Source organism: Canis lupus, chromosome 17 (genome assembly GCF_011100685.1).
Source record: "Canis lupus familiaris isolate Mischka breed German Shepherd chromosome 17, alternate assembly UU_Cfam_GSD_1.0, whole genome shotgun sequence".
Taxonomy (NCBI): Eukaryota; Metazoa; Chordata; class Mammalia; order Carnivora; family Canidae; genus Canis; species Canis lupus.
The window spans coordinates 42,747,043-42,891,221 of NC_049238.1; the positions used below are offsets into that span (position 1 = coordinate 42,747,043).

A 144,179-nucleotide genomic window follows, 5' to 3' on the forward strand; every position below is an offset into this window, starting at 1 on the left:
TAAGTACCTCATTTAAGTGGAATCATATTGTATCTATCTTTTTGTGATTGGCTTATTTCACTTATTCTAATATACTTAAGGTTTATCTATGTTGTAGCATATGTCAAAATTTCCTTCCTTTCAAAGGCTGAATAATAATCTACAGTATATATATATACACCACATTTTACCTAATCATCCATAAATGGACACTTGGGGTGTTACCATTTTTTCTTTTTTTTAAGATGTATTTATTTATTTGAGAGAGAAAGAAAGTAAATGAGAGCAGAGAGAGAGGCAGAGGGAGAGGGAGAGAATCTCAAGCAGACTCCCCGCTGAGCATGGAGCACCATATGGGGCTCAATTTTAAGACCCTGAGATCATGACCTGAACCAAAACTCGCTCACCCAGGCACCCAAGATTGTTTCTATGTTTTAGTTATTATGATGAATGCTGTTATGAACATGGTTGTACAAATACCTTCAGTTTTTTCTGGATTATAACTCCTGGATCATATGGTAATTTTATTTTTAGTTTTTTTTCAGGAACTGCTATACTGTTTTTCACAGTGGCTATACCAATTTACATTCCCACCAAGAGTTCACAAATGGTCCATATCCTTAACAATATTCGTGAAATAACCTGTTTCTTCAACTTGTGTTTTTTTCCCCCCTGCTCTGAGCTTTCTGTTGACCTCTGTTTAGTTCTACTATATTTGAAGTGCTTGCTACTGGTTTCTTGATATCATATATCCTCAGCCCTATTATTGATGTTATTCATATTTGCCTCTATTGTCCCTGATCTCTAAATGTCAATATCCTTCAAGTGCCTAGCTTCAATTATATTAAATTATTTTTTTCTTGGGGTGCCTGAGTGGCTCAATTGGTTAAGGATCCAACTCTTGGTTTGGCTCAGCTCATGACCTCAAGGGTCATAGAACAAGCCGTGCACTGGGCTCTGTGGTTAGTGGAGGGTCTGCTTAAAGATTCTCTCCCTCTGATCCTTCCTCCTACTTCTGCATGCTCCCTCTCTCTTAAATAAATAAATCTTTAAAAAAATATTTTTTTTCTTAATTTACCTTGTGGTATAATTGAACCAAATGCTATGTCTTTAAATTTAATCATTACTATTAGCTCCTACATATTTGTACAGATCCCTCTATGTGATATATCACCTTGAATTTTATAGAATATCTTTGAAATAACATACACTATTAAATTCAAGAATATCATATAAGTACTCATGCTAGAGTTCCATCTTGAATTTACCGTCATTCAACTCCATGCAAAAGTACAGTGAATTAACTGATTTTAGAGAAGCAATCACTACGGGATATTGCTAGTATTCCATTTACAGATGTGTTTACACTTTATAATCATGCAAGTAGTTTACACAATACAGAATCTGGATAACTACAGCAGAGCTTTCATTCCAAAGTGATTTTAATTAATTTAATGTAAGCTCTAGAGTATCAAGAGCAATTCTATATATAATACAGATATCCTGTAAATAAGTAAAGTAATGTCAACTAATGGTACTAAACCCTGTAAAACAAAAATCAGGATTCTAGAAAGAATCTGGACTTCCATTACCTCTGGATTACAGCCAGTAATGGATCCAAACAGGTTATAAAGTACAGAGCCAATACTGAAGCCCAAATAAATAGACTTACCTGAGAAAGAGAGAATGAACACCTGAACTCTCTATATAGATCCTATGAATGGTTTTATTGAGGGAATACTAAATCATTTCTGCTCTAAGAGAAAGTCAGATACATAATTATGTCATGGGGAATTTATCCTTTTGAGTCCAAACAGGAGAAGGAAACCACAGAATAATTTGAATAAAAGGAATTTAATATAAAGAAGCTTTAACTACAACGAGATGTTAGAATAATAAAGGAATGGCTAGCAAAAAGTAAAGGGAACTTTAAAAAATACAAGAATATCAGATATAAGGTTCAACTACTACCCTTAGGGCTGGCATACAGATCTTGTTGGAGAAAGCCTATACATAGCCTACAAAATGGCAGAGAAGTCTCTGAATGCTACACCAGTGAAACTTGCTAGAAATCCTCTCCTTAGGATGTTGAGAAAGTTCAATAGGTAAAGCCTAACTAAAAGTGTTATACTACAAGTGTGCCCACTTTTGGCAGAAGCCACTGGCCACTGGGTACTGCTGACTATCCATGCATAGCCGAAGTTGGGTGCTGACGAAGCTGTGAGCAGTTCAGGGACTTGGTGAGGGAACAACAAAACAAGGAAATGAGACCTTTTCCTCCTGTAATGTCAACCCATCTACATCTACTAACAAAGCTTAGTATCATGCCATCTGGCAAAGGATAAATATTTAAAATTATCCATTTTTCTACAGCAAAAAAAAAAAAAAAAAAAAAAAAGATGTATGATTTAGGAGCACAGAGACAAAAAAGTAGAAGACTGATATATAATTTGTGTTAATAAACTTACTGTTCACCACTGAAATAACATGATTTCTTGTTACATTTATTAGGTTTTTCTTAACTGCAATAAATTTGCCTAAAACTTAAGATTTTTTATATTTGCTTACATTTATTTATATATTTATATTAAGTATCTCTGTCTTAATTAAACCACTAAAATATGAAAGAATATCTGTGTTACCTTACTCCATAGTTAACAAAGTGTTTCATTGAACTTCATGCTTATTTCAGTTCTTAATGAATTTTTCTAATGAAATTAAAAATTTGTTAGCAAGTACTTTGGACAAAAGAGAGAAATATTCACAAAGACATATAAAATGATCATAGATGTATATAGGAAAACGAAAATGGAAAAACTGAGAAATGAAGATTTTCTATTTATGAATGCATCCATCAATTTTTCCAGTCTCTTATCTCTCCCAAACAAACCTAAACTGTAAAAGAAACAAAACAAAACAAAACAAATTGTAAATGCCTCTTATGATTAGAAAGTAGTAATTTTTGGATACATTTATAATCCACTAAAATGAACCTCAGGAATATGACTGCTAAAGCTTTAAATTTTCTCTCCATTGAAGTTGGATTTAAACATTGTACTTCAGTTGGACAAGGGCAATTGGTTCGCTTGTGTGTCTAAGGGTATTTGTACAATATTATATCATAGTTCTTTTCTCCCTAGAATTAGCAAGAATACACATAATATAAGGAAGAGCTCCAGTCAAGGAAAAGGCTAATAGCAATGCCTAATGGTCCAACCAGTAAGACAAATGAGAGACTGCTAACTTTAGCAGTCTTAAAGTAGATTATAAACAAGGCACAGAGAATAGTAGAAAATAATGTAGGAATGGGTTTTATAGTGAAGATGACTTCCCAATGTCTACTTGAAATGAAAGCTATGTTTCTGTTTTGTTTACATCACTTCCACACCCATTTTTCTCCTTTATTTGGCATGTGTCTTCTTTTCCTAACCATATACTTGCAGGAAGATAACTGCTATAGATGAGCCTGTTTCTTTGAGGTTACTCTCACCTTCCCTGTCTTGATGTTTCCGTCTTCTGCATTTGTACTCATTGTGTTATGACTAATGCTCCACCACTTCCTTAGAATTTCTCATTCCAAGGCCACACTTTGTGCCTCTTCAATTTTCCTTGATTTCTTATCAAAATACTCAAATCAATTTGATATGCTCTCTTCCCATGGATTTATAACACTATAACAAGCTACTATAGTAGCTTGTTTTTTCTACTTTTCTAGGTCCATTATGAGCTAATAAAAACCTCCAAATACCTTGAAGGTAAATATTCCCTATTCAGAGTTCTATCCTTAATCCTCTAGTTTTGCTCTATATTCTGCAATTCTGGGGGACTTTATCTACTCCTGGTTATATCATGTTTTTTGGGCTGGTGACTCTCACATTAATATATTCAATGCAGATCTCTTCCCTAACCTCTGGACAGATACATCCATTTGATTGCTCATGCATTCCTCCTGGGGGGCATTATTGCATAATAGAGAAAGGGAGACAAAATAGATAAGATTTCTAGTAAGATTAGCTAAGTATGTCATTTTGTCCCATGCTACAGGAAATTCTTAAACAGGAAAGTTGCATAAGTCTTAACAAGGGGCTGAACAGAAAATGAAAAATCTGAATAATATCACCATTCTGTGGGATGCAATAATATTTGAATCAGATCTTAAAACAAGAGATCACCGGGTCAAATACACAGTTCCCTATAGGCTTTAGTAGAAACTAAATTCCATAAGGAAACCTGAGCCTCAGGATTACTTTTTCACTGTAGCTGGTTTCCCGAGTTTATATCACATTTCATTATTCCCCACTGGTCTAACATGTCATATGTGCCCCCAAAAGTATTTTTCTTACCCTCAGGCTTCTGTAGATAGAGATATTAAGCTAATTAATTAATCAATTAATTATTATACAATTTTATTACTTTACAACTTAAAGGAAATATAATGACTAAATATATCTTTACAACCATTAGTAAATTTCTCAATCAACTAGCAATTATAGGTATTATTTATTAACCAGTATTTGAGGCCTCATTTCCTCATACCCATTCTAGTAAGCAGGGTAACTAACTACTATTATAATGACAACAATCAATGTAGTTTGCAGATTTGCAAAAAGCCTTCTTAACCTATTAGTGCCTGCATATAATTTCGAAAGTAGTAGTCAATGTAAATTCAAATCTTAGTAAAAATACTGCATGTTTTTCAAAGATTTGCATAGGTTATATTCCTAGAAAAGAGACATAAACACAAATACAAAACAAATCAACCTCATATCACTATTGTTTTATTCATCCTATTTCTTTACAGTGCTTTGCTTAAGCTTCTATTTTTTTCACTAGTTTGTAAACTTTCTAAAGTCAATTTTTTGCCTTATTCATATCTTTATTTTCAAAGATTACATGATTCTTGCCATAAATTAATTAATCAATGCACAGAATAATCAAGCATTGAATGAATATGAAAAATGCACATAAAGTATTCTGAAAGATCAGTAAAAGAGAGAAGATTTTTAGAAAGGGGTCAAGGAAGGTATTAGAAAGGAGGTTGCTAATTCTTAACATGGGTTTTGAAGGAGAGATGGGATTTAAAAAGAAAATTTAAGTAGAGGTATTTCAGAGAGAACTTCTTGCATAATAAATGAGCTGAGAAATGGAAAAGCATTGTACACATGAAATACAAATTATGAACAAGGAGACACTCTGAGATGCTAGGATTTTTATGTATTGTCTGTGGGAAGAAAGTATGGCTAAAATCTTTCTTTTCGTGGAAGAGGTACTTCTGAATTTTAGAATATTAATTTTTTAAATCATAAATTCATTAGAAGAGGTAACATTACTTATAGTAAACTCTTTTGTAAAATGAATAATGTTATTAGTAGAATTCAACAAGATTATTGAGCAACTAGATACTGAAGCTGGGGATATAAAGATGAAAAAGTTGACATACTCAAAAATCATAGAACAAGAACCATAAAAATGTTGCCATCCTTTACAACCATAAAACAACCATAATAAAGTAGCAATAAGTATATATTCAATAATTACTTTGAATGTAAATGGACTTAATACTACTTCAAAAGATGGTGGGTGATGGCATGGATAAAAAAAGCAAGATTCATTTATAGACTGCCGACAAGAGACTCAATTTAGATCTACAGACACATGCAGATTGAAAATGAAAGCACAGAAAAGAATTTATTAAGCAAATAGAAGTGAAGAGAAACATAGCAGCAATATTAATATTGGACAAAGCAGATTTCAAAACAAAGACTGTAATAGGAAACAAAGAAGAACATTAAAGGAACAATCCAACAAATATTTAACAATTGTAAAAAATTATGCACTCAACATGGGAGCACCTAAATACATAAAGCACCTAATAATAAACATGAAGGAAGTGATCAATAGAAATACAATGACAAAAAAAAAAAAAGAAATACAGTAACAGTAGGGGACTTTGACACCCCATTTATATCAATGGATGAACCATCCAAAAGAAAATCAACAAGGAAACAGTGGCTCTGAATGACACAATGAGCCAGGTAGATCTAAAAAGTATATTCAGAACATTTCAAACTTGAAGTAGCAGAATACACACTCTTACAAGTGCAGATGGAACATTCTCCAGAATAGATCCCTTATTAGGCCACAAAAAATGTTTCAACAAATTCAAAAAGATTAAGTCCTATCGTGCATCTTTTCTGACCACAACTTTATGAAACTGAAATCAACCACCAGAAAAAATCTGTAAAAAACATAACGACATGGGTTAAATAACATGCCACTAAACAAGGAATAGGTCAATCAAGATCAAAGAAGGAATCAATTACATGGAGACAAGTGAAAATGAAAACATTACACTCCAGAAATGTTGGGATGAATTAAAACCCAGTCTAAGAACGAAGTTTCTAGTAATACAGACCTACCTAACCTTACACCTAAAGAAAGTAGGGGGAAAAAAAAAAAGAACAAAACCCCAAACCAGTAAAAGGAAGGAAATAAGAAAGATTAAAGCAGAAATAAAATAGAAACCAAAAACAAGCAAACAAAAACCCGATATACTAAATTCTGATGTTGGAGTTAGAATTTTTATGATTTAGAATATAGAATATATATGTAAATATAACATATATATATGTATATATGTGTGTGTGTGTGTGTGTATATATATATGTATATATATATTCTTCAGTATTCCTCAGTGTTCTATGTTTCTAGTCCCATATTACTGAAAAGATATAAGGGCCACTAATAAGTTCATCAGCTCTATTATTAATCAAACTCAGTATATCCATCTTTAAGTGCATTCTATCTGGAGATATGTGATTTTTTTCTGATATAGTATATTCATAATGTGTGATGACAAAATCAAGCATATCCAAGACCAATGGAAAATCAAAGAACTTTGATATGACCCAAATTATTATGACACTAGCATTCCAGATAGGGGAAATAAAAAGCATGGAGGTCTTTTGTTTTTTGTTTGTTTGTTCATTTCTATGACAACCACATATAGAAATTTCCCATTTCTAAACAGAAGAAAAAGGGAACATGGATTTCATAAAATGAAGTTCAGCACTATTTAATTATAGTTAAGTTTACTTTCAAAAATATTCATTGCCTAAAGCTGTAAATATTTATATTTGTTTTTACCTGATTACATGAGAAACAAATCATCCTAGATGCCTTCCAATTCTTACAGAAATTCTAAGAGCAACTCTAATTTTATTTATTTTACCTCCTCTGATGATAGGCCATTGTACATCCCAGTAAGATGTCAAAAACTTCAGTGCAGAACAGCCTCAATCAATTATGCTCATAAAAGTTCCAGGAGCTTGTGGGTTGGTAGCAATCAGATACATCCTGAACACAATGCATTGATTTATATTCTAATGCTCTAGGTATATATAAGTGTATGTGAGAGATGGAATAAATTTCTAATCAAAACCTTCTCTGCTTCTTATTATGAATCTATGCTTTCCATTCCCACCAATACTTTCTTCCCATACCTGTCATGATGATTTTTTTTCAGTCATGCAGTGACAATTTCAGTAATGCTATAACAAGTCTTGCTTATCATACTGTGTAGTACACCAATTTCCTACTGTAGGAATATCTCTAGAGCATTTGGCAGCTGTCAAGATTTTTGGTTCATTTGTTTGCTTAATTAGGCTCCAAAATTCTTTTGTGTTCATTTGTATTAGATGGGCCAGTGCAAACTTGGTTTGGCTAAGGACATATTATATAAGTACATATTACAGGTAGACACCCAAAGATCTGTCTAGCAACACACATGGATACACAAGTGTGGTCTGATATATTATTCTTGGGTTTCACTTTAAAAGCTCAGCACATATTACTGTGATGCTTCACTAAAGTCCCCTTTCTATGCTCATCCTATGCTCCAGAGCTTTTGTCGCCCCTATCTTTTTCACAAACTATCCCTTCCTTCTCTTCCTCCTATAGAACAATCTCTCTTCAGATTTCTCATGGTGAGTAGAATACAATCCTGATTTCACCTTTGTGAAATCTGTGTGGCTCTGCTCTCACCCCCAGGTGAATCAGACTCAATTCACAGCTGTAAATATCTATTTCAAAATCTCATTTTTAAAATGCTCCAGTGAAAATAGCCTGGACTTTTGTAAGTGAGGTTTAGTGACTACGCCTTTATAGTTGAAAGGCTTTTTTTATTTCACAAATGCCTAGCTCTGTACTAAGGTCTTTACTCTGTAGGGGAAACTGTGGAATAACATTTTAACTCACACTTCAGTTTTGGCCTCCAGAAGGAGGTTTCCATGTGCCTTGTTATTTAAGTTGGTAGCAGCTATCCTGTCTTCCACTCAAGACAATTTTAGAAAGAGAAGTGTCAGACCATATCATAGTTCAAGTCTTAGACTAGCATTGATAATGTCCTGTTCTAGGATATCCCCAATAAGCTTTGTATGAAAACTATCAAGAGACTGATGTTTTCCAAAAGATTTCTTAGACCTATTCTAGATAGCAGTTTATAATCTGATTATCTCCTGAAAATCTCTGATCTTTATTCCATATCATGTTTAAGTTGCCAACACTGATTACATCCACTAAAAATTTTCAAATTCATAGCTATTCCTAAACCTAGGATGCCAGGAAATCTATGTTACTTAAACAAAAAGGAAACTTCATATGCAAAAACTGTGTGCCTCATTTAATTTGATGCCCGAAGTCAAGTGCCTTCACAATGCATATTGCACCTTGCAGAGCCAATGACCAAGGCATTTTACCATAATATAGATTCTGAGGTAGGTTGTTTTGATCAATGGGACATTAGTAAGTGCGATGAAAGCTGTAACTTAAAAAGAGCCTTTGTATTTAAGGCTTGCCCTCTTTTTCTGTACTTAGAAATGTGAAACCAAATACAAATGAGCCTGAGATACTACTTTGAGTAGAACTGAAACTCCCCAGTCAACAGCCTGCAAACTGCCAGACATATGAATGAGGCCATCTGTTTTGGTCAGTTCATGCTGCATTGAAAAACACCTCAAATCCAAATGACTTAAAACAACATATATTTTTCTCCAAAATATAGTATTTGGGTATGGCTTAGCAAAAATAGCTCAACTCTGTTTCACTTGTCAGCTGGAGCAGTTCAAAGCATGCAGGCTAAAATCACCTGAAGACTTATACTTTATAGGGATTGATGCTGACTGTAGATTGGGTGTGTCAGTTCCTTTCCATGGGAGATTTTTGGTGTAGTTTCTCTGTATGGGCCATTTTGGACATCCTTTCAGCACATTTGGTTGGTTAAGAACAGATATATCTAGAAACAAAGCTGTGATAAAAACTGTAAAGACTCAAAACATAGCCTCAGAAATCACGCACCTGGGATAGGACCACTCAGATTCAAGGGGATGAAATATGGACACCAGATTTCAATAAAATATCAATATCACATGATAAAAATAGCATAACAGATGGGCTATATGTTAGTGTGGCTGTTTTTGGAAAATACAATCTGCCAGATTATCCTACACTATCTAAACTCTGCTGACCTGCTAGCAAACTTTGACCTCATGAATAAGCCCTGGTGAGATCTATGTAAGAATCACTCAAGTTCCATCCCAAAATATTAAGAGATAGTAAATGAGGGGTGTTTTAAACCTCTATGTCTTGGGATGGTTTGCAATGTACCAAATAATGGTATAGTTTTGATATGCAAGGACAATTGCTCTATAACAACATAGGTGATACTGGTTTGGCACCAATCACGGGCAAAGATGGGAAAACAAAACAAAACAAAACAAAACAAAACAAAAACAACGGACAGAGATAACTAGAAAAGCAGCAAAGAAACTTAATATGGCTGGAAAACTGATGAGCAAACCTAAGAGAGACTGGAAAAGAGGAAGTTTCATTCAGGCCCTCCATAGAAACAATAACAGCTATCATCTTAATATATTGCTACGATTAGCATTGCTTTCATAACTTTAGCAACTCAAATATTACTTTTACTCTGACCTCAGGAACTATCTTTATGGAGCATATCTTCTAGGGATTTGAAGTTTCTATTTCCCAAAAGATAACCTTTAAGTTTTAGCTACTTTTGTATGGAAACACTACAATGCTCTCTCACCTCTGCAGCAGTGCATCTGTTTTGTAACATACTTCTATGGACTAACACTGCACTAGTTTCAAATCTAGGAAGCCATGGGTTAACTATTGTGCCCAAATCTCCAGAATTATCTCATGTAATGTATCCATTTGTATTCTAAAATCCACATAGTATTTTACCTTATCTAGGGTGCTCAGGAGATGAAAAATGAAGATTATTGGGTGAGGTTCCTCATAATTCCTTAAAATATGCAGCACTTATTAGAATTTGCTTGTATACATTTAGGTACATGGAACAAAAGTGCATTCAGAAGTAGTCTACAGGGGTACCTGGGTGCCTCATGTGGTTAAGCATCTGCCTTCAGCTCATGTTATGATCCTAGTGTCTTGGGATTGAGTCCTGTATTGGGCTCCCTGCTCAGAGGGAAGTCTGCTTCTCCCTCTCTCTCTCTCTCTCTGCTGCTCCCCCCTACCCTGCTTGTGCTCACTTGTTGTCAAATAAAAAAAATAAATAAATAAAATCTTTAAAAACAAAGTAGTCTAGAGAATGGCACAAAGGTCTGGTTCCCTCTGTGGATTAAATGATTTTGTTCCTCTATTTTAGCTCTAATTCTTTTTGTGCAGTGGTATCAAATTTCTTTTATGGATACCTATTCCTTCTTTTTTTTTTTTTTTAATTTTTATTTATTTATGATAGTCACAGAGAGAGAGAGAGAAAAAGGCAGAGACACAGGCAGAGGGAGAAGCAGGCTCCATGCACCGGGAGCCTGACGTGGGATTCGATCCCGGGTCTCCAGGATCGCGCCCTGGGCCAAAGGCAGGCGCTAAACCACTGTGCCACCCAGGGATCCCTATGGATACCTATTCCTTCTTAGTTTAATATGCTTCTTGCATATTAACACCAGAAAAAAATGGGGGCCATCTTCCCTGCTAGTGTTAACAGAAAATGTAGAGGTATGAGATTCTGCTTGGATCTGTCTGAATCACATACCCATACTTATACCAACCACTATAGCCAAGAGAGTTAAATGCTTAGAAGGTATCATTGGTCACTTTCTATTTATGCCTGTAATAAGGACGGATTGGACTATCAGAACATTCAAACCTATGAATAAGGGAGATTTGGTCCCTCAAAGAAATACTGGACATATATGATCCAATGTCTACCATAGCTTCAAAATTTTTCTCCTCTTTGACATCCTAATTTGGTCTGTTAGCTAGGTTTGCCTTCCCTTTTCACTATTCTTGGACTGAAAATTCAATTAAGGCACTTCATGTTCCTGAGATATTGCAGCTTATATTGGCCTTCAGTGCCCCAAACACAGCTTAATAGGCTTTAAAGATGGTGTATCTTGATCTGGCCTTCATCTGTCTCTTTCTATAGAAGAGTTTGGGAAACTATGGTTCTACAATCCCAGAAGTAAGGGAAACAAAGAAGAGGCTGGTGAGATGGCTATGTTTAAGTAAACAGAAAATATGTTTATTGAGTTTCAATAGTTCAAATTCTTTTTAATAGTTCAAATTCTAATCTCTCTCACAAACTTCACTTTGAATATGCGTTTGAATTTTTGCACAAAATTGCCTTCATTACTCAGAATATATCCCCCTCTGTTGGTACGCAAATTCTGCTTCCTAAGTTAACCCACACGAGTCTTAGTTACATACATGTTTGGGGAAAGACTGACAGGCTGAAACTTCCATTAAATAGATAACAAAAACTATGACAAAAAGTCTGTTGTCTTTTGAAGTGATTATTCATAATTTCAGAGTTTTAGACCAGGTGTAGCTGAATAGGCTTAAAAAATATTTTCATAGGCTTTCCTTCTCAAGCAAAAATATTATTCTGAATCTCTGAAAACTAACTAGGACTTGGGAAGGACAAAGTTAGAAGAGGTAGTATGTGTCTGTTAAGGGAGAGTGATAATACTAGAGAAAGGGAGAGAAAATTTTAATTTATTTTATAAACCTCATATATGAAAGCAATTTCTTTAAGTGGACAAGATAAAGTTGGATGAAGAAAAATATTATATTGTTCAAACATATTAGCCAATTAATGTGCACTATTATTGATTATTCAGACACTAAAAGGGTCAGAGTAAGCCAGCTTCAAATATTAACATGGCTTAATTAAAATTGATCATTAATTCTTAAAGAAATATCAAGAAAGATGAGATGTACAAAGAGACTCCTTTTATGTGCTTTCCACTAAAACTTAAGAAAAAGAGATTCAAGGAGCAAAAAGTAGTTAAAAGGATAATATCTGCTTTGCTCATCCTTTATGCTTGATTTCTTCCAGACACGATTTGGATTTTATCAGGCCTTTTCTTTAAATCCCTCCATCAAAGTACCAACACTTTTTGATGAATACACCCTTGATTTTTCATTTGTATCACTGTTCCTGATAACACTAATAGACAATAATTGCTACATATCCCAAACACAAGTATAATATAAAATTCCCTCTTTTCCTTATGGCAAATTCTATTACTTGGAGAAAGCAGTATATATATATATATAAAGACAACACTAAAGCTTTGGAATCCATTGACTTCCATAGTGCTTTCAAAATAAAACCCAATCTCCCTACAGATATAAACTCATGGACTGTTTCAGGTACCTCTCCCATCCATCTCCAAGCCCTATATACTATGAGTTTCTGAAAACTAGAAAAGGAATATTCCAAACTGTTGTATTGAAAGAGCAAACATTTTGGAGGTATAAGTTGCCCAATATATTTTTGTAGGCTAACAAAAGGTTTGCTGATGAAAAACCAGATGTTTGTCCATCCATGCCCACCACTAGATAATGAAGATAAGGTGCTAAAAATAAAGTGTTTTTCTATCTAGTTAAGTTGTATTTAGTATAACTGTATGCCAAAGTACTTCCTTTCTACTACTATTTTCAAGTAAATAAAAACAGGCCTTCAGAAAAATTTTAAATCCAGGAAAGCTAGTGTGCACTGCCTCTAGTCTTCTCATTCACTGTCTTTTAGTAGACCAAATGCTTCTCTTTTTCTTTCTCATTAAGAATCCTATGGCTAACATAAGTTCATGCCTGCCCAATTTTATCCGTCAAAACTTATTTATTCAAATAAACACATACAGAATATCTTATGTTCCAAAGACAATTACTAGGCATAGTAATGGGATAAAGATCTGACCTAATAAAATCTACCACCTACTAGTAAAAATATACCATTATTAAGGTACAATATTGATTGGTTAAATTGGTTTCTGTTTTACATCCCATATTTTATTTGTGTGCATTCAAAAACAAATTATTTCCATCCCTATGATTGCTACTTTGTTTTTGCAGAAACAGATGGACTCAGATAGGGTTCTTAAAATACTTTTTTCTCTAAGAAAACACCAGATAAAATAAGTTTGAGAGGTCCTACTTAGGGGAAGCTCTGAAAAAAATTTTAAAGGCATACATCATTTTTATACTCCTTGCTTAATCTCACAAACTCTCATGTGGTATGGAATAAATACCAAGAAGACATTCTACAGAAGAATTTCTCAGCCTGGAGTGTCTTGAATATGTTTCTATTTACTTTTTTTTCTTTAGGACTCTAATACTGTTACAAATTCCACAAGATATACTTAAATGAACAACTTTGTAAGGAGTTAATATTAGTGTCTACAATCAATTCATCAGTCAGTGGACAAAAATAATTAAAATAAGACATTTTCTTGTTTAAAATATTTTTTTGCCAGGAAGTTCCTGAGTATATACATATGAATTTTAAGCTTGTATTACTTTTTTCCCCTCACTGTTATGTGAGAAGTGATTTATTTGAACTAAAGACAGAAGCGTAGGAGAGTATTTGAGATTGGAATTAAAATTAGTTCCAATTTACAGTATACTATGTCATTTGGATTAAAATAAAACAAAACTCTAATGCTTCACTTGAAATTTAGTGATTCTGATCAGTGTAGATAGACAATTCAAGTAATTTAGGAAGACCTGTGATGTTTGTTTATAAATTGAATTATTTTGCCTAAATTATCTGGCAAATTGGTTTTAACTTCATTATTTCAAAATGTGACCCATTTAAAATTTTCCCACTGATACTTAAGAAGAAGCCCACTTACTCTGTAATTGCAAGGTTTTCCAAAGTGAATGTAACACAAAATCACAGGTCAACATTTATGAGCCCTATACAGATGATTCTCAGCATATATATGTATATTATTTTACTTTCTTATGTATTTATTTACTTATTTATTTAGCCCCCCCATTGAGTGTGGGGCCCAATGTGGAGCTTGAATTTATGGCCCTAAGATCAAGACCTGCCTGACCTGAGATCAGGAGTCAACCAGTATTTTGTGAATATTTATTTGGTAAGGGAACTCAAGAGCAGGGGTTGTGAATGATATGTTCACAGGGTTCCACTCAGAGAAAATTCTCAATTAATTATCCACACCCGATTACCCCTCAAGAATAGGAAAAATAATGCTATATAAGTCATTACTCTTTTGCAGAGAATTCCCAGTTCTAAGAGTCATTTCTTTACTGCAACCTCTGTCTTTTAGGTTCAAGAATATAGAACTGTTGGAGTACTCAGAGTAGAAGTTGAATAAACATACAAGCCTTCTCTGAGTCCTAGATCCCTGAAAAGGGATTCATCAATCCATTTTTTTTTCTTTCCTTCCACCTCTCTCTCACTCTTTCCCCTTTCTCTTTCTTTTGCTTCTTTCATAAAAGATCATGATTATTTACTCATAGCAAGCAATGTTCTAGACATTGGGTATACGGCAGTGAACAAAGCTTTGAGTCTTACATGGAGGAGAAACAAAAATATATATTAAAAATAATATGCATATAGAAGTGTCTGGGTGGTTCAGTCAATTGAGTGTCCAACTCTTGATCTCAACTCAGGTCTTGATCTCAGGGTAGTGAGTTCAAGTCCTGCACTGGGCTCCACACTGGAAGCCTACTTAAAAAAATAAATAAATAAAAATAAAAAATAAAAATAAACTGTGTCAATGACTTCTATTACATGTTTCCCACTTGATACTAGTTGAGGCAATCTGTTCTATTTTGGAGAAAAAAATCATTGACAATATCTTTCTTTTAATGGGAAACAAGGAAAAAAGTTATCCTCATAACTTCTCTTGAGTTGGCTTACTAGAACAATACTACAAAAATAGCACCTATAACTAATCCTGGCTTTGCTATTTGCAGTTTTCTACCTGATACTGATGATGTGGCAAATTGTAAGAAGTCATTAAAACTGCTTTTTGTTATAAAAAATATATATATAAGAAAATAAGTTGCCTCAATCAGTAAGGCAATCAAAATAAAGAAGTGAAGAGATCCAAAGAAGGTTTTTGTTGTTGTTGTTGTTGTTGTTGTTTGTCTTTTTATGGTACAAAAAGGTGTTTTTAAAAAAATATTTTTTTACTCATGAGAGACACAGAGAGAGACAGAGACATAGGCAGAGGGAGAAGCAGGCTCCCTGCAGGGAGCCTGATGCAGGACTCAATCCCAGGACCCCGGGATCATGACCTGAGCCAAAGGCAGATGCTCAATCACTGAGCCACCCAGATGCCCCTCCAGTTCATCTTTACTTGACTTTGTTTCTCATGGTTCTCCTCACTTCCAATTTCCCAGTGATTATAAACACTTGACTGGCTAGAAAGTGCTGCACTGTGATATATTTTTAAGTTGGGGGAGTGGATGTTAGAGATAACAGAGGTCTCTAAAAGGGGTTCTGTATATTAAGGAAGATTTACATGATCCTGGAGGTCTGGCTATTGTCAAGATAAGGCTGCTTTTAGTCTCTAGCAAAGCATTAACATAAAGGCAGCTGTGAGTTCCTTAAGGAAGGTCACACTCCGCATGTCTCAGATATTTATCAGCAGGCTACAAGTTGTGAAGAAATTTAATTTTATCTACATTTCACTTGCTTTTCTTCTCCTCATCATTTCTCCCCTGAACAATTTTAACTCTTAAATCTTAAGGCTGCTGAGGATGGAAGGGCTTATCTTCTGTAAATTCTTCCTGCTGAATATGGGCATAGAGATGTCAACATTGGTCAAATGTTGGGAAATTTGTATATAGGAGTTACAAAAGGCAGAGGCAGCAAAATCCAAGGTAGATAAGCTATATGAATCTCCTTGAATAGAAAGAATCATCTGTTGGCTCAAGTTATGGCAGCAAAGGAGTCTATTAGGCACCAGATGAAGATGCCAGAAAAGACAAGGAAATAAGGTAATATTGTCATAAGAAAAAGAAGCCCAATAAAAAAATTCTAATAGTTGTTCAAAATCCTCCTCCAGTCCAGGAATTTAACCAATCACTAAAAGAGAGAGAAAAATTGTTTAAAGCACCAATTTGAGTATTCATATCTTTCAGTAATCCTATTTACATCTTTGAGATAATCTTAAATATATAAACAACATTCTGTTTTATTTTTTATTTTTATTTATTTATTTATTTATTTTTTCATTCTGTTTTAATAATGACATATATACCACCTTGTATAGCTGTTAAAACATCTAAGGCCACTTGATTTTATAGAATTATTTTACATATTTGAGTTATTTCGGTTTTTTTTTTTTTAGATTTTTTATTATTTATTCATAATAGTCATAGAGAGAGGAGAGAGAGGCAGAGACACAGGCAGAGGGAGAAGCGGGCTCCATGCCGGGAGCCCGACGTGGGACTCGATTCTGGGACTCCGAGATCGCGCCCTGGGCCAAAAGCAGGCGCTAAACCACTGAGCCACACAGGGATCCCCGAGTTATTTTAGTTTTTAATAATGTAATGCTATTTTGAGAGTCATGTAAGGCTTTAATAATGTAGCAGATGATGTTAGCCATCATATAGACATTGTTTTGTTTAGCAAGCAAGCAGGTAATTGGTAAGAGGTAACTTTATGGAAATGAGAGAAAACTATAATATTTGGAACAAATTACAAACCAAGTATCTGAGTCACTAGTGCTGCCATGAGAATATTTTTAGATGTCAGGCCCGAAGCATCCTCAGATGGAGTGGGAACAGGCTGCCAGAATCAGATGGTCTACTTTGGTTTGTAATTCAAATGTCTCTGGTGATTCTTTTGAATGGCCCATAAAACAACAACACAAAGATTGTCTATGCATGAGTTTTGTGGCAATTTCTCTGAAGTTGACCTCAGGTTCTAGAGCATCAGTTTTCAGGGCTTTAGGAAACAGAGTAGTCTTAGTTTTTAATGTTTTTAAGGTAAGAGAATGGAAGAATACTGGAAACTTTAGTTTGGAGAGCCATAGCCAGATATTTGAGGAAACCAGGAGAATTCAGGAGATAGTCTAGTTTATAATAAATAGTATTAAATTCTAATATCTACAAAGTATGTTAAACAAATCTCTCTATAATTACCCTTATTTTTATCAAAGATATCCAAATCAAAACTGATTTGCTTCTGGAGCACCTGGGTAGCTCAGTCAGCTAAGCAACCAACACTTGATTTTGGCTTAAGTCATGATCTCAGGGTCCTGAGATCAAGCTCTGTGTCAGGCTTTGCTCTCAGTGTGGAATCTGTTTGAGATTCTCTCCCTCTCCCTTCCACTCTGCCATTCCTCCCTCAAAGAAAGAAAGAAAGAAAGAAAGTTTTTTAAAAGACTGATTTGGGTCAATCCCAGTGGCTCAGCAGTTTAGCGCCACCTTCAGCCCAGGGCCTGATCCTGGAGACTCGGGATTGAGTCCCATGTCAGACTCCCTGCAAGGAGCTTTCTTCTCTCTCTGCCTGTGTCTCTCATGAATAATTAAAAAAAAAAAAAAAAAAGACTGATTTGCTTATAAAACAAGGTGAGTTACAACAAACTTAGCTTAATTATTTACATAAACTCATCAAGAATAGTGACTGGCCAGATGGATCTTTTAAGATCTGCTTTGCTAGAACATTTTACAAGGAATCTCTAGATTGAAGTAGTCTTTTGAGCCCAGAAGCCAGGCCAAATACTTGTCATTAGACATGTCTGCAACAGCTGTATATTTGGACAAATGCCTCTTCTTGAGGCCCCCAAAATATCATGAGGTTCCTGCACCTGCCAGGAAGTGACATTCTTTATTCATTTGGTAAAGCTTTGGGAAAGTCTTTAAGCAAGGTATTGGTTAACCTTGCTTATCATTGCATAACATTTGCATAACATTTCTAAGAGGTTTTATTGGCTTCATAAAGTCAACCTTAGTTCCTTAAAGCTGTCTGGTCATATCTGAATGGATGGGTGCATGACTCTCAAATACGACATTCCAGTCAAAGCCTTGGTAAAATAACTATTGTTTCCAGGGGAGTCCTATTAGAATGAGAATAGATTCTTACTGAACTTATGTGAATAACTCTAATTGCCATGAAATAAAGAATATTCACCGAGAGTTTCTGAATTCTGGAGGTTCTAGTAGAGAGAAAAGTTAAATGCTTCACTCTGTTCACAAAGGAATATTGTATCATATTTCTGTATATCATGGATATCTTAAGAGAGTTTCCTTAATCTGGGAGAGTAAATATTAGAGAACAATGTTTTAAACAAGAGACACAAAAGCTGTAATCATCTTCCTCAATTCATTTAGTCCCATGTTACTAACTTTTGTTTAGTGTGAATGCAGTTTTTTTCCATTAGTTCTGAAAATTCTTATCCATTTTAGTTTCATGATTTAAAGATATCAAAAACCTGTATTTGTCAAAAATCCCTTTCATGAATCTTCCTTGAAGATGAAACATGTCTTGCAAGAGAGTAAGAACAATAACTCTAAATGACAAAAGACTCAAAAATGGACATGGTTAAGAATCTAATATGAGAGTTCATTATAATATAGCTGACAAGGAAATACGGTTATTTCTGTTATGCATAACACTTTAATAGTTAGAATGTCAAGTGATTACCTTATACCAGAACATATTAAAAGGTTAGGAATTCAGATAATTTCTAAATCAGTCACAGTATTTATCCAAATAATGTAATCTAAGGCTTATCAATATGTGTTTGATAGAGCTTCCCAAGTAACTTAACATACCAAATAAACAAGCCCAATTAGTCAAAAAGACTTCATTTACAATTCAAATCTCAGGGGAGTTTGTTAAAACCCTAAGAAAGTTTTAAAGCTCATGCCTACATAGGATTGCAGACCATTAAAAAATTAGTATTTACATTTAACCAAGGTGGCAATAAGGGATTCTTCAGGAAGTTACTTGTTAGTAAAATTTAGCTCCTTTGGGGATCCCTGTGTAGCTCAACAGTTTGGTGCCTGCCTTCGAACCAGGGCGTGATCCTGGGGTCCTGGGATCAAGTCCCACATCAGGCTCCCTGCATGGAACCTGCTCTTCCTCTGCCTGTGTCTCTGCCTCTCTTTCTGTGTATGTCTCTCATAAATAAATAAAATCTTAAAAAAAGAAAATTAGCTCCTTTAATATTGACAAGTTTGAACTTTCTTAAGTAATCAAAGACCTGACAAAGAGAAAATATAAAAGTTTTCTTTGATTAAAAAACAAACAAAAACAAACAACAAAAAACTGGTTTTCAGAGCAAAGAAAGTAAAAAGTAAGAACATCAAAAACTTTGTTTATATTTTCTTATCAAGAGCAGACCGACAATCCAAGAAAACTTTGTCTTTTTAACAGGAAAGCAGAATTTCAATCTTACACCAGCATACTTCTAAAATCATACCTTTTATTTATTCAAACTACTTAATTTTTAACAATTATCCAGGCAAACTTTGAGACAGATAAAATTAGCTATCATTTTAAGTTATCTTTTTGCTGACAAATTACAATAAAGTTAACATGAGCTTATTTAACCTTCAGTAAACCTTGGTAGAATAGAAGTTTTATATTTAATAGTGGTAATTCTAAGGACATATTTATCTTAATTAAATTAACAGACCTAAATTAGTTTAAATACCAAAGATGTTGCACCTGAGTCTACTTAAAAGTGAATCAATTTGTTCCCCACTGTCAATTTTTTACCTGGGGCACCTGTGGGGAAATCTGAAGTGGGTGGTTTAAGTCTAGGGAGGAGTGACCTGTTCCTTGATAAGAAAGGTAGGAAGAGCAGGAGCCAATGGCACTGCAGGCACAGGGGAGATATAAGGGCCATAATGTAAGCTGTGTCCAAGGCAGTGCAGAAACAGGAGGAGGAGGAGGCAGAGGCAGAAGAGATGAGGTGCTGGCAGCAAGGCTAGAAGCAGATAAAAGCCCAGAGGGCAGAGAAAGAAGACTCCTGGTATAAATCTAGTCAGCTCAGAAAGATGAGCAGATGTTTTTTGTTGTTGTTGTTGTTGTTATTCCACCAATAAAACATGAAAATAGGCAGTCCATGTAGGGCTGGAAAACTGGGAACTTCCCCAAAACAAAGGGAGGTAGACTAACCAGACAGTTGGCTCCAATTATCATAGCCATTAACCCAGAAATGAATGAGGGAGAAAAACTCCCCATACAACAAGAGCCAGGCCACATTCATCTAGTCTGCTAAAGACATATTTCAGATCTTTAGAAGAAGCAAACAAAGAAGAGATAAGTAACTCAGGAAAAAGAAGGAGGCATGTACAAGATCTTGGCAGAAGTAGTATTGAAGTTTAAGGACCGATTAATGGGCCATTTTTCCTTGTCTCCTAAGGAGTACTGAAGCCATGTGTTATTGCAGAAGAAGATGTTTTTTTTCTTCTTTATATCTTGCAATCCAAATTGGCTCTCATGGGTTAAGAGATACCCCCAAGAGGAAGTCCTTGGGAACTGAAGAAGAAAGTCCATTACCATAATTCCCCAGACTTCTCAGTGACATCCCACTCAGGATATGTCAAAAGTTCCTAGCATTCAAAGCAACCAGGGACAACTATGTCCCTTAAAAAGTCATTATGAACACCAACTTGTCCTATTAAAGGGATGCTGACATCCTTTTGCTTCTTTATTGTTTTTCCCCTGGATATAAGGGTGACAGTAGATGGACCAAAGAAGCCTGCCATATTACCCTTGGAGATGCTAAGAATTTTTTGGCTTTTTAAAAATTTAAATCCAATTAATTAACATATAAGGTATTATTAATTTCAGAAGGAGAGGCCAGTGATTCATCAGTCTTATATAATACTCAGTGCTCATGACATCATGTGCCCTCTTTACTGTCCATCATCTGGTTCCCCTATCCTCTAACCCCTACCCATCAACAATCCTGTTTGTTTCCTATGATTAAGAGTCTCTTATGGTTTGTCTCCCTCTCTGATTTCATCTTATTTTATTTTTTCCTCTTTTCCCCTATAATCCTGTGTTTTATTTCTTAAATTCCACATATGAGTGAGATCATATGATAGTTGTCTTTTTCTGATTGATTTATTTCACTTAACATAATACCCCCTACTTCCAACCACATTGTTGCAAATGGCAAGAATTCATTTTTTTTTGATGGTTGAGTAGTAGTCCATTGTATGTATATGTGCATATATACCAAAAGGAGATGCCCCAAAAAACACCTAATTCTTTTTTTTTAAGTTTTATTTATTTGAGAGAGAGAGAGAGAGAGAGAGAGAGAGAGAATGAGTGGGGGGAGGGGAAGAGAGAGAAAATCTCAAGTAGACTCTCCACTTAGTGTGGGCCCTGACATGGGGCTAGATCTCATGAGCCATGAGTTCATGAACTGAGCCGAAACCAAGAGTCAGACACTTAACCAACTGAGCCACCTGAGTGACCCCCAAACAACTAGTTTTGAAAGTCAACAGGGTTTGCATCCAAGAGAGCCACAAAACTACATCAAAGAAGCAGTTCTTAAAGCACTTGCAAATGAAACTAAGCCCTATTTTTTTAAAAAAAGGATAAACAAAATAGATAAACTCTGATCTAGACTTAACCATGGAAAATGAGAGAGAACACAAATAAAATTGTAGATGAAATATCAAACATTATAACTGATAACACAAAGACACAAAGAATCATAAGGACTACTATGAACACTTATAGGTCAACAGAATGGACAATCTAGAAGAAATAAATTCCTAAAAATATACAACGCACCAAACCTCAAATGTGATGAAACAGAAAATATGAACAGGACAATTATTAGTAAGGAGATTAAATCATTAATCATAAACCTCACAACAAAGAAAAGTCCGGGACCAGATAGCTACAATGATGAATTTTACCAAACATTTAAAGAACCAACACTAATCCTTCTCAAACTCTTCAAAAATACATACATACATATATACATAGAAGGGAATATTTCCAAAATCATTTTATGATGTCAGCATTACTATGATACCAACTCCAGACAAGGACTCTATAAGAAAATTATAGACCAATATCCCTGATAAACACAGATGTAATATCTTCAACAAAATATTAGCAAATCAAAATAAATGACTGCATTAAAAGGATTATCCCATGATTAAGTGGGATTTATTCTAGGGATTCAAGGATGGTTCAACATCCAGAAATCAATCTAATATACCTCATTAAGAAATGAAGGGAAAAAATCATATGATTGTGTCAGTAAATGCAGAAGTATTTGAAAAAGTCAACATCTATTCATAATAAAAACTCTCAACAAAGTGAGTATAAGGAAATATATCTCAATTTAATAAAGAGTCTATATGAAGGACCCACAACTAACATCGTACTCTGAAATGAAAAGCTGATTTTTCCTCCAAGATCAGGAATTAGACCAAGATGCCCACTCTAGCTATTTTATTCACCTTTTATTCCTCATAGTAATGGTAGAGCTAGCCAGAGCAATTAGGAAGAAAAATAAATAAAATTTATCTAAATCAGAAAGGAAGAAACAAAATTGTCTCTATTTGCAAATGACAAGGTATTATATATAGAAAATCCTAGACTTCACCAAAAAAAAAAAAAAACCTGTCAGAATTTATAACAATTCCAGTAAAGTTGCAGAATACAAAATCAAAATTCAAAAATCAGTTGTATTTCTATATACCAACAATTTAGAAACAATCCCATTTATAATAGCATCAAAAAGAATACATTTCAATAATACATTTAACCAAAAAGGTGAAAGATCTGTGCAATGAAAACTTAAACCACTGATGAAAGAAATTGAAGAGGACACAAATAAATGGAAAGATACTCTATGTTATAGATTGGAAAAAATTAATATTGTTATAATGTTCATATTACCCAAAGTAATCTATATATTTAATGAAATTCCCATCAAAATTCTTAAGGAAATTTTCAGAGAAATAAACAAAACAACCCTAAAATTTTCATGGAACCACAAAAGGCCCTAAAGAGACAAAGTAATCATAAGAAAAAAAGAGCAAATCTAAAAGCAGACACATGCAGAAATAGAACAGAATTTGCAATCTGGAAATCAAGCCATGATTACTTGTCAATTACTTGTCACTCTTAGGTAAAAACTCTATCCCACTGAAGTTGATGTAGTCAATAAAGACTACTATCTCTTCGTAAACTCTGTGCTATCAGTCTCTCATTTAGTCAAGAGCCAGCATTCCTCGAATAATTTTGCACCTGGATAAATCCTTCCTTCTACCTCACATTTTGCCATTATCCTATGTGATCACCTATATGATTTCACCAGTTCTATAGATTACATATCTAGATCCATGGACTCTAAATGCACTTATAATACATTTAATTTGTCCACTAATAATTGTAGTCACACCTTAGATCTTGGTGTGCAAAATGTTTTACTGCTGAAATTCTAAATTTACGTGTCTAATTCTAACATCCTAAATTTCTATCCTGATTTCTTAATCTGGTGTTTCTACTACAAGTGGTAATGCTATCCTCAAGACTTGTAGTTCTCTGACTTTTCCATTTTCATTCTTTCATTCATTCATTCATTCATTCACTATTCATTCATCCAGTCATCCATCCATCTTCTATCAATCTATCCATCCTCTAAATATCCATCATCTATCCATTCATGCATCTAGATACTTTCTGTCTAGACTTCCTTTCTTCCATATCTAGCTAGAGGATGTAAACATATCTGTTGTTTACAAGTTACCTAGTCTTTGGTATTTTGTTATGGCAGTCCAGACTGATTAAGACAATTATTAGGGCAGCCTGGTTGGCTCAGTGGTTTAGTGCTTGCCTTCAGCCTGGGGCATGATCCTGGAAACCTGGGATTGAGTCCCACATCAGGCTCCCTGCATGGAGCCTGCTTCTCCCTCTGCCTGTGTCTCTGCCTCTCTCTCGCTCTCTGTGTCTCTCATGAATAAATATATAAAATCTTTTTTTTTTAAAGACAGAAAAAATAAATAAAAAAGACAGTTATTAAACTTCTTTCGCTGATAATCTGGCAAAAAAGATGATGAAAGAGGGATCCCTGGGTGGTGCAGCGGTTTGGCGCCTGCCTTTGGCCCAGGGCGCGATCCTGGAGACCCCGAATCGAATCCCACGTCGGGCTCCCAGTGCATGGAGCCTGCTTCTCCCTCTGCCTGTGTCTCTGCCTCTCTCTCTCTCTCTCTCTGTGACTATCATAAATAAATAAAATAAAAATTAAAAAAAAGATGATGAAAGAAAAACCTTGAAAATAAGGCAGAAAGAGCATGTAAGCAAAGTTAACATTAAATTATTAAAAGGCAGAAATTTTGTACTAAAGCAGTAATATTAGTTCTTACAATTTTTACTGAAAAGCAATGTGGATAGGATTAAACAGGTAGGATTTTGATTTTAATTGTTGAAGCTTATAATTTATTTCTTCAAAATTAATCCCATTCTTGTGGAGAGTCATTTTCCAATTGGATTATTAATTGGAATATATACTATGAATAAAATAGTCTTGATAGCTTTCAAAAGAATAATAAGGGGACACCTGGGTGGCTCAGCATCTGCCTTTAGTTCAGGGCGTGATCCCAGACTCCTGGGATCGAGTCCCAAATCAGGCTCCCTGCATGGAGCCTGCTTCTCCCTCTGCCTATGTCTCTGCTTCTCTCTGTGTGTCTCTCATGAATAAATAAATAAAAATCTTAAAAAAAAGGACAAGTAAGAAAAATATGTTTTTGTTGATGCATAATTTTGATTACCATCATTGTATTGCATTAAATAATGCAATACTAAAGCATGATATAACTTATTTATTCAACCTTTATTAGGCAAATATCAAATTAATGCTTGTGATGTGCTAAGCACTCTTCTATGTGCAATGGATCAAACAATAAGAAATACGGAGATCAAAGTCACTGATTTCATGGAAATCATAACTTAGTATTATGGAGAAAAAATAATTATTAATAGAAAATCAAAGCATTTCCATGTAGTTTTCAGTTCTATGGAAAAAGAACATGTTTTGATTAATTTTGGATTTGGATGCATAGATATGTATCATGTTATGATCTACATTGTTTATGTTTGAAATATATCACACATAATAATAATAATAATAATAATAGAATGGATAGGTTTTGATCTAAAACAAATATTACATAATACAATATGGCACTAGTATTTTTGCTATAATTGGTCCATATAGGTTGATGTAGTCTATGTCCTAATATAGATGTGGATCCAAAGTGAAAAACTATAATTGAAATACAGAAGCGCACCGGTGGTAATTATGTATGATTGAGGAAAGGCAATTATGTATGATAGAGGGAAGAAGAAAGAAGAGTTTGAACGAAAAAAGATGACCTCAGTCTGGGGCCTACTGAACTTGATAGGGCTTTGAATAATGTAATTGGATATGTTTACCTTAAATCTGGATGTAATGGTAAGGGCTAGGTCTTTTATAAAGGTGTATCTTCAAATCTGATTACTTCATGTTGTAACAACCACTTCCAATTCTTAGAAGCATTACGAATATGGTTTGGCAGGAAGGTTCTGCTCATGATAGTCATTGAATACTTGCTGAGACACAGTCCAGTAATATAGGATTCTATCATCTCAATAAGGGTCTTTAGGCAGAAAAAGAGAACACAGAGAAGTCTTCATTGGCTCTTAAGAATTTCCACCTGCAATTATGTGCATCACATTTCATACATCAAAGCAGAATACAAGCTCAGTTCTAATTTAAATTAGGCAGACAGTACAAATGTCTTTTTTGCCTGTAATGTCAAGGTAAGTGAAAACATTGGTGAGCGCTACCAATACCTACCACAAGAAAATTGTGAGATATTTGCATTTTAGAGGTAGCTTAAAGCATATTAACACATGAAATTGTTTATACAGTGATAAAAAATAAAAGGTACATATAGCATAAAAATAAATTTTAAAATATGTCAATATTTAGCAGCCATTATCTGGAAAAATAATCCACTCTTTATTAGGGTTGCTTAAATCTCTTTAGAAAATTCAGTAGATGGACAGTAATAAATAACTAAAAGCTAACTAGAAAAACAAAAATATGTGAAAGAAGAATCTTAACTAAAACAACCAGGAAATGTTAATTGAACATTTTGAGTGATTTTGTTTTCAACTTTTATTATATGTTTTTGTTTTTTGTTTTTTTTTGTAGATTTTATTTATTTATTTGAGAGAGAGTTTTCAGGAGAGTGCAGGAGGAGGGCAGAGAAAGAGAGAGGGACAGGCATGTTCCCTGCTCCACAGGGAGGCTGGATCCCAGGACTCAAGACTGTGAGATCAGGACCTGAGCCAAAGTCAGAGGCTTAACTGACTGAGCCACCTTGGCATCCTCATTATATGGTTTTTAAGTTATTATTTTGTTTAGTAAATTTTAGTATTGAAATAATAATAAAGACAAGCAAAAATTTGTATGGATCTAGCATGAAGATGTTTTTATTTTAATATTTGTAAAATTGCTTGCTATCAGTTAAAAACCCATAGGTATCATAAAAATACATAAAATAGTTTTTTTTTCCTTAATTCAAGTTGCTCTTATCTCCAAGCTTCAACAATTGTAACAATTTAGGATCAAATCTCTAGTCAGAACCATAGTCAAATCATCCATTATTTATTACAATTTTTTACTTCAAGCAAGTTGCATAACATACATAATCTTAATTGTTTAATTTGTAAAATGAAGATAAAATTTGACTTTAAGGTTTAAGTGATATGTTACTTGTACAAAACTAAACATACAGCAGATCAACAAATATGAAAGTAATTCCTTATATTCTCCCCTGCAACAATTTAGTGAACATGTAATTTATTTCCTTGACTGACCATCTTGTTAGTAATTTCATGAATTTTAATCTTGTCTATTCTAAACATTTGCTTTTCCAGAGAATATAGCTGTTGTTTTGGTTGTTGTATTATAAACTGCTAATACTTAAATTTGTGGTAATATAATCCAACACTTTTGTGAGCTGGATACAAAAGAAACTACTATGGTCTTTCAAAAAAATGAAAATGTTGACACCAAGTGCATATAATTTAACAAAGAATTGAAAAAGGAATTCGGTTTTCCACTGAAAGGAAACTGGGAATTACTTTACTATTTAGTTATTCCATGACCTTGATCATGTTGCATGCCCTTAATGATTATTACCTCATTTATAAATGTGAGGGGATGGGCTATATAACCTTGAAAGTTCATCTAGTTCTTTTATTCTTTGATTTCAATAGACCACTCTAATGTAATTCTCTGGGTTGTTATATTTTATCTGATTAAATCTAAATGTGTGAATTGCTTCTGTATTGTTTAAAAATGAGCTTTCTTATTAGCTTAAGCTGTACTGAAGCAGATCTCTATTGTGTATTTATTATTTCAAGACAGAGAAGTCATAGAAATAGCATATTCCATTTGTTTACAACATATTTGAATGAATAATGCAAAGAAAAAAGCTTGCTAATAGAGCAAACCATGTTCACATATCTCTTTCTTATACATACTAACAACAACATCACAATGTCACAAGCAGTGTCAGTACAAATATTACTTTCTTCCTGGGGGGGCTATGTCAGGTAATTTAGCATTAACAATGATCTTTGGTAATTATCTATTCATTCATTTCAGTTTATCTTATTAAAAAAATTCTCTAAATAACACAAGGAAATTTGGCTCTGTGAAAATTAATGCAACATATTTTGTAAGTTTTTATTTCCTGTGAAATCAATAAATACATAAATTTTATATGCAACACTCTCATTATTACAATTATAATTTTCTCACTTTAGTCTAATGTAGGAAAGTTGAGCAATGAGGTAATAATCCAAATAAACAATGATATTAGTGTCTTCAGTAGATATTATCTCTTCACATTTTTGAATGGGGTAATACTGATGACACATATGAGCCTCAAATCATTCTTCTCATGTTAATGCTAATATCTAGTCAAATTGCTTTACCAAAACATTGCATTGATCAACTGGAATTAATTATGCCAAAGCACTTTTTCAACTGTACACTGCTATTTAAGGTATTAAAGTGAGTTGAATATAATTTAAATAAGCCCTAATGTCAATTCAGTGGCTCCTAGTGATTGAAAGGACAGCTCAGAGGATAAAAAGCTATGGGGTCTAATGATGAAAAAATAGAAAGATTCATGGATACTCTGCACAATTTTAATAATTGGGGGCATTTAAGAGGAGGTATGTTATGGTCTTAAATTATTCAGTGAAGATCTCCCAGGAATCTCCAAAGGGACCTATGGCTTTTTAACAAAGTGTGTATTGGAAAAAGGAAATGATCAGATCTTTTGGGAACCAACAGACATGGATCTGAACTGACACTAATCCTAGGAGACTCAAAATGTCACTGTGATCCACCAGTCAGAAAAGAAGCTTATAGAGGTCAGGCGACTGCCTACTACTAATCTACTTTTAGCTCAGATCTGTGTCAAGACAGACCCAGAGGATTCCCAAACCCATCCTGTGGTTATTTCTCCAGTTCCATATTGCATAATTGGAATAAATATACTCAGCAGCTGGCAAAATCCCCACTTTGGTACGTTGAACTGTATACTAATAGGGTAGAAAAAGCCAAGTGGAAGCCACTCGGATTGCTCCTACATAAAGAAATAGTAAACCTAAAGCACTAGTGCATTCTTCAAGGGATTGCAAAAATTAATACCACCATCAAGAACTTGAAAGATTAAGAGGTTGTGATTCCTACCATGCATTCCATGCATGCATTCCATTCCCATGCATTTTGCCTATGTGGCCTATGTAGAAGATGGATCTTGGATAATGACGGTGAATTATCACAAGTTTAACCAGGTGGTGACTTCAAACACAGTTGTTGAACTAGATGTGGTTTTTGTGTCTGGGCAAATTGATACATATGTAACTATTGCTCTGGAAAATGACATCCCTCAGGATCTGTCAATAAGGACCACTAGAAGCAATATATGCTTTCAGTAGCTGACTAGGCCAGTGATACACCTTCATGGTGCTACCTTAGGGACATATCAACTCTCCAACCCTATGTCATAATTTAGTTAGAATTATGTTTGTTTCCCTTACAAAATACCTCACATTGGTCCATTATATCAATGATATTATGCAGATTGGACCAGATGAGCAAAAAATAGCAACTATTTTGATATATTTTAAAGACTTTTATATGTCAGAGGATGAGAAATAAATCTGGCAAAAATTCAGGGGCCTTCTACCTCAGAGAAATTTCTAGGGGTCCAGTGGTATGGAACAATTTTATGTACCAACTTGGCTGAACCACAGGACACCCAAACTCCACCAATTCAAATGTTAATATCATCCAAAACACCTTCACAGAAATATCCAGAATAGTCTTTCACAAAATATCTGGGTACTCTGTGGCTCAGCCAAGCCAACACATAAAACTGACAGGGTATCCAGATATTTGGAGTCTTTCCGTATTTCTCTATTTTATTTGGTAATCATTTACTAGATCACAAATAAAAGGGAAAGGGCTTGGATTTTCAGTAGCCATCTTCCCTCCTCTATGGGGCACTGAGCCATCATTAGAACAGATATGAGTAAGCAAGAATAAATGTCAAGACTAAGCAGAGTCAAGATACTGGAGTGCTCAGAAAGAAACTCTGTGGTATTGTGTGGGACCCTGGATCCATAATGCATATTACTGACATAATTTAAGCTGGTCCTTTTTTTTAAAGATTTTATTTATCTATTCATGAAAGACACAGAAAGAGAGAGGCAGAGACATAGGCAGAGGGAGAAGCAGGCTCCCTGCAGGGAGCCAGATGTGGGACTTGATCCAGGAACTCCAGGATCACACCCTGAGCCAATGGCAGAGGCCCAATGGCTGAGCCACCCAGGCATCCCTTAAGCTGGTCTTAAGGTAGTTTACTCATCCCTACTTTCAACAAATAAAATGCATCAAATAATATATAGCAACATATACTATATAACCATAAGGGATGGTTCTCAGTGTTGCTGGTACAGTAAAGAAAACCCTGGAGAAAATTCCTACCTATATGAAGCTCACATTCTAATAGGGGAGAGGAGACATAAAGATAAGATTGAGTTTCTGAGTTAGATGTCTAGTATTCAAAATACAAATCATATAAGTCAGAGAAAGACAAATATCTCATGATTTCACTCGTATGCAGAATTTAACAAAGCAAATGAGCAAAGGAAAGAGAGAGAGACACAAACCAAGAAACAGACTCTTAACTTTAGAGAAGAATCTGACAGTTACCAGAATTAATGTGGGGGGTGGGGATGAGTTAAATAGGTGATGGAGATTAAGGAGTGCACTGTGACGAGCACTGGGTGATGCATGAAAATGTTGAATCAGTGTATTGCACACCTGAAGCTAATATTACTGCATAGTAACTAATTGGAATTTAAATAAAAACTGAAAAAAAAAAAGAAATCTTTGTGAACACCAGTCTGCATGCTTTATTTCAACTAAAGGATATAATGGCCAAGGGGTCATAGAGACAGATGATCAATGAGAGATTCTCTAAATATTTTAGAGAGAATGTTTATGGGAAGACCATAAGATGATTTTCATATCATGACAAGTAGATTTTATTTCAGCAATAATATATTACAGGGGGAAAAAAAGGTTTCTATAAATCAATTGATGGTGCAACTATACTATTTTACCAGAGACAAGATTTTTATTCAGAAAGCCTCATCTTCAGTTTGGATGGATTAGATATCATATATTTTAAATGTAATTATCTTAGCCTCTTAGCTCTTCACTGCAGTTCCTTTATTTATCTATGTGTGAATAAACAATGACAGTAAAGGAAATCATTAAATGATGAATCCCAGGTTAGGCCTTTTGTAAAGTGAAGACTCATAATACAATTTACTACTTCTTCATGTAGTCATTTTGTAAAAAAGGACTTTTAAAAATGGAATTTTTATATAAAAATAAAATCAGGAGGGCTGACATAAACTCTCAAGTAGTACTGACCTAAGACTTAATAATATAATAGTAAATACATAAATGCTAAATTATTTTCTTGAATTACAGCATGTGTCATTTTTTAAAAATTAAAAACTTCTTAATACTGAGGGGATGTTCTATATGGAGTCCAACCTCTGACTGTTAGAAGCACAATTAAGATAATTAATACTTGATCATGAGTTGAACTAATATTAAACAGAACACAGATTACTTTTTCTGAATGAATGAAAACCTCTTTATTCTAAGAATAAAAAACTTAGAGACCTTTTATCTCTGATAATGTTACCAAAGGTATTAGAAAAATACAGATAAATCTCTTTATTGTCATAGTCATGCATTACATTTTTGTATGCTTTCTTTCTTCATTTATTTTAAATAGGAGAAAATGCCTTTATTCTTCTGTTCCCAGAAACTACAACTGTAGGCAAAGACTGCAAAATGAATGCACTGATTTTGCTGGCAATTTAATTGGATTAGAAATGTCTGTGATGTTTAGAAGATTTTATATTTAATCATCAGGCTTACATAAGGGTAGGATCCATTCTGGGTGAAACTATGGAAGAGGTTAAAGACCTCTTCAGCACATATTGCTAGGTCCCATATAGTTCCCCAGAGCTCACAGACTTCTTTCCAGAAACTCAGCACTGTTTAGGCTGGGGATCTGAGGTCAGAGTTGTGTAAGGACACAGATGAAAGTACGGACATGCAGAATCAAGATTTTCTTATCCAGTGTGAGAGATTCTTCAATGCTCCTTGGTCTTCTGGTATGCCAGTCATAGAAGGCAACCCTATGACTGGCATAGGGTTGCCTATATTTGAAGCTAGATTCAATTCCCCGTGACTATCCATTCCCACTGGAAAGAATGTTTTTAGGCTTCACAAACTCACAACCTGCTCTGTCCTACTGCAACCAACTCCATGCCTTCCTCCCAAGATCTAACATGTTTTTCCCATATTTCCCCAGGGACTAAGTGATCTATATACACTAATCTATATTCAAAGGTCCTGTTCTGTACTCTAGACTCTACCTTACTAGACTAAGACACAAATGCAATTCAAGCTCATTTAAAAAGATAGGTAAATTGCTGTTTACTGATGACACTTTATTTGTTTCCTATCCTATAAGTATAAACATCCATTCACATAAGAGTGATTTCTTAAATATTTTCTTTAAAAGAGATTAGTTTATGTTCTTTTTTCTAAATAACTTGAAAGAACGCCAGCCCTTGCTTTCATTAAGGAAGTCATTAATTAATAATAAACCATTAGTATTATCTTGACAAATGTTAGTGAAAAAGTATGGGCCAATTTAAAAAGTCACTCTTTACAGATAAATTCCAAATTAGGAAGATTCACTCATCCCTTTTGTTGGGGATTAGGACAGGCCACCGTAAAATATGCCACAGTGGAAGATAGATTATTTTGAATTAAAGTTACTTCAGAAGCAGCCAGGACAGAAAGGACACTCTTACCCTCCTGTCTCCAGAAAGCAAGAAATAAATCTCCTATGTGAAATGTACCTTCCCTGCACCAGGAGGTAGAGAGATAGCCTTACTGTCAGAGTTGAGGATTTTGACTATACAAATAAGCCTTCTTACTTTTACTAATTTACTGTCTGGGCCCAACTTCTGTTCGAATTCTGTACTGATTGAAACTTCAAACATAAGTTTTCTTTGTTTTGTCAATTCTTCACTGATTTATGTTTCTCTGTCTAAAATGTATAAAAGCTACATGCCTTTGTCACTTATTTGTGTCTCAATTTTTAATATAGGGATTCCATGTACATACACATATTTAACTTCATTTTGTCCCTTGTTAATCTGTCCTGTGTCAATTATTGATCCAGTCAGAAGAGCTTCTGAATAGTATCAGGAGAAATTTTCTTCTCCCCAACACTTTCTATGAGCAACTTTTCATTTCCTCCTCTTTTTTTGGAAAATCTGTCTTAGCATCTGATAAAAAAAAAAAAAAAAAAAAAAAAAAAAAAAAAAAACCTAGAATACTGGCTCTGATACATTCTTATTCTGTCATCTTTTTATTGGTTCACAGCCTTTCCAATTTTTAGGACTCTTTACTTTCTCATGTTGTTTGTGTTTGCTTTTTTCCTTTTGTTTGATGAATTACACTTGCCAAATGAGGGGAAAAAATATTCTATGTTCAAATACAGTGTCTGGCTTTGTGTTTAACAGATATAAAGTCATAAATAAATGTTATATCTTTACCTTGCAAAGCTTTTTTTGTTTTTTAAATCAGCCCTTGAACTCCCTTACAGCAATTCTCTTTTCTCTCCCATTTCCTCTCATTTATTCTTTCAAATTATTATTATTTTATATCTTTATCATCACTCCCCATCCTACTATCAATATTCTTCCTTCTTTTCTTTTTTCCTCCATCACTCAGAGAAAGAGCTAACATTTGCCTCTGTAGTGAATTTTCTAGTACCAAGTAAATACTAAGGACATGCTGCCAAGAGTGACATACTTGCAATTTATTTGCCCTCCCTGCTTAAATGGGAGAAAGAACAGGTGAGATCTTTTTCAACAATTCATAAATAGAGATTGCTCTCCACTTTGAGTAAATTAAGTTAGTTGCTTTTGTAACAATAATTGAGGCAGTTATCAAGTCTGAAGGACCAAGAAAAATAGAAATGTTTATAGAAACTTTCAGGGGCACTAACTGACTTTCACAGGGCAGTAAAAGAAACTTTTCAACTCTGGAGAGAATTGAAGAAGCACAGAAGTCCACACGTATCTGGCTGCTTCATATCAGGAAGGCATGAATTGGATACTGTAAAGAAAGAAAAAGGTTTGAAATTACATGAAAATCAGACTATCAGGAAGGGAACTAAACTAAACTTAAGGGCAGAGAATAATGCTGTGCTTGAGAACAGATGAATCTCACTATTTGCAAAGTTTCATATTTCTCTAAGGGCAGGAATTGAGCTGGAAAAAGAAGTGGGGAGAGATTTCCTCTCTGCCTCAGGTATCAGGTTCAGGTTGAATATTTCAGGTGGTGCCTCTTCCCTGGGTGTGCAGTAATATGATTCACTGTATGATTAGGCCTTTCTTAAAGATGCTGTTGGTTTGAGGCTGTTGATTTTGCCTCAACCTATTCTCCTGATTGACTTCACATCATGTGCTCCCTTCAAATTTCATTCTGTCAATCACAAATTGTTGAGTTGGAGAATGATGGTAACACCTACAAAAGACTTGTATTACTATTAAAATGAGTGTCTTTATGGTAACAATCCTCTTGGGTTATCTTACCCATCAATTTATAAGATTATAGAAAAAAATAACTTTCAGTTTTTGTTTAATGAAAATCTGATACATACCTAATAAAGGAATTCAAAGGTTGTCGAATGGAAAGCAATGAAGACTGTGGTCTCCTCACTTCCATTTTCACCTCTCTCTGAAAATGGCCCCTATGTGACAACAGGCTAGTTTCTGAGGGTCTGTACATGGTTCATATATACATATTTCATAAAGACAGAGGGATATTTGCTACCTTTGGCTTAAATTTTTGGTCATTTTCTATAGATTATTTGTAAAATACTAGGATAAGGGCTTGGGCAGAGAGAATGCACAATATGGAAATGCGATTCTATCTTAACAGAATGTGAGATTTGATTAGAGGCTGAGAAAAATTAAAGAAGAGAACAATAAAAAAAACTACTGCAAAAGAAGATTAAAATGCTTATGCCTGTAAAATTCTCTCAAGTTTGACCTCTCATGCATGTAGCAATAGAATGATGATAGTCAAATACATGTGATTCACTTGAGAGCACACAAGGTTTTAGATATTAATAAACACAAAAGCCAACATGAATCAATTACAATTCATTTATTTTTTACTCCTCTGTCCATCTAGCAAAACAGAAACAGTCAAAGAACTGGTCCAAGATAAAGAATCAGTATATTATTTTTAAAGAGGTAGACAAAGAGCAGACAGGAGGACAGGAATGAGTATCCATCAACTCTCTTTTTAAGTCACCCCAAATGAACACATTATCTGAGTAAAATTAGTGTGCTTCCCTGAACAGTTTCAAGAAAAAACATCCACAATACCTCTTCATCTGCTACTCAGATTGTCACTCTCTCTCTACATAAATATCTTGTTTTTTCAACAAAAGATCTTAAGTTCTACAATGAGTCAGGCCCTGCAATAAGGTACCAAGTAGGATTTTGAGGTAAAAGATTTAAGCTGGATACATAACAGTTTTTTCTGGGGTCCAGAATTATTGCCCTATCCTAATACTAATGGGAAACAATTTGTGTCATTTCTGAAGGAAAATGCAAATTTCTACCCGACTAGCAGCATTACCAAGAGAATAAAGAGGTACATATTCTATTCAATCTAGTAGCAGTTTATCAGAATAAAATATGAGAAAGATGGTAGAACAGGATAGAAAATATTTTTACTTTTTGTTTGAATGTGAGTCTTTGTACCCTTCCCCCATTGTTCCTCAGAGGTTAAAGGGAAGAAATAAAACTCTCATCACTCATATATTTCTGGTCAAGCAACCCTGAGGGCTACTTCCTGTTTTGCTGTGTGTGAATAATAGTCTGGTGCTTAGGGCAACTGACTTGTGTTTTATTTTATTGTAGTGCTGTAAAGCAATTTTGGTCTCCAACTGAACATTTCATTTCTTCTTTATTAAATTTCATGATTGTTCTTTCACCTCAGGTACTTAGAGTAGTAGCATTTATATTTTTAGAGAGCACATTTTCTTCAATGTAAGTGCTTATTATAAAGAACCTGGTGCTTTTCAGTACATGGATTCCAGGCAAGATATGCGGGATATGGTTACTTAGACCCCGGAAGGGCAGAGTATAGGCATTTACACAATAGAAAGGGGAGGAAGGTAAGCTGACATAATGCACGACAGATCAACGTGATGCCTAATCAATGTGGCAAAAGGGTCAAACCTTCTTGGTTGTGATGTGATTGACAAGAGATGTCATGTCTGTGAGCAGCCAGGGAATGGATATGAACTCTGCTGAGGTCAGAAGCAAAGGACACAAGTTACAAATGAGTAAAATAGATTTCAAGTCAAGTTCAAGTGTCACCTTTTCCATGAAGTCCTCTCTGGCTACATCAGCCCTCACTCTTCTTCCTCTTCAATGAACTTATATATTGCTTCTTTTATTGCTGTACAATTTAATATTCAACCATATTTTTTGTTTTATTCATTCTTCTTTTTAATATTTTTGAATAGCTAATGCCATTGGTTTAGGTGATCATACCTCACTCCTTAACTATCCTACAAGGCTTTAAGGACAGTAGTTATTACGTAAGACATCAGGTGCTGTGGTAGAGTAATATTAATGTAGCCATACTAATAGTATAAAGTATCACTAATGTTTAAGAGACCTTGCAACCTGCATTTTCACAAGTGTTGCTGTTAAAATTTAAACCCGGATGTCTAAAATCCTGCCTCATATTTATTTTATCATAGAGAAGCATTTGAGTTTTACTCAAATAATCAGAATTCTAATCTGACCTCAATCTCCTTCTAGTTGTAAAACTGTGGATATTCACTTCCTTTTTCTGAGTCTCAATTTCATCATCCACAATATGAATATAATATCTCTCCTGAAAATTTCTCAATATGGTTTAAGTTTCAACAAAATCATAACACATAGGAAGAAATATCTGAATCAAAAACTATTATGCAAATTGAATACGGTGCTTCATATTTTCTTTTGTAACTCCCCAGTACCTAGTTGAGTGTTGATATATGAAAGCCATTCAACTATTTTTAAGTGCCATGATTTTAAAGATGATAATGAAATGAGGAAAATAAAATTCAGGAAGCAGGTCTATCAAATAATCAATTTTAGGTGGCCTTTTATGTTTTTCAATTTTAATTTCAGGTGTGTGTATATGTGTATGTACATGTAGGTTTATTGTTTTGAGCAAGGCTAGTGGGTGGAGAGAGAAGTTTGGTGTCTGGAAATAACCATGTTAGCAGAGAATATACAGAGAAAACCAATTAGTTCTGCAAAATTCAGTTGTTAATACATCAGGGAACAAAATTCAACTGAAGTTATTGATTTGGTATATTAAAGTGGTAATTGGGCCTCAGAAGATAATTACTAGAAACCAATATACTTTGTTTAAAAAAAAATCTGGAACATTGGCTGACCTCTATTTCCCATGTACCCTCTCTATCACCCAAGGCATAATAATTTAAATTCAATTTGTTGGAATTTGATGTTTATTTTGAAATTCTAATTATGAAAGGCTATTAAATTGGAAGCTCCCTATAAACCATGCCTTCCAGTATTCAGGTGCTTATGTAATCTTCTCCTACATTAACTCTGGGTTTGGCACATAGCTTGTTTTGATCAATGGAAAATTAGCATGGCAATGAAAGCAGAGGTTTGAAACCTATGTGCTCATTGGTGCTTGTCATCTTAGAACTTCTCTTAGAAACCAGCTACCATTCTGTAAAGAAGGTTAAACAAGAGTACTAAATAATGAGAGGTGGCACAAAAAGAGAAAGAGACCTTGAAGAATAAGAGGCCATCTTGGAAATTACATCCCAATTGAGCTCACGTTTGAATATAGTTGCTTGAATGACTTCAGCAAAGAAAAAATATGGAGCAGAAGAACCACCCACAGAATTATGATAATGAATAAGTCACTATTGCTTAAAGCCTTGAAGTTTTACTTACTTTGTTTTGATACTTAATAAAACACTCATAAAGGCTCAAGCATTATGGATCTAACACAAATTTCACCCCCGATATATTTCATTGGCTAGCTTCCCATCATATATATTAGTATAAAAGTAACCAAGGGCACCTGTGTGGCTCAGTGGTTGAGCATCTGCTTTTGGCTCAGGGTGTGATCCTGTAATCCCAGAATCAAGTCCCACACCAGGAGCCCTGCGGGGAGTCTGCTTCTCCCTCTGTCTTTGTTTCTGCTTCTCTCTGTGTGCCTCTCATGAATAAATAAAATCTTAAAAAAAACAAATAACCAGAAACTTGAATTTTTAAGTCTCTTGAGCTCACTGAACTTTACCACCTAAACTCAAAACTGCAGTTTAGAAAAATGGATGCTCCTTCTAAATATGCCCCATAAGGATATATGGAGAGGGAGGCAAAATTTGATTGTGCCTTGACTCCCATTTTCCTTCAACCTTTTGAGACCTATCACTCCAAAGTTTGCAAATAAACATGAGTTTTTTTGAGGAATTGGGCCAATAAAGAGTAGAATAACAACTCTGGAAAATCCTTGTGAAGTGTGAGTCCAAAGAAAAATCTCCAAAGGACTTTACCTTTCCATAGCATTCTCTCTCATGAAGGGTAACAATTTCCTAGCTTAATAATTAAAGTCCACTTTCCCCAAAACTTCAAAAATCTTCAAGTATCTCTGACTGACTTTCACATACATTTGGATAACATCCATTTCTATTCCAAGAAGGGCTCCTGCTCTCTGAATTTCTTTTCCTTTTCCTTTATTACCCTTGTTCAAATATTCTCACAGCTCAGTTATCTTTCTTAGATGGGCCTTTTGGTCTTTTTTGGGGGATGATCAATTTTGCCCATTATTCATAAGCTTCAAAGAACCATGTTGGGGACCCAGAGTACAAGAATGGAGAGGAAATTTGGAATGACAGGTCTCAAGGGCTCCTTTGAAATATTCTCATTACAGTAAGTTGCAGACAGATTTTTTTCTCATTGAATCTATTAAATCAAACTCTTTTTCCATTATTCTGGAGGCTGCTATGATCTAAATCTTACCAACATGGCACATATTACCTTACCTAATCCATAATCACTCCTGCACCTTTGGAATTAGTAAGCACAATTGTTCTTTACAATAGAATCAAATGACACTTCATAGACTCCTTTGTATATAAACTAAAGTGAGGGTCTGGATTGACCATTTTAGTGTAAGAAAGAAAAATTCTCTATGTCTCCTAGAAGATATGATAATAACAAAAAAAGAGGAAGATAAGGGAAAAGATGAGTGGCTAACTTTTAAATTACAGAACTTATTTACTTTTTAGAGTAACTGAAAAATTAAAGTACTTGATTAAATAAAATAGATAATAATGGAGAAGTGAATTCTGTTTCAATTTTAATTTATTTTAAAATTATGTGGTTCAAGCCTCTCAGGAATGTAAAAAAAAAAAAAAAATCTACCTTGAACGTTTTCTCTTCATATCTAATGAAATGTTTTTTAACTTAATGCATATATATTGAATGGAAAATTTGGCAAGTTTAAACTATGTAGATAACACATATAAATTCTATAATGCAGTCAAGTTACATGAGTATTTTCCTCTGACTTTTCCCATCCTAAAGACTGGAATTGTTAAGGGGACTTACATGGCAGAGTCACCAATTAAAAAACACATCATTAGCAAATATATTTATAGAGTAGATTTAGATGTACAGAGTGATGGCAAAGATAGTACAGAGTTCTCATACATGCCATACCCAATTTCTCCTATTTTTATTATCTTACATGCAATACTTGTCACAATTAATGAACAATTACTGATACCTTATTATTAACCAAGTCCACACTTTATTCAGCCTTACTTTATGCCTAATGTTCTTTTTCTATTTCAAAATCCCATCCAAGCTATCATATTATATTTAATCGTCACACTTCCTTAGGCTTCTCTAGACTATGACAGATTCTCAGACTTTCCTTGTTTTTTGATAGTTTTCAGAAATACTGATCTAATATTCTGTAGAATGTCAGTCAACAAATATTTATCTGATGCTTTTCTTATGGTTAAACTCTTTTAGGAAAAAGGTCCACAGTGGTAAAGTATCATTTTTATCACATCATATCAAGGACACATATTATCAATATGATTCCTTACAACTGTTAATCTTAATCACCTGAATTTAAAACAATGTTTCTCAAGTTTCTACACTATAGAGATACTCTTTATTCCCTCTTGCCTGCATACTGTAGTCTTTGGGAGCAAGTCATTGTACCCAGCTCACAATTAAGGAGTGGGAGTTACGCTCTACCTCTTTGAAGGTGAAATACCTAAAAAAAAAAAAAAAAAAAAAAAAAAAAAAAAATTACTTGAAATTCTGGAAAGATATTTGTTTATTCTCCCTCATTTATTATTGTTCAAGTATTTGTTTATGCCACAGTATGGACACATGTATATTTATTTTATAGTTTAGGTCATAATCCAGTGCAATTTAATTTTTTTTTCTTTTTTTGTTCAAATTGTCCCTGCCTTGGCCACTGAAGCTCTTTCAGTTATATTGATTTGACATACTCCCATCATTTTGTTGCTTTTGTTTTTTAGTATTCCTTACTTTTTTGTTACTATAAGATGCTCCTGGCTAATCTTGTATGTTTCTTTCCCAAGTCCTAGAATAAGTTATTTGCCCATGGAATTTGGTTTCCTTTATTGAAAACAGTATTAGAAATCAGTATCATGGCACTAGGTGTGTTCATTGCTCTAGAGTATCATTGCTTCTAGATCCTCTCAGCTGACAGAGCAAGAAGATATACGTGTATATACTAACTTACGTACTTACACATATCTATGTACATTTCTATGTAATCATCAGTTTATCTATTAAACTAAAAATGTCTCTTACTGTAATCTGTTACTATATAGATCATTCTATACTGCTTCCCTGGCTTATCTGTGCCTCCTAGAAAAGGACATCTTGGTTATTTACACCTCTGGCAATATGAATAAAGCCGCTACAAACATTCATGCACAGGTTTTTGTATGAGAATAACTTTATTTATTTATTTATTTTTTTAATTTATTTTTTATTGGTGTTCAATTTACTAACATACAGAATAACCCCCAGTGCCCGTCACCCATTCACTCCCACCCCCCCGCCCTCCTCCCCTTCTACCACTCCTAGTTCGTTTCCCAGAGAGAATAACTTTTTAATTCAACTGGGTAAATACCTAGGAGTTTGAAAGGTAGATCATTTAATAAAACTACACTTAGCTTTATAAGCAACTGGCAAAGAAAATTCCAAAATGGCTGTACCATTTTGCTTTTTATTGACAATAAAGGAGAGTTCCTTTAGCTCCTCATTTATGCTGGCATTTGATGTTGTTAGTGTTTTGAATTTTAGCCTTTCTACAGGTATGTAGTAGCATCTCATTGTTGCTTTAATTTCCAATTTCCTAATAGCAAATGATGTTGTGCATCTTATGGTTATTTGCCATCTAAGTAATATCTTCTTTGGCAAGATATCCATTTAGCTACTTTGTCATTTTTAGCTAGACTGTTGATTTTTTTCATTGTTGAGTATAAGAGTTTTAAAGTTATGTATACTTTGGATGCATATTCTTTAGCAGATATATGGTTTTGCAAATCATTTTCTCTTACAATCTTTTCATTCTCATATTGATACCTCTCACGGAGTAGAACTTTTTAATTTTAATTACATTCATTTTTTTTCATGGATCATGCAAATGTGTTTTATAAAAATTTCACCACCAAATCCAAAGTCATGTTAATTTTCCCTTCTATGTTTTCTTCAAGATGTCTTATAGATATGCCTTATATGATTCCTATATTACATTTTGAGCTAATAATTGGATAAGATATATCTATGTTCATTTTTTGAATATGGAGTTCCAGTATTTCTGTAAAAATTGTGGACAAGACAATCCTTTCTCTCTTCACTTTGCTCTCTGGTCAAAGATTAGTTGACTATAATTTGGGTGAGTTAATTATTTCTAAGATCTCTGTTCTATTCTGTTGACCTATATATCTACTCTTATCAATATCCCACTGTCTTGACTACTATAGCTTTATAATAACTCTTAAAATTGGGTATTGTGACTGATCAAAGTTCTTCTTCAGTATTGTGTTGGCTACAAGAGGTCTTCTGATTTTCCATATAAATTTTAGGATCATTTTGTCAATTTTACAAATAGCTTGCTGGGCTTTTGATTGAGGTTGCATTAAATCTATAATCAAATTGAGAATAATCGTTATTTTAGCAATATTGACTCTTCCAGTTCGTGAACATGAACTAAGAACAACTATTTCTAGTTTATATTATTAACCTTTAAGTTACTTGGTAACTATGTTAAATTAGTATTGCTGATTACGTTTCTGGGGACATTGTTTAAATCACTTGACTTGTAAAGGACAATGTATCTCTTATTATTATAAAAGATACATTTCTAGACACATATTCATTATTAAATGTTTAGAAAACCATTTTTCTCTTACTTTGGGGGTTGCAGGACTTCTAATTTTGATATTCACTTAAGCTGTTTATTTATAATGCAACAGAAATTCTAAAACTACCTAAAATGCATTTATTCATATTCACTTTATTCATTAGGATTGGCTGTGTGGTGGAGTAAAGACTAAGGAGTGTTTGAAGTATTAGTATTTAAGTATCCAAAACTTAATATTCAAAGATCTGTGAAAAATCATACATCATAGTCAAAACTATCAATAAAGTCAACTCAATTCAAAAGATATGTTGTGCTAAATTTTAAGCCTTTGGCAGTACTAATGTTGGATGTTCGATTGACTTGGGGCTTCAACCTATTGCTTTTGGAGTGTGTAGAAAAAGCTGAATCTGAATCAAACTCATCCTGATCAATGTAAATAAAATCTCTTCCTTTTTATTATATCTGGCATATCTGAACAGATTACTTCCCCCCCAAAACAATATCATTAAAACAACACCTTTGCATTTCTTACAGACAGCAATGATTCCTAACATTAATTAATTTATCCACCATACTACACATGATTATAGTGTCCTTAAAATACTAGAGTCTCTATGAATCGTTCACCCATATAAAATGTAGTTTATATCAAGAAAAGCTGATTAGAATGCTTACCAGTAGCAAAGACAATATTTTAAGTTCCAATAAAAATTAAGTTCAAGGTGGAGTGTAATATCATGATCTAGTATGTCACGACTGATGTTGCTCCTGTGTCTTGCTAAATTATTTTCCCTACTTGTGTTAGTTGAAATTTGATATTGAGTAATACAGAGATGTGTTCCCTATAAAATATGCTGGGAGAAGTGCATGAGGTTTGACAATAGGAGAAAGTGATGAAGACTTGAAGTGATGAAGATTCCTGCGTATGGTAGGAAACCTTGTGTATTCTTAGAATACTATAATCTTAGAGAAAGAATTAATGAAAGAGAGAGATTGAGATTCAAATACAGCTTTTTTTTTTAACTTTTCATTTTTAAATTCAAAACAAATATTCTACATATGTTAGAATTAGAATCAAGTATTTGCTTTAGAGCCTCAAAATAGTTCTCAAAGAACTGTATTATATCCACTAGAAAATATACTTTATTTACTCTTGTATTGAGTGCTTTTACTTAATATCCAGAGAAATATGTTTGATGAACTAGTTTTACCATTATAAATTGATATAGCTATTCTTCTAGATTGGTCAGAATATGATACATCCTATCTTGTTACGGGCTAGGATAACATAATTAAATTTAAGCTAATCATTTCTATAATTTGGGATGGATACAGGCAGAATTAAGTGGTTCCATATAAGACTGACTCAATTTTCCAAAGGATGAAAAAGGCAAAGTACTTGATTAAGGGAGGAGGTAGAGTTAAGATCTAAGAAGAAAAAGAAAAAAAGTTGTTTTGAGGAAAAATAATTAGAAATAAAAGTCAACACCACTAAGGATGAATGAAAAAAATGTTTCCTAGAGCTTAGATTACAGATATCGTTTTTGGTTTCAATTTCAAAATGCCTAATAAAGACTCTTAAATCTATATTTTGAAACAGACAAATTTACCCAAAGGCTAGTTAGGAATCAGGATCATGAGGCAGACTCTGTGGTCTCTTTAAATTGTTGCTCATTCCTAGGGTGTCTAGAGGCTCAGTAGGTTTGAGTCCAACTCTTGATTTCAGCTCAAGTAATGATCTCAGGATTCGGAAATCAAGTTCCACGTTGGGCTATACACCCAGCTTAAGATTCTCTCTCTCCTGCTCCTTTCTCTTGGTCTAAATAAATAAATAAACAAAACAAAACAAAACAAATGGTTGTTCATTCATTTATTTTACCAAGAGGAAAACAAAAAATAAAAAGAAAATAAGAAAAAAGAGGAAAAACAGGAAATTTTGTTTTTGTTTTGTTTTTGTTTTTGTTTTTTTTGTTTGGCTCCAAATCATCTGAAAGGTCTCTGAGTCTTAGAAAGAGATGAGAAGTTAAATAGGAAGTGGTCTGTTCAAAATGTCAATGTGGAAAATAGTAAGTGAAGTTGCTCCATATTTGGATATTTGAATGACTCAAAGTTTTAATATGTCAGCTGTCTCTGGTCTGAAGCATGAAGGGATATCCAAGAGTTAGATATCTATTCTCAACCCCAGGTGACTTAACTAGGGTGATAATCCTATCATATTACTCTATATCCATGTGGTCTCTCCACCTGTTTTCTTTTACACTGGACTCTCTCTCTTTTTTAAAAAATGTTTTTGACTTATTATTACTGATATCTCCTACTCCTGAAAGAGTCTGTATCTTAGCCCCAATTTATACAACAAATACAACTTTCCTATAGAAAATAGCATTTTACAAAATGATACCCTTGAACAAAAGATAGTGATTATCAAGTGTTACTAGAGGAAATCACTACCAGCAACAAACTGATTTGATTTCCAAATCTTTCCACATCAAAGTTTAATAAAATGAACATACCAATGTTATTTTAATGAAAACTATTTTCATGTCAGAAATAAGACTGAAAAAATAAACGGTGGTATTTTCTTTAGTCAAATTGGTAAAGGAATATAAGAATATAGTTGAATAAATAAAATAGAACCTTGAGTGTTCATGAATGCAGTTGAAATGGAAAACAATTAAATTCAGAGTAGGATGAAAATGCAAATGAGGAGGAAGCTGGCCATGTAAGAGAAGTGTTTCAGGCAGCACAGGTAATATTGAAAAGAAAAATCGGCTTTTATGACTTGAATATTAGGAGAGGGAAGTACAGAGAAGGCTGTGGCTAGGGAATTCAAAATTATTCATTCATTCATAAATATTTACTATGTCTCCTTCAAGATGCTAGGGATATAGTGGCAAAGACAGCACCTGTATTCATTTCATTTAATTCTATCAGTATAAATAGCTAATAACCAGTAAACAAATAAATACAAAATGTGATAAGTGATAATATATTCTATAAAGATACATAAATACAGTCCTGGAGAGAGAGGGGTGTAGAAGACTCCAGTATTAGAAATGGAGGTCAGAGGGATCCCTGGGTGGCTCAGAGGTTTAGTACCTGCCTTTGGCCTGGGGCATGATCCTGGAGTCTCTGGATCGAATCCCACATCGGGCTCCTTGCATGGAGCCTGCTTCTCCCTCTGTCTGTGTCTCTGCCTCTCCCTCCCTCTCTCTCATGAGTAAATAAATAAAATCTTAAAAAAAAAAAAAAAGAAATGGAGGTCAGAGAAGAGTTTTCTAATACAGTAAATAAATGGTGCAAGGTTGGAAGTGATGCAGAGATCTGAGGAGGGGGATTCTAGAACAAAGAAACATTAAATCTAAGATCTCAAAAACAGAGATGCTTGGTGTGCTTAAAAAAACACCACAAGGGATCCCTGGGTGGCGCAGCGGTTTGGCGCCTGCCTTTGGCCCAGGGCGTGATCCTGGAGACCCGGAATCGAATCCCATGTGGGCTCCCGGTGCATGGAGCCTGCTTCTCCCTCTGCCTGTGTCTCTGCCTCTCTCTCTCTCTCTCTCTCTCTCTCTCTGTGTGACTATCATGAATAAATAAATAAAATCTTAAACAAACAAACAAACAAACAAAAAAACCACAAAAGCCAAATGGCTGCAGAGAAGTGAGCAATGGGAAGGAGGCAGGATATGAGAAAAGGAGATAGCCAGCACCAAATTAAGGCACACATGGTAATAACAATGGATTTTTTTGAGATACATGAAAAAATTATAGCAATTTTACAAAATAAGTGATATGAGACCTAGCATACCATTAATAGTACTCCTCCGTACGGTGTAGAAAAACATTTACTGCTAAGTACAAGGGTGGAATCAGGGACATGTATCAGGTGCTAGATAACACTTATACTGAAATAATAGTGGTAGCATTAGGGAGACGGGCTGGAGTGTGGCTTTGTTTTGAAGGAAAAGTCAACAGAATTTACTTCATAGATTACCCGTTCATAGTTTGAATTGGCTAAGCAGAATAGTATGGGTGATGTTAGGCCATGAGCGATTTTAGGGCTGTTGCTCCTATATAGCTTCATGGTGTTTGAATGAGAACTGCTACAATGACAAGGGCTATGTGACTAACTGAGGAGTATGCAATTAGGGATTTTAGGTCCATTAGACATAGGCAGATAGAGCTTGTCATGATTATGCCTCATAGGGATAATATTACAAATGGGTATGCAAGAAGCTGGTTAAGGGATTTAGTAGGGTTGCAATTCGTATTATACCATATCCCCCTAGTCTTAGAAGTACAGTGGCAAGTACTATGGAGCCAGCAATAGGGGCTTCTACATGTGCTTTTGGTAGTCATAGGTGGAGCCCATATAGGGGTATCTTTACTATGAATGCTATCATGCATGCTAATCATAAGAAGATATTAGATCAAGAATTTGATAGAGATTGGATTCAGTATTGAATTATGAGGAAATTTAGGGAGCCTATGGTGTTTTGGATGAAGAGTAGTGCTACTAGAAGAGGTAGATACCCTATTAGTGTATAGAATAGAAAGTAAAGTCCTGCGCTTAGTCATTCAGTTTGATTTCTTCATCAGGTAATGATAATAAGAGGTGGAATTAGTGTAGCTTCAAATAAGATATAAAAGAGAATTAGTTCTGTAGCAGTAAATGTTATGATCAGGAATAGTTGAAGTGTGATAAGTATTGAGATATATAGTTTTTTTCGAGTTAAAGTTTCTTTTGCTAGGGGAATTGGCTTGCTATTAACATGAGTGGTAAAAGTCATGTTGTGAGTGCTAGCAAGGGTGCTGATAGGGAGTCGGAGAAAAATAGCAATGAGAAATTAAGGCTATTGTCGTTAGGTCAATTTAGATAGAATAGGCTAATTAAACTGATTAGTAGGCTATATGCTGTTGTGTTGATCCAGCTATGCTAGGTTTTGATATGATAGGTATTGCGGTGGGGACAATAACTTTAGCATTGTAGAAGGTTTAGATTTTGTACATAATCGGTGCCAGAGGAATAGTTGATAAAGAGAGATGTCTAGAATATCTCCATGGCTTTCAACTTTGGCAATAAGAATGATGGAGTTACCATCGAGAGGGTTGGAGAAAACAGAGAAAAGGAAAAATATGAGTTGAGGAGTTGAGGAGAAGACCAGGATTTAAATTTTGACTTGTTGGCTTTGTTTTATTGACTCCTAGACTTTCACATGGAGATGTCAGATGGAAAAATAAATACACCTGCCATTTGAATACAGATGGCATTTAAAGTCATAGTTTTAAGTGAGCTCATCAAGAGAAATCATCCAAGGAATGAGTCCTATGTCTCTTCAAATGTATATATTTGGAAGATGAGGAAGATTCAGCAACAAATGTTCAGTAAATTGGAGGAGAGAAAGTGGTCGGCAGAAAGAGGGAAATAAGTGCTTTAAGAAATTGGAAGTAATCAGTTAGGTCAAATGTTGTAATAAGTTGAATAAAGTGAGGCTAAAAAATAGCATTAGTTTTAGCATCATGAGGTCATGAGTGTCAAAAAGATTAATAGCACTTTTATTAATGTCAGGAAAATAATATATGACTGTGATAAATTCAAGAGAAAAATGGGAGAAGGGGGGATGAAAACAGCAAATTTTCTACGAAGGGGAACCTCAAAAGGTAATTTCTCCAGAGAAGTTCACATAGATTGTATGAGTTTTTAGGATGGGAGACATACATAGAAGCAAAGCAGTGTTTCAATTTATTCTAACGTGTAGAAAAGGGTCAGGTGACCAAGGGAAAGCTGTGACAATGGTAGACTGTTCATAAATGACATTATTTTTTAAAACCAGCCTTGAAAGTATTACTAAGAATGGTAAAAAATAAACTCAGAAGATATTTTTACACCCCAGTCAAAATGTTCTTATAGAGTAAATAAGAAGTGAGTTAGAAAGTAAATGGAAACAATTGTTTTAAAGAATAATTTTGCATTAGTTAACACAGTTGAAGGTGCACATCCACTGAGACCCACCAACACAACTTCAAAGTCTATGTGCTGAGTATGCCTCATACATTAAAGAAGAAAAGGTCCTAAAGATGCTCCAAATCCTCAGGTTGACAGAAAAATGAAAACCAACCCAAATGGCACTCATTAATGGCCTGGATAAAGACATATTATAGTATTACAGATGAAAGCAGGTAAAAAAAAATAAATGTATTAACATAAATAAACATGTACATCTCTAAAATCTCAGTTTATAAAGATGCCAACTGCGGGAAGATATACACATAATGGTACTAACATAGGTGAATTACAAACAGACACAAAACAATATGCAATTGCATAACTATTTTACAGACACACACATGTTGAAAATACAACTGCTGGATGGAAAGGACACATAGGAAATTCAAAATTATGATTTCCAAGTAAGGAAAAATGAGTATGAGGCCAGAATATGACTGAAAAATTTCATAATATCTCCTACAATATGTTTTAATTTCTTAGAATGTAAGAGAGAGGAAAAAAGAAAAAAATATAAGGACAGGTTGAATAAGAGCCTGAATTTTGCCATATAATGCTGGGAAGGAGACCTCACCTAAGTCTCTTTTGAGCTAATGAAGAGTTGCCCAAATTAGAGAGACTGGACCTGGAGAAGTCCCTCATCTATGGCATCAATTTCCTATTTCCCCTGGTTGTACACTATATGCTATGTGCACAAACACATTGATTTATTTATATTATTTTTAAATACTTTAATTTTGTCTGAATTTTAAAAAGTATTTTGCCTGAAAATGCCAAATATTCTAAAATAGAGAAGCTGCAAAAAAAAAATGGTGTACAACTGGGGAATTTAACGTGATAAAGTTAGTTAAGTGATGATAACTTATTTTGTGCATTCAATGGAGAGAACCAATGCTAAACGCAGAGGGTTTTTCTTTTCTTTTTCATCTTCCCTGTAGGCCTATATAACCTCACATACTTTTCTGCATAAGACAAGCACACGATCCAGAGACTGTAGCCTCTTAATTAACTGCCATGGGAATGTTTAGGTGTAAAATTAGTCACCAGAGGGAGCCCATATTATTCCTCAAAAGCAATCACAAAAGACTGAGGACAAAATGAAAATATATTTAAAGATTGGGGCAGAGAAGTTCAAGGAGAGTACAGAGTGTTCTTTTACTGTTTCTTAAACTGCAGTTTCCTTCCAATTTCAAGCTTTGGAATAAACTAACTTTGATGATGCAAAGGGTTTTTTTTTAATAAAGAAGACATAAGGAGAAACAATTTTTTTTTTCCTCAGTGGCTATTTTATCCATTGACCTTCACATCTACTTAATGTGAAAACTTCTTTTGTATATTTTGGTTCAATTTACCCATGAATAAGAAATTCTATTAGGCTTCTGGGTAGGTTAACTATAATTCCTAAACAATGCAAGTGTCAATACTTTGCCTGATTCTTTTCAAAATGAAATCAATCACAGCCATGTATTTAACAAATGAAATTGTCTACACATTTTAATCTTTTAATCAAGTATGAAAGAAATCGGTTTGAAAAGCAGAAGCTCTTTACTCCAAAGTACTTTCTTTTGTGAAATTCTATAATTTTGGGATTATATGAAATGGATAAATGGAATCTATAAATGGTTGTCTATCAATCAATTCAAAGAATGAAACTCTTTTTTTAGAAAAACTCAGGACAAAATCTCAGGCACGCATTTTGGTACTGTACAATTGAATCATTTATATGCTTGACTGGACAAAGATGGATAAAATGTCACATGCAATGTACTCTATGATCTCTACTGGCTTTGCTTACCCAGCTATAAAGCTTGAAGAACTAGAATGAGATTGTGGATTATTCAGAATTTTTTATTAACTTCTCATATTTCTATTACTAAGAACATGACTGAAACTCTACTGAAATTTGTATGTCTTTTCAGTTGGTAATAATGGTTCGAATTGACTGACCTGCCTTTACATGCTGAATTCTGTAAAAACTGTCTTAAGATATTTAGGCACAAGGAGTGGGAGACCTGCCACTACTGTGCAGACAACTCTAGAAACCTAATTGTTAATTTACTTTACTCTATTTCTATTGTCATCCAGCCATTTATTTAAAATGTAGATACTCACCTTATTTCACATGACTATCCTTACCATTCCTAGTTGGAATAAAATAATGGTTTAGGTAGACTTCATATACCTTACCCCATTTCTGAACCTTTGCATGAACTGTAGTGTAGCAGGTATTGGATGTGACCTGGAGTGAAAGATCTTGACTCTTGACTAGCTATAATATTTTCTACCTATGTGACCTTAGGGAATTTACTTAATCTCTATTTTCCCATTTTAAAATTAGGTCACTAACACTCCTAAAACAATCAATGTGATACATCATATCAGCAAGAGAAAAACCAAGAACCATATGAGCCTCTCATTAGATGCAGAGAAAGCATTTGACAAAATACAGCATCCATTCCTGATCAAAACTCTTCAGAGTGTAGGGATAGAAGGAACATTCCTCAACATCTTAAAAGCCATCTACGAAAAGCCCACAGCAAATATCATTCTCAATGGGGAAGCAATGGGAGCCTTTCCCCTAAGATCAGGAACAAGACAGGGATGTCCACTCTCACCACTGCTATTCAACATAGTACTGGAAGTCCTAGCCTCAGCAATCAGACAACAAAAAGACATTAAAGGCATTCAAATTGGGAAAGAAGAAGTCAAACTCTCCCTCTTTGCCGATGACATGATACTCTACATAGAAAACCCAAAAGACTCCACCCCAAGATTGCTAGAACTCATACAGTAATTTGGCAGCATGGCAGGATACAAAATTAATGTCCAGAAATCAGTGGCATTTCTATACACTAACAATGAGACTGAAGAAAGAGAAATTAAGGAGTCAATCCCATTTACAATTGCACCCAAAAGCAGAAGATACCTAGGAATAAAACTAACCAAAGAGGTAAAGGATCTATACCCTAAAAACTACAGAACACTTCTGAAAGAATGTGAGGAAGACACAAAGAGATGGAAAAATATTCCATGCTCATGGATTGGCAGAATTAATATTGTGAAAATGTCAATGTTACCCAGGGCAATTTACACGTTTAATGCAATCCCTATCAAAATACCATGGATTTTCTTCAGAGAGTTAGAACAAATTATTTTAAGATTTGTGTGGAGTCAGAAAAGACCCCGAATAGCCAGGGGAATTTTAAAAAGAAAATCATATCTGGGAGCATCACAATGCCAGATTTCAGGTTGTACTACAAAGCTGTGGTCATCAGGATAGTGTGGTCCTGGCACAAAAACAGACACATAGATCAATGGAACAGAATAGAGAACCCAGAAGTGGACCCTCAACTTTATGGTCAACTAATATTCAGTAAAGGAGGAAAGACTATCCATTGGAAGAAAGACGGTCTCTTCAATAAATGGTGCTGGGAAAATTGGACATCCACATGCAGAAGAATGAAACTAGACCACTCTCTTTCACCATACACAAAGATAAACTCAAAATGGATGAAAGATCTAAATGTAAGACAAGATTCCATCAAAATCCTAGAGGGAACACAGGCAACACCCTTTTTGAACTCAGCCACAGTAACTTCTAGCAAGATACATCCACGAAGGCAAAAGAAACAAAAGCAAGAATGAACTATTGGGACTTCATCAAAATAAGAAGCTTTTGCACAGCAAAGGATACAGTCAACAAAACTCAAAGACAACCTACAGAATGGGAGAAGATATTTGCAAATGACATATCAGATAAAGGGCTAGTTTCCAAGATCTATAAAGAACTTATTCAACTCAACATCAAAGAAACAAACAATCCAATCATGAAATAGGCAAAAGACATGAAGAGAAATCTCACAGAGGAAGACATAGACATGGCCAACATGCTCATCAGAAAATGCTCTGCATCACTGGCTATCAGGGAAATACAAATCAAAACCACAATGAGATACCACCTTACACCAGTGAGAATGGGGAAAATTAACAAGGCAGGAAACCACAAATGTTGGAGAGGATGTGGAGAAAAGGGAACTCTCTTACACTGTTGGTGGGAATGTGAACTGGTGCAGCCACTCTGGAAAACTGTGTGGAGGTTCCTCAAAGAGTTAAAAATAGACCTGCCCTAGGACCCAGCAATTGCACTGCTGGGAATTTACCCCAAAGATACAGATGCAATGAAATGCCGGGACACCTGCGCCTCAATGTTTATAGCAGCAATGTCCACAATAGCCAAACTGTGGAAGGAGCCTTGGTGTCCATCGAAAGTTGAATGGATAAAGAAGGTGTAGTTTATGTATACAATGGAATATTCCTCAGCCATTAGAAATGACAAATACCCACCATTTGCTTCGACGTGGATGGAACTGGAGGGTATTATGCTGAGTGAAGTAAGTCAATCGGAGAAGGACAAACATTATATGTTCTCATTCATTTGGGGTATATAAATAATAGTGAAAGGGAATATAAGGGAAGGGAGAAGAAATGTGTGGGAAATATCAGAAAGGGAGACAGAACATGAAGACTCCTAACTCTGGGAAACGAACTAGGGGTGGTGGAAGGGGAGGAGGGCAGGGGGTGGGGGTGAATGGGTGACGGGCACTGAGGGGGGCACTTGACGGGATGAGCACTGGGTGTTATTCTGTATGCTGATAAATTGAACACCAATAAAAAATAAATTTATTAAAAAATAAATAAATAAAAATAAAATTGGGTCACTTATACTTCTTACCTCATACAGTTATTGGGAACATTAAATGAAATATTCCTTGGTGAAGAATATTGACAAGGACATGGTAAATTCTTAATGATGATTTGCTGCCTCTCATCTTTTTATTATTGTTGTTGGTGGTGGTATTATACTCAAAAAACAGCCCAGTTATGACCATCTCCTAATCTACACATTTCACTTTCCACCAATTGAACTGAGCTTGCTTTGATTTTGACTTATACTTTTTTTTTTTTGGCTTAACACTAACACTTTCATGTATTACTGAACTGTCCTTCCAATAGGTCAAATGTCCTGTTACAGTTAGAATCTTTTCCCTTGTAATTTTCAATAGTCTCTTAATTTTAATTTCCTCTACAAATATTTTTGTGCACACACAGAGGTATATACACATATATCCACTGTTGTCAAAACATAAAATGAAGAATGTACCCAAGGACACTTCTGTAGCTTCTCAATCTTGGTCTGCTAAACAAGAATCTGATCTATAGACTGTGGTTGTAGAGGAGGTAGGGAAGTGGTGAAGGTGGCAGGGAACTAGAACAAGGAGGAGATTGAGAGATCAGGAAAGATCTAGAAACAATTTAGAGCCATGACATTTTTGCTGTGTCTAGTAGAAAGTGCTGTAGATTGACAAAACTAGTCCATAATAAAAATTGAAAATGACAACAAAAATCACAATGATAGGTTTTGGAATTAAATTTGTAGCAATGCAGTAAATGTAAATATAAATAACAAAATTATATACTTCTGCTGAAATTCTACCCAAAGTATTTTTCCCAAGATTGTAGTTTTCCTATAGGACCATAAATGTCAATCTATAGTATATATTTGCAAGCTTATAAGCATTAATTACTAGTGATTCATTGAGAAAACCATTGATATTTTCTGTTTAATTTTTATGGTATGGTAAATTTTTTTTCATATAAACTTTTCTAAAGAGTGACAGTAATAATAATATACACTGGTTTTTCACTTCCACTGTAATGGCAGCTCAAAAAAATACCACTCAAGTGAAACTGTAAAGTATTCTTAATCAATGGCAAAAATATGATTGTTCTGTGACCTCCAAAAATGTTTGCCAGAACATAAAAACTTGTCAGTTATAAACATAAAGTGAAATTTTAAAAAGTAGTAAAACTAATAATTATTTTATATATTATAATTTAAAACATACAAGATGAAAAAATATGTTTAATTCTTTGCAAAAAAGTATTAGGAGTAGTTTAAAAAGTGATTACCTTCTTACTGTGGTGACATCTGATATGAAATGAGTATCATTTCTATGTCTTGGTAAATTATTCTTCTCGTTTCTAAATTTGGATCAGCTTCCAACATTTTATCATGTTTGCTTTCAATGTGATGAAATGTATCCAAGAGTTCTTTTAATGTGAAGTGTTTTTTCTTTGTTTGCCAATGTCACTTCTTCTGGGATATCTTCAGTTCTTCTGTCACAATTACTTCCTTTATATTGGTAAGGTCTTGTTCTCGTTCACGACATTCCTCTGACCCCATATCTAAAGTCTCTCCAATGGCAGCTTTGTCAACATTCCCATCGTTGGCTATTTCTTCTATAATTGTATTTGTTTGATTTGAATTTCACTTACTGTGTTATTGCTCTTCACTTCTTTGTTGCACTTTCTTTTTTTGTTGGCCTAGATCATCTTTGATTACCCATTTTTTGTAAAAGGGCACAGAGGTTTGTAACTGGGAGACAAGGACACAACCCAACTATATGCTTTGCTGTCTGTGCATGAAGTAACAAACGTATAGTGCCCGGTAACCAAGAGACTTTGGAAGAAGAGACATGGTCTTTGACTATGATGCTTACATGTTTTTTTGTTTGTTTGTTTGTTTGCTTGTTTGTTTTTTATGTAGTGATTCGCTGTTTCAAGAGCTAGCAGAATACTTTGCACTTTATGCATTTATTTGCAATTAACAAATTTGGTAACATATATTATTATTTACCTGAAATCTGAACTGTGATGTTGGGGGACTAGTTTTATCTAACTAAACCAGGATAACTAAGATTTGCATGCATTTCAAACAAGAACTGTCTGTATGTACACCAGGACTTATCTTGTTAGCCATTTCCTTGCCACACCTGTTGGCCCAGGCAGCCTCCTTGTGCATATCTCAATGATCATAAGATATCCATAGCCTTTCTCTAGTACAGATGAGTAATTTTCACCTATCCTCAAGACTTTCACAGTATCTGAAGAGAGGTATGAAAAATACCAACAAACATAGTTAGTAAATCATCTATCAGTTGATAGTTGCCATGATAGAGAAATGGATATTTAAATGAGGAAAAAATAAAAATAAATGGCCAAAATATGATAAATTTTTAGATATTTTTTGCCTATTTTTATAATGAGAAAATTGTTTACGGGTAAATTCTAAAATTTAAAACCAATTGGAATTTGGTTGTTTGTGTTTATCAATTCAGGATAATGTAACTGGAACTTTGGGGAGAAAATTTTTCCTTTGCATTATGATTCAGACAAGAGTTATTCAAGGAAGCCTTTGATGCTGTCTCCCATGTCAAAACCTGTTAGAACTGTCTCATTGTAATCTATCTGCTTTTGAATAGACACAGAAGGATGATCTCTGCATTTCTGAAACCCTTTATGTATAAGCAAATCATTGCTAGGAGAGCTAAATTCCTCCTTTAAGGAAAAACTCCTGCATCTCCCTTCAGCCTCTAATTGGAAGCCAATTAGTTTCTTCACAGTTTTCATTGCTGGTGCTAGGAAGAATGGTATCTTATCTTCACCTTCTATTTTTGAGGTGGTAAATGTACTTATCCAGTCTCTGCTGGTTCTGCATTTAGCATGGCCTCACCACCTTCTGTGACTCTTCTTTGCATTCTAACTTGGCCTGACTTTGTATAAATTTTTCATACTGCCTATGATAAAAAAAAAATTACTTCTTCCTTAGTATATTATGTGGATGCATTTCCCTCTGCCATGTGTTAAGAATTTTCCTAATGTGATAAACACAGAAATTAAGTAAAATGCTTTTTACTCCCAGAGGGCTGTATTTAATACCTCACATTTAATTTCAGATAGTATCTGAAGTATTTTAAGAGACACTATTACCCAATAAAAAAAATCATCAAAAATAGTTCCATCATGCTAGTTAAAGTTGGCTTCAGGAACACAAATGATAGTACCAAAAGAAATGTTATATTTTATATAGTCAGATTTTTGAGGATTTAATATACCATTCAGTCCAAATTGTCCTACTGGCTCATATTAAATTTCCAACTGAAATTCTTTTATTTGCTGAGAAAAAAAATGAAAGCACAAACTAATACACTGGAAAGAAGTACTATCATATATCTGTGGAAGTAAGAATATAAGTTTGAGCTAATAGCTCTTACTTATGTGGGATGCTAAGTAATATTAAATTTTATTCTATGAAATGTGCTAATATTTAGAGAAACCTGTTTTATTTTTACCTAAGACTGCTAAAAAAAAAAACCCTTAGATATAATAATGAATAAACTTGGACTCTAATTTCAATAACATTATACTCTTCTAAAAAATGTACATGTGAACAAATATTCAAGCACAAAATTAAGAAGAAGTGGTCAGGGGGAAGTTAACTTTTCTTCTAGTCACAAGAAGTGGGCTGATGCAAATGAGGAGTCTATCAGAAATGATGGCTGTGCAAAGTTTGGAATGGATAAAGGATGTCACCAGAGAGATACGGCAGAGTGGAGGTCAGTGGGAGGAGAGGGAGAGAAGCATTCCAGGCCACAGCAGCCCTGAGCAAGACAGAGTGTGTAAAGCAGAAATGTGCCTTACTACACCCCAACTAGTGGTCCTGATTGAGCATCACAGAGATGCTGGGCAGAAGAGGAGACTGCAAAGGCAGTCCGTGGAGGCAGATTTGGTATTCTATGCCTAAGAAGGGATGCAACAATTCAAAGAATAAAGCATAATAATTTAGAGTATAATTACATTTTATTTTTTTTTTAAGATTTTATTTATTTATTCATAGGCACAGAGAGAGAGGGGCAGAGATACAGACAGAGGGAAAAGCAGGCTCCATGCAGGGAGCCCGATGTGGGACTCGATCCCGGGTCTCCAGGATCACACCCCAGGCTGCAGGCGGTGCCGAACCGCTGCGCCACCGAGGCTGCCCTATAATTACATTTTAGAGGTTATTTCAATTCCCTACTCCAGGGCAAGGAATTCTATTTAGCATAATTGGCAGAAGGAAAAATGTTCCTTCCCTTCTCCCTCCCCTCTCTCTTCCTTTTTATTTTCAAATTGTTTTATTTGTGTGTGTGTGTGTGTGTGTGTGTGTATGTGTGTGGTTTTATTGCTTCATATAACAAAAGAAATACTGTAAGAAAAGTAAGCAAATCAAATGAAATATTTTCTGTATGTTTCTATGTTTATGCACATAAGACGCATTCACCAACTTTTTACCACTTTCATATATGCAGTTTTAAACAAAATGGGTTCATGATTGTGGATTTATTTTTCTGTTAGCAAAACATCACACTTTCCAAATTATTTTAATTAATTATGTTTATGCACATAAGACGCATTCACCAACTTTTTACCACTTTCATATATGCAGTTTTAAACAAAATGGGTTCATGATTGTGGATTTATTTTTCTGTTAGCAAAACATCACACTTTCCAAATTATTTTAATTAATTAATTAACTTAATTATTTTTAAAGATTTTATTTAATTATTCATGAGAGACATAGAGAGAGAGAGAGGCAGAGACACAGGCAGAGGGAGAAGCAGGCTCCACGCAGGGAGCCCGACGTGGGACTTGATCCCGGGTCTCCAGGATCACGCCCTCGGCTGAAGGCGGCGCTAAACCGCTGAGCCATCGGGGCTGCCTTATTTAAATAATTTAAAAATGGGGATCCCTGGGTGGCTCAGCGGTTTGGTGCCTGCCTTTGGCCCAGGGCCCGATCTCGGAGTCCCTGGATCGAGTCCCGCGTGGGGCTCCTGGCATGGAGCCTGCTTCTCCCTCCTCCTGTGTCTCTGCCTCTCTCTCTATGTCTATCACAAATAAGTAAATAAATAAATAAATCCTTAAAAAAATAAATAAAAAATAAATAATTTAAAAACCTAATTTATAAGTATATTTTCTACAAAATAATGTTATACGAAAGTGTAAAAAAACATGAAGTAAGAGCAAAATTTACTACCATATTACTCATCAGCCAGTTCTACTCTTCAATGGCTTATAACAAGTTTTACATATCATCCAGTGATTTCAATTACAAATGCATATTCATAGATACAATTGTACATTCTTTTGCTTGAAAAAATCGGTGCATATTATATACAGTATGAGTTTACATTCCTAAAAATACTAGACATTGGTCATCTGTGTATATATAAATCTTTTTCTTTCTTTTCAATTACCAATTACTGCATTGTGTGGATAGATTGTTATATATAATTATTATCTTTAGTATTTAGGTGTTTCTTATTTTGTTACTGCTGAAATGCTGCAAGTAATAGCCTTATAAATGCAATTTTGCCTGCTTTTATGTAAATATCTTAACGATACTTTATAGAAATGGAATTGCCAGATTAAAGTGTTTGGGCATTTTAGATTGTGATGGACATTACCAATTAACTCTCCATATACATCTCCAATTTACACTTGTGCCAGTGGCATATGAGAATGGCTATTTCTCCACACTTATTTATATAAGAGATTATCAAACATTTCATCTTAGCAAATGTCATAGCTGGATAAATGTGGAATCCTAGTCTATAAATTTGCCTCACTATAATTATCTGACCATCTTTCACATATTAGTCAGTCATTTTTTTCTGTGAAATACATACTCAACTCTATTGTTTCCATTAGGTTACTTATGTTTTCATTATTATTTTCAAATGGCTTTGCACATAATAAACATTCTTTTTTATATCTCATATAAGTTATGTTTATCTTTATATCTCTTTTTATATCTCTCCTTAATTTTAATTGAATTATTTACTTTCTGAAATTTATAAATGATTTTAATTTTTGATAAATGCAATCTACAAATCTTCCACTTTATAGAATTTGCCTTTAGTATCATGCTTAGAATATCTTTAATGGTTAGGGTTCAACAGTGAATGTTTCACAAGCATTTTCCCTCTCCTCAAAAAAGTGAATGGATACAAGATGTATAGGATGGGAAATTTCAGCAAATGACAATTTCAATATTTTTTGGAAAATCGAAATCAGATAAATTAGGATAACTGGCTTAGCAGGGTAGAGGAAGCTAGATACTAAAATTCTTAGAGGTAAAGAAGACATGAAAATTTGAGGACAGGATGGATTAGATATCTCAGATCTGATATACATGGTCCCAAAGAGGAATATTCCCCTAGTCTTAATAACCAAAATACACACACGAGGAAAGAAAGTTTATTTTCAAGGAAATCTGAACTGAAATGCTCTGAACTCAGGAGCTTCAAGCACAGCAAAATTTAAAAAAAGGTGAGCCTAAAAGCTATAAAAAACGTGTGGTGGGTATGGAAGAGTCAGCTGAGAGCCCAGGCTTCTTTCCCATACATTGCTTTAGAATTCAGGCAAATATGCCACCCCACAGACAGGACACTAGGAGAGTCTTTTTTTGGACTTTTTTGGACTTTTGGACTTTTATTCTATTTTTTTGGAAAACTGAACTCCATCAGAAAAATGCCTTATAAAACAAATACTTAGGTTCCTGAATGAAAGGCTATTTTTAAACATGAGCTGTCCACATATTGTCCACAATCAAAATCTGTTTAAACATTTTTCTCTTCCAAGATTTTCAAGACAAAATATCATACGTAGGGGGAGAAATCATAGTTACATTATGGGAAGGGGATTATGATATATAAAAGAAGATATAAAATAAGACTCTTCTATAAAAGAAAACAGATATGTATTTGATAAAAATAAGAAATAGCAACATATTCCTTCCTACTATTATAAATATGTAGATATAAAACAGAAGAAACAACTATGTGCAGTGGTCTGCTAATTTTTTAGATCTCATTTTTAAATGCATATGTCATTTATTTGATACTGTACTATATAAATAGTGTATATATTCTTCAAGCAATTAATATATTTTTCTTTTTCCTCTTTTTTTTCATGTATATCTTTAATCAATTTAAATTTCTTTTTGGGTAAGAAAAAGAAAATAAAGATTTAACTTGGTTCTTTTGGTTCCCAAGAATAAATTGATTCCATAAACTCTATTGAAAGTATCACATTCTTTTCCTAACAATTTAAAATTCTGCCTTCCTTAAATAGTGAATTTTTACACGTACATTTTTTTGTAGACTCTGATTTCTGTTCCACTGATCTTCTTCAATATTTCTGTGCTAAGATCTCATTGTTTGAATCACTGTAGGAACGTATTGTTTTTTGATATATCCTGCTCTTTGTTGGGCGGCTGTAGTAATCAGAAAATCCTCACAAAAACCAAAATGAACATCAAGGGCCCTTGCCCTGGTTTGGAAGGATAATAGTTCAGGAAGATGACTTGGTCACTACTTGAACATGTGATGAATCTAGCAGCCCAAATCAAAAGACAAAAATAATTTAAATTGACCATGCTTGATTTTTCATTCAGAAAAAAAAAAAAAAAGAGGCCATTAGAAGAGTGCTACCCCATGAACATAATCACATTTACTCACCTCCTCAACTGCATGTACATCTTCTCATCCTGAATTATGGGTAAACTATTCATAAAACTTTCTAAAAGCACCTTCTCCATTTGTTCATGACACTCCCCACTCACCTAATGAGGATATTGCTCTAATTTTGCCCATTTCCTTTCTACTGATACCCATCAGTATGCAAAATGTATAATTTCCTCAACCCAAATAAATATTAAGTTAAACTTATGAATAAAAAAACTAAAACTCTGACTCTGCATCCCTTTCTATTTACTGTCTCATCTCTCCTTCACAGCAAAATGGTTTGGCCTTCATGATTGTCTACTCTCACTGACTCTAGATGTTAGATTCCTATTCTCTATTCAACTCTCCTCAGTAATATTGCTTCAACCACTCCACTAAAATATACCTCACTGAGATCACTAGTGACAGCTATGTTTCTGTGTCTATTCTTTAACTTTCAGTCTTCATCTGGCTTGACCAATCAGCACCGATTGCTCCCATTTTCCTGAAATGCTACTTTCAAGTATTGTCTTAAAGACACCAGACTCTCCTGATTTACCTTGTCCCTCATTTGTAACTTACTTTTCCTTATCCCCCAATGTCTATATTCTGGCATGCTCAGGGCTCAGCCTTTGGACCTCTTCTCTATACTCACTCCTGGGTGACTTCATCTAGTTCCATTGATTTAAGTGGCATATATTCTCTAAAGCTTCCCAAATTGTATCCCCTTTCTAGACTTCTTTCTTAAATTCATGAATTAAATTATCTACCGCCAACTTAATATTCCTACTTTTAATAGGCTTTTCCAATTTAACACCATTTTATGTCCCTGTCTTATTATGAATCTCTTGACTCTCTCAAGTATGTTTCTCCTTTGTCTATCCCTGGAAAGGCAATTCCAATTTTCTCATTGTTTAAAACAAAAATCTTGCAGTTTTCCTTTACTCCTCTCTTTATCTTAAAGGTTTCATCCATTTTTTTTGGTAAATCTCATTGGTTGTTAGTAACATATCCAAAATCCTACCATTTTTCATACATCTAATGCTTTCTTCCTCTTCCAAGTAATCATAATCTCTCACTTACAGAACTGAGGTAGTCTTCTAAATGGTTTCTTTGTTTTTATCTTCTGTCTACCCTCTATATAGAAGTCTGTGGGAATGAATTGTGGCTATTATTTTATAAGATACAAAATAATACACATATAATAAAAACATTAAGCTGTATACCTTTAATATATACAATTTTATTTATCAATGATATTTCAATAAAGCTGGAAAAAATCTTGGGTCAAGCTACTTCTGTATTAAAATGCTTTCAGTGACGTCTAATATCAGTCAAAATAAAAGTAAATTTCTTACAATCATGTCATGGCCTCCTATTACCTTCTCTCCTGGATGGTTCACCCTTTTCCTCACTCACTCACTAGTCACACTAGCCTCCTTGCTATTCCTTACACAAGTCAAACCCCTCCCAACATCAGGACCATTAGACATACTATTTGTTTTGCCTGAAAATATCTTTCTCCTGACTTCCAGTTCTTCTCTTCATTACTATATCAAATATCTAATTAAATGCTATTTATCAAGCATGTCGTTCCTGATTATTCTATTTCAAAGAACAATCACTCTCAATTTCTTATTTATAGAGGAAAAAACAGAAACAACTTGGATATATACAAAGTAAAAAATGTAAATCCTCACAAAACATATCCAGACTCATTCTATAAGAGATGGCCATTTTGATGTGTGAAGTCTTCCAAGCGTTTTATGAATAATGTCTTCAGCAAAATATTCCTTCCTAAAGATTCCATCTATTTCTTTTTGTTCTCCTATCTGAGAGAATCATTTAAAATGCACTGTCTCTTCTATATAACTGTCCTTCAGGTATTTGTGAAAAATTATTTTTGTCCCTACTTTATCTTTTCTTCTCTAAAATAAATACCCCATTTGACTGCTTTCTATTTCTATAAGCTTAGACATAAAATACGTTGTCATATTTGACTTTTTCCTCCATCACTTCTAAATAGAAACAGTATTTTCAGCTATTCATCTTTAAATTCATTTAGCAGTCTAGTAAACCTTTGTCTGAGTCTGCATACTAAAACCAAGTTGGAACGGTCTCATAATATCCAAATTACCTTGAATTTAAATTTACTATTTATCATAATTTGCTACCCTTTTTAACTATTAGTATAGTCTTCTTGCAAGAAAAGATTAGAACAAAGTTGGAATTTAGTCATTCTGCCTTCTTATTCTATTTATGCTACACCGTTGCATCCTTTTTCCTTCTTTTAATTTTTTACAAACAACTGGCCTATCCTTTCCACCTTCTCCTTATTAATCAAACATAAATATAAATAAATAAATAAATAAATAAATAAATAAATAAATAAATAAATAAATAAATAACAAATAAGACCGAAACTTCTGTGAATTACATTTCAATATTTTATGAACTTCAGTTCATTCTGGCTCTGGTCTTATTCTAGGCTATCTATACTTTCTTCCATGTATAAAATAAATTTCAGTAATTTTCATTGCCACAATGTTTGAATGTGTCCTTTAACCAATTTTTCTATTTTTCTTGGGATAATATGCTATTACATAGTGTTTTAATAATTTTAATATCCCTCTGAGTCAATCATCCATTTAAGAAGCTCATTCACTGTTGTAGTACAAAAATCACGACTTTTAATTTGGAACTGAGTTCAATTCTCAGCTCCATGAATATAAATTTGGGGCACACCCATTAATCTCTATGAGTCTTAGATTCTTTCTCTGCAAAATGAGGAATATTACTTATATCCTACAGATTTTATTTAGTATTTCCATTTGCGCTATTATTTTAAAAATCTCTTATACAAATTAGATGTTCAATAAATGGATGCTGATGACGATAATCATGAGATTAAGTCTTTATGATTTTAAATTTTTCTCTATATATAATAAAGTATATGTGAACTGTGCCTTAATTACCCATGTTTATTTTTATTTCTGTGTAATTTTGTACTTTGCTACTAAGACCTTCATTGTGTCTACCTCAATGAGTTTGCCCAACTAAGACAGAATACCATAGATTGGGTGGCATAAACAAGAGAAATGGATTTCTGACAGTTCTAGAGGCTGGAATGTCCAAGATCAAAGTGCCATCAAGTGTCTTGTAGAAATATGCTTCCTGGTTTGCAATTGGTTATCTTCTCTTGTATTCTCACATGCCAGAAAGCAGATAACAATCATCTCTCTCATGTCTAATAAAGGCATAGATTCCATTCATGTGGGTTTCATCTTTGTGACCTAATTACCTCCCAAAGGTCCAACCTCCAAATACTAACATATTGGCATTTGAGCTTCAACATATGAATATGTGGGAGAGCAGACAAAAAAAAAAAAAAAATTCAGTCTTTAGCACTGGCATAATAATTGTCTCTAATCATTCCTGGTTTCTGTTCCCACTAACATGAAATAGATCCAGATTAGCAATCTCCCTATTCTTTCATTCTGAGAATGTTGTTTGCATTAGCAAACAGCATTAATTGAGATGCTCTAATAAAGGGGATTTCCAGTAGATTTGTGGAAGGTTAGAGTTTCCTCGTCATTCCAAGTCTTGTCTCTATGTGGATATTGTATTCTACTTTAGAAAAACATGCTTTGGTTGTCAGCTTCTTTTAAAATACCTATTTCTATAGAGACTGCCCTTGCTTGATGAAATCATATGCAAAATAAGGTATTTCATTTGAAGAAATGAACTGTGGCTCTTCTCATGAGTCCTTCATTCTGGTTATGACATCCATGTGAAAGAAGAAAAAAAATTCTATCACTGTACAGAGATCAAAAGTGGAAAACTTCAAACAAAAAAAGGTAAAAATACTACTTACATCCTGTATTCTTCAGCTTTCTTCCTGGAACTTCAGAGTTGACTTGGAATTCCTGGTTCTTTCAATTCCATAATTTGTCTACTTCAGTAGCAGTAGAAGTAGTTTTTATTTTTATCAAAGCATGTATTTAACTTGCATATGCTGGTCAACAAAGAGGTGAGGTAGGAGGTAAGCCATATGACCCATTAAATGTGGATCTAGGAATTATATTTCTCCCACATACTAGCCTCCACTAACAGCTGCTTGAAACTTCCCTATTGGATTTTTATGTCATGACCATTAGCCACTTGCTAAAAATGTAGCTTTTTTTAGAATAGTTAGTACTTGAGTGCTGCCTACCATTATAAATCATTTTGGTAGGAAATAATAAGAAAACTTATCAAAATATTCAAACTTTGCATTTTTCTCTGCCATTTACTGTCTGTACAATGTTAGTAATCTTGCTTTCTCAATTAATTTTATTTTGTCATTTTTTAAATTTTGTCACTTTTAAAATGATATATTAACATAAACTTCAGATTTCTCATAGGAATCAGCTGAAATGATTTTATGAAAATATTTTATAAACTACAAGTTGAAATACAACTACTTTTTGATTGAAAAATAAAACATAGCATGATATTTTGGAAAGATTATGGACTTTGCATTTAAACAGACTTGTCCTAAATGTCAGGTTCTGCCTTGCACTATGTAACCATGTCCATAACTCTTCCTCTACGAACATCAGTTTTCTTACCTGGAAAGGGGATGAAACATCCATATGTAAGGAACTATTATTATAATAATTACCTTTAAAAGTATATTTAAATTATCTAATGTAATGCTGGTCACTCATGATATTAATTCTTTATTTGTTTTCTCTCTAATATGGCAAAAGTCTTTAGAGACCAAATTTTGATGAGGAAAGTAAGAAGACAAAAGCTGAATCTGAATACCTGAGAAATAAAGATTTCCAGGGTGGGGTGAGGTCACACTGAATAATAATAGATAAAACATATGGGTTTACTACATGCCTGACACTTTTCTAATCCCCTCTGTATATATTAACTCACTCCATCCTCATGACGATCCTAGGAGGTAGGACCTATTACCATGTCTAGTTTAAATATGAGGAAAATGAGGTACAGAGAGGTTAAGTAACTTCTCAAAATTACACAGCTAGGAAGTGGTGGAGCCGACATTTAAACACATGTAGAATGGCTTCTATGCCCATGCTCGGAGCTGCTAAACTAAATATCACTGTCAAAAATAACCAGACCTCAGACTTTTACTCATCTTAATTGATAATCTTCTCAGAAACTAGTACATCAACAGAAAAATAGACAAAATTGGAATAGTGGCTATTCTGCACCCCTAAAATTGTACTGCATTGATCTTTCTATGCCATAAAGAAATCACTGTGCCTAAGATTTGTTTTTCTGTTCCCAGCTCAGCAGTTTCATTTTCAATCCTCTCATTTTGGCAGGTAGACAAGGTCACAAAATACACAATTGCCTGAATTTTTTAAAGCTAGCCTCCTGATCACAGAGTCAGTGACATTTGCAGCTTTTTAATTATACACACATGCCCCTTTCATCTTGTATAATGCTGAGCAATAAAATCAAATGCACATTCTTTCCTGTGGGTGGCTATTTGGAACGTAAAGCATTTGTATTATGTGTTAATCAGCACATCTATATTTTGGTGGAGTATATATGGACATGAGATGCAAGCATCCACTTACTCCATTATAATGAATTTATAGTCCTGAGGAACTCACAATAGGGTTAGAAAATGTTGGCTATTGTTCTCTTTTAGGAAAATATATTGCCTAAGGATGTAGAAGTGCTGACTATTGAGGAACCAAACTGGATTTAAGGAAAGCAAATAGCATGGCATAAAGTTACATTAAAATAACTTTTAAAAATTTGATCAGGAGACATGAAAGCCAAGAAACAGGGAAGATGAGGGCACCATTACTTGCAAATGAGTGCTTCTTGGCAAGATTCAGAGATAAGTTGCTTCTGTGAGAGAAACGAATTAAACAGAAATTCTGTTTTCACTTGATGCTTAGACCCACAACAAGCAATGGAATTTAAGGAGAAGGTTAGCATGTCTGATATCATAATCTAAGTAACAGTCACTGTGTTGTTTGGCTCCATGTGTCTTACTTCCTTGTATCATTCACTGACATCTGCTCAAAGAGGCTCTACTTTCAGAAATCATTTCCAAATAAATAAAAAAAAATAGTCCTTTACCAGAAGGCATGAGTTTCTGAGATTTTAAAGTTTATTTCATAAATCTCAAATTTACCTAGATTCCAAGCTATTTTAATCGCAGTTTCTTTCAGAGAAATATATATGTATATTATATAAATTATATATTATATTTAATTAGCTGAATGAGAAAGTGTATGTAAAGTACTTCGCAAAAAACTCAGTTCACAGTATACACTCCAAAAACAACAGGTATTATTTTTAATTTAAATTAGCTTTATCTTCAAGCTAATTGTTCACCTGTTAGTTTTGTTTTTGTTTATATTTTGCTTGAACTCAATTTTTTCAAAGGTAGGATATTCATTAATTATTTAACAGTATTTGTGAAACTGTCCCAAACTCTGTTATAAAAGATAGAAATGTGGCTTAGTAATACTGCCCTTCCCAAAAAACAAGATGCTTCAAATCTAGTTTGAGAATATAAGCTTAGAATAAATGATAAAAGAGATTATAGATCAATGCAATGTAGAGTAAGTTTTAAGTGATGAGCAAATAAATTCTCTAGATATGGAGAGGCGGGAAACTGAGAGAGTTTATTATGATCAACTAGAGCTTTATAATAAGGAATTTATCATTAGCTGGACCTCAAAAGAGAGTGGGCATTTGCATCATATAAAAAGAGCATTATTTTATAATTGATACAGCCATTAGGCATATTTAAAAATGAAGACAAGGCCTTTCAAGGGATTTTAAAAGTTACAAATGGTGTGAATACACAAGACATCATTTTGACTATTCTCCATCAGAGACTTTTTTAACTAGTGAAAACAATATTTCAAAATGATGATAGTTGTTACATCATCTTTAATACAGACTAGTACTTATGACCTTGATTGTCTTGGTATGAGGAATTAGTTTGCCATTGGAGAATGATATAATAGAATGAGGTTTTTGAGAGGATGACAGGAGCAGTTATGTGTGGTAGATGTGATATGACAAATAACAGTACTAAGGAGATGTAGTTAAAAGTTAAAAGTCAGATTCAGAATGGAACACTTCAAATATTAGCTAAAGAGAATCTGAACTTATGTGGTGGTTGGGTAGATTTCTCTGCATATGTGTTTGTGTGAAATACTGCCAATTTTATCAGGCTATAAATGTATTTTGGGTTATAGATTACAAGATTTGAACAAAATAATCTCTATAGTTCCTATAAACTTTTGAATGTCAATGCACATATCTATTAAAAGGCAAATTATTCAGTAGTGTTACATAGGAAATGTTTCAAATAGCACCTGATCTCATTTAAATAAATGGTTGGAAGGTTTTTTTTTTTTGCCCATTGTTATTTTAATGAAGAATACATAGCAGGGCATTTAAAAATCAAAAGTACAGTTTTTTTTTTTTTTTTTTAAGGTTTGGGACACTAAGTATTATATTACAAATTCCATTTTTTAAAAATGTGAGTATTCTTTCCTTAAAGCCACTGGTTACATTTAACTGTGATACACTGTTGAACATTAATTTGATGTATACTTATTTTCTCATTGTGTGATGTTTTCATTCCTCTGATAGAACTAAGGAGGAAATCACTGTTGATGCTTCAGTATTCTTGTTTCTCCAGGGAGTAGATAGAAAATACTCATGCATGGAAAGACTATAGTTAAAATGGGACAGTATTATTGAGGCACAATAAAAAAACAAGATGGAGGAAAAAAGAATGCAATAACAAAGACTAAAATGACAAGAGCAATAGAAATAATAATACTGTGTGAATTTCATTCATCTTATATGTTAAGATAAAACATAACTTTAAGGCTTCAAGACATAAAATATTAGACAGAAAAATGTTATAGTTTGGTCATTTGGTCTACAGGACATGTCAGAACCATTAAAAAGGTTAACATGTTCAATACATTTGCTTCGCAGTATTTAAATAAATGGGAACATAATAAAAACCATGATATTATTAACAGTAAAGACATCTATTTGAAACTCCCAATACAATCTTTAAAATGTGTTCAAATTAAATTTAAAACTATAAGCTCCAAAGTTCAACAATATAATCATTTACACTTTTGTAAAAAAAAAAAAAAATCAGTGGTTGCCATATATCTGGATCAGTGCATAAGTAATTCAGTTTCATGAATCAGAAAAAATCAAGGAGAGAAACTTGAGATCTGAGGTCATTCGGGAGAAAGAAAGGGTTGCTGTCATTAACTATGATGAAACAGGTCTTCTCAATTTAACAAGTGAAGCCAATGATACTCAAATTTTGTGATTCATTCAGAGCTGCTCTGAGAGATTTTCAAAGAGGAAGCAGTATGGTTATATCATATAAGTAGAAAAAAATAGAGAGTGATTCAATTATCTAAGATGTATAACAAACTATTCCAACCTTTACTAACTTAAAGCAAAACCATTTTAGTACTTCTCATAAAGCAAAACCATTTTAGTACTTTTCATAGTCCTTTAATGTGGATTGGACTCAGCTGGATGGTTCTTCTGTTTCTTATGCTATATTCTAGGGATAGAATGTCCCAGGTGTTCCTCCTCACTCATATGTTTAGTGCTTCCCCTGAGGGAACGCAAATAGCTAAGAGTTGGCTGAGCATCTATAACGTGGGCACATTGAGCTCTCTTAATGAATGGTAGTTTCAGGGTAAGATGATTTCCTATATGACAACTGGTTTTTAATGAAGAGTATCACAAAGTGCAAAAGCTGAAACTTGAAAGTCTTTTTAGAGCTTAGTATTAGATATTAAAAAGAGTAACTTCAACCATTATAAGAAACTTGATTATAAGAAACTAAAGGGCCAGCCCACACTCAAGGAGATGAGAAATAGATTCCACCTACTGATAGGAACAGTGGCAATGTATATGTGGCCACTCTACCACAGGAACTCAGACTCTTTTTAAGGGATGATTTGTGTGATTAACATCCATTATTAGCAAAACCTCTTCGTCTAAGATATACCTGCATTTGCACCTGACCAGAAGGTGAAATGAAGAGAATAGACTACATCATCAACCTTAGGGGGCACATGCTGAAAATTGCCCTCACCACTTCTGCTTTCATTTTTTTCAGGTGAACCCACTTGCATGACCAGATCTAGCTCTAAGGGAAGCTGGAAAATGTAGCCTTTAGGCAGACATGTGCTCATCTATCACATCTCAGGCTCTTTTTTTTATTGAAGAAAGGGAGAAGACACTGTGAGACAACTAGAAGTCTCTGGTGCAAAACTTAGTGTTTAAATTGCCTATTTTCCTAGCATTCACAGGTAGAGGTTCTCACTACTATATTCCTGTCTGCCTTGAAGGATATTCTCCAGAAATTACAACATGGAATGCTGCCAGATGGCTGTAGGAAAGAAGACCATTTTACTGGGGGGATATTTCCTTTTAATGGCATTTCCTGTGAGAACCTGCTTTTTTTAGCCCTAGTTCTTGGATTGCAGGCTTCCTTTCCTCCTCTCGTAGGAGCTGTAGGCATTTTCCTAATGATGCAGCATCCTTGGATATATATAAATCCAGCCAACTGGTTCTCTGAATACAAACTTCATGAACTACCAGAAAAAAACTACACCACTGGGTGTCTCTTCACAGCTTAACCACCATCCTAATAAATCTCAACAATGTTTGTTTCTTATTCAATACTGACCATCCCTCTTCCTCACACAGAAATGACTGGTTATAGGCATTTTATTTAGAGAGAACACGATGGTATCTGTCTGAATAAGAACAAAGTAATTTCCCTCAGAGCACTTGCCAAATGCATTAGGAATACACACTCCATCACTGTCCGATACACTCTTCAGTGTTCATTCCCTAAACTCATCCAGATAGCATTATGTGTCTAAAGAAGGCAAAATAGTCCTAAATTCAGGTTGTTGGGTTTTCTTTTTCCAATAATATAAAATAAAGATTAAAAGGGGAAGGCAAACCAGAAATTACTAAGTCTTATAAAGTGATTTAAAATATTCAACATTTTCTTTAGCTACATTTTACTTCTAAAATATCTTCAATGTGCCCTGCTTTCTGCTAATATTTCACATAATTTTGACCAACTTACCTTCTTAATCTTACTTCCCAAAGTTCTCTCACACTATTGGACCTACATGGGCCACTTGCTTGAGTGACTCCTTACCATCCAAACAAGTATTTTCTGCTTGCTTGGCTTTGCTTTTGAGTGCCTGGCTGGGCCTCTTTTTTTTTTTTTTTTTTTTTTCCTCACTTAGGTAGTTTGGACTATGTTAACTTGGTATAGTTATCTAGAATCATATTCTTTGCAAAGGTTCCAGGTTTAAGTTTCCAAAAGAAGAATTTGTAAGACATTTCAGGGATGGCATTCAGGCAACAGCCATTATTCTGATGGTCAGCGGGTCAGATGCTATGACAGGCAGATAGATGCAAAGGTGCCAGTGGATTCCTGTTCCCACTGTCCTCTGCTCTGTGTCCAGACCTTCTTTCCAAATGGTGACCCTGTTAACCAACTGCAGCTCTAAGCCCTCCAGGAGAAGCCTGGAAGCAGACCCATCACAGGGAAGGTAACACACAGAAACAAAATTTTCTATAGATACCCCACAAACTTTATCTTTGCCATACCTTTAGCCTCTGGACATATCTGGCTTCTCAGATTGACTGCTTGGAGAAAAATCCCAACTCTCTCCTAGACTTTTACTTCCTTCACTTTTCCAAAGTTATGTAATATCTAATTCCTATTTTATATCCCTCGGTCAAAACTGATAGAATATCTGCTTCCTTTATCGAACTCTAACAGTTCAAGTCCCCAAAGTAGAAGAGAACCGTATCAGGAATTGTACTGATGACCTTCAAATGACAATAATAAACTCTTTATTTGTTTAAGCCACTGTCATTTAATGTCTTCTATTATTTACAGATAACCAAATCATAATTAATATACAGGCTTTCTCTGTACTCATCCCAAATAGCAGAATTGTCCTGAGTGCCAAAATTATCCCTATCTTATCCTAGTTAATACAATGAAGATCAGATCCAATTTCACAGAAATAACTACAAACTCCACATGCAAGAACAATATAAGTATCTATTTTTTTCTTTCTGCTGTATCCCCAACAACAACCAAAAGACATGTGGTCAAAGAAAAATAAATATTTATTGAATAATGAAATAAATCCCTTTTTAATATAGAGTGCCTTATGGATAAAACATGGGTAATTTGGGAAACCATAGTAAATATTTTATACCCCAAGGGTAACATTTAGCTGCTGAAAAGGTAATTCATCCTATGAATCACTTAAGCATTAAAGTGCTAATTTTCAATTGCACTTTCATCGCCTAGGGATTAAGAATTAATTCAGATAATAAGTCCCATTGAAATTCCAAATTGGAAGTCATATTCCTTAAAGCCATGGTTTCTACTCTAAAGTCTATAGTCTCCTAGGGAGGGGTCATAAATTGCAAAAAGTTCATGAATCTATGCATGCATTAGACATTAGCAGAATATTAAAGTGTATATCTAGCACATATTTGAACTGTTATTTTTAAAATGCAAATGAATTCTGTATTTTGATTAATCAGTTTCACATGCATTTAAGAGTTACTAAAATCATACTGCCATTTTTTCCTGTATTCTCTCTTAATCAGTAGATAGTAAAATCAGACCATATCATTTGTCTCTTCAAATAAAAATCATTAAAAATCTTTACAAAAATGATGTCATGCAACTTAGTCATCCTCCCTCAAAAATTCTCAGTGAAATATAAAAAGCAATATAGAAATAGAGGATTCTGTAATAGCATTAGAAAAGAGGAAAGAGCACCAGCTACTCAACCAAAAACTGTAAACAAAAATAAAAATATAGTGTAGATGAGATCGAATTAAGAGGACAGAAGTGCATAATTGATTTATGGGCACAATGAATGTTTTAGAAAAAAAAAATACCCCACAGATTAACAACTGAGTGAATCATGCTTTAGAGATTCCCCAGGATTTCCTACACTGCCAAAGTAGAGGTAATGAAATTCCATTTAGTGGCAATATGCAAATTTCAATCATTAAGAAATCGAATGTTGAAATCTTCCTTCAATACAACAGAGAAAGAAATATGGGCCTTCTAATGTGATACAATGTGAAATATATAGGATCAGCTGACAAGTATTTTCACCAAATGTTAAACTTTAATCTGTTTTAAACTTTGGATCCAGCTTGAGGTTTAAACTAAGTATAACAAATACCTTAATATCAAGAAACATTAGAAAAAATTCATAAAGTGAATTCTGCAGGACAATGGGCTCTGGCTGCATATTTCAACAAATCAATTGTATTTTTTTAAGTGGGTATAGTTAGGTCAGTCTACATTAAAAAACACTTCAGTGATATAACAACAATCAAATACAGCAAATAGACCTTGTTTGGATCCTCATTAAAACACAAAACAAAATGGAAACCCAAACACTTTGTTAGACATTATTCTGGTATTCTGGTATTGTAGCTATATAGCGAAATGTCCTTAATTTTTAGAGATGAATCACTAATGGCAATATCTAAATGTGGAAGGCCGAATAATGACCATTGTCCCAAAGATGTCCACATCCTAATGTTACATTACATAAAGGGGAGTTGAGATTGCAGTTAAAAATAAGGCTGCTTATTAGGCAACCTTAAAATAAGGATATTATCCTATATTATTTGAATGGGTATAACACACTTACAAGGGTATTTTTAAAAGATTTATTTATTTATTCATGATAGACACGGGGGCGGGGGGCACAGAGACACAGGCAGAGGGAAAAGCATGCTCTATGCTGGGAGCCCAATGTGGGACTCGATCCCGGGACTCCAGGATGGCGCCCTGGGCCAAAGGCAGGCGCCAAACCACCGAGCCACCCAGGGATCCCCTACAAGGGTATTTTAAACATAAAAGAGGGAGGTAGGACATTCATTGTCAATAATGTAGTGTGACAAAGACTCAACCAGCCATGGCCAACTTGAAGATGGAAGGAGAACCATAAGCTAGGGAACATAGGGCCTATAGAGACTGGAAAAGGCAAGAAAATTAAACCAAACATTAACTGTAAGAGATCCATTTTATACTTCTCTGTATTTTTAGGTATGTTTGACAATGTTATAATGAAATTTTTAAGGTATCCTTATACCAGATATATTTTTAAAATGAGAAAACCAAATAATGTTAAGTGTTGGTGAAATGTGGCAATATAAAAGTCTTCATTCATTTCTTACGTGAGGTAGTCCAGAGCAATCTGGAGACAGGAAAGTATATGATGTGCCTCAAATTCACTGTGGATGTATAGCCACAAAGGAAAACTCACATAGTTCCATCAAAGGACAGACATGACTAAGGCAATTAAAGCCTTATGTATGATTTGGGGAAGTTTGAAGTATCCTGGTTGTACATAATTAGGAGAGTGAAGAGTAAAACAGTATGGATATACATTATGTTGGGTTAAGCAGCAGGTAGAAGCAGCAAAAGAAAATGAGATAAATAGTGCAATGCTATTTACATAAAATAAAAATATGCAACCAAAACCAATACACTTTTTAAAGAAATCATGATATATCTAGAAGCATAGACAAAATGACACAAAAGTGAGGGAAAACTCACTAGAGATGCACAGAAAAACAACAAAAAAGGTGATCAAATATTAACTTTAAAATGGGTAGACTTCAAGTTCACAAACAGAAATGGTAAAAACTGTCAAGGCCACTTTTAGACAACAGGCTTGAACAGTGGAAACTTGATCAAGGCCAAAGGGGCCCCATTGGCCATCTGGCTGAATACAGACAGGCTCATTAGGCACTCCTGAAAATACCCATCAGTCTCAACTGACCAATGTGCTACTTACAACCAGGCACAGCTACCAAAAAAGGGAAACTTCCATACATTCCTCCTCACCTTTCTGCTTTAAATACAACCCCTACCCACTGCCTCCTTGCAGATAGCCTCTCCTTTGCAGTCCTGACCACTGCTCCCTTGTGCGTGTATTCAATAAACTTTTATCTGCACTTTGTTCTGCACTGGGTGAATCATTTTACCACCCACACCACCAGTTTCCACCCCATCATTGCCTCACATTTGCAGGCCATTGGACAGATACCACATTTAGACACCACAATAACCTCCCATGTGTAAATAGTGGTAGAATAAATCATTTTGATGTGGAGAACAAAGGCAAAAGAAATGAAGAAAAAAAATTAAATTTCCTTTGCAGCCCGTTGACAAGTACTTAAGATAGGCAGCATAATCTTTCTCAAGGAACGCACCTATTTTAATGTTAATACTCTGATAGACTCAAAAGGCAACTTTAGCTTGAAATTAGCCCAACCTTAAGGATTCTGTATCTTCTTTAAGATATAAAAATCCTTCTGGAAACTTCCTTTATTTCTACCCTCCCAAGAGATATATGTTAGTAATCATTGTCCAAATATATGGCCCACTGATATACATTTGACGGGTCTGATGACTAACAGTTTACTAGACAGTAGTAAATGACCTTACCATGACAGCAGCTAGCTCTTCAAGGTCCTGGAAACCTTGCTTCCAAATTCCTTAGCAACTTATGCTGTCCCTAACCTGCTCCCAACTTAAAAGTATATAATCAGTCACTCCTCACAATCCCAGCGTGGCTCTTTCTGCCTAACAGTCCTGTCCCCATGCTTTAATAAAACCACCTTTTTGCACCAAAGATGGCTCAAGAATTCTTTCTTGGCCATTTGCTTCCAGACCCCAACATTTCACACCAACTATTAACAGTCATACAGTTTAGCCTTCTAAATCTTCTTCCTAAATCCAATATCTTGCCCACCCTTTCTACACCATCCCCCACACCAAAGAAAATAGATATAATTAGATGGGGGAAAAATAGGATCATGTTCCTTGTTTAAAATTCCTCTCTTGCTCAGAGGAAACAATTCAGAATCCTTAGTCTGTCCTCAGAGTGTCCCTCCTATCACCCTTTTCCTCTTTCTTTTTCCTCCAACCCTATTTACCTCTTTCTACTTGTTTTTCTTGCTCCTTCTCCACTCAAGGCCTTCACACTTTTGCTTTTCTCCTGTCTGTAATTTTCACTCTCTAATCCTCAACACTCACACTTCCTAGAGAATCATACATTAAATACCATCTGAAACAGAAGCACAGGAGAAAAAGTTCTGGCTTTCCACATAAAGTAAAATTTTCTTATTAAATATCTATAGTATCTTATGTTTCTCCCTAGTAGCTAGAAAAATTGAATGAACGATACATTAATAATGTATATTATTAATGTATATAATGTAATGTAATAATGTATAATAATATACACTGTATTATTAAGAATGGCTTTTATTATACTTTGTTTTGATGTCCATAAAATATTTCCCATCACGAGGGCTTCATGAGAGTAGGGACTCTTTTATCTGGTAGAGATTAAGTGTTTTTAAAATTTATGTTGAGTGGAGTTTTCAAATGCTTTATGTATTTAAACCTGTATTACTAAAATGTTTACTCAGAAGCATTAAAACAATACGCTCTAAGTTTGAGAGATAAATTAAGCAAAAATTAAGTAAGGATAAAAGGCATTTGGTAATCATAAAGCGTATAATTAATATATAAAGCATATAATTAATATATAAATCCAACACTGTACATTATTGAAAATGTATATTCTTTTCAAATTCTTGAGTTGTTTTCAAAAAAGAATCATATATTACTTTCACAGGGTTATAAATTATATACCCTAGATTTTCTGAATTCAGAACAAAATGTGTCAGATTAATAACAAAAGAATAAAGAAGCCAAAACAATATATATATTGAAAGATAAAAGCTCTTCTAAATATCTCTTGGGTCAAAGAAGAAGTGATTATGGTAATTTTAGTCTATTTAGAAAATTACAACTATGAGTTCCGAGCAAGACAGAAGAGAGAGAGATCACAATGACACACTTCACCAATTGAAATGAACAAAATTGAATAAAAATAAGTACAACTTTGAAGGGAGGTATTCCCTAATTTGAAACAGAAAAAAATTAAAAACTCCAATTTATCATCTGAATCCAATAAAGGTCATAAAAAATTGTCATACAGCAGATATCTATAAACTCTTTCTGGAAAAGATTCACTCAAAATTGTAAGACCATATGGTCTTTATAGTAGCAATTCAACTCTGCAATGTAGTACAAAAGCAGTTATAGTAAGTCAACAAATGTGTGGCACTTTGTTACAATAAAATTTTATTTATGAACTCTAATATTTGAATTTTATAAAAGTTACGTACCACGAAACATTATTCTCATTTTTGCTTTTATTCAACCACTTAAAAATGTAAACATGTAAAAACCATGGTTTTCCAACTATATAAAAAAGGTAGGGGGAAAATTAAGTTATGAACTATATAGTTTGTCAATCCACATCAGAACTTTCCTTCTGTCAAATATAAATAGTTAAGGTAAAAGCTGGGGCCTGGAAGCCATGGGAAAACCAGGAAATAAACTACAATTATATGCCACAAAATAGTCGAACTTAAACATCCTGTACTTTATCTTTTACCACTTAAGGAAATATAATCGACATGTAGCATTGTATAAGGCTGTGTTCCCTCAAGGCTGTGAGTGGTTGTTGCCAACTTTACTGTTGGGGAGTACTACAGGCTTGGCTCTTCCGTCATGCATGCTCAGATGCATCTCAGGTTGTGCTCTCCTATAAACTGTTGCCACTTCCTGGACTCCATGTTCACACAGCATGACAGGCTCTGTTCTGAAGTTGGGGGAGGGGGCATAGGCTGGGTTTAGCAATCAGATAGGTTGGTGGGTGTGCTCTGTGGTTGTGCAAGGTTACTGGCCAGGTTCTCAGGTTGGGAGGGGCGTCTACATATATCCTGCAGCCTACTCCATGACTGGAGCAGAATCAGTAGCTGAGATTCCTACGTGTGCAAGTCCACACACTGTGTTCAGCAATCAGTCACGGCAGTGCGTGTGCTCTGCTGCCAGGTGGGGTTGTAGGCTGAGCCACAGGGCTGGGCAGAGCTTTAGGGTGGATCAAGGTGAGGATCACTGTTTAGGCTTTCTAGTTATGCTCCACAATTGAGATGGTCTGCCGGTTCGGCTCCTGCCTAAGTGAGGCCATAGAAGGTGTTTTGAAGCTACCTGGATTCTTTGGCCAGCCTTCCTGAATGGGCAGGAGTAAAAGCTATGATCAGCCTGAAAATTTGCTTCCTTGTCGAGGTAGGGTAGTGGAATGAGCTCCAGCTGTTATTGCCCATTGACTCTGGATCCAAATCAGGCATAACTGCCAAATGATCTCCGTGGCCAGATGAGGCCACTACACTTGCTCTAGATACAGGCAGAGCTGATGATCTCCACTCAGGTGACACAGTGAGCAGTCATGCTGCCTACCAATATCTGTGCATTGGTTGCTGTAAGCCCTGCCCCCTCTCTATCTCTATCTGAATCCCCAGTTTTTCAGCCCTACTGGCGATTCCCCCAGTGATTCCCATAAGGCAAGACCTGAGTAGGCCACCAGGAAGCTTCCTACAACACTGGGGGAGCTATATGTTCACCCTGGGCTCTTTTGTCACTGGAGACACCATAGGCCTGGGGCTCTCAGTGCAGCTCTATGTCAGCCTGGTAGAGAAGCAATGAGGTTTCATGTTCCTCTATCCTTCTAATGTGGTCCTTCTTGGTCTCTGTGGTCTGTGGGGGTGCTTCAGCTACACCTCCAAGTTTTGAGATTTTCACAATGGTGCTTTGTCTATGAATAGTTTCTAGGTGATCATGTGAGAGGGCCAAAAGTCAGGAACTACCTTTGTCACCATTTTGATAATGTCACTAGCAACTGATATTCCTGCACTTTATACAAATATAATCTTTATTTAATTTTTTTAAAGATTTTATTTATCTATTCATGAGAGACACACACACACAGAGAGAGAGAGAGAGAGAGAGAGAGAGAGGCAGAGACACAGGCAGAGGGAGAAGCAGGCTCCATGCAGGGAGCCTGATGTGGGACTCCATCCTGGGACTCCAGGATCATGCCCTGGGCTGAAGATAGACGCTTAACCACTGAGCCACCCAGGCGTCCCTACAAATATACTCTTTAACCAAACACAGCACAAACACAATCTTCTTTATTATTTTGTTGTTTTCTCCTTTTTTTGTTTGTTTTCTCTTTTTGATAGATCAAATTTTTTAAGTGGAAAGAATAAATTCTGAATATGCCAATGGGTTAGAAGAAAAATATTATATACTCTATTTCACTGATTTTAAGATGCTTAATGGTCTCAGAAATACCATATATAAACGCTATTTTTATCTCATTATCCATTGTGTCTTAAAATCATTGTCAGCCATTCGGGAGTTGTGAAGTAGTTGTCAGTGCCCGTATATACATAGACTTGGTCATTCCTATTTTATTTTTCAGTGCAGTCATTTGATGTGCTTTATTGTTAATGCATAGTGTTGAGTTTAATTGCCATTTAAAATGGCATCATGAAGATTACACTATGAATCATTCTTAAGATGAAAATGAAATATCTCTGATTATGCAGGAGAGTTCAGAAACAATCATTTGATATAGTAGAGCAAATCTTTGTTGTCAGAAGAATGAGCAATTCCACATTTTGTTGTAAAGAAACTATCAAGTACTATGCAAAAACTAAGAAAATATAATACCCATAAGCAGATGAAACAGAATTAAATTTTATTTCTGAGATATATGAAAAGAATAACCTATCATACAACAAACAGTGCAGTTAAATGTAGGCAGAATTGCAAAATCCCCTAAAACAGATTGAAGAAATTTCAAAGCAACAGAAGGCTTATGTAAAATATTTTTGAGGCACTGAGCTATGGTTAAATTAACAAAATTTTTCTTCATTCCTAATCATGCATGAACAAATAATGGGTCTTATAATCATAGAACAATCAAATTTCATCATAAAGGCAACTTTGAAGTGGCTAGCTAATGCCAACTTAGGGAAAATAAAACTTGCAGCATAAACATGAATGTATAGATTATCATCCTTTTCCCTTCTGCTAGATATTACTTAAAAACAACAATTTTGGAAAAATTTCCCTGTTGTCAGCTCTAGAAATCCTTACTTCATCCATATTTATACAAACCAGTTAATGTTTCTCTAGTATTATATCTTATGATTTCAATTCAGAAAAAAATCAACCCAATAGAGGATATATATAATACAGATACAAAAACTAGAAGATCCAGTATTGAATTCCATAACAGTTCATAGTCTTTTTTCTTTCCTCATTTTTATTTTTGAATAAATTTGTGAATTCTTTATTTTTTTAAGTTAAATATTATTTTACCTACTTTTTAAAAACCCTGATCTTTTGAAAGGTAGCAATTGTTCATATTTATTATATTTATTTCATTTTTCTCCTCCCTCATTTTTTGTTTTGCCTTTATTCTATCCTTACCTTACTCTTCCCATTAATATTTTCAAGCATAATAACATCAAGAATGTCTTCACCCAAGTTTATGAAGGAAATATTTGTTGAAGTTCAGACCATTAGGCAAGAACTAGACCTCTCCATGGGGTCACATTAATTTACTCTCTCATTCACTTTGGTAAGAACTTGTCAACAACCTATCTAAGTGTCTTATCATGCATTCCACTGTCTGCTATTATTATAGTAAGTTTTCAGATGTACACATATTCCTAAGTGTATGAGCTAGTATTAAAAAAGTGTCATATAAATTATGTACATAAAAATTATTACCAAAAAAAAATTATTACCAAATCAAGATACCCTAGAGAATAACAGAATAGATATATTAAAATAAAATTTAAAATTGCCTCACAAAGACATGGAAAATGGATAAGACCATGAAAATGTAAGGTAGGAAGAGGAGACCATAGAGAAACTGGAAAATGTTGAGCATTAATATATACGGATATACTGTATTCATTTGTAAAGGAATATTTTATTAGCTGTACTTAAAGAACTTACAAACAGTAATGGTTTTGTAATTAAAGGAATACAATGCTGACTACCTGATCATAAGAACAAAAGAATGTTAAAATGAGGAATGAGATGAGCAACAGAGACTTGCTTTCCTGTGCAATGGAGATTATCACTACTCTGTCAAATTGTCGTAGATGTGAGGGAATACATGGAGAGTTGAGGGCTGGGTAAGCTCAATCTAGTGAATGGAATTACAAGATTCTAACATAATAAGTATTGTAATACAATAAAGTTATTCTAATCGTTGACATGATATCAGCTTTATTACCTTAACTAGTCTTGGTCAAGTCACTTTGTCCCCATGGGCTTTAGTGTATCTAATTGTAAAATAACAGAAGTTGCCCAGAAAAAACTAAATTATTATTCTTATTTATCATGCTTGTGAGTCTTCATTATGAATACAGTCTAGGAAAGGCTGGATATTGCTTCAAAGACTTTCCTTATTCAATTTGTGTATTGAATTGAATCGTTGGATTTCCCCATGGTTCTATTTATAATTACCAAGAAATGAAGGAGTCTTGATAAGACACTGAGATCTTCAGGAAGTCAAATTAGGAGAGGCTCAAATAAAAACAAAAATAGGCTTCTTGGATGGAATTATAAAGTGAGGTGGTAAAAATGTATTCAGTCATGGAGTTTGAAAAAATAGACTTATCATTTAAAAAATAAATTAAATTGTATTTCTCATTTTTTATAACAATGTAAAATAAAGTTAAAAGGTATTACAAGTACTTTACATAAACATTTTTAAATTATAGGGCTGGTACAGATTTTTAAAATATGTCATCACAGCTAAACGCATCAAGGAAAATATAAAATCTGCATGTGTCCAAAATAGAAACCAAATCAAAAGACAAATAAAAAAACAAAGAATATACATTTTAACTATATGAAAATGTTGCTCTAAAAATATATGAAATGCTTCTACACATCAGAGAATGGTTTCTGAACATAATTTGGAAAATATTAACTGCAGCCATAAAATCTTCAATAATCACATGAAAATAATATAACTTTTGACAACAAGTTGTAGATGATCAATTTAATAATATAAAAGGTCAAAACATCCAGATTCAATGAAATTATGGGAAAATAAGCTCATTACTAGTCTGTTGTCGACAAAAAAAAATCAATCTATTGTTTGTAATTATCACAGCTTCTATCTCTTTTTCATTAAGCTAGTGTACAGAACTCCTAGACTATGCCATACTATGTTCCTACCTCTCTCAAGAAACAAAACTTCTCTCTCACCTTTATTAAACAACAAACATTTTATAATGTTTATAATGTTTTACATAAGTTATGAAGGTCTTGGCCTATAAATCAGAACATTTGCCCTATAGATTTAATATTACCTTAGATTCAAGCTTACTTAATAAATTAAAAGCAACAGAACTTGAAATGGCAAAAGATGAGAGAATAAACATTTGGATGGGGTAAAAGAATGGAGAGAAATACATTATAGGAATCTTTAGATAAAAGATAATAAAGAAAATAATACATACATAGGAAAAAAGACATGGCCTTACGGTTTTGTTCTGCCTCTTTAATAGAGCATAACACCCTTAAATTTGCAATGCTCATGTATATATTTATATAAATACACACACACACACACACACATATGTATTCTCTTGCAATAGGGAATAATACCTGGTCCACCTAACACATTACAGTTGCAAAAACTGAATTCCCAATGTGATACTAAATAAAAAAAAATGTTGAAGATGTTTTGTAACCACAAAGCATTGCACAAATGTGACCAATTAATATCTTAGTATTATTTACATTAAAGAAGTTCATATTTATCTACTTCAGCAGGCATTTCTAAAGATACATTGATTTCTAGCTGTATTATAAAGACCATAAATAATGGTATTAAGTCTTCCCCTTAAGAAATTTTCACCCTATTTCAGAAGTCAATATATGCCATATTTAAGTGGATAATATTCAAAAAAATGATTCACAGTAAAACTTTAAGTCTAAGATGCATTGATTGATTTGAAAAATAAAATTCAATTAGATATCTGTAACTGTATGTTCCATAGCAAACTCAAACTGTATGCTAAATTCATCACCTTCACAAGAATCCTTATCCCTGGACACAAAAACAAAAAAAAAAAATGAAATATCTAATTCCTTATTATGATCTCTCTTGCTCTATGTTAATCACATAGTGCTTTTATAAGGGGAGTAAGAGACATCAGTTACCTCAAATGGATCATGCGCAGAACAGGAAGAGGGACCTCACCTAAAACTGCATCTGCCAGCTTTGATTTTGGACTTCTTGGCCACCCAAACTTTAAGAAATAAAGTCTTTTGTTTAAGCCACGCTATCCATGGTATTTTATTATAGCGGCTGGGCTAAAACAATTGCCATCCAGTTTCCCTGAATTGTTTTCCCATTTTAATCTGTCTTCTACAGGATTGCTAGGACAATGTGTTAAATCATAAATATCATCTTTCATAGTTTTCTGCTTAAAACAGTTCAGCAATTCCCCACTGCTTTTAGAACAAACTCAAACCCCCCAAACTGACACATAAGACTCTTCCTGAACTGACTCCAGCAGACACCTTTGCAGCCTCATTTCTGGCTGGTTGGTCCAGTTTTCTGCTGCAGCCATTCAGAACCACACAAGATCACACAGTCACTCCTCTGAGGCCCTGCCTTTTCTTCTCTCCCTTTGGTAAAGTATCCTTCTCTATTTTTGCCTTTCATGGCCCCAAGTCTATTCTTTGATACTGAAGAACTCAAATTCATCAGCATTAATCTCCTCTAATCTCACTAGATATTTTTAAAAATATATTCAACAAGTCAGTATGAGTTTATTGTATCCACTCTCTCTGCTAGGCCCCTGGGTAGGCATGAGTGATACAAGGCAAAATAAAGCAGGCATAGATTTTTGTTTTCCTGGAGCTTAAAATGACCCTCCACTTTATTCTGATAGCAACAGAATTTCTCCATTTTCACACTTCTTGGAAGTTTATCTCTTATACTAGCATAGTAGTCATAATGTTTTATTCACTTGCTTGTCCACAGCATATAAGTGGCATCTGGTACCTAATAAAAGGCTCAATGAAGCTTCTACTGAATGAATAAGTTTTATCATTCTGTGGATTAAATTACTAAGAAAATCTGTATGAAATATATTGAATTTGAGTTGTGCTAAAGTAGTTAATTTGGATTATTAGAAGAAAGGAAGACATTGGGATCTCTGGGTGGCTCAGTGGTTTAGCACCTGCCTTTGGCCAGGGCATGATCCTGGAGTCCCGGGATGGAGTCCCACATCAGGCTCCCTGCATGGAGCCTGCTTCTCCCTCTGCCTGTGTCTCTGCCTCTCTCTCTCTCTCTCTCTCTCTCTCTCTCTCTCTCTCATGAATAAATAAAATTTAAAAAAAAGAAAGGAAGACATTGCAGAATGGGGACACATGATATTTAAGGTTTGTATGGCATTAAAGAGTAAATTAACCTCTCTGAATCTCAATTCTATCAACTGTAAAAGTAGGGTAATAATATCTACCTTATAGGTTCTTTACAAATATTAACTTGTAAAAGCTAAAGTAGACGGTTTAGCATTATACTAGGTACATAATGAATAAAAAATAAATAAAATCACCATTATTGTTATATAAGGTTTATCCATTCTCTAAAAGATTTTAAAAATCACAAAAGATTTAGCATTAAAGAGTAAATTAACCTCTCTGAATCTCAATTCTATCAACTCTAAAAGTAGGGTAATAATATCTACCTTATAGGTTCTTTACAAATATTAACTTGTAAAAGCTGAAGTAGACGGTTTAGCATTATACTAGGTACATAATGAATAAAAAATAAATAAAAATCACCATTATTGTTATATAAGGTTTATCCATTCTCTAAAAGATTTTAAAAGGGATAGCTGAAGTTTTCAAATTATTTCTGTGCAAAATGTTATTGCAACTGATATAGGTAATAACTGCTACTGTTTTATCTCAAACCACACAAAAGTAATATAAAATTTCACTAAATAACAATTTTGTAACTGCATGTAAATGTGTTCAGTTGATATTTATATCCATCTTTAATTACTGTTTATAAGTTATACAGTTAGCAAATCTTAAAATTAAGCTCATTGAACAAAGCTTAAGTGCAAGCCCATGCTACTGAAAGTTAAGTAATTTCTAATAAATTATTAACTGTAAAAACTTAAAAGACTCTTGAAGATTTACAGTGATTTTTAAAGAGAAATATCATAGTTAAGAAAACAGGAAAAATTAGGCTAAAATCAGACTGCTATACCAAAAAATTAGGCTACTGTACAGCAGACACACATTACTCTAAGTCCTTTGTCACATAAACTTTAAAAGTAAGCTATAATCTAAAGAAGATAGATAAATTCCCAGTAAGTATGTGAAAAGATGCTCAAAAATATAAGCTATTAGGGAAATCTAAGTCAAAACCATAGTGAGATAATACTGTACACATACAGAATGGCTATATTCAGATTGTGGTGAAAGTGTAGAAAAATTGGAACTTTCGTATACTGCTAGTAGAATGTAAAATGGTGCAGCTGTATTGGAAAACAGTTTGCCAGTTCCTCAAAGAATTAAAGTTACCATATAAACCAGCACTTCTATTTTTTTGTTATGATGCTCAAGAGAACTGAAACTATACTTTCACATACATACAAAAACCTTATCAACATATGTTCATAATAGCATTATTGGTAACAGTAAAAAGGCAGATACAACCCAAATATCATCAACTGAAGGATAGATAAAAAGACTAACATGATATATTCATATAATGGAATATTATTTACCTGTAAAGTGGAATGAAGTACTGATACCTGCTACATAACATGGAACAACTTAAAAAATGCCAATGAAAGAAGATAGTCACAAAAGGCCTTATAGCATGATTCCATTTAAGTGAAATGTCCAGAATATGCAAGTCTATAGATACTAAAAATAGATTAAATAAATGGTTGCCTTGGGTTGGAGTGTTGGGAGAAAATAGAGAATGATTGCTAATGGGTGGGATGTTTCTTTTAGTGATAATCAAAATGTTCTACAAGACTGATTGTGTTCATGGTTGCAGATGCCTCATATTCCCAAACATTAGTACAGATCCATGGCCATTCTTTCTCAGCCCATGATTCTCCCTTTTGTCCTCATTTCCAAACAAACACAAATCCTAAAAGATCTGTGGTTGCCCAAAGCCCTATAAACATTAGGAGAGTATAAAGTTCAAAGCCAACTAAATCTGGGTTTAAATTCAAGCACTGCTCTTACTAGCTGAGTAAACATCTGCTCTTCAAAGTTTAGTTTCTCTCATCTTTGACAATGAAGATGATGTCAAAAGGCTTTTGTGAATATTAAATAAGATATATCTATATCTATATCTATATCTATCTATATCTATATCTATATATAGATATATATAGTGTCCATAACATGCCCCAGAAATGCTTTTTCCTCTTCTCTGTTTCAGTTACTTCATTTCCTCAACTGTAGCATTTACTTTATTAATACTTTGATCTGTCCTCAAGCACTCAGCCAGTTCCCCTTGGTAAACTAGCCAAACTTTGACAAATGCAGGACACTCATGCTGTGCTTATCACTCTGGTGATAAGCTGACCTCTAATAATTCTGGTTCAAATTATGTGTGGAGGAATTTTTCCTACACTACCAACCAATTCTCTGACACTAGCTGGCTGTCCAATAATTCAACTCAATTCTGTCACTACCTACCCAGAGACAGCATCAGATTCCACAGGGTAATGCTTAGTTCCACAAAACTTGTCCATCTCAGATGCCAATTGCATGTCCAGGTTATCAATAATTGGCTATAGACTGGAATTTCCAACAGCTTGGATAATTTTCTAGAGCCACTCACAGAATTGAAAGAAATATTTCATTTACTGGATTACTAATTTATTATAAAAGGTTATAACTCAGAAACAGCCAGGTGGAAGTGATACATAGGATAAGGTATGGGGGAAAGTCCTCAGAGCTTCCTTACTCTCCCTATGCACACCACTCTCCCTTGTATCTCCATGTGTTCATCAACCTGGAAGCTTAACAAATCTTGTCCTTTTGAGTTTTTATTAAGGCTTCATTCCATAGGTATGATTGATTAAATCATTGGCCATTGGTGATTGAACTCAACCTTTAGCCCCTCACCCTATCCCAGAGGTCAGGGTGAAATGAAAGTTCCAACCCTTTAATCATCATTCCTGGCAACCAGTCTCCATCCTTAGGTGGATTCCAAAGACATCTCATTAACAAAGGACACTTTTATGGCTATCATCAATTTAGGAAATCCCAAAGGTTTTGGGAGTTCTGTGCCAGAATTGGGACAAAGATCAAATATACATTTCTCATTGTAAACCATAATATCATGACTTCACTAGTCAATTTCATACCACTTTCCGCTGAGTATAAATAGAACCTTAGAACATGGGCTAAGTTGGCAAAAGAATTAAAGCATATTAGCAACCCTTTATTAGATTCTCATGGGAAAGGCTTGAATTTACACTAAAGGCAACAAAGATATGCTAGTTATATTAACAGTTACTTCTAGATTCAAAGCACATTATTTTATAATGCACGTCTGATATTGTTTATTTTATTTTTATTTTATTTTCATCAGTTAGGGACTCAAAATCTTACAACAAATAAAAAAACACATAAGAAATGAGATAATACACACGTATATGTATTTATGTGCTTATACACATGTATAAAGACATACTAATCGTGTGGCAAATATAATTTTGTGCTAAGATGACAAGAGAGAATAATTAATAATCCATTTTAATTTCTAGATAAATTAAGTGTGAAAGGCTAATGTGAACTTTAATCAAATTGGAAGGTCTCACAAAATATAAGACTTGAGTTAGGCCTTGTATGATTGTAATATTTGGATATAGTTTTTAAAAGATGTATATTCTAAATTGTGATACTTACATGAACAGTGGATAATTCTAATTAGGGTAAAGGAGGAGCCATGGAGGAATAAGACCCTGAGGAAATGATAGAATCACCAAAGTCCTGGGTACATCCACAGATATATTTGCAGTACAAACCAAAAATACTGCAGATAAGTTATGATTTATCTCCTTTTAAATGGTGAATATAAAATCCTGTTTATATGATTTATGGAGTCTGAGGAATGCACATTTCCTCTTGGAGCATTAACAAATGAATGAGCACTCTGGTCAAGAGAATCATTAATTTAGGAAGAAGATACACTTGATCTTGCACTTAATCAAGAAATACATTTCCCTAGATTAAAAAAGGAAGAAGAAGAAGAAGAATCCAAGAGAATTAGGAATGCAAGGTTGTCTCCCATGCAGAAAGGTCAGAGCAAACCGAAGGCACTTTATAAAAGTGGCAAGCTTGGCAGAGCCATATGCCATGCCTATTGTGCCCATAGTAGAGCTCTGAATGGCCTGGGGGAAGACAGAAGAGAGGAGGCTCTTACCAGTTACTCTCTCACTTTAAAGCCTGCAAAGATAACATATTTAAAGTAGACGTTGGTTTCAAACATTTTTATGCATATAAGGCATAATCTCTGCCTCGTGGTGCTATAAATATCTTGTGGCTAAACAGTTCTTTGTTGTAAGGGTCTGTTCATGTTTATTGTAGGATGTTTAGTAGCATCCTTGGCCTCTGCTCACTAAATATCAATTGTTTCCTTGCTCCAGTCATGAAACATCTTCGAATATTGACAGATTTCTGCTGAGAGCAGGGGGGCAATATCATTCAACAAAGACTTATTCCCATCCTCCCCACCTCAGAAACATTACATATACAGCAGGAAAAAAAAGTAGAGGAGACCTTAGGTCACTGCCATATGCATACTCCTTTCACCACCTAAACGCCTTCTTAAGGAAGGTTTAGTCTCTGTCTCCTAGCCTTTCCATGAGACTATTATGATTCAGCTCAGATCCCAATTCCTCCTGAAGCCTTTCCTGATGATACTAGTTTCAATTAGGTATCTCTGCTCTTTTTCTCACTTATACTTTGACCAAGCATAGAATTTACTATCATGCATTGCAATTTTTTGTTAACTTGCTTGTCTCCTTTTCTAGACAATGAGTTCCTTAAGGTTAAAGAATCTTTCTCATCCGTATATTAATTTATAAAGCCTTATATAAAAGTATTGTGAACAGGCTTACTAAAAAGAATTACTGAGTGAAGGAATGAATATAAGATTTATATATCTCCGATGTGATACATAACTTAAAGAAATCAGAAGATGAGATACAGACACGAAATAATTATAGAACCAAAGTTAACTACTGATATTCAGAAGGAAAAGGAAGTAAAGACTTGTGGTGAGAGAAATTTGATAAAACTTGGACAGACTTGCCCAGTGAGGAGGACACAGAAAATATAATTACTACCTCTGTGTTTCTCTTTTGGTAAGTGGATGACTTTGCATAAATCTAAGCTCTGGATAAACTGGGAAGCTAGGACCTATACAAAGTTAGCAGGTTAGCAAAGCCCAAGAAATTTCTGGTTGGAATGAGCCACCACAAATTTCTAGTACCATCTTTTCTTTATATAAAATTCATTTTTCCATCTCCTTATCAAATTATCATTTAGGTAGCTTTTCTAGAACAATACCTCTGGTTGTGAGAATTAGTTATGTCTATTTTATGTTGCATATGATGATCATTCAAATACCTGAAGATACTTTATTTGTGCCAAATCTTCTCTTTTCTGTGTTAAACATTTCCACTACCTTCCACTAGTCTTCCTGTGACCTAGTTTCTGGACTCATCAGGTTACATTCAAATGAGGAAAAGACTGAGAATAAATTGTGGTTTCAGATTCAGTTATTAGTTGTAGGGACTAGTAGGTGTCAACTGGGCTTTCTAATTTTCTCCTTTATCATCCGTAAAGTTGGTATAATTTAATCTTTCTTAAAGGAAAATTTGAAATAATGCAGAGTCTTTCATAATGGCTCACATATAGCAAATGCTTCCTAAATGTCAGTTTCCATGCTGCTTCTCTATTCTGTTCCTCTTTCTCTTGTACTTTCATTTGATTGGTTATGGCCAGTTACCTATGAATAACACCCTTGAGAGAACTCCCACCCACTCATTTGTCATGCTGCCTCCCTTTTACAACTGCCTTTACCATTCCCACACTAAGATAATCAGAGAAATTTCTTTAAGAACTATTACTACTCCTACTAAGAATTAATTAATAATAGAGATCCTAAAGTATTTCTTCCAAGCTTGTCTTTAAAAAAAAATAGTCCATGTTTAGGAAATTTTGGTCCTCATCTCTACTTCAAAGCATGCTTATTTTACTATGCCTTGCTATCAGGAAACTCATTCAAATTGTTGCATACATAGGCCCACACCTGGGGGTATAAAAACGATTGCATATAATTAGGTGGGCAAGAGGGGAGAAAACATCATCATAAGGATCAAACTCCAGATTCAACAATATGAAATGATACAATGGGAATCGTTGGGAAAAAAAGGAAAAAAGTGGTAAAAAAAAAAATCAGAACATCAGGCAACTGGACTATGATACAATGAGTATAAAATTATAATTATTTCTAGATCCAAACTACTGGAGAACAGGGATTCAAAATGTACTTACCAGCTATATTCTCGTTGCTTTAAGGCATTCAAATGGTAAAAAATCCACAGACAGAAATGGAGTTAAGATACCGCAATATGTATAGTAGGAACATGAACAATATTTATGGAGAACTATGTAAATAGCTATAATATAATGGCTATATAGAATTTTTGGTCCAGATGAATAAGCCATATGGAAAAACATGTAAAAGGTCACATTTAGTTTCCTTAGAATTCATTTTGCTTGCTGAACAAGTAGTAAACAAGTATACATGCAAAAAGATAAATGTTCTTCTCAACCTCCTGTTTTGTTGTTTTTCTTAACCATAAAAATATGTGAAATCTTAATTAGCTATCTACTGCTACATAAATGATTAGCCCAAAATATAGTGCCTTAAGACAATAAACATTTATTGTATTACAGTTTCTCAGGATCAGGGATTTGAGAGTGGGTTTAAATGAGAATTTCTGGCTCGGGGTCTCTCATAAGGTTTCGGAAAAATTGCTGGGCTTGACTGAGGATTACAAATCTACTTCCCAGAGGGTTTACTCACCTGGCTGCTGGCTGGGTGGGGAGGGGGTGGAGGGGTGTCTCCATCCCTTGTTATATATGTCTCTCGTCAGGGCTGCCTTAGTGTTTTCAAGGCATGGAAGCTGGCTTTCCCTGCACGAGTGATCTGAAAGAGAATAATCAAGACAGATATCACAGCACCTCTTTATATTCTCCTCTTGGGTGTCAGTTATATCTTATTCTATTCATTCGAAATGAGTCAGTAAAAGTCCAGCCCACACTCAAGGGGAGGAGGAAACATCCTTATGTTATAGTACAATAGAAAGCAAGTACAAACAAATAGACCAAGAGAGAGATAAAGAGGGAGAGCAAGAAAGGAAAAGAAAGAAGCAGAAGAAAGAGATTGAAACAATTTGATGGTAGTAGTAAGGTCTGGGGTTAGTTCACTGTGCACGTGGTGTGGAGGGAATCACATTCACATGCTGGGACTAGGGCTGGAGGCAGAAGATCTAGACAAATACCAAATTTCTGGTACTCCCTTTGGTAAAATCCCAGGCAATACTTCTAAGTCTTTCTTTTTTTTCCCCGTAAAATCCTCAGCTTCCTCATCTGTAAACAAGGTGGAATACAGTGATGTTTTTCCAGCCTTAACATTCTCAGAGTGGAGGTGTAAGAAGGCAGAGGAAGTATTTAGGATGTATACACTTAGATCACAATAGCATGTTTCTTCAAAGACATTCATTATCTCGACTTAGCCTGTGTGTTTGAACAATCTGTTGCTACAGAACAAAATATATCCAAAATGTAATGTTTAAAATATTTTAAGTACTATTCTTTTTTATGGTTCTACTGGTTTCTGTGTTCAACTGAGATCTGTTATACGACTGGAGCTGAAAGTTTGCTGCATAGCACATATAACAAAGAAGCCCCATAGCTGATGCTCATAGTCATTGACTAGAACTTAGGAGCAGCCGGCAACAGAGCACCTATGTAGAGCCTCTCCATGTGGCTTGGGAGTTTCTCACAGCAATACCCCTGGTTTTCAAAAGGCAGGAAACAAGTTTTCAGGCTAGTTAAGGGCCATGGGTACAAATGCTACAGCATCACCTTTCCCTTATTCTACTGGTCAAAGCGCTTAGATTTCTAGGGAACAGAGTTAGAAACTTGACTTCTCAGTGATGGGGGAGGTCATGTTACAGAAGTAATGGGGGAGGGAAAATGTTTCTGTAAACTTCTTTGAAAAATTAAGTGTGCCACAGTGTGATTCTGTGACAGATACAAGAATATTTAATGTACAGCCTCTGATAATATTTGCATATATGAAAAATTCTGAGTCAGTTGTTAACATTAATGATATCTGTAATTAATCATTGATTGCTGCTGGTATATGGCCACAAGAGCTGCCCTAACAGGGTATCCTCATCTCCCAGGCTGCAAATTTAGCAGTTAAAAAGTGGACAACACAATTAGGCTAACAATGTGGTCCATTAAGAAAGTGTTTGGAGTTCATAACACCTTTTACTTTAGAAATATTTATGAGTGTATATATATAAATATATATATGTGTGTGTGTGTGTCTGGAAACATACGCATTTACTTTCTAAATACTTAATTGTCACATACCGATTAGCAAAGTGACTGAGTAAATAAATTAACTTTCATTTTCTTGAAATTTGTATTTTAACCAAAGCAAAATTGTCAATCCATAGACAGTATCAACAGGATGTTACACTGAATTTATAGATAACATTAATTAGACACCTGGTTTCCATAATATCCCCCTTATATCTTGGCTATCTAAAAAGTAATATTTATAGATTTTTATTCAGTATGACAACTTACAACCAAATTTACCATTTTACTGTAATTTTGTTTAGTACTTATTCTGTATTACCAGTTTTATAATGTTTTAAGAAATATGATGGTCTTGTCAAAAGTCAGGTTTTAGCTTCTCGGAGAAAAGAGCTAAATTTATAAGACCGTGAAAAGTGAGAGTTCTCTAATTAGATAAGGAGTTAACATTAGGACAGTAAAAAATACTGTTTTTGCAAATTTATTCTTCCTTTTTTTATATTTTATTTTTGCTTCATGTTTTGAAATGGAATATTTAAAATCACATTTGGCTAGGACTATAATGCAGACGGATCAGTTCTTGAAATGATATGGAGGATTCCATTTCTGGCAGGAGCTAACTAAGGTTGGTCTGCCCAAAACCTCCAGTGAGAGCAAACAGAAAAATCAGACAAAAACTAAAACACATATTTAAAAGCATTGGAGAGATAATATGAACTATGGTGTCAACACGAGGAAGAGGGATGCCAACTTCTGCCTTTCACCTGTGGACAACTGCTAACACTGAACATGGTGGCTGACAGAGCATTCACTAGATTTGTGGGGGTGATGTACAGAAATTGGAGTTCAGAGCCTACTATGGCATGTAAGAAAAAACCCAAAGATCCAGAAAATGGAATTGCAAACACAAAAAAACACACATGATTATTATGTTCTAGGAAATAAAAGATAAATAATTTCACTAGACAATGGTGATATTTACCAGAAAATGGGATAACTGTAGGAAAGAATCATATAGGAATCCCTGGGTGGCTCAGGGTTCTGGGATCAAGTCCTGCATTAAGGTCCCTGCAGGGAGCCTGCTTCTCCCTCTGCCTATGTCTCTGCCTCTCTCTCTATGTCTCTCATGAATAAATATATAAAATCTTAAGAAAAAGAATCACATAGAATGTATAGAATTTAACAACATAATCACAAATAAGGACTCAAACAATAACTAAAACTATGAAAGTGGAAAATGTGCCAGAAGAAAACACCCTGTCTACTAGTACTCTGTGTTTCATTCCACTTGTATCTTGTCAGATCCTCTCCTTCATTCATCCCTGATCATGGTGGATTTTATGTGTCAACTTGAGTGGGCCATAGGGTGCCCAGATATTCAAACACTATTCTTGTTGTGTTAATGAGGGTGTTTCTGAATGAAATTAATATTTGAATTAGTAGATGTGAATTGGTGTACACACACACACACACACACACCACACACAAACACACATCTCTTTTCTGCATCATTGCATTTTTTTTTATACTCAGCCATTCTGACTGGCACATAAACATGCTCCAGAATTTCTGCCCTTGTGCTCGCTTCGGCAGCACATATACTAAAATTGGAACGATACAGAGAAGATTAGCATGGCCCCTGCGCAAGGATGACACGCAGAATTTCTGCCCTTAACCTCAGTTTCCCCTTCTGTTTACTACTCACTTGTTAATCCTTGGATGCACTTTTTCATTCCCTCTTTTCTTTGTGTGACAGTGAGATGTTGAGTGGGTGAGATGGGAGAAAAAAAGGTAGAGATGGCCCAATAACCAAATCTTGCCTGAAGAGTCCAGATGAAGACAAAATATATCACCTATTAAATTCCTAAAATTCCAAAACTACAGGAAAAGTTCCATTTACTGTCTTTAGCCTATAAATTTGATAAGTTGACTAGAGGCAAAAATGCATTATCTAAACTTGACATTATAGATATTTATTTTTAGGGGCAAAGGATATTTAGTTTGCCTTGATTTATTTTTAAGGAAATATTCTTTGTCCAAAAAGACAAAGCACCAATATTTCAAGCCAATATTTTTCTAGTATTGTTTTAAAACTGCTAGGGTCATAGGACCTTGAGCTAGCATGGCAGCCAGACCAAAAAATATATATGTCAGCTCATGCTCTAAGCCAATAATACAGCCAAGAACAGAGAATGTGTAAACACAATGACATCTGAATTCAAACAAGGTGAAAATTTTATTCCCAGATGACATGTTTCATCTTAATGTAGAGATATCACTGAAATTTGTGTTCAGAAAATGACACTTCTCAAAGCACCACACTAGGGGGGAGTCAATAAAGTAGTTTGATCAGTAATTAACTGTCAGTTACTCTAAGCAAGTTTTGTACAATTTTTTCCCTAGAGAATGGTAATAGTTTTCCCAAATGTTTTGTTGCTTTTTCTTGGGTAGCTGATGATGCTATTTTTGACTTTTTTTTTTTTTTTTTTTTACTAATATTACCTATTATCTCTCATTTCTGCTTAGGAGGTTTTCTCTATAATCTTGTTTTTGTTTTTGTCTGCTTGTTTTGTAGAAGTGATCATAAAATTAAGGCAAGTAAGGGGATATAATGATTATTTTTGTAGTAACTGAACAGCTTGACTTACCCTGGATCCTCATTTTTATTTTTAAATGAATTTTAGGGACAGAACTAGTTTACATCCTAACCATACTTTTTTTGATGTAAGGATCTTTGGTGACTTACTCCTCCTTTTCCTGTTTCTTTTATCTATAAAATGAGCATAGCCTAATTATAGACATGGGCTTATACTATGTAATGATATAATTTTATATAATCTAATATCCCAAAATATATTGAACTAAGTATAAACCTAATAAAACATAGCTATAATGAAATTTTAAGTATCTCTGTGCATTTAATAATTTTGTTCCCAATATTTTTTTAATTTTAAAATTGTGGTAAAATACAAATAAAATCTACCATCTTAGCCATTTTTAAACATATACTTCGGTGGCATCAAGTATATTCATATTATTGTACAACCATTACCACCATCCATCTGCAGAACTCATCTATAGCCACTAAACGATTATTTCTCATCACTCCTTCCCTCAAGCCCTTGGCAACCACCATTTTCCTCTCTGTCACTATGCATTTGACTACTTTAGAAACCTCATATAAATTATAAATGGAATAATACCATATTCTTCTTTTTGCTATGTTGACTAAGAATGATACCCTCAGGTTTGATCCATTTTAAAGTACATTTCAGAATGTACCATCACCTCTTTTATGCTGAATAATATTCCATTGTATGTATATACCAAGTTTTGTTCATCCATTCATTGATGGACACTTGGGGCGCTTCTATCTTTTGGCTCTTATAAATAATTACAATTAGCAGTGAAAGACGCAACAGTGACTACCCACCTGTGTTTGCACCTCTGTGTCTCCAATCAGAATTGGCAATTAGTGATTAGAGCACAGATCCCTGATCTTTGAAGGACAGTATCCTTACTGCCTGCCTTGCAAGTTGCTCCAGGAACACATACACAGCTACCTGCCACAGGGCTAGGTTTGGAGGATAGTAGCTGAAATTGACCAAAATGAACTATGGCTTACCACCATGCCTTCCCCTAGAAGTCTCAAGCTTTGAACATGCTCCAGAGTTTCAAAGTAATCTCATCAGATAGATTCTACCAATAAAACTGTTGTCTAGGTGGGAAGACAGATTCCTGGTGCCTCCTACTGTGCCATCTCCTCAGAATCCTCTGTTCAATAAGTATTTTGAGAAACAAATGCATTTGACAAAAATAAACAAAGCAATTTACACTTTGTGTTTCTTCACATTTCTCTACTTAGTGCATTCATTCATGGATTGAATGCCTGCCATTTGACAGGCCTCTAAGGGTCCAAGATAATTAAATTTTGTAGTCTCCTAGCTTCTAAAACTTTGAAGTCTAATAGGAGAGACAGGTATAAGCAAGCAGCTGCAGCACCATGTATATATGGCTTTAACTGAACAATGCACAAGGGTCAGGGTTGTCTGCCTTCTGCCTGGGTGAGAGTAAGAGGTTGGGAGGCTGGGAAGTGAATACTTCATTTCATTGATGGCTATCTCCTTCTTGTGAATAATTGGCAAAACTTGGGTACCTCTTCTATTCCCTCTCCACCACAGCTGTTTTGCCACCACCAAAGTTCTCTAAAACATGCAAACCTGTCTCAAATGTGGGGAATTGGACAAACTTAGTTTTTACCCACAACTGTCCTTTAAACTCTCATTTCCTAAGAGTTCACTGATTTCATAAAGATGAGCATCTTCACTTTAATCCCAATTTCCCTTTCTCTCATGCATATATTCATCAATTTATTGATTCATTGGGTAAATTGTTTTGAGAACCTAAGACTGTGTTCCAGTGAAAATGATACGTATTTTGCTACTACTGCCTGAAAGAAGAGCCACAATCAAGGCACTTTACAAGCAGTCTCTGTCTTGTATAACTTGTATCCCAGTGAACAATATAGACATTAAATAAAAATAACCCAAGAGGGATGAGATACTCTGCTTTCTCTCTGTCTTTTTCTCTTTCTCTTACACACACACACACTCATAGAATATTTTTTCAATATTTTTCATAGGGTTTCTGTTCTAATGGACTCACAAAATGAGAAAATTATAACTATCTTTAGTAGTTCCATTTAATGCAGCTTATTTTATGCCACGAGCTCACATAAATAGATATTTATTTCTTGTTCTCTTTGTCTAATCTCTAGATCTAGTCTGAGATGGCTACTTTTAGACTAAGGCCCTTTGCAGCTCAATTTGTTGTGTTCTTTAATCTTCCACAGGATATGGACATGCAATCAGTTCCAAGCCCTAATGGCTCCTATTGTTGTTACCCTTTCATACCAGAGTAATTCAGGCCTTCCATGGAAGCAGCTTTGGAAAGCAGTTGATATCTCTGTCTGACAGTGTGCCACATCTGTTCTGCCTTTGTCCACTCACCAGGGACAGAAGCAAAACGTCGTGGGACATCATGTACTGCATTATTTAGCAATGAGTGAGAGGACACCTCTAGAGAAGAATGTAATTTTAAACTGGAAAAAAATGATTAAGAATCATGGGCATGAAAGAAACAGTAGCAAGCAGATGTTGTAAAACACCGGTAAGGAGGAAAGAAAGGCGACAGCTGAGAGTGAATTGATTTTCCTCCTAAGTTTTGCATCCTTACTCAATCATGCCAGATGGAGAAGCAATCACTAAGACATAAGGTCCTGTTGGTCTCACTGCCCTTCCCACAAGAGAACTGGTTGAAAATACTTTCCAAAAGCAGCAGAATGATAAAAGCAAATGCACTGTTTCATTTACTAATCAAGATTCAATTTATCTCACTCATTTGAGACAGCAAGCTGTGGTGAAAAAGAACAGTCTTTGAGTTAGGGAGAGAGCAGCTTTGAATCCTAATTCTTTTACTTACTACCTGTATGACCTTGAGTGAGTTTCTTTTCCATTCTGAGCCTTAGTATTATTACTTCTAAAAGATTAAGCATTATGCTTATCACTTTATTTTATTGTCTTGTTTAATCCTTCCAAAAAACCCCTAAGGTACATATTATTAGCTGGTTTCTACAAGACCAAAAAAAAAAAAAAAAAAAACAAAGCAAATTTAAGAAGTTTATAAAGGTTGACAATCCAATATGGAAGTTAGTTGCATGGGTGATAGGGTAGGAGTGCCTGGGTTCAAATCCCAGATTCATCATGTAAGTTTGGACATATTTTCTTTTTTTTTTTTTTTTCACATCTTTGTGCTATAGTTTCTTCACAGATAAATGTGGGTATTGAGAAAAGCTGTATCATATAATAGCTATGGAATTAGATAGCATGTGTTTTTGTATCATTTCTGAAACATACCTGTTCAATACATAATAATCAACACTATGTGTAGTATATTATGTATATATCAATATATTAGTATTAGTATTACCACTGTTGCCATTTTAGGCTAGATTACTCATCGTCTAAGTCACACATCTAAATTTAAACCCAGGTTTGTCTGACTACAAAGCCTTCACTCTATTCATCAATAATAGTGAGTGCTTTGTGAGAGTTAACTGCTATAGCACAAGGAAATCTCAACACAAATTAGGTGTCAAATACTTTCCAATTCCTCCTAGACCCTCCTCTTTTCTTTCCAGCTGTCAAGAGAATAAAACCTTGCATTTGACAAGGGCTATGCCTCTCACTTTTAATTTTGCATACAAATGTCTCCAATTTCCACTATATTCCTCAGATTTTTTTTTCCAAACTATCTCATGTACTCCTTATCCTTGTTGTGCCCTGTAAATATTGATGATATTCAGGGTTACATACTCAGCCAAGTTTTTTCCTTCTGTTCTCTTATAACCAATTATATGTCACTTTCCTTGATCAATAAAAGACAAATGCAGGCCTATTAAGAAGAGACTGCATTTGAAAGAACTATTGCAAAGAGTTGGCAAAAGAGACTGTTCTAGGGGCAGCAGTATGGCCACAGTATGCAAGTTTCACAAGGGTTAGGCCTAAGGATGTTTCTTCCACTGGAAAAGACAAACAAGGCTGAAAAGAACCAGGTATGGGAAAGTGAGATGAATAGGAATGGCATAATTAAACAGTAGATTAGAGAATGGTTTGTCTTGAGATCATCCTATTTTCAGGAGAGGCTGTTAAAGGCAGGTTGTAGCCTGACCCAGGGGCCTGGAGGAAGGAAAAAAATCTTACCTGAAGTTTGATTAACAGGTATCTTGTTCTGACTGATCGGAAGGGACAAGCAGGTTTAATCATCTATCAGGCAAAGGATGGGAATTTAGAGGATCTATGGCTGGTCTTCTCTTGGGTAAACAAGGGGGGGTGGTCTATGACTTTCCCCTTAATCATTTGGGGGAAAGGTGGTTCTTTTCAGTAAGCCATTTTATGAAACACAAACAAGTGGGGAGATTTTATAACATTTTCAGTTTTTTCAAGATCACAGAGCCTTGGTAAAGTTAAACCATGTCAGTTCCCAAATACTACATCTAAATGTTCCTCAGTAGGGCAGTTAGATATTATCACCCTGAAATAACACAAGCATTGCAAATCAACATTTCTGGAACTAAATTAATCTTTCCTGCTAAAATTGAAATTCCTTTTGGCTTTGATTTTCTTGATGGCACCACCAAAAATGACAGTCACTACAGACAAAAGTCTGGAGATAGAAAGAAAGGAAAAGGGAAAGTGTTTTTGGCTAATCCAACTTCCTCTTTGTGTCATATTTAACAGGTATAAAATATACACAAACAGAAGATGGCAACAAACATGTAATTTTTTAAATCAAAAAGATATATGTGGAAACAGGTAAATGATTAGAATATCATAACAGCACTAAGTTTGTTAATGAACAGAATTATACAGGTGTAAATGGTGAGCTGAATATTTTGATATTTTTTATAAAATCATATTGTTTTCCTTTTATTAAAGATAGAATATATTTCCTTATATAAAGTATTTGAAGAAAAAAATATATACACATATAGATATGTAACAAAATGGTCTCATATTATACATGTGTTTTTGTAACAGTCATTCTTCCACAGAAGAATATATAATGCTGGACACCTGGATGGCACAGTTGGTTAAATGTCCAGCTCTTGGTTTCAGCTCATGTCATGACCTCAAGGTAGTGAGATAGAGCCCTGCATTAGGCTCTGCATTCAGCACAGAGTCAGCTTGAGATTCTCTCTCCCTTTCCCTCTGCCCCTCACACTAATGCTCTCTCTCTAAAATAAATAAATCTAAAAAAAAAAAAAGAAGAGTATACAGTGCCTATTTCCGGTACTTCAATACATTATTCCATGGCATCATTTTTGGATTCTATGCCTTGTGGTAATATAGCCATTTAGTCAATCAATATTCTCTATCATTAGATGCTCATATATTTCCAATTGTTTTATAAATATTTGTATAAACACAAATTTTCTTCCAGGAATAAACGTCTAGAAATGGTGAAGGAAAAGGAATAAGGCTTTTTCAAGCACTCAACAGAGTCAAATTATCTTACAAGAAGCGTGTAAAGCTACCATCTTGCACATCCCAGGAAGAAAATGAAATTGCCAATTTCCTACACATATCAATAATACTATATTTATAAATATAAAATCCATTTTATGGTTAATTTGTATTTATTTGACTACTAGTATGTTTGAACTTTTTCTCATATGTGTTTTGGCCTGATCCAAATCATGAATTGAAGGCACACTAAAAAATGGAAACATATATAAATACTTTCCTTCTAAAACCCAATTTTAAGTCCTAATTCTAGCAAAATAGCTATATTTTATAACTTAAAGTAGAAACTCACTAAAATGTTTATTGAAATAATATCTACCATGTCAATTACAGATGTTACATGTTAATTACATTATTAATTAAATCTACAAAACAAATCTATAAAGATTCCCATTTTATTTTTTTAATAAATAAATAAATAAATTTATTTTTTATTGGTGTTCAATTTACCAACATACAGAATAACACCCAGTGCTCATCCCATCAAGTGCCCCCCTCAGTGCCCATCACCCATTCATCCCCACCCCCCGCCCTCCTCCCCTTCCACCACCCCTAGTTCATTTCCCAGAGTTAGGAGTCTTTATGTTCTGTCTCCCTTTCTGATATTTCCCACACATTTCTTCTCCCTTCCCTTCTATTCCTTTTCATTATTATTTATATTCCCCAAATGAATGAGAACATATAATGTTTGTCCTTCTCCAATTGACTTACTTCACTCAGCAAAATACCCTCCAGTTCCAACCACGTTGAAGCAAATGGTGGGTATTTGTCGTTTCTAATGGCTGAGTAATATTCCATTGTATACATAGACCACATCTTCTTTATCCATTCATCTTTCGATGGACACCGAGGAGATTCCCATTTTATAGAGAAGAAAATTCAGGGTTGAGAAATGCCAAATCATTTCTACCAACTTTGTGTGTACGCACATGTGTGTAAACTAAATGATGGGGCTAGGATTTTCAACTTTGAATTGTCAAATTTCTTACTGTATCTATCTTCAAATGGTGGAATTTGATTTCATACCTACTTGAAAAATCTGAATGTCCTCTGATATTTCTTAAATATTTCTTATAAAGGACATACTTCAGACTAGTCAATTTTCAATGCAGTAATGGCTGGGGCGGGACGAGTAAGACTTGGGGAGGAGTAATGATCAGAGGTAAGGGTGCCAAATATATTCCCAAGTCTGTTTTAGTGACATTGGCACCAAGGGGAAGAAGGTTTTTGTAGGTTTAAGATGCTCAGATCTAAACAACAAACCAATAACTGAATCACTTGATCACTTCACTTTGGATATTGTAATTTACAATTCAAATGACAATACTCTTCAGTTTTCATAAAACATTTATGGAATGATTTACATAAACATTTGGTTTTCTGTCATGATGGTTGGCTGCCCTTTGTGTTGGCACCACCTTGGGGCTGCTATTTTAAATTGGTTAAGTGTCCTGACTTTTCCATCCTGATCATACTATTTTTGAAACATTCATCAAAAACTTTGAATCAGATTTCCTAAGAAATAATCTCCATTACAATCATCAATGATCTATATTTTACTTTGGACAAATTTAAAGAGTGCCATACAAGCCTTTGTGATTAGCTAGTTATAAACTGAAGGCAGTACAATGTACCAATGGTAGTGGTACCATTGTACTACCATTACTGAATAGTTCCTACAACTATTCATGGTCCAAAAGTAGTAACTTTTCTGATGAAATAGACTTACAAAATTAAGGAAATATCTGGGTGTGAAAGCAGCTGCTCTTATTGAAGTGCTTGTGTTTCCTTTCTGGACCAACAACTGTAGGCTGTGAGCAAGAAGAGACATAAATTGCTGGTATTTCCATCTTCATGCTATGAAATCAGAGAGATGTTCTCTTTACTCCTGAAAGAGGAAAAATCCATTCTCTGTCATCCTGTGTAAGTAAGTAAGAATAGGAAGAAAGGAAGGAAGGAAGGAAGGTAGGAAGGAAGGAAGGATTCATTTAAAGGAGGGAAGCAAGAAAGGAGGATGAAAGGAAGGACAGGAGGATGGATGGAAGAAAAGAAAGAAGAGAGAATAAAAGGCCTTTAATCTGTATATTTGACACTCAAGCTAATTTGTCTCTGGCACACTGACTTAGGCAAGAGTCACCTTCTATGCTGTAGTAGAAGGAAGGATTGCTAATCATCATATGTCCTTTGAAACATAAATCAGGAAGCCCCTGAGATATCCCAAATCATTACCTGACTACATGCGTAGCTGTAATTAATGACTGTTTGTAAAAGACTCTGAAGATGAAAAGCACCTTAATTGGAGTAACTCTCAATCATGCAGAAGCAGAAAATCTAAAGTAAATGGAAATAAATATTAGGACATGGATGGATTATTTTAAACTAGAACAACAAGACTAAATGTGATTTTTTTCTCTTAGAATTTCAGTTAATGTTTCAAAGCTAAAAAAATATGTTGTGTATCCTAAATAGATCTACATTCATATCTCATGGTACATAAGAAAAGCTACAACTAGTAGTTTGACTATCATCTCCTCTGACACACCTCCAGTTGAAGTAAGAAAAGGAAAACTATTTTGAAAGGAATTTATAGGAGTAAATACTTCTTTGGCTTTTTGCCTCTCTCAACAAAAGATGTAAGGAAAGATATACTTTATCATTCTCAAATCAAACAGAATGAATACTGTTAAAAGAATAACTCAGAGACTAGGGGTTGCTTGTAAAAATAGAGAAAGGGACATCTAACTCACTGTCTGGAGAAGAAAAAAAAAAAAAAAAAAAAGAACCAGGGCAGCCTGGGTCTTGGCGGTTTAGTGCCGCCTTCAGCTCAGGGCCTGATCCTGGAGACTCAGGATCGAGTCCCACGTCAGGCTCCATGCATGGAGCCTGCTTCTCCCTCTGCCTGTGTCTCTGCCTCTCTCTCTGTCTCTCTCATGAATAAGTAAATAAAATCTTAAAAAAGAAAAAAAAAAAAAAAAAGAACCAATTCTCTGTGGTCACAAGGATTGGATTAAATGATGGGAAGTTGGCAAATATAAACACACGCACACACACACACACACACACACAGGGATGTAGGGGATTTTGTGACAACAGAAATCTTTGCCTTTTCCCTGCTGAGCTCTGAAACCAGAGTCTGACTACAGCAGACAGCAATGGCAGGAACAGGGGAGAGAGCAAAAATTACTAGACAAGCTGTGTTTTTAGTCATTTATCAGGCCATATATCCCTGAATTTGAGTGATACTAGTACATGTTTTTCATATAATTTACTAAGACACTATATTAACTTTATTTTTATTTTAGAGAATACATTTTTTTAATTAACATTTAAGGATACAACCATATTCTTTCATGATCTTTAGTATTATACCTAATTAGTAATATAAGCCTCATCTTACTACATATGTCTGAGAAATTAGTTCCCAAAATTAGTATTTATTCTATTTCTCCCTTTATAGGCCATGTGCCCTCATTTTTTGTTAGTTTGCCAAGCCTGAACATAACAATCTCAACATGTATCATATAATGTGGTTGGTCTTCAACATTAGGTTCAAAATCTTGATAGTCATTTATAACTCCAGATTAAGTCCTAAGTTCCTCTCTTTATTACCTAGACTCTAGTTATTTTCTAGGGCTCTGTTGGTCTGTTTTCTGAGTTCTGGATACCAGTCTCTGATTGAGTCCTCCCATAAGCCTGAGCAATTTCACTCTATATTCCTGTATTTAATGTATCAAATGTTATTTCTTTTAACTTTTTTTTGTGTGTGAATGTATAGTATATTTGACAAGCTCGAAGCAAGGTCTCATTCAAATGCACTTGTATGAGCCTTCTAAAATTGCAAAGTAGCCATATTTCTTGCTACTAAGGTACTATTTCAGATTTTTCTTATTTTGACTACTTTCACACATCTAATTATGACATGCAGGAGTATTTCTGGTGTGCAGAGGGCTTAGTGAGAAAGGCCTAAGAATGTTGGAAATCCAATGAAGCTGAAATGATGATGTCTCCAGCTGTGAATAGGACAGAAAAGGCAGGGCAGGAATAATTTCAACCTTGGAGCTCTAGGCTCAGTGGCAGTAACAAATCTGTGCCCGTTCCAGAAGCAAAGGAGAGAAAGTGGCTAGGTGGCAACCAAATCACATTTCACCTGAACCATCAGATTGAAGAACGTCATATGTAGTGTCTGACGGATACAAAATAGACAAGGATATGAGGGTTCCTTTATGCCAAAAAGAAAAAGAATGCAACTTGAAAATCACCCCAACTCACCTCTACCTACCTTTCCTAGGTTCTGTTTACATCGCTCCTGTTATTATAATACAAGATATTATTTTTACAGTAATCATCTTACTTGACATTGATAACAGTGATACTCCACAGCAGTGGAACTGGATAAGTGTTTGTAATTTCAGGTTTGCTGATACTGGAAGAGACCTTTGTGTTTTGAAAGAAGTATGGACTTCTGTGAAGTCCTACTTGCAGATTTTTAGTTCTCTCTTCATGCCTGTCCTGGGCTAGCCCTTTAATCAAACAACCTTTACTAGAAGGAAATGTATTCACCAGAACATGTACTTTCACATTCCAAAATGTAATGGTCTAAGACTTCATGCTGTCGTTAGCTAATGGCATTTTAAATGACAATAGTAGGATTCCCTCCCTTTCTCTTTTATCCCCTTTTCACCCCCTAGAAAAACTCTTGAGGGAGAAAGAATGCCAAATATATTCACTCTATGAAAGCTTCAGATATTTTCACAAAAAATATACTTTCAATTATTTTGAATATTACTTTGACTAAACTTGTCCTTGAATATTTCTAATAAAGAACCTATTACCCAAATATCCACTTTCAGTAATTCCCTAACCCAGGGGCACGTGGGTGGGTCAGCAGTTGAGTGTCTGCCTTTGGCTCGGGGTGTGTTCCAGGGGTTCTGAGATTAAATCTTACATCGAGTCCCACTTTGAGTTCCACATTGGACTCCCTTCATGGAGCCTGCCTCTCCCTCTGCCTCTGTCTCTGCCTCTGTGTGTGTGTGTCTTAAAAAAATAAAAAATCCCTAACTTAGGCCTTATGGGATTAAACAGAAAAGAGCCAAGGTCATTTAGAGAAATAAATGTTCTTTTGTTGGCTAGGAAGACCTACAAATGTGTTACATGTATGAGAGGAATCTAAGAGAAAGGAGAGGTATCAGTAGGAACCATGTATGTGAGATGTGAGTATGCACACATGTGGGGGGATGTGAATACATGCATGTGTGTACAAACATGTGGAAGGAAGAGGTGAACATGCAGATGTGTGTGTGGATGTGCATGTGTGTTTACCTGAGGAGGAAGGGAATTTTAAGAAAATAAACATAGGGATCCCTGGGTGGCGCAGTGGTTTAGAGCCTGCCTTTGGCCCAGGGCGCGATCCTGGAGACCCGGGATCGAATCCCACATCGGGCTCCTGGTGCATGGAGCCTGCTTCTCCCTCTGCCTATGTCTCTGCCTCTCTCTCTCTCTCTCTCTGTAACTATCATAAATAAATAAAAATTAAAAAAAAAGAAAATAAACATAAATTAGGCATTGAATAATAAAAATCTCATTGTTATTACATTCTGTGGTAGAATTTGGGAGTTACACAATCTTCGTGAAGTCACAGATTTGGGGTCTCAATTTTTTTTCTTTAAAACAGGTGGTTTCTTTAAAACAAATACTTTACTTTTCCCATAGTAAAAGTAAACTTGGTATGATTATATATGTGAGAGTGCTTTGCAAAGTGTAAAACATGTTAAGAATGTTTTGTTATTATCATTATTTCTATCATCCTAAAGTATATACCCATCTCCTCTCATATGCAAATCAAATGTAATAAAGCAAAGCATCTGGAAAGCACTAACATTGGAATCCTGATGAACTTGTCTTGCCTTCCTTAACCTCTCCTTCACTTCCCATCAGACACCTTCCTAGCTCACTATAGAGACAAAAACAAAACCAAAAACAAAAAACTTAATGTCAGTTTTTCCAAGTTCTGGTTTAGAACTGAATGTATTATCTCTATAATCTATGTATTGTAAATATCTCCACAATTATGCAAAAATCTCAGCAGATAAGCAGGGGCCCCAGCCTCAACCCCATCCTAACTCAGGGTCTGTTACGCTGCCTGAATTTGAATCCTGTCCGCATCAGTTATTTACCGTTGTACAAATTACTTAAAATTCTCTTGCTTAATTTTTGCCATTTGTTTTTGAGGAATAATAATTACTTTCTAGGATTTTTTAAAGGATTAAAATTTTAATACATGTAACTATAAAGAAAAGCATAAGGTAAATAGTTGATTCTTAGTAATATTTAGATTTATTATTACTAAAATAATAAGATCATGAAACTATAGAGAGTTCCATAAATACTATGGATGAGAAAGATAATTCCATAGTGATATTTAAAATTTGTTCTCAAAAGGTAAATATGAAATTATGCAAAAAAAAAAAAAACAGAGAAGAAAGATATTTTGGATGAAAACAAGAACCCTGCAAAAATAATAAGATATAATTAAATAACATGTATGCATAAAGTTCCTGGTTAGAATGACGCAAATAGGTTGCGGGGCATATATTGAACAGAAGCACAAATTAAAATTAAGGTGATATATTAGCTCTGATAACACATGAAAATTAAGAGCCAGATATCTATCATACTATCTGAAGTACAAACGTCTCAATGGGGGATGCTCATTTCAAAGAGTGGCTCAGTGGTTGAGCATTTGCCTTTGGCTCAGGGCATGATCCCAATATCCTGCAATCAAGTCCCACATCGGGTTTCCCACGGGGAGCCTGCTTCTCCCTCTGCCTAGTGTCTGCCTCTCTGTGTGTATCTCTCATAAATAAATGAATAAAATTATTAAAAATAATTTAAAAAATCAAACATCTCAATGGTAAAAACTGTGTTTCTTATCATTGTTAACTCTTCCTGGCCTCTCTACCTTATGACCACTATTCTCAGAATAGGAATATCAATGATTTTAAGTCAAAAATCCTTAAATAATTAAAGCTAAACAGCAGAATTAAGATCCTGGCTGTTGGCTTGTGCCTTCCAGCACACATGTATCTAATGTGTCTTAGTAGTGGCATAAGCACCTGGATCTTCTGTATGTCAATTTCTTTGGTTGTACCTTTTCAAGATGGCTGCAGACATTCCAAGCTGGTTCAATGTCTAAATATTTATATATATACAGTTTTGCTCATCTTTCTTTTTTTCCTCTCCTGAGTGTTTAGCTTCACAAATTACAGGCATGCTAAATCTTTAAGAAATTGATGGGGAAATTAGGAGGGCAGACAGAACTTAATATGGTGTCAAGCATGAGAGAGCCCAAGGAAAACAGGATGAGTTGATTATTAAAATAAATAAAATACCCCAACTAGTGTTTATGGGGGTAGGCAGAAGAGTGTTTAATGAGCTCCAGAAAAATAATCTGAAACAGAGGAAGAAGCAAAGCAAATCTCTAAGCATGGCATTATATACCAAAGGATTAGCAAAGACACCTAACTTCACTTTCCTTAGGAACAGTCTCAGTTATTTAACATGTCAGAGAGATTTTAATGACACACTACTGCAGTTTTAATTAATTTTTTCATCCATATGCAAGCACTCAATTAAAAGCTTACCTCCTCCCCATATGTTCTAAGATTTGCTACTTACATTTCAATTTGATGCATTGTTGCAGTGGTAGAATGTTGGGAGTGTTTTTATTTACAAATGAGGTCAAGATAATACAGTATTTTTTAGAATTTTGACTTGTTTAACAGAATGGGAAAGGACACAATACCTACTGGGTCACTGGTTCTCAATCAGAAATGATTTTGTCTCTCTTTCTGCAGGGATATTTCACAATGTATAGGGACATTTATGATGTCACAACCAGGACGATGCTACTGGCATCTAGTGGGTAGAAGGCAAGTATGCTGCTAAATATCCTACAATGCACAGTTCAGCCTCCCACAATAAAGAGTTCTTTGAAACAAAATATTAGCAGTGCTGAGACTGAGAAGTCTTGTATTAGGTAAAATACATGTGGTGCTTCACTATATGAAGCATTTGCTTGTACTGAATAAACCAGATTTTTTTTCTGACTGCATACAGTGGTCACTACTTTCTTGGAATCTTTGTTTCAGTGGAAACTGAGTGATCTACTCATCTTGAATACAACATCACAGTAGGGCAAGGCAGGGAGGGGGTGGGCAAAATAGAAGTAAGGCTTAGGACTCTGTTTTCACCTGTGTAGAATGATCTGTATTAGAACTTGGGGAAGAGGAAAAATAATGCATTTTCTTGTGAGTTGATAAAGAATTGAACATTTTGAAAATGATCATAAAAAAGACAGGAATTCAGGTTGAAAATGGCCAAGGATGCTTGCTATTATAGCCAAAAGGTTTAAGGAAGAATTGGAATTTTGGCTTAGTTGATTTTCAGCAGCAGTATTTTTTTTTTTTTAATTAAATGCTTAGAGGACATTAGTCTACTAGAAATAGAATAGGCACTGTAGGGAGTTTCGGGTGAAGAGTCAGCAAGGAAGGCTCATATCTCTTGTCTAGACACTACTGCCTTTGTTTTCTGCATGCCTACCAATAAAAAAATAGATGCTAACAGCAGGTATGAAAACTTTCTATGAAGGAAGAAAAGATTTAGCAAAATAAACATATCTACTTGAAAAAAATCCTGAAAATATTAGATCTAGCATTTTTTTCTGATATATGAAGACATATATTTAGGTAAATACATAGAAAATAACATTTGTCTCAGACATTATTCTACAAAGACTCATAGAAAAAAAAGCCTATGACCCCAAAATTAGATGATCAGAAAAATGTTCTAAGAATGAACCATATTTGTTGAGGAATAAAATAGTTTTGTGGGATGATCAGTGCTAATGTTTGACATTTATTTTTGGTTTTCCCTTATGAATACCTGTTAAGATCACACTTTCTGGCAACGTAAGACTCATGGCCACTAAGTTTTGAGCAAAAGTAGCATGTATCACTTCTGGGACTTTTGCCAGTGCCATTGGTAACATTGCAGATAGCAAGTGGTCTATCACCCTGAGTCCCAGAGTGAAGACAGTGAACTCATTCTGAAAGCTAGAACAATGTTCTCATGTTATGATGAGCCAAGTCATTTGGTAAAACTATTGTTCATGCTTACTTAGAGGTCTGCTAAGATACTGTGCTTGACAGAATGATAGTGCCTAAAAGTGTCCACATTATAATCCGCAGAATCCTCAAATATATTACCTTACATGGGAAAAGGGATTTTGCAGATATGATCAAGTTAAGTTTCATGAGATGGACAGATTATCTGGGTCATCCCAATGCAACTACAATGGTCCTTATAGGAAGAAGACAGGAAGCTCAGAGGAGATTCGATGAGGGGTACAAAAGTTAGAGCAATGCTCTTTGAAAAGGGAGGTAAATGCTACAAGCCAAGGAATGCACATAGCCTCTAGAAACTAGAAAATGTGGGCAGCCCAGGTGGTTCAGCGGTCTAGCGCTGCCTTCAGCCCAAGGCATGATCCTGGAGACTTGGGATCAAGTCCCATATCGGGCTCCCTGCATGGAGCCTGCTTCTCCCTCTGCCTATGTCTCTGCCTCTCTCTCTCTCTCTGTGTCTCTCATAAATAAATAAAATCTTAAAAAAGAAAGAAACAAACTAGAAAATGCAAGGAAACAGATTCTCTCCTAGTACTTCCAGGGCAAGAGAACTCTGAGTTTAGCTTCATAAAGCCAATTCTGGATTTCTGACCCCCAGAAACTTAAGATGATAATTTGTTGACAAATGGTAGCTATACTTATGAACCATCTATGAACCAAATAGCTGTCCCTAACTGAATACCAAATCCAATTAACACCCTAATCCTGGACTTCCAGCCACTAGAACTGTTAAGAAATAAATTTCTGTTGTTTACAAACTACCCTGCCTGTGGTATTTTGTTATAGAAGCCCAAATGAATTAACATAGCATATACTGAGAAAAATTCAAGCTGTTGAGTAGACAAGATAAGTTCCTTTGTGTGAAGGAATTTTCTGATTTTGATTATTAAAGATGGGTGATTTTTTATCATTGAGTGTCAGGTATGGTTGTAAGGCCATAATGGTGCTTTTAGTGTGGGATCATCCTTTTCAGTAAAAGTTTTGGGGACAGAGATCATCTTTATTGGAAATCTTTACCTGATAGATTTTACTGGAGATTATTATTTTTTCTACATATGGGAATGTGTGGCTATAGTCAGAGTCCAGTGTTGTTTGGAACTGAAATGCTTCTCAAAAGGGACCTCTCTTATTTTACTTGACCAAATCTTATTTACTATTCAATGCCAGATTAAAATTAACCTCCTCAGGTGAGCATTCTTTTACATCTCTGAAAAGTAGTCAAGAGCTAAGCCATGTAGTTTAATATATCACTGTGTGTGAGAGAGAGAAGAGACAGAGATGGAGAGAGACAGAGAGAGTGAGAAAGAGAAAGAGAGAACATCCCATAAGAGGTGGAACTCTGGGGATGCCTGAGTGGCTCAGAGGATGAGCGTCTGCCTTTCGCTCAGGGTGTGATCCTGGGATCCAGGATCAAATCCCACATCAGGCTCCCTGCATGGAGCCTGCTTCTCCCTCTGCCTATGTCTCTTCCTCTCTCTGTGTCTCTTGTGAATAAATAAAATCTTTAAAAAAAATTATATAAAAAAAGAGCTGGAACTCTGTTTTTACTACCTGTAGTAAATTTAAAAGAGAACCGACCTCTTTAATTCTCAGTCATTATGGACTATGAGTGTGTCTATCCCCTTCCTATACTAACACATGACAGCTAAACTCATGAACTAGATCAGAATCAATAGAATATAGTATCTTCTTAGCCACAATCAATAGATGAGAGATGAAAACATAACTGAAGAAAGAAAAATAATAATATTAGAGATCATCTTGCAATATTTTCTGAAAAAATATGAAAGAAATGGACTGAAATTATAATCTGTGTAAATAATACAAGCCCAGGGACCAAGAAATGCTACATTTTTTTTATCTACAACTTACTGTAGAGGCAAAAAAAAAAAAAAAAGAAAAGAAAAGAAAAAGGAAACAGAGAAAAGAAGATAAACTTAGGCAGTACCATTTAAGTATCTGGATCTAGCCATGCCTGAAAGTAAAGTTACCTTTGTGTTTTCCAGCAAGTGAATAAATAAATCACTTCTCATCTTTTTATCTTTTTTAAAAAAATATTTTATTTATTTTTTCATGAGAGACACAGAGAGAGACAGAGACACAGGCAAAGGGAGAAGCAGGCTCCCTGCAGGGATCCTGATGCAGGACTTGTTCCCAGGACCCCAGGAACACGACCTTAGCCAAAGGCAGATGCTCAACCACTGAGTCACCCACATGCCCCTTCCCATCTTTTTATCTTCAACTGAGTTGTATTACTGTCAATTGCTAACAAAGTAATAGTAGTAAAACATCTTGATATCCTCAGCACATAATAAATTGCTAAACACCTAGGAACCATTTAACTGCTGCTTAGTATCTTACTTAGCTTGGGCTGCCATAACAAAATACCATAGGGTTGCTTATACAACAAAAATGTATATTTCATGGTTCTGGAAACTAGAAGTCTGAAATCAGTGTGCCAGTATGGTTGGGTTCTGAAGGCTCTCTTTCTGGCTCACAGTCACTTCTCACTGTGACTTTACATAGTAGGGAGAGAGGAGAAGCCTTCTGGTATCTCTTCTTAGATGAGCACCATTCCACCATGGGAGCCCCATCATTAGGATCTCATCTAAACTTAAGTACTTCTTAAAGTCACCATTTGTAAATACTGTCAATATATATGAATTTTGGGGCTTCAATATATATGAATTTTAGAGGGACACATTTCAGTTCATAGCAATTAGTAACTGAATACATAAGTGAATCAGAAGATTTATAATATCAAAAAAAAGATTTATAATATCTGTAGAAGTTATTATGCCAGTCTTATTTCTGAAATTAACTTTATCATGGTGATTATAGCCACTTTAAAATGATATCCCATTGATTATACCCTATCTTTTGCTCAAAAACACAATTATTAGGGTCATGGCTGGGGAAAGGAGACTAATCAATGGTTCAAGTCCTAAAGCCACAGGTTAAAGTATGAAACAAGAAAAAATGAATTTTAATGAGTATTTGAAAGATATTTATTAGATTTCCTAAGTGTAAATCAACTAATAGTTTCTATATGCCATAATTTGGGGATATTTAGATACTGCGATTCATATGGATCTTTTTTTATCAAGTATACAAAGGACTTTCAGCAGAATGACTTCTTCAGAGAATGTAAACAATATAATAATGTAATGCTGCTATATGGGCACAACCTATTGAAACTCCATAATATCCAATGGCTAAAGTAAAATAAATCTGTTTGGATAAAATAATTGCTTGAATAACAGCACTCTAAAGGAAACCTGACTTCATCATCACTTGCAGCAAATGAGAAAAGTATTTATGGGAGCAAATATGAGGGAGAGGAGGAAATAGATTCTTGGTGGAAGGAATCAGAATTACCAATCATCGCAAACTCATGGTTCTATATATCAGCAAAGAGCAAACCAAACTCAAGGTTGTTAAAATCACAGTTCAAAAAAATGTAGATATAAACTTCTACATCACAGTCAGTGAACTGTGATGCAGAAAAGAAAAAATATATTTCAAATATTTCTGCTCTCTCCCTAATGGAATCTACATGGAAAATAAGCTAAAATTGCATAAGTTTTCTCTTTTAGTTTTATTTCTCTTTCTATTCAACTAAAATCATCCCTACGGCAAATAGACCTAAGAAGGACATTTTACATGGGCTAATACGTTTCCTCTGTGAAGTAAGTAAGCCAAAATATTAGCAAATAAATTCCCAAGAGACCTCAACTAATCTTACTCTTTCAAGGAGGAACAGAGACACCTGGGTGGCTCAGCGATTGAGCGTCTGCCTCCGGATCAGGGCGTGATCCCAGGACCTGGGATCAAGTCCCACATGGGGCTCCCTGTGAGGATCCTGCTTCTCCCTCTGCCTATGTCTCTGCCTCTCTCTATGTGTCTCATAAATAAATAAATAAATAAATAAATCTTTTTAAAAAAGACAAATTAAGGGTGAAGAAAGACTGAGGTTATAGTGGATCAAGCGTATTTTCTATTATTCTAATCTATTATCAGTAAGAATACTTAACAGTTTCTTTTTACACAATAAAGCTTGAAACCAGTCAAGTACTTTTTTACAAGAGAAAACCCTAAGCTTTATCCCTACTCCACCAAATGCACTTTCCCATGGATTCTGCAGGTACCTGTTGGTGCATAGTTTTGATAGAGTTTCTGGGTCCTAAGACAAAATGAATGGGTCTACACAAAGTTCAAAGCTGTGAAGTTAGTGTTAACAATCCTTATGGGAATAAAAATAAGCATGTACATTCTAAGCTGAATCACCTACACTATCATTCTAATTGTCTGTAATTGTGTAACTGTTAAAATATCAGTTCAGTTCTTTGTTTTTTAAGATTTTATTTATTTATTCATGAGAGATACAGAGAGAGAGAGAGAGAGAGAGAGGCAGAGATATTGGCAGAGGGAGAAGCAGGCTCCCAGCAAGGAGCCTGATGTGGGACTCGCCCCCAGACCCTGGAATCACACCCTGAGCCAAAGGCAGATGCTCAACCACTGAGCCATCCAGGTATCCTATCAGTTCAGTTCTTATTCTTTACAAAACGGTATTTATCCAAGGTCTACAAAGAACTTATTAAACTTAACAGCAAAGAAACAAACAATCCAATCATGAAATGGGCAAAAGACATGAACAGAAATTTCACAGAGGAAGACATAGACATGGCTAACAAGCACATGAGAAAATGCTCCGCATCACTGGCCATCAGGGAAATACAAATCAAAACCACAATGAGACACCAGTGAGAATGGGGAAAATTAGTAAGACAGGAAACAACAAATGTTGGAGAGGATGTGGAGAAAGGGGAACCCTCTTGCACTGTTGGTGGGAATGTGACCTGGTGCAGCCACTCGGGAAAACTGTGTGGAGGTTCCTCAAAGAGTTAAAAATAGACCTGCCCTACGACCCAGCAATTGCACTGCTGGGGATTTACCCCAAAGATACAGATGCAATGAAACGCCAGGACACCTGCACCCCGATGTTTCTAGCAGCAATGTCCACAATAGCCAAACTGTGGAAGGAGCCTCGGTGTCCATCGAAAGATAAATGGATAAAGAAGATGTGGTCTATGTATACAATGGAATATTACTCAGCCATTAGAAACGACAAATACCCACTATTTCCTTTGACGTAGAGGGACCTGGAGGGTATTGTGCTGAGTGAAATAAGTCAATCGGAAAAGGACAAACTTTATATGGTCTCCTTCATTCGGGGATTATAAAAATTAGTGAAAGGGAATAAAGGGAAAGGAGAGAAAATGCGTGAAAATATCAGTGAGGGTGACAAAACATGAGAGACACCTAACTCTGGGAAACGAACAAGGAGTAGTGGAGGGGAGGTGGGCAGGGGATTGGGGTGACTGGGTAATGGGCACTGAAGGGGGCACTTGGCGGGATGAGCACTGGGTGTTATGCTATATGTTGGCAAATTGAACTCCAATAAAAAAAATTTAAAAAAAAAACAGTATTTATTATGTTAGAAAGTAATTGGAGGAATTTTGAAGCCACACAGAATCATATCTGGTTCCATCATTAAATACTAATTGTATAACCTTAGACAAATTTCCCTGAGGTTCAATTTCCTTACATGCATGATGGATATATTCATTATTACCCCCATTTAAACTCCCATTTGTTGCATTCGAGTAGATTACATATTCAGAATAATTTTATCAAATAAAATAAAGTGTCACATGATAAGCAAAAAAATCATGCATTACTGAGAAATATATCATTGTAAAATCCCCTAAACAACTCAAATGTTAATCAATGGTGGTCTAGTTACATAAATTATGGCAAAAGTACACCATAATGTAGTAGGTAGAAAGAGGGAACAAAAAAGAGGACTATCTCTATATATTGCAGTAGAGTATATTCAGAATATAATGCTGGATAAACAAGTTAAGTGTATAAAATATGTATGGAAGCCTAAATTTATCAAAATGAGGAATATTTTTATTTTTAAATGTATTAGCAAATCAAAATAAGTTGTGCATGAAACAGTAATATCTAAAAACAATGAAAATAAAATCAAATATAATAAATGAGTTATTTGATGGAAACAGAATTGATAGTTTCTAGATGAAGACTTATGGCTTAAAGAAATGGCTGATTCTTAGAGGAGAAAATACATAAAATGAATTAAGAATATCTGGGGATAACATAAGGAAAATAAATTATCAAAGTCAACTAGGATCATGTTTAAGATTCAGGAGCCACTTTGAAGAAATGACTACTTGCCAAATTTGGGAATTTTAGACATCAGTAATTCAGCAATGAGTTGAATTACATAAAATATGTTAACATCCTTAGGTTTATAATGATAATGACAACATATATACAATTACACAGACCATTGTTAAGATGTTAGTGAATCAACTCATCATTGTGAAAATAACAAAGATAAAAAATCAAGTATTTATAATGTATTTCCAACAGAGTTTGAAAGTAAAGCCTCTAAATCCAGCTTCTTAGCCTGTGGATTTTTGCTGAATTAAGGACCCCAGAGCTTCTATCTTTATGGCAACATCTGGAACAAATACTAAAGAGATGAATCCACATACCTGACTAAGGAGGGAATTCTAAAAGAAGGGCTGGGGCAATAAAACTGAGGACTAAAAACAAAAACCAGTCCAAGGGCAAATTTGTAGTAGGATTTTGTGTGTATGTATGTGTGTGTGTGTGTGTGTGTGTGTATATATATATGTATATGTATTTGTATATATATAATAGTAGTATATATACACATATATACACATATATTAAAGATTTTATATATAACTATACATATATATATATATAAAGGATTTTATTTATTTATTCATAAGAGACACAGAGAGAGAGAGAGGCAGAGACATAGACTGAGGGAGAAGCAGGCTCCCAATGGGGAGCCCTATATGGGACTCCATCCCAGGACCCTAGGATCATGATCTGAGCCAAAGGCAGATGCTCAACCACTGAGCCACTTACGTGCCCTTGTAGTAAGATTTTTATGCTATTCATGTCACTGGAGAAGTCTTATTTTTATAAATAAAGTCCTGCAAAAGATGCTAGAAAAAAAAATCTACAGGACCTGCTTTCAAATCAGGCTACAAATGAACTCATACAAATAAAATTCTGAGAAAAATTATCACCTCACAGTCAAAAATTTAAAAAACAAAGGAAAACAGGCAAGATATTGAGAGGCAAGTAAAATAAAATAGACAAAAATAAGATATGTAAGATTTCAGATGTTAAAATTTTTTACCAAACTCTGTAAGATAAGTAAGCTTACACAGTGCTCCTAGAAGAATTTAAGCACTGTCCATACCACTCCACCAGTAGAAGACAACTGAAACTTGAACTTAGTCTTTCCTGGACTCTGCCCTATGCAAAATTTACCTTTGCTGATTTAAGTCTGTATCTCTCACTGTAATACACTATAACCATGAGTGTAGTAACTTTTCTGAATTCTTGCAAATCACTGACCTGAGGATGGTGTTGGGGACCACCAACACAATGTCTTATGCAAGAAAATATAAAAATGGTGTCACAGATCTACAATTTCCCCAGATGGAAAAGGGATCAGTTTGCCCTGCAGCACCTAAGATTGACTTAGTGTCCCACCATTAAACTGTACAGTTCTAAGAGGAAATAAGGGTAATTGCATAAAAGGTAAGGTGGGAGCAAAAGTAGTATTAACAGAGTTCTTTAGTACATGCTGGTTTCTGCAAGGCCCAACTCAGAGCTCAGTGTGAAGCTCGAACTCACAACTCTGAGATCAAGACCTGAGCCAAGATCAAGAGTTGGCCTCTCAACTGACTGAGCCATGCAGGTACCCCTCTGTAATAGTTTTTTATTTATCAGACACATCTTTTTCCCCACCAGGATGTCTTCTGATGTGGAAGACCAAAAAATAAGTAAATACAATGAGACCTTCAACTATGGCACTTTGTAAGTTCCACAGAAGGTCTTAGGAAGGAGACTGTAGGATTGCTACATTCATATTTAGCACTTGCTCTACTTATCTCTGTGCTCAGAAGCATGGCTTTTGATCCATTAAGACTTGGGTCCACATCTTCTTTCCACCAACTCCATTACTATCTATGTGAGCTTTCTACAAACTTTCAACCTCTGCTTGGTTTCAATTTCCCATACTTTTAATGGGGAGAATAATATTACAGTGTAGTGCACTATGTTTCTATTTGAATACATAATGTTATATAATGATTATATAGGGTTTTGGTAAATATCAAGTGACACAATGCTTGCAAATCATTTATCATGGTGACTAAACAGATACACATAGGGATTAATTAAATATTCTTCTAATTTTTATAAGTAGTAATAGTAGTTGCAGCAGCAGTCACGTGAGTGCTTTGTAATCACTAAATCATCACAGTCCTATAAGCTTATGTAAAAGGATAGTTGGTCACAGCACAATGTTCATATGCTACAAGTTCATAGGGTCTTTCATGCTAATAAGCAACCACTTACTGACACGACTCAGTGCTGAGCAAGTAGGCATCTTATATAGTCGTTAATTTATTGATTTGTAATTTAGTTATGGAAATAAGCAGATAAATACAATGAACCCAGCCATGCTTTATTCACAAATAAGAAGTTTTGAGCCCAGGTAAAAAGTAAATAAAATTCAGGATACACCAGTAGCAAAACAAATTCCCAAGCAAGTTGAAGGCTAATCTGCTCAAGACACTTGCCACCCTCTACCAATTAGGGTGCACTGCACTGACCCCTAAATGAGAAGTTAAACTGAGAAAGTCTCACTCTAGAGTGGGATTCGGAGACCCGGTGCTCTCCAGGGCTTCAGATGTGAACATAAAGGCCAGGGACAGAAATAAGTTTAGTCTGGCCAGAGCATTAGCTCCACAAAAGCTGTAAAAGCATTTCTGAAGTTAGCAGAAACTTCCACTGACCTAATCAGTGAACCCAAAACCAAAACAAACTCTGCTAATTTGCTGAAACCTAAGCCACAAGCTTATTTACTGTTTTGTTATAACTGCTTTTAACAGAATCATGAACAAAATAAAAGTTTAAAAACAAAGAAACATTAAGTATCAAAAATACCTGCCCTAATCCAGCCAGTGGTGGTTTAATTTATATATTCTCTAAGTTATTCAAAAAGAACAATACTAGAATAGATCCTTTAAAATGTACTAACATGATGAAGAAACAACTCAGGCTGTTGGTAAGCAGACAAATAAGCTAATGATGTATAAAAGTTTCAAGAATTCCTCTGTAAATGCATGAACACCCGGGTTGAACAGGAGCAGAACTACCCTTCACAGCCCAATATCCCCTTATCTTTATGATATGAGGATTTTTACTCAGGGAACATTTGCCAGGTCTATCCATAATTTACTTCTAAATTTAATTTAGTTTTTAATGCTTAAGGGAATTTTAAGTCTTTTCCTGGTTTAAAGATCCTTAAGTAATACAGAAATCCTGTTAGAGTTGGGAAAAAGATAGCAATTAAGTTTTCATTGGGTAAAACCTGAACAATAATTAATTTCTCAGTAGTGACTATGAGCCAAAAGCTGATTGCAGAAGTAATAGAGTCTATAAGAATATTAGGAAAAGCAGAAAAGAAGAAAGGAGTATTGAAAGAGAAAAATCTGGAAAATTGGAAGTTGGTCGTAGTAATCTTTGCCTTTGTAAAATGTTTCCTAAGCTGAGTAAAAATCAGTCCATATATCAAGCCATTATGTTTCACACCTTAAATTATACAACATTATATATCAATTATATCTCAGTAAAGCTGGAAAAAAAAGGAGTTGAAAAGCAGCACTTTTAGCCACTGTAAGTGGATAGTCTGCTATAATGCCAATAAACAAACAGGCAAGATCATCCCATAGTTCGCTAGATTGAGATACTATGATTGGGAAAAGAAATAAGAAAGTCTTATCAGGAGATTAAGAGAGTTTAATGGTTACTATGAGGCTGAAAGTGCCCTCTCTATAAATGACAGGATCAGGAAAATGTAAATAACTAATGTTACAATATTGCTAGTTGAGTTACTGACTCAAAATTATCAGGAGATGATTGTGATAATTGATGATGCTGATTTTTTTTTCAAAATAGCCAAATGTTACTGTCATATTCTTAGACACTAATAAATATTTATTATAGTTCTATGTCTAATTTAGTACAAGAAATAACTATAAAAGAAATTTAGAGAATATTAGATCTGAGAGGAAAACAAATCTTCTGTTACAGATTTGCTCAATGCTTTGCAAAAGGCACTCCCTTTTTTCCCATCTGTGGGGCAAAGGAGTTAAAACTCAAGATATCTAAGGATGTTTTTGTATTTATTATTCTGGCATACAGTAATTCCCAAATTTGGGGTGGCCACGTAGAAAGAAAAAATATTTCACAGAAAAGGTTTGTTTGTGTGTGTGTGTGTGTGTGTGTGTGTGTCTGTGTGTGCATGTGTGCATGCCAGTGCTTTGTCCTTGGGATGTTGATCTCATATAGAAACAATGTTTAATGGCAGATACTAGAAGAAAAATTCAAGAAAATCCTTTCACATTAAGTTAACTAAATCTAAAAATAAAGTAATTAGAGTAGGATCTGCAACAAAGGAGCTAACCCTAATCCCTGAATCCCTGACAGCCTTTCTCTTATATAACCAGGTATATAGAACATGATCAGAGGTAGAAGGGTACTCAATCTAGAAAAACAAAGCAGTTTTCTTATCTGTACTAATAATTTCTTACAAAGATATAGATCATGTATGTTAAGGTAGTGGTTAAAGCCATGTAATCTGGGGTTAGACTGCTTTTGTTCAAATCTCGGTTCTACTAATTATTATGTGAAACTATGCTAGTTACTTAAACTATTAATTGCTTGGTTCCTCATCCTTAAATGAAGCATATACCTACTATTCAACCTAACAATCCAATTGTTAATATTCCCCAAAGAAATGAAAATATATGTCTTAGTAACTATATATCCATACCCCCCCAAAAAAAAATCCAACACAAATACTTATTGTGGATTAATGTGTAATCACCAAAACACAATCCAAGTAACCATTAAATTGTGAGTGGGCAAATTGTGGTACATCCATATAATGCAATACTACTAAAAAATAAAAAAGGATAGGAACACCTGGGTGGCTCAACAGTTGAGCGTCTGCCTTTGACTCAGGGCCTGATCCCAGGGTCTGGGATCGAGTCCCACATTAGGCTCCTGCAGACAGCCTACTTCTCCTTCTGCCTATGTCTCTGCCTCCCTCTCTCTCTTTCTGTCTCTCATGAATAAATAAATAAAATCTTCAAATAAAGAATAAAAAGTAATAAATTACTGATGTAGATATCTGCCATAGAATAGATGAATCTCAACTACATTATGCAAAATGAAAGAAGCCAAAAATAAAAGGTGATATATTGTATAATTTCATTTATATGGTATTATGGAAAGCAAAGGCATAAGGACACAAAACAAATCAGTGGTTACTATGGGCTATAGATGAGGAGAGGCTACTGAATCCAACAAGGCATGAGGGGACATTTTCAGGTAATAGGACTGTTGATTAGAGTGTGATTACATGACTTTATTCATCTATTAAAGTTCACAGAACTGTACATTAACATAGGATGACTTTGTAAGTTGTACCTCAAAACACTGAAAAAAATAGACATGAGAGAAGCACCTACTTCATCAGGTTGCTGTGAAGATTAAGAAAGATAATGCACATAAAAATATTGCAGTGTTTGACATATTAAGCACTCAACAAACTTCATTACTGCCATAATCCTAATTCTTCAGAATTAATAATGATGCGTATTTTTACTAGATGAAAGTTATTTCTAAAAAAATAACAGTCATTCTTTAATAATCTTTTATAAAAATTGAGGTTTTTGGTTTAATAACAGTTTGGTTATATAGTGAGGTCACCTGTTCCTAACACATTGAAGATGACTGCAACATTCTCAGGTCTGTGCTTTCAAAACAGATTCACATATTGAGGCTGCCCATTTTTAACGCCAAATGAGATCTAGTCATGAGCAAAACTAAAATGAAAAGGAAGTTTGCTTGCTTTTCAGAGCCATTCAGTTTTTGCTTCTGAGTCTCCAAACCAACAGTGCAGGCAGAGACCAACATAAGGACACTTCTCCCATTTCACCAGGGCTTTGATTTCTTTCATCTCTATCCTTCAGCACCTTCTTTCAAATCCTTTCTTCTGTAGAGACTTATACTATAGGTAGGTAGTAGACATGGTACTCGCCTTCATATCCATGTCACATGCCTCCCAACTGTAGACCAATCTTCATATCCACCCAGTTCTTTAAAAAAAAAAAAAACATTTTATTTATTAATTCATGAGATGCACAGAGAGGGAGAGACACAGGCAGAGGGAGAAGCAGGCTCCATGCAGGGAACCCGATGTGGGGCTCGATCCCAGGACTCCAGGATCACACCGTGGGCTGAAGGCAGTCGCTAAACCACTGAGCCGCGCAGGCACCCCAATAGCCACTCAGTTTTGAAAAAAATCTTGATTTGCTAAGCCAACCAAAAAATCTTATCATCTCCTTTACATGGTGCCTGGTGCAGAGTGGCTGCTAACTTGATCCTCCTCTGGACATAGGTAGGGACAGAGCAGAGTGTAGCATAGTAGTTGCTTAGAAGTTCATAGGACGTGATATCTATGTATATATCCCTAGACATGGTGATATATATCGATAGATCCTCCAAGAGCTACCATGTGTGAAGCCAGCTATGAGATGAAGGTCATCCTGATTCTATTCTTTACTATTTCAGTGGCTAATATTTTTTTTTGTCGGTTAAGACATTTGAAGATGTCTATCTTATCTATCCATTTATCTATCTCTCTGTGTGTATATATAAATATATATATATGTACACACACACATACACATATATATACATACACACACACACACACACACACACACACACTTTCTTAATGGCACCAAGAACATCTCAACCAATACATTTACCTTTCCCATTAGTATTTCAGTTTTCCAAGTCCATTAAGGTTCACAGTGGATTAGAGCCCAACTAATCTGATAAATCACTATATACTAAGCCCTTAATGATATGTAATACAGTCTCACAAATACATATATACATTCTAATAGAGCACTTGGAAATCTTACCTTTTAAATGTAAATTGTGTAAAACTAGGAAGAGTTTGTAAAAAATGTTTTTTACAAAGCTATGGAAATTTCTTGAAAAATCTCCACAAATATTGTCTTCTAAAAATTTTCTTTGGCTTATTGCCCTCTCACAATTTCAATATTCTAAAATAATCTGTAATTCTCCATCTCTGCTTTCTAAAATCAAATGTATGTCTGACAGATAAAAAAAAAATATACAGTTTTTCTGGTTCACAAAATAAAAAAAAATACTTAGAATTTTAACAAGGGTATTTGAATTGAATATAGGGACTGTGGGTTAATTTCACTTAATATTTTTCTTGAAACTTTAAAAAGAAAATGATTTCTCTTTAAACCTCAAAAAGAGGGCATCAGATTCATAGTACAGCCCCAGTTTTTTTTTTTTTTTTTCACAGTGGAAGCAAAAATTGAGAGAAGTTATCTTCACTGATGAAAATACTGATTAACAAATTATTGCCATAGAATTTCCCAGAACTAGTTTTTTTTTCTTTTTTTGTTTATTTGTTTTACATTATAATTATCTTATATACAAAGTCATTACATGCTGTCATTCCTGGATTTTCAGCAAGAAACTGTTTTCAGCAAGATGACTGTTTCTCATACTCAAATGTACCAGTGACTAATTTTTGTTCCAATCCTATCCAAACTACTCATTATGTTTACCTCAAAACCAGAAGATGCCTTGATACTTTGTGCATAGCTGAGTCATCATTTTCCATATGGTTTTATCTATGTACTATAGTCCTTCCAATATCTTTTGAAGAATATAACTCAAAGTCTAAGGTAAAAAAGCGCATATATTTTTCTTTCAATTCACCCAGATCCAGTCAGTTACTAAGTCAATTGTCATAGTGTTTTCTCAGCTGCCCCCTCTTTATTTTCTCTTTTATGTTTATCCTGGATCTATGCTTCCTATATTTCCTATATGAATGAATGCAATACTCTCTTAGGTGCTTGCCTTACTTCCTATCTTCACATTTATTTTCCTATTCAAATTCATCCTCCCCAGTACAAATTACTTGAAAAAAAAAAAAAAATTTACCTTGGTATTTAACATCTCCATGTTTTGTCTCAGGCTCACCCACCCACCTGGAGTTTTCATTTATCACTCTGCCCACATATCGGGATTCTATCCATCCTTGAAAGTTCATCTCAAATATCAATCTTTCACTAAAAATGTTCCCAATGCCCCTATTCACTGTGACTACTCTCTTCTTTGCATTTCTCTTCTTTGAATAGTAATGTGTTTCTTGCCTATGCCATTTCAAATATCCTATGTCCTTAAATATACTTTTAATCTTTCCTTTAGTGGATTCTACATTTCTGGAGGGCACAAACTCTATCTTTTTCATCTTCATATTCTCTTTCTCAACTACCTATAAAAATTAAGTGATCAATAATGATCAATCATGATGATCAAGAATAAATATGTTGTTTTCATCAATATGTTCTCCCAACTCAAAGTTGATATTTCTTTCTTATATCAAGCATTGAGCAAGATTGTTTTTGCATGTGGACAAAACTTTAGTTGAGTATTTGATGGAATATATTTGACATGAAATTGTAGTGTTGCTGATAATCCAATACTTAACACATGGTCTGTCTGGGAAATAGGGGTAAATCAAGAGTGACACATAAATAGGCCCAAATTTAAGAGGTGGGAGAGTATAGCAATGATCATCAAAGTGGAACTGATCTGGGAAGTCTTCTTTAAGGGCTTAAGACAGGGTCTCCTATATTGATCTAATTACTTAATTAGGCTGAAGTCACAAGAAGTATATTTTGTAGTTAAAATGTTGGAAATGAATTTGGTCTTAATGGACTTTTATTAAATCTGAAGATTATTAAGCTATAAATATCCTTTTTTTTTCTGAAGAGCTAAGTTCCAAGAATGCAGACATGAACATTAGAAGTGTTACTAGTTAATATTTACTCTTTTGGACTTCATTAGGAACATAGTCTGATATTTATGCAAACTGTCTCTCTGCTGAAGTAATCTGTCAATTACTACTTGTCATTTGCACCATCCTGCCATAGCCTGGGCAGGCACTGTTGTCATACTTAATCCAGTAAATGAAGTGGTGTCATTAAAAACAATCGAAAGTGGATGTGTGCTAATTTCAGACTTTTGGTTAGAGAAAGGGAAGGTGTAAAGTTGAAAGAGCTTGTGGTTGGTATCAGCAGTTGAATAGAAACTTCATTCTTTTTTAAAAAATCTCTTATTTGTCTGGGTTAGTCTTTTGTTTCGGCATGGAAAATTTTAAAGTATTTAACAACAGGTTGACTATATGCTTGACTGTAAAAAGCACTATGACTGAAGAAATGGAGCTGGTATGAAGTTCCAGTTCTCTGGACTCTGGAGATGCAATATGATTAGTTGTGATATTTTGAAGGGTAAGAATGGATTTAGAACAGTGTAATGGACACAGATTGCATTTTGAATTAGTTGCCAAATGGTTAAAAACTCAAGCACCATCAACCAATTTATTTACCTTTCATTGTTTTAGAAACCAAATAAGAGTAGGAATATTGTGCTAATTTGTTTAAAGGGTAATTTGCATTACATTTTCCAAAAGCCCATTATTAGAAATATTAAAATTTCAGGACTATGACTTTACAGAGAGGCAGGCCCAGTTACTAAATGAAAAACTGATATATTATCTGTCATCTAGATTTTTCCCTGTTTCCAAGGTTTGGGATAGTAGACATCATATACATCCAGAATAAAATTGAGTGAAGTAACTAGATGCTAGTATATTTTAAGGATAAATTGTTCCTCACCCTGAAAGTCTGACTTTGATATATCACAGAATAAGTAGGTAGTTTGACAACTCAGTTACTAAAGGTAGCATTGGCTAATTAAAAAAGATCTGCCAATAGTTCCCAGAAGAGCTATTCTTAATTATTTACAAATCTAAAAGAGTTTGAACACATTGAATTTCTTGTTGAATCAAAAATCTGCCTGGGCATCTGGAGATCTCCCAAACTGCGTGTTTCTTGTTTTGGCCCATGTGACTGATTTAGCTCTCTTCTTAATTTCAGTTTCCTAGGTGAGAATTGTAGCTTCTAATCTGACCAACTCACAGAGCTGCCAGCTGGTAGCTGGCGTGGTCCTAAAGATCTTGGCTATGATTTTCACTACTCAACAGAAACAACTCACAGAACACCAACATCAAACAAGGTAATTCAGGTGTGATGAGGTAAGACAAAACAAGATACTCACCAAAGAAAAGACCTGCTTCTTTGATCCTTTCTCAAAATTTTATATTATGGGCCCAAATTTCATAATTAATCCTTCTTGAAACCCTCTACCTGAAACAGCCCTCATTTCTTCAGGGTGTTCAGTTTCCTTTTCACAGTAAATAATAAACTCAACTTTGTTTGCTAATAAGTGTGCTTTCAGTGGTCACTGATAGGTAGGCATTGACTATTATTAAAGATTTATTATATGAGTTCTATTCTCTGGTAGATATATACCACGGTGTATCATGATAAAGAAAAAAAAAGATGAAGATATTCCTGCTTTAAAAAGTCATATGGCATTTTAGAAAATAGAATATTCTCAATGATCCCTGTGTATTAAGCACTATGCTAATCATTATATGGGCATTAACTCGGTTATCCTTACTAAGTCCCAGAAAGATAGCCATGCCATTGTCTTTGTTGTGCCCACTAGAATATCGGCCTTAAAGGAGTTAAATAAATCACCCACAGTCTCTGTGGCAGATATAAAAATGCACCACTCAGATCACCCACTGAGGGGAGCAAAATGGACTGACAAGCTCATCTGCCATTCCCTTGAGTCACCATTGTGTTGTCATCCAGGACATGCTTCTTCTAGCCTCTCCCAGGAAAAAAGAAAGCACAGTGGATGTATTAATGTTGGGCCATTTCTGGAGGACAGGACTCATAACACATAGCTAGACTCCCCTTGTCTTAGCCAAATCTTTCTCAGAATGGGACAGCAGTCTAAGACTCTTCCTACACAATCATCATTCCTTCTTACTCTTCTTTTACAGGTGTCAGACCTGCATGTAATCTAAAGGCTATATTGCTCTCTCTCCCTTTTCCATCACAGGTGTTTCCTCAATATATCTCTTACACATCAAATCCCATCTTTACATTTTCTTCCTGGAGGGCCAGGACTCACACAGTCACTCCAAGTGTAAGAAGAGGAGTTAAATTTTAATATTGGACAGTCTATTGCTATCCTTAATGTTTTTAACAATCACTGACAGAATGAGACCACTTTAAATGTCAAATCTCAAAGGATGGTTTTAAGATGCCAGAAGAGCAAACTTGACTAAGGTAGTGCCAAACATTTTATAAAATCTGTCTGAGCTGTGTCATACTTAATTTCATGTGAGATATGGATTTCCTTCTCTAATTCCTCTACCCATTTATTCCTGGGGCTTGGGCTTGCCTCTTGTCTCTGACACCTACACCTGAATTGTGGATTTCCATATTCTATTAGCCTTGACTAGAACTCTCTTCCTGTAAAAAAATGTTTCATCCTTCAAGATTCACTCAGCTTCCTGAGGGCAGTATCCCTTAACAGTTTGTGCTTATCATATATAATGAAAATTTCATGTTCTCCTACTTTTACCTCTTTTAACATCAACAGGAAACAGTAATTAAAAAAAAATAATTGCAGCTCCTAGCAAAGTAATGAGTGGATAAGTGAGTAAATTAATAACCATTTGTTCTAACTGGTCTTTGTTTTAGCACATGTGACCTTCTGGTGTTGCTACTGCTACTTGCCTGCTGTACTGACTCATAAAATATAGTTACATGCTCTACTACATCATATGTTGACCAGCCCTGTTATCTTGACGGTTTTCCTAAAAAATTACGATATCTTTGTATATTATACTATGGATGTAAACCCCATGATGACATTGATTTCATTTATCCTGTCATTGTTCCACATCTGGTACATGATAGGTGTTAGGAACCCAGTGAATGAACATAATACCCGAGTATACAGAATGCTATAAAACACAACAGAAGGTCTTATTAAGAAGATGAGTGCTAGTATAGATTTATTGAAGATGTAGAGACTTGACCTTTAGAGAAAGGGTAGATGAACTTAATTATATAATTGAAGAATACTGGAAACTTTTCAGTACTAGAGAACTCTGACAATTACACAAAAGCCCATCGATGCCCAAATACTCATATACAAACCTCGGGGATGACAAGATCATGACATAAATGACCTCTACCAAACTTCATTCATTCATGATTATGCTCTGAATTCCTAAAGCAACCATCTTTAGTCCAGGCAGTGAAAAAAAAATTAAGGCAAGAATCTGAACAATAAGGCAGTAAATAAAATTTAAAACTTTTCTGTGATTAAACTCTTACATAGCAATGCATCCAGAATGGTATATGGTTGACGTTCTGATAAACACTATTTCACTGCAGATTATCCATTTTATGATCTGCACAAAAATGCAAAAAGGTTATCTAGATGTGGTAAATGAAACAAATTTGTTGTTATATTTGTTACTAAATATGGAATATATTAGTTGCATAGACTTAAATATAGATATAAAATAAAAATAATAGCATAGTAAGGTGCATAGATTTAAACATAAAAGCCTTTTTCATGTCAAAGGGATTCTATGCAAGAATTGTATGCAAAGAATTAACCACTTATTTATAGAATAAATATTCATTGTGATGTTATACTTAAAGTTGGAAGAATCTCTGTCAGGTGATAATATTCCCTGTGATAATTGTGTGTCTATAAAGTACCTACTAGAATATATGGATTAAAATGAAATATGGTTGAAACAATCATGTGGATGCAAAAATTATTGTGAATACTTGCTGTTGAAAAATCCTCATGGCAGGAGAAAGCTGATAAGAAAATTTTCATAAAACTTCTTACCAACATGTCCACTTAGTAAAGACAAGCTTGTGAAGTTTAGAGTAGGTATAAGCATTGTAATACTTCTGACAATTCTGATGGGTAAATTGTGCTGACTGGCATGACTTTACACACAAACTCAACAATATTTCAGTTATGACTCTGCTCCTCTAAAAGGAAAGGCTCATATTGATCCAAATTAAAAATTTTAAAAAAACTATGATAAAAATTCAAAAGCATGCTTGAGGGACGCATGGGTGGCTCAGGACGTGATCCCGGGATCTGGGATCGAGTCCCACATCAGACTCTTTGCATGGAGCCCGCTTCTTCTGCGTAGGTCTCTGTTTCTGTCTCTGTCTCTGTCTCTCTCTCTCTCTTTTCTGTGTCTCTCATGAATAAATAAATAAATAAAATCTTAAAAAAAAAAAAAAAAGCAATGCTTGGCACAGGCCTACATCTTTATCAGAAAAGTTCTTTATGCTGCCCCAAATCTCGGGCTTATATTTAGTTAGTCATTCACTTGTGCATCTGTCAAATCCTTCCTCATTGCCAGTAGTGCCTGGTAACTGGGAGGCTAAAGAGTTCAATTTGGAAGGAAAGTTAGGTAAGCCTCCTCCAAGTGTGAACATGCTCCTTAGATAATGCAGGCTGCCTCTGCTTCCTCCTAAACAAGCGTCCCACAAAAGTTTTACTGGGGCACCAACAGAGGTAGGAGAAGTCACAAAATGGGGAAAGGGATCAACAGTTTCAAATGAGAACCAATCTGGCCTCAAATTCTTACAACTACCACGGACAAACAATTCTCAAGTCTTTTACTCGGTGCACCTGCTCTGGGGGTACAAATCAAGAGTTCCAAAGAAATCTTGAAGATTCCCAGATTCTGTTGTGGAATAAAAAGCAGGATTGTTTTTTCTAGCTCAGCATCAAAAAATAGTTAAAACATCCCCAAACACTTATGATTACCAATCTGAAGCAGAGAGTAGTGCTTAGTAAGCAGACTGATTTAGTAAATCACCTATATTCTACCTTTCAATCACCACAACCCGGAAACCACCACAACAAACCCAGGGTAGAGCAAAGTGCTGTATCTCCTCCAAGGTCACAACACCAGGAAATGGCTGAGCTTAGATCTGAAGCCAGAGTCAACGTTCTTTAGTTCTTGCCATATTTTGTGATAATTCTAAGGGAATATTAGTTAAGACTGGTAGACTGAATTTACACAGAGATAAATTCTAATTCAAAATAAAAGGTATTTTCAGCAATGATAGGACTGTATTAATTAAATATACTTGATTCTTGACATAGTGGCTTCATAGTCTTAGGTTTTAAGTCCTGGGAGTATTGAAGAAGAAATTAACCAGTCATCTATCACAGACAGTACAGGTGGACCTGAACTGTGTTTCTACTGATGGCAAATTATTGTAGCATTTAAAAGTTAAAACACTCCTAAGTCTAAATCCTTAGTGGCAAAAATAAAATTCAGTCCAGATAATTTACATATAGATTAATTTATCCTAAAAAAAAAACTATGAGAATAAAAAGAGGGGTGCTTGGGTGGCTAAGTGGTTGAGCATCTGCCTTTGGCTCAGGTGGTGATCTCGGGGTCCTGGGATTGAGTCCCACTGCAGGGAGCCTGCTTCTCCCTCTTCTTATGTCTCTACCTCTCTATCTGTCTCTTATGAATAAATAAATAAAATCCTTAAAAAAACTATAAGAATAAAAAGAAGTATGGAAGCCAATAGGTAAAGAAGGAGCCAATAGGTACAGAAGGATCCCGAAGTGAGCCAGGATGATGTCCAATTCCTCTCTTGATAGGTAGATAGACCAATAGACACACACAAATATACATATACATAAATATACATATTTATTTATATTCTTGGTAAATACATATGTATATTTCAAATAAGTTTTGCATATAATTTGTTTGTTATGCCTAAATAAATGTTTAAGAAGGTGAAGGCCTTCTATTTTTAAAATATAGTAATAAATAATGTTTCTTTTACTCTGCATATATCTATATTTACATCTGGGAGGGAGGAGAGAGAACTATTTTTGTTGGCTGCAGGCAACTAGATGGGGTCCCTGAAAGGGTCTTGTTCTCACTTCCTAAAACATAAACCTACAGGTAGCTTTGTGTTGCTGGCATGGTAGGTCAGTACCAACACCATGCAGTCATTTAGGTAAAGAATATAAAAATGCATCCCTTCCTCAGTTTGGGTCATTTATTTACCACTGGCACAACCAGTGGTGGAGAGTAGGGTCCTGTGATACTAACACAGCTTTCCAAAATCATTACATTAGCTAGAAAAGCTTGGCTTAGGGAGTGGTTACAAAGTAGCAGGTATACATGCTGGACAGATTTCAGTTTGAAACTTGTCTTGGTCAGCATTCATACCCTCTTTATTGCCTGGTTATTCTATCTCTTCAAGAGTCTATTCCCACTCTAATTAAATCTCTAAATTTTAAAAGTTCAAATTCCCATGGTAAAAAAGAAATGTAAGGGAGGCAGGATATCTTAATTGATTAGAAGTTGCACCTAAGTTTCGATCATTCTTTCTATTCCTATTCAACTGCTACCAGCTTAAATTACCAAATTGCTTCAGGATTTGAAGGCAGAGCCCACTCTTTGACCCTATGATCCTGATATGGATAGGATTTCATGTAGAAATTACATGGTATTAAGTCCTCTCTGCATATGCACAATGTTAACCTTAATACTTAATCTTTTGGTCACCAACATCCCTCCAAAGTGAGACTTTCACATGAATCTGCCAGGTGAGCATTCTTTTTTAAGGGACAAATTTGGACTGTCATGCCAACATGATACATGAGCCACATGTCCGTGACACTGGACAAGTGATCAGAACTCTTGTCCATCAATGGTCAGTGACAGATATCAGAAGTTAGTGAGGGAGCTGGCAAAAATTTTATCAGTCCACATGTTCTGATCTCATAACAAAACTTCTTTGATTTTCTGTAATATTTATTTTAGAATTGTTATTATTTCTTCCTCAAATATTTGGTAGAATACATCAGTGAAGCTATCTGGGTCTGGATTATTCTTTGTGAGTTTTAGCTTATTTGTTTTCTTTTTATTAACATTGATTTAAAAAAATACTTATAAAACAATTTAGGCTATTTCTTCTTGAGTATGTTTTAGTAGTTGTACCACCCAAGGAATTTATCCAATTAATCTAAGTAACTGCATTTATTGGCATAAATTAATTTACATTAAACCTTTATTTCCTTTTTAATGTCTGCAGACTCTGTAGTGATGTTTCTTTATAATTGCAGGTATTATTCTCGAACCTTTACTCATTTTTTACTAGACAGTCTGAATGGAAATTTATCAATTTTACTGATCTCAAACAATTAGTTTTAGTTTCATTTATTTTCTTTAGTGTTTCTCTGGGTTCTGTTCAAATAATTTTGGCTTTTATCTATATTTTTCCTTTCTTCCACTTACTTTTTTCTAGTTCATTGATTTGATGTCTTTTTTTTTCTGATACACTAAATTTCCAACTAAATACTGCTTTAGAGGCATCACATAATTTTGATATGTTACATTTTCATTTCTATTTAGTACAAAATGCCTTTTATTTTCCTGTATAGGTCCTTTTTGGAACACAGCTTATCTACAAGTGTTTTATTTCGTTTACAAATATATGGTAATTTTTCAGAGCTCTTTTGTTAATATTTCTATTTTAAATCCACTGTGGTCAGAGAACATATTTTGTATGAATTAAATCCTTTTACATTTGAGTCTTTTGTTGTAACTCAGAATATGTTCTCTCTTGGTAAATGTCCCATGTGAATTTGAAAAGACTATCCATGCTACTGTTGCTGTGCAATTTATTTTATAAATTTCAATTAGGTAAAGTTTGCTGAAATTGTCTTTCCAGTTTTCTATATCCTTACTAATTTTCTATTCAGTCCATCAATTTTTCAGAGAAAGATACTGAAATTTTATCATGTGATTTCATTTTTGTTTTGTATTTCTCCTTGCACTTCTATAAGGTTTAGCATTAGGCATTTGAAGCTCTATTATTAATTGCATAAATATTCAGGATTTTTTTGCTCTCTTCATAACCAAACACTTTTATGACTATTGAATGACTTATCTTGTCTCAGATAATATTCTTTACTCCAAACCTTGTTTTCTATAATATTAATATAGCCATTCAAGCTTTCATTAGTGTTAACATATATCATTCCCCATTATCTAACTTTTAACCTATTTGTGTCTTTCTATAAAAACTATATTCCAAGGTAAGCAGTATTAATTTGGGCCTTGCTTCTTCAACCAATCAATCTCTAATTATTAGTTATACTTAATATTACAATCAATTTGGCTAGTTTGAATCTATCATTTAACTATTTGTTTTGCATTTTTAAATCTTTTTTTCTTCCTTAATGTGCCTTTGTCTGGATTGAGTCTTTTATGGTTTTTTTTCTGTTAATCTACTAACTGTAACTCCTTAGTTACAGTTGTTTTAGAGTTGTTTCAGAGTTTAATATACATCCTTACCTTATCAAAAGTCAACCTTCAATAACACTGTATAAATTCAAACATAGTTAGGAGCCATACAAAAATACACTTCCATGTTTCTAACCTTTATTGCTACGTTTTCATAGCTTTTATTTATATATATGTGACAAACCTGAATCCAAGGCAATTTTTGTTTAAATAGCTATACTTCAAAGATATTTCCCTCATAATAAAAATACAGTTATATAATTATTCAAGTAGTTATCTTTTCTGTTGCAACTTATTCCATTTTTTTAAAAAATGGGTCATAGGAAAAGTCACTGAAAACTGGAGAGATAGGTAGATACAGAGAATCACATCTTAACCAAGAGCACAAAACACTGCTGGAGCCAGCATCAAGTAGGAATACTTAAGGTGTAGGTGACTGCTGACGATTGAGTATGGGCTAGCTTCAGAAATAAATAAAAACTCCTGGAGGCCCTGCCTTGGGGAATCCCCACACTTCTGTGAGTTTTTCCTCTAGGAGCTCCACCAGATTCTCTCTATAAAGTTTAGAGAAAAACTACTTCCTGCTTCTAGCAAGAACAGACAAAAAGCAGCCATTGTGAAATAAGCCTGCAGTTTTCTTTACTCCTCACCAAATGCTTGCCCTCAAGGGAAACTATTTTTTAGTACCTAACCAATGTGTAAAGAGGGAAATACCCAACTCCAACCACTTCTATTATTCCTGTCTCATCTGAGGTGTGAAATGGAAAGCTGACCAGCACTTATAAATGTCCCAGCACAGGTGAAAAGACTCTATAAATCATGAAATTTAAATCACAGGATTATAGAAGGCTTCTTCACCCCCTACATCTTACTATCACAATAAGGCTCCTGTATAATAATAAGAGACTACAGCTGAATAGAATTGCAAGACTCAGATCTTATTTAAGAAATCCTTAGGGAGACACAAGACAGAGGAAACAAAAACTAGGTCACCAGAGAAAATTTTAGCCTCTAACATCTATAGCTACAGCAAAAAATCAACAGCTTAACTCCCAGACAGATAAACATAAAACCATGCAATAAAGACTCAGTTACCTCATTTCCTTTTCCGTTATATATTATGTCTGGCTTTTAACAACAACAAAAAATGACAAGTCATGCTAAAAGAGCCAGACCAAATATGACCAATTCAAATTATCAGATCAAAAACTTAAAATAAGGCAGCCCCGGTTTCACAGCGGTTTAGTGCCGCCTGCAGCCCAGGGCATGATCCTGGAGTCCCCGGATCGAGTCCCATGTCAGGATCTCTGCATGGAGCCTGCTTCTCCCTCTACCTGTGTCTCTGCCTCTCTCTCTCTCAATCTGCATCTCTATGAATAAATAAATAAAATCTTAAAAAATTAAAAAAACTTAAAAAAAAACTGTGACTAATATAATAAAGGATTTACTGAAAAAAGTAGATAATGTGCAAGAAATGGGTAATGTAAGCAGAGAGATGGAAACGAGAAGAATATCATAAGGAACTGCTAGAAATTAAAAAAAAACACTGTAACAAGAATTAAAAGTGCCTTTGATGGGGTCATCAGGAGTTTGGATACACGCATAGAAAGAATTAGTGAACCTGAGGGTGTAACAACAAAAATTACCCAAAGTGAAATACAAAGAGAGAGAGAAAAAAAAAAAGATGTAATAAAATATCTAAGAACTCTGAAGCAATTATAAAAGGTGTAACATACATATTATGGGAATATAGGAAGATGAAAAAAGAAGAAATATTTGAGGTAATAATGGCTGAGAAGTTTCTAAAAATTTTGATAGATACAATGCTAAGAATCTTATAGAACATAAACTGGAAAAATACAAATACAGGTAGGCATTTCCTAGTCAAACTTCAGAACATCAAAGACAAAGAGGAAAAATTTAGAGAAGCCATGGTCAAGTGGGAGAAATATCTTACCTATAGAGTAACAAAGATAAGAATTACATCAGACTTCTTTTTAGGCATTATTCAAACAAGAAGAGAGTGGAGTAGCTAAATGTAAATGGTAGTTAAATGTTAAAACTAAATACCTTGACTTGTAGACTCAGCGAAATTATACTTCAACAGTGAAGAAGAAATAGTTTCTCAAACAAAATTTGTAAGAATTCATTGCCAGTTGACCTGATGTGCAAGAAACATTAAAATGAATTTTTCAGAAAGAAGGAAAATGATGTAAGTCAGAAACATATATCTATGTAAAGAAGGGAAAGGTGTAAGAAGGAATAAACAAAGATAAAATAATTTTTACTTTTCTTATATTAAAAGTTTAACAGATAATAGTTCATTCAAAATAATAGCCATAAAAAACACAAAATAATTTAAAAACAAAATAGTAATAGCAACAATATATGGGATGATCATAGTTTATGGTTAAGTGAAAGATATAACAATGTTATAAGACATGGGAAGGAGAAATTTGGAATATTTAAATTATAAGGTACTTGAACTAACCATGAAGTGGTATAGTGTTATTTGAAAGTAGACTTAGATTAGTTGTTAATATATATTGGAAACTTGAAAGCAACCAGTAGGAAAAGAAAATGAAAGAAAAATTAAAGTGTGATCAATGTGATCAATATCCTGAGAGATAAGAAAATTACATCGTGTAAAATGGTCAATGAAAAGCAAGGTGCAAAAAAGAATAAAAGAGAGAGAGTGAGAGAAAGAAAAGAAGGAAGGACAGGTGGATGGATGGACAGGCAGGGGCAACAAACAGAAAATAGTAACCAATATAGCAAATGTTAAAGCAACTGCATCAAGAATCGTTTAAAATGTTAATGATCTTAATGTACATACAGGAACTATCAGAGTGGGTTAAGTAAGAGTCCCAATTGTATGTCATATATAAGAAACTTCAATTATAAACAAAGATATATTAAAATTAAAGGGATAGAGATGATACTATACTAACAACAATCAAAAGAAAATAGAACCAGCTATTTTAATTTCAGACAAAGTAAATTTCAGTTCAAAGGAAATTATCAGACAAAAGAAGGGCATCACATAAGGATTAAGGAGCCAATTCAAGTAGGCATACAACTCTTAATGTGTACACATCCAACATATGTATCTCAAAATTAGTAAGGAAAAACTGATAGAACTGAAAGGAGAAATAGACAACTTCACTATTATAGTTGAAGAATTTAAGCCCCAATATCAATAATTGATAGGTCCAGCAGACAGAAAATCACTATATAGTTGAAATGTTTAGCACCATCAATCAAGTGAATCTAATTGATATTTATAAAATACATCATCTAACCAAATCAAAATATATATTCTTCCTAAGCTCATATAGAACATTTCCCAAGATGGACTGATCCTGGCTCATAAAACACATCTTAGCAAATTTAAAAGAATAAAACTCATAGAAAATACATTCTCAGATACAAACAGAATAAAACTAGATTTCTATAGCAAAAATAAGCTGGAAAATCCCCAAATATTTCAATATTTGGATACTAAAAAACATACCTTAAAGTAATACATAGGTAAAAGAGGTATCAAAGAAATTGCAAAAACTATTTTGAACTAAATGAAAATGAAAATACAACTTTTCAAATTTTGTGTGTTATAGGAAAAGTAGTATGTAGAGAGAAATTTATGTGAAATACATAAGATGGAAAAGATGAATACATAAAAATTAATAATCTGTTTCAACATTAAGGAGCTTGAGAATGTAGAGCAAACTGAATCTAAGTAAGCAGAAAAAGAAGAAATAATGAAAATTTAGAATAGAAAGCAATGAAATTGCAAACAGAAATTTAAGAAAGAAAATCAAGGAAACCAAAAGCTGGATCTAGAAAAGAAAAATAGAATTGATAAAACTTTATCCAAATCATATAAGAGGAAAAAGAGATGACACAAGTTACTAGTATCAGAATGAAATTGGGGCCAACACAACTGATCGCATGATAATAAAGAGGGACACCTGGGTGGCTCAGTGGTTGAGCATCTGCCTTTGATCTGATCCTGGGGTTCTGGGATAGAGTCCCACATTGGGCTCCCTGCAGGGAGTCTGCATCTCCCTCTGCCTATGTCTCTGCCTCTTGCTCTATAATAAATAAATAAATAAATAAATAAATAAATAAATAAATAAATAAATAAAATCTTTTAAAAAATGATAATAAATAGTATGAAAAACTCCTACCCTAAAATTTGATAATTAGTTTAATAAAACCAATTCCTCAAAAGACATGATATGCTAAAAGGGACACAAAGAGAAATAGACAATTTAAATAGGCTCATATATTACAGAAACTAAAGCAACAGAATCTAACTTTCCCCAAACAGGAAATAGCTGGTCTAAATAGTTTCACTGTGAATTCTTTTTTTAAAAAAGATATTATTTATTTATTCATGAGAGACACAGAGAAAGAAAGAGGCAGAGACATGGGCAGAGGGAGAAGCAGGCTCCTCACAGGGAACCTAATGCAGGACTGGATCCCTAAACCCAGGATCACACCCTGAGCTGAAGGCAGACACTCAACCACTGAGCCACCCAGGCATCCCTTCACTGTGAATTCTATGAAACACTTAAAGAATAATACCAACTTTCCTACAATGTCACCCAGAAAAAACAAGCAGAGGGAATACTTAATAACATGTTCCACAAGGCCAGCATTGCTCTAACACTAAAACCGAAAAAAGACATTACTGGGGAGAAAAATTATAGACCAATATCTCTTATGAATGTAGATGCAAACCTTCTTAACAAAATATCAGCAAATGAATCCAACAATATGTAGAAAAAATATCTACATTATATCCAAATGTGATTTATTTCAGGTATGCAAGGCTGATTTAGAATTCAAAAATCAATTAATGTAACCCATCAAATCAATATGCTAAGTAGGAAAAAAGCCCATTTTTATGTCAATAAATGCAGAAAAAGCATTTGACAAATCCATTATTTACTCACATAAAAACTTTGAGCAAACCAGGAATAGAAGGAACACCCTCAGTTTGATAAAGAACATGCACAAAAAGGCCAAAAAGTCAACATATCAAAACTAAAAAACAAAAACCCTAGAACTAACAGCATACTTAATGGTAAAAAACTGTTTCTCCTCATAATCAAGAACAAGATAAAAATGACCCTTCTCACTACTCCTATTCAACATCGTACTGAAAGTCATATTAATTCAAGATAAGAAAAGGAAATAAAAGACATACAGACTAGAAAGGAAAAAATAAACCTTATTCACAGATGATATGATCATCTATGCAGAAAATCTGAAAGAACTGATGAAAAGAAAAACCTCCAATGACTAAGTGATTACAGCACATCAAAATCCTAGTAAGTTATTTCATGAAGATCAACAAAGTAATTCTAAAGTTTCTATGGGAAAACAGAAGATCCAGAAGAGCCAACACAATGCTGACTAAATTACTGCAAGACTTACTATAAAGCTACAGTGATCCAGACTTTGTGTCAATGATAAAAGAAAAGACAAATAGATCAGTAATAGAATCATAGAAATAGAATCACATATTCAGTCAACTTATCCTTGACAAAGGAGTAAAGACAGATATATAAGAATAGATTAATAATTTCAATAAATGTTGCTAAAACATCTGTACATCCACATGTAAGAAAAAAAGAATCTAGACACAGTCCTTGAAACTTTTATAAAAGTTTATACAAAACAGACCATGTATGTAAATATAATATAAATAAATATATAGTTTCTAGACTATAACAGGGAAAACCTAGGCAATCTTGAAGTTGGCAATGACTTTGTAGATACAGCACCAAAAATAATTCATCAAAAACAATTGGTAAGTTCTTCTTCATTAAAATTAAAAATTTCTGTTCTGCAAAATAACTTATGAGAACAAAAAGACTATCTACAGACAGGGAAACAATATTTCAAAACACATATATGCTAAACATCTGGTTTATACAGTTTATACAAATATCCCTCAGCAATAAGAAAACAAAACAATGGGCAATAGAACTGGTCATCTTGCTAAAGAAAATATACAGAAGATAAATAAGCTTATGAAAAGGTGTTTAATATCATATGTAATTAGAGAAATGCAAATTAAAACAACATTGAGATACCACTACATACCTAGACTGCTAAAATTCAAAGTACTGACAACATCAAATTATGTGGAGTAACAGGAATGCTCATTCATTGCTGGTGGAAATGTCAAATGGTACAGCTATATTAGAAGACATTTTGGCAGTCAATAAAGCTATTTGTTGAGTTACAATATGATCCAGAAATCACACTCCTAAATATTTACACAAATAAGTTAAAGGCTTTTGTCCATACAAAAATTTATACATGAATGTTTACAGCAGCTTTATTCATCATTGACAAAACTTGGAAATAACTAAGATGTCCTTAAATAGATGGGTGGATAAACAAAGTATGGCACATCCATACAACAGAGCATTTTCAGTGATAAAAAAGAAATGAACCCTAAAGCTTCAAAAAATATATGAAGAGTCCCTAAATGCATATGGCTAAGTGAAAGAAGTCAGTCTGGAAAGTGTATACCTTATGATCCCAACTATAAGACATTCTAGAAAAGGCAAAACTGTAGATCCAGTAAAGTTTATTGGTGTCTAGGCATTTAGAACAAGCAGCAGAAAGATGAATATGTGAGCAACCGACATTTTTAGGTCAGTGAAACTATTCTGGATTATGCTGTAATGGTGGACACATAACATTATTAATCTGTCAAAACTCATAGAACTTTATGGCACATAGAATAAATTCTAATGGAAGCCATGTAGTTTAGTTAATAATAATATATTAATATTGGTTTTTCAATTGTATCAAATGTATCACACTATTACAAAATGTTAATAACAATGGAGAAATTATTGAGGGAAACAGTATATGACAACTCTGCATTTTTACATAAGTTTTTGTAAAGCTAAAATTCCTCTAAAAAGTCTATTAAAAACTTAAGAAAATATTTTATAATAAATTTTAATCACAACAGATAAAATCACAGATCAATAATCATAATAGATCATAATTATATCCCTATGTTGCAGAAATAAATTGTTATTACTTTTGAAGAGCTACCTATATAGTTTTAAGCATAAATTGATTATTTTAGAATCAATTTATGTGTGACTTTGCTTGTAGAGCCTAAAGGATAGAATTACAAAAAATGAAAATTCCTGTTGCTTAGGCATGTAATCACTGCACCATACTCATCCTCTCTCCCATATCCTCCTTTGATCTCCATATCCTCACCAATTTTATTTGCTATATCTTATATACTTAATAACTGGTAGCTATTTAGCCATCATTCCCCCTATTTCTGCTAGCAGTGCTATTACAGTGATGAATTCATGAAATATTAGAACAAGTTTTAACAAGATGGTAAAATGGCATTTGGAACTAGGATATGATGAATTTTCAATTTCCACTTAATTTGGAATTTTTAGTTTTCTTTCTTTTTAAACTCCTTCAAAAATGTATAATTAGAAACCCTGTAAGACTAAACAAAATACCATAAATTATCCATTCAATGGTTGTTAACAGGATACCAAAAGAAGAATATCTAAATACTGATTTGACTTTTCCAGTAAGAAAAAAACTTATTTTGAATATACTTCCAATGTATCATTTAGGTTTTAGATACGGTGATGTCATTTATTACTCTCTTGAAAGGACATGGAGTCCAAATTTTATGATAGCAAAATTGGCCTTGTTTGACATATCTGCTGCTATGTAAATGAATTAAATCTGTTGGAAGTAGTCTTTTAATGCCTATTAACCTCTCCTGGGCCTTATTCTTGCAACTGAAGTAACAATTGGTTGACATTGTATACTGCACATAGTTGGATCACTCTGTAGAAAGGTAACTGAGAGCTCAGAGGATTTGGCATCTTATGTAGTGCTGTATTAAAATAAATATATTTTAACACCATATGTTGTCCTTATTATGTTGTCCTTATTATCTGACCTGTTACTCAAGTTGTAATATTAAAATGGCCTAAGAAAAAAACATCAGTTTCCTAAAGTTACACATAGGAATGGTTCACAAAACCCTGCAGCTATGTCCTGATGCTGGATGATACCTGTCTTGTGTAGTCCTAAATTGGTTAACGTAATATCGTTCCACCATCTCGGAGGCACCACTGCCAATGTCATATATGCTGCAGTTACTCCTTAAACCAGATGTGTATTTACTGTGTTTTGTAACTTCTGATTCCTTCATCCCAACATCCAACATGCCTAGGCCATCTTTTTTTCTTCAGTCACATCCTGGGATCCAATGTATAAATTCAATATTGCATGTATTGTGCATAACTCTTCTAAAGGATCTTATTTTGTGTACTATATATGTCAGAATATAGTGTACATTGCCATATAATGTAAAAAGACAATGCAACCAACTGTCATGCCAACTAAAATACCAAATAAATGTTGAACAGTGAAAAAAAAAAACACTAAGTATGAGCAGTTAAAATGATAATAATGACTACTACGTATTGCACCCTATATCGGATGATGAAACATAGTATGTTTCAGATATTCTGCTTCTAAGTTGACATACATTGTCATACTAAATAGTCACAAAAACTCCACAGGTTAGATACCACTATCAGAATTTGTGAATTAGAACTCTATGGCATATGTAGGTTAAACCCTAAAGAACCATAGGAAATAATAAGCAGAGAAGCAAGAATTTAAAGGTAGGTTATTTGACTCATAGTTAATGCTATCACTACTATAATCAGTGTGAAAAAAAAATGCTATCAAAAGGATATTGAAAATAAATGCATACATCACATTAGCTATTTTCACATTATTTTCAATAATGCCACAAAATTGAGAAATGTGTAATAATAATCATTTTACTCATGTATCTATGGGTCTGCTAGATTATGGTTGATTTAACAACTATGCTAGGTTCCATGCTGCATGTTAGATCAAGATCTGCTTTATGTAATTCTTATCCTCATTATATCAGCCTCCCCCTGAAGCATGTTCTTATGGTTTGATAAGTAGGAGTTTGATAAAGGAACCCCAGCTACACAGCCTTTTGAGCTTCTGCTTGTTCTATATTCTACTGGTTATAGTAAGTTACTGGCAAAACCCAACATCAGTGGCGCCTTCCATCATGGCCAACTGGGAGATGATGAGTATTTACTATATAATAATCTAATCTCACACACACAAACACACCCATCTCCATCATCCAATACCATAGGTACATATTGCATACGGATGCCATTTTCTTCCTAATCAAAGATTTTATGACTCAATTCACCCAATCTTCTACTGTCTTTATGGAATTTAGTTGGGTTATTTGAGTTTGAGAGTCCAGTTCCAACAACCATCACCAATTATAATTTCTTTTGAAAGAAAGAATGTATGCCTTCTGCTCAACTTAACTGCCCATCTATATATTTGAAGGAGAAACAATATCACTGGAGAGCTAAGACTCTTATAACTTAAGTCTCATAATTTGAAACAGGAAAAAAATAAAAGGAAAGGAGTGGAGATGAAGATAGATTCACCCTGTAGGTAGAGTAATTATTCAAAGTCAGAGATATGGGCTGTAATATTTTTTTTCCATTTAGACATCAAACCTCTTTGCTCTCACATTTTACAAATAAGCACTGACATATATGCTAATCTAATGGGGCCTATAATATTTGAGAATCTGATCATTTCTCTTGCAGGATATTAGTTTTTTGATGTCCTACTAGGAGGAATACAGATATGGGATTATTCAAATCAAAAGATGGGGTAGGGCTTTATCCATATATGGCCTTTTTGAATTAACTTTTAAATTAATATATTATGTCTCTGCGTATTCTTAAATTCAGAAGGGGAAGAATAATTTGAGGAGAATACACACTCAGGGTCACAGAATGATGAGCGATCCTTTTTTGGTAAGAGAAATATTTGGTTCATAAAATCAATGAATGGTTATAAAAGTCACATGCCAATTTTCTCTTATGCAAGTGAGAATCAATTTAGAAAACCTGCCTGTGCCTTCTCCACTACCATGTGTTCAGCCTTACAAATTTATTTCTTAGTACTCAAAACAAATATTTTAGAAAATTCCAAGATTACCAGACAAGTTCTTCTCATTTTGCATTGCCATCTGGATACAGATTCCAAAGCAGCACTATTCTTCAAAAAAGCTATTCCTGAAAAACAGAAGACTGGGATCGAATTGGGATCCCTGGAATGCTCTGGTTTTAATGCTTAGCCTGATTTAATCATAAGTCCAAACAACTTAAGGCAGGCAAGACAAAGGAAACCTTTCCAGAACCACAGAATTCAGTTCAAGCACAGTCATTGTTCAACGACATAATACGGTATAGATTTGTTTTGTGACTTTTTTTTCCTTTGTTATTCAAGACAAGGAAGTTTCTAAGGACACGTTTCACTGGATCTGTCATTCTCAAGCTCTATGCAAGACCACAGTAAGAACATTAAAATGGAGGTTGCCAGAGCAAGGTTATTATTACAATGGCAGATTTTGACTTAGAACAGTCTGAAAAAAAAAAAAAGGAAAAAAAAAAAAAAAGAACAGACTGAAAACTTGTTACTATCCATTCTGGGAAGGGAAATATCAAAATATACACAGTTGAAGGAGATGAAGGAGATAAAGAGTATGGACAGAGCATCATCAAAATCTGAAAGCGTCTTTAAGGAGTCAAAGAAAATTTATGCATGGCTATTAATGCTTAAAAAATTAAGACTTTACCTACATTATATGCTCCAACAAACAGCAGTTATATACCTAAAATTTATCATAAAGGAAGTTTAGGCTGATACAGTAGATTGTTATGAATAGCTTCCATTGTTTCGAAGCTATTTCAGAATTTGTATCGAGCATTTTTCCCCTTC

General features: G+C 34.5%; 1 long non-coding RNA gene and 1 other non-coding gene across 3 annotated transcripts; one reads left to right on the forward strand and one right to left on the reverse strand.

The window, feature by feature from the left end:
* Positions 1-33,816: 33,816 nt before the first annotated feature.
* On the reverse strand, positions 33,817-108,411 carry LOC111090439. 2 transcript variants are annotated; one of them, XR_005371886.1, is made up of 6 exons: positions 108,273-108,411; positions 106,475-106,548; positions 102,828-102,929; positions 102,328-102,486; positions 90,986-91,108; positions 33,817-34,064 (listed from the first exon to the last, which is right to left on the reverse strand). It is a non-coding gene; the product is annotated as an uncharacterized LOC111090439 (long non-coding RNA). The 2 variants fall into 2 exon arrangements; XR_005371885.1 differs by lacking the exon at positions 106,475-106,548.
* LOC119877205 lies at positions 94,092-94,199 on the forward strand. Its single transcript, XR_005372845.1, has one exon. It is a non-coding gene; the product is annotated as a U6 spliceosomal RNA (small nuclear RNA).
* Positions 108,412-144,179: the final 35,768 nt, after the last annotated feature.